Below are 137913 nucleotides of genomic sequence, written 5' to 3' on the forward strand. Positions count from 1 at the left end.
GATTAATCCCCAAGTTGGTATCTCTGAACATGAGGATACCACAAATGGGTTAAGTAATTATTTGATCTAATGCCAAATACATGGGCAGAGATCCCTCTTCATTTCCACATCTCTTCATTTTCACATCTAATCATGTAGTTCTCATTTCGGGAGGCATCTCATCCAGGCATCAGACAATTGGATTTTCCCACCTTCTAGAGGTTTTGCTGGAAATGATGCAAGATAACAAAAAAACACTCCATTTGCAGTTATTAGAGTTTAGTTTTTCTCAGAAATGACACATACTGCCATTGCAATTGGTCACTCTTGAGCCACACAAAAAATCTTCCCATACAGGACAGGGAAACTCCTCCCGTGGAAATGCCTTACAGTTAGAGATGGATTTTATCAAAAAATAAGTTGGTATACCAAATATACAGTATTATGTTCACACCCATGCCCATATATGTAGACATGATACCCAGGCAACAAACTGCATTTATCTTCCACATTTGACTGATTTACCTGCACTCTGCCCATTAACTTCTCCAGGCAGCATTAATTCCAAAACTCTGAGTAGATCTAAATCAGCTCTATTACCACACACACATATACGCACTTCAACAATCTGCCACAAAAATGTTTCCTTTCCCCCCAAATGGTAGGATTCCCCCCCCACAATGACATTTGTCTGCAGCACAAGGCTGTCATCATTCAGTCCTGGACCAATGACAACTTTTCAGTCCACTCTCTGGTGGAATCATTACAGCTAGTAAAAAAAAAAAAAAAGAAAAAAAAATGTTACAGGTGAAAAAATATATACACAGATAAGTCAGCCATGAGACGCTAATTAGTAGATAAATGTCTTTCTTCACTGGAGTCTGTACTGCTATAAAGCCAACAATTTAATTCTCACTCTCAGATGCGTGCTAATCATTTACATTATTTGTTTTACTTCCGAATACACACACACGGGTTCTCCATAGGTAAAATCCACTCCTATGCAGAGGGCCCATACAAGGCCTAGCCACGACTTACATCCCACTTAACATTATTTCGAGGGCTTGCATGGGACTGATGTGGTGGATAGGCCTTGCAGCTCACCCTATGTTGGTATTATCCAGCTCATTTAATTTCAAGTTCATCACATGCACTTTGGGAGGTAATTTTGTCTGTCAAGCCAAAAATGTACTGACAATAAAATCTTACATCATCGGTAGACTTTAACGCTAGAAGGGCTTGGTTTGAATAACTAATTATATGACCAAAGCATGTATCAGAGGGTTGGGGTGGAATGAATTTATTCCATACTGAGTGAACACTGTAACAAAACAGAACTGAAAAAGTTAGGCAAATACAAATACACGCACACACACACACACATATATATATAAAATGTGCAACAAATTTCTGCGTTGTCTTTATATTTTTCCAAGGCTTTGGCCAAGTTACTAGACTGAGGTCCAGCTGTTTGGTGTCACTTTTCCAGTGGAAAGCAGCCCTAAACTCAGCAGATCAAGCCCCTAAAGTGACTCTCCTGGATAGATATATCCTTGAGTGGTGCAGAGCTCCTGTATGACTCCCACACCAACTACTCTGGCTGTCAGTGTAGAGGGTGTGGCTAGGGACAAGGTCTAATATTTTGAGCTTCCATAAACCTGGCTGCCATATGGGGCCATTGGCAGCTGATGAAGGTGAAAGGATCTTGGGACTGTGGCCTGGTACAGAGCAGCCCCAGAATCAGGAAGTCCAAAGGGCACTGCACCAGGCACTCTATGCCTACAGGTGAAGATCTGTCCCTTCAAACTTTAGTTTATTTTAAGGCTTTTTTTAAAATGTACTTATTGTCTAAAATCTTGACAATTGATTTTTTTAAGAAACGAGGAAATATTCTAAGTGTGAGTGAAAATATTGGTTTAGCATAATTTGTTTGTTGGGTAGTGGGTGCACACTTTACAAAATGACAGATGATTAGCTTTAAGGAAAGAATTTTTACCAGAATAATAAATGTCGCTAAAAAAAATCTGAATTTTGTTGTTCACTAGGAACAACCGAAAAAAATATGCACAAAGTCTAAAAACATAATGAGGAATTCCTTAATTTCATAAGTCAATATTTTCTTGATTTATCTTAAACAGAATTTTCTTTAAGTTCCTGAAGTATTTTACAGCTTTGGCTGCATAATGTCAGTGTGCAACTGTCAAAAAAAAACAAAAAACCTTCAGTATTGTTGCTTAACACAAGATAATCTATATATCTATATACACACACACACACACACACTTAGACATAAAACAAACAAACCTTCATCATGTTATAGTTAAGGTTGCTAAGTGCAATTCAAGAGAATGGTCTGGATGGGAAAGGCTGATGTCAGATCTATTTACATCACTTAGCTTGTGGTTTCCATAGTTTAGGAGGTTTAGTTAAAAGATTCTGTGGTTTTATTTTTAACGGATGTGCCCAGTGATTGTTTCAGTTTCCTTCTCTGCTTCCTATACTAGTTCTTACCACCCAGTTCCAGTCCCCAGCTAGTCCTTGTTCTCTAGCTACAGCTCTCCATAGTCCAACACTAACGCGGACTCAACAACCAGTCCCACTCCCTAGTTCCAGTCCTGAGGCAGTGCTGGTATCCCAAATACAACCCTACTTCCGAGTCACAGCATCCAACCACCTCCTGTTTTTGCCTCCTGTGTCTCTCCATCCCTCAGTCCACTCTTCTCCTCCCGCTAATATCTGCAGAAGGGAAAACCTGCTTCACGGGAACTTATACAGTCCACCTAGGCATGGCTCCCTTCAATCAAATTTTAGTAGATTTACCAGCTGCCAAAAGTGCCCAAACATCAGAGCCTCCCTGCTTCCTGCTGCATTCAATTCCCAAGTCCAACCCATCTCTAATGATCCAACATTTCCTGGATGTTCTGGGATACAGCTAAGTGTTTAGATCTTAAAACATTAATTGCTTAGTAATGAAACATTTCCAAGCAATTAAAACTAATTGCTAAGCAAGTGGAGGAGATCCAATCTGTTCCAGTGAAGATGGTTAATTTTTTTTCATAATCAAAATTCTAATAATCTACACTATGCATACACATGGGTCAATATCTGAACATGTATGATTTTTTGATATTTATAGCGTATTCTGCTTTAAAGCTAGATGAGTCCAAAAACTTTTGAGAACATCTTTACACACTGGCTAACTGGAGTGCATCTCCTTCACACCAGAGTATTTGGGTGTATATCTTTAAATGCTAGTTCCTGTGCTGGGGATCCATTTAATAAGGAGGAATATTTCTTAAAACTCAGTGATTTTACAAAGTCACATATGCTGAAATGTGCAAATCAAACTATACTGCACATGTATAGACAATTCAACACCCAATTGGGAGTTCAAATGTATATCCTGTGCTGAGAAACTTAAGGCTGAAAATTATGACCCATTGCAGCAAAACAATGTGTTAATTTTTGATTTGATTAACATACTAGTTAAACTATGCCACCTGGGGTTATGAAACTATGCCACCTGGGGTTATGAAATTTTATACAAAAATATTTTCCTACCCTAGAATATACAGTGAAATTTTCAACCAAATCTCACACTGAGGTCAAAAAGTAGAAGCAAGGTACTCAAAAAAGAGCTTACAATGCAACTCCCAATGTGTCCGTAACTTTGGAATGGTATGAATAATATAAATGTATATTAATTATATTTGGGTATGAAGACTGTGCAGGCATTTCTCTTGAAATCAACAGATAAACAATCTCATCTATAACATGTAGTCCTTTTTACAGTAGAAATACAGTACATAAATATATAAATAAAAATATATACAGTACATGGTCACACATTCACATAAGCCATAAAGTGACACATATTAAAAAAAATATAATCAACTATGTTTTATATGTTTGGATCTGCCCAGCTCCACCACTGCGTGCTGAGTGTCATCGGGCAAGTCACTGCCGTTCTGTGCCTCAGTTTCCCCTGTAAAACAGGGATAATAAACTGACTTCCTTTGTAAAGCATTTTGTGTTCTACTGATTAAAAGCACTGTAAAAGGTCTATTATTATGACTATGAATTCAAGATGAACTTGTACTTTACGTATTCACTACTATCAAAAATATGTAAGCAGAAAATTGTCCTTTACTGCGTCCTATATTCCATAAGAAAAGTTGAAACTTGATGAGACAGAGTTTCCGCATTGCAGAACAAATTTATTTGTCACCAACACACATTAAGGGACCCTCTCCAGATGACGTAGGAAAACAGCATCTTGATCTTGTCCGTATACAATTAGGAAATGTTTATGGTGTCCATTGACTGGGTGCCTTGAAAATTATTTAAAATTCAGATTTATGCATAATCATTATCCTTGTTGCCACCGTTTACATAGTAATGCAGTCAAAACAAGTGTAAGTAGAGATAAAAGTTCTTATTTGTAGTTGTCTTGAAGAGACAAATGGTAGGAGAGAAGATTGTATCCTGTTAGCATTATCATAGCTTTAAAAAAGTTCCTTCCATCAATAGGTTACATGAATAAAATGACCCCGAAGGTCTAGTATCTACAATATGTACATTCCTCTGAGACTTTCAGGTCTGTGTGTGCTCAGTTTACCTCTGATGAAAGATCAGCCATTCCTGAATGTCAATCCATTTCCTCTCTGCTTCAGATAATGTTTGCCTCAGACATGTACCCAGAGGGGACATCTTTTTTTAATTTTGGGGTTCCATTTTATTGGCATGAAATGAGTTTGGAGAGAGGAAATAATGCTTTGGAGAATGGGTTGTTTTTCTTTTAAAGGGGAAGAGATAAGCACTTGGAAAAAACAAAACCTGAAACTGTAGTAGCTTAAAGCATCAGGAGGTAAAGAGGGACAGGGAGGAATCCTGTCATGTACTGCAGGTTCCACTGTCCTCAGATAGCATTTTCAATTAAAGAAAGGTGGTGGATTCATCTATGGTTCCTTGCTATTCCCTTCCACAACAGCTAGGGCATCGTGCTGCTGATAGATCTCTTGGACCAACATGGTGTTTGTATTCTTCCATTCTCTATACTTCTTTGCCGTCAGCTCAGGATCTTCCAGCAATTGGTTAATCATGGCCAGGTCATGCTCTTTACACTAGTAGGAAATCAAGAGGGTTAATAAATATATATTTTCCCATACGAACTGTACACCATATTTTCCTTAATAAAAATAGTATGAACCTAAATTGCCCATCTTGGCAATGTGATTCCCTTTTTGAGTATGGGAATTTTAAAACAAGCCCATGGCAAAAGTTTCTTCCAAGTTACAGTTGGAAGTTACAGTTCTGTTTATACCTGAGTGTTTAAAATATCCCATATTTTTCACAGGATCTTTGCACAAAAGCCCAAGAGAAGAGTTACATGAAGAACTGATCACTTTTCATAAAATGCTAAATTTAAAAAAAACTGGTAGCAGCAGCAGCAATAACTGCAATTTGGACACAGCTTTTGACCTTCAAGAAAAACACTCCCTTCCCACATTGTAAATACCCCTACTTTCAGTCCTAGACATTTAGATGTAATCCACACTCACATAGGGTGGCTATCTGTCCCACTCTAGTGGCTAGACCATATAGGGAGGTTTACAAGGCTGCTGCTACTTGTAAGTTAATGAACCCCGTTCCTTTAGCTCAGTATGTAGAGCTCACATTTTTAGGCCCAGAGATCTCAGCTTCAGTCCTCACAGAGGATGTGAGCAGAGACATCAGTACATGGAGAATAAACACCTTAAGGTGGACAGGGACGGTGTCCCTCGCCTCTGTTTGCCAGAAGCTGGGAATGGGCAATAGGGGATGGATCACTTGATGATTATCTGTTCTGTTCATTCCCTCTGGGGCACCTGGCATTGGCCACTGCCAGAAGACAGGATACTGGGCGAGATGGACCTTTGGTCTGACCCAATATGGCCATTCTTATGTTCTCTATTGCAGAGCTCCATTTTCCTTTTCCAGGTCTACAGTATCTTACTATTCTTTTAGTGTGTCCCAGGCATACAGGGCTTCTCCAAGCAGTGGTACTGGATTTCAACTATGGAGACATAGACTTCAACAAAATGTTCTTAGTAATTCTAGGATGAGGACAAACGGATCTGAACTGAAATGGTTCTCCACCAACCATCATTTAGCTATGCCAGCTCCAGACAGAAGCCTCTGTTGAGACAAATTAACTGCAAAAGTGCCAGTTCTCTCTGGCGTATGCTCGGAGTAGGCCTCTGCTGTTAAACAGCCCCATGAGATGGAATTCTAGTGTTATAATAAGAAGGGATAAGCAAACACCCATCCTGGTTAGAAAAAAATAATAAAAACAATGTATGTAGTTTGTCCGTTGCTCGTCTCCCTCCAGTGGATGTGAGGCAACGGACCCCTCCACTGGCCTATGTCAAGCACCTCTAGTCAGCCTCAGGCAAGGGTCATTACAGAAGAGAGGCAAAAGTAAGACAGAGACGGTTTCAAGGTCAGAGCTAGGAGGATGAGACAGAGAGTAAGTGGGGAAATAAAGGCAGGTAAGAGGGCCTAGAACTTTCTTGACCCCAAGAATTATGCACAAAAGTGGTCCTGACCCATAGCCTCAACAACTTTCCCAGAAGGCCTAATCTCTGTGATCTGTGATTCTTGAACCAACTGGAATTGGACAGCTTGTTAGAAAGGCAGATTACTCAGGTTCAACCCTATGTCTACCTGGCAACCTTTGTAAGAGGACAGCAAAAGGCACAGGACAGAGAAACAGACAGGTGCTGCTAACATAGAAGCGGGGATTTTTTTTCCCAATGGAGAAATTTTCTGACAGGGTGGATCTATCTTCCATATCTCTGGAAAAAAGACTAATTTCCTCCAATCATTTAGCATGCGAAACACTCTGCAAACAGCTTCCCTCTCTTCCTAGCCATCCGAAATATGTTTTGCTATTGATATACTGTGGCAGCAGCAATGATTCATTGCTAGAGATGTGGAGTAGCAAGTCCAAACTAATAATCCCAGTCAGCCTCGGTATGTTCATAAATCACTCTGCTTTAAGCTGATAAAGGTTTAGTCAAAGCACAGCAAATATGGATCAGATGTAAGACTTCCCGGGGTTCTGCATTTCCAATAGATCATGCAGGGTTAATTATGTCCTGCTTCATATAATATTAAGAAGAAATTACTTTAAAAGCATACTTTTCTACTGATTCACAGTTTGGCATTTTCCTTACTATGAGAATGTGCCTTTCATACTAACTAATGTAAACACCATGGCTTAAAGAATTCTATTTGTCTCTGTATGAAATTCTCTAATGCCATATTTATCTTGTCGACACTCCAACTTCTCGGTTTGAATAAAGCAAAACCCATATTTTCTGCATTAAGAAAAGCATCCAAGAAAATGATCTTTCCATACTCAATTAGTGTTAGACCAAAAAAAAAAAAAAAAAGTCTGGTTATAAAAGAGTGCTAACCACAGTCAGATCCATAATTTACTCATTTATTTACCCAGAGGAATGTGAATCCCCTTAAGAAATAAACAAAAACTCTAATAGCACTAAAGTTTTTATCCCCAACTCACCATTATTCTAATCTGAAGATTTAACACTAAAATGTGAGCTACCAATCCACTTGGCACTAAGCGGTTCTGTTCTTTCCTTTACTGGTGACAAACATTACACTGGAAAAGCCATGTTACGCTTTTCTGTCTCTCAGTTTCCTCACCTGTAAAACGTGGATACTATTTATCTATCTTACAAGTATGTGGTGGGGCTTACTTCATTAATGATGAGATCCTCAGACAGCAGATGCTACAGAAGAATGGATTATTATGAGTCTCAGAACAGCTGATTTGGCATTAGTACCAGTGAGAAAGTTCTTTATAAATTTCTCCAAAGTAGACATGACTTAAAGCTAAGTAAAAACAATTGAGGTAACGTACTCATTTCTTACTTCTGATAAAAAAAGCAAGAGGATGGGGAAGGCAATTGTTTTAATGTTCATTCATAGAATATCAGGTTTGGAAGGGACCTCAGGAGGTCATCTAGTCCAACTCCCTGCTCAAAGCAGGAACAATCCCCAATTTTTGCCCAGGATCCCTAAATTGCCCCCTAAAGGAATGAACTCACAACCCTGGATTTAGCAGGCCAATGCTCAAATGACTGAGCTATCCCTCCATCTCTCTATTTACAATTTAATTTTACATTAATAAGTTTTCTCTCTCTCTCTCCTCTAGTAGCACCCAGAAACAGGACTAGAAATTCCATGAGACACAAATGAGGCTCCAAGTGATTCCTATCCATCAGAGTATTGCAGAGTCTATCTATCTCTCAGACCCTCCAGGGAATGTGCTGAGAAACCCTCTCATCCTCTACCCATGGTAAGATTCCAACATGAAAGCAGGATGCTTGTGTTATTGAAACTATTTTAGTTCCAGGAGGCCCTTAAAATAGCTTTAGCACATCCTGTGCATTCTGCAGTAATCCCTTAAGGAAAACTTTCTTGGCTAAGGGTCATTTGTTTGTCCACTACCATCTGTGTATTTTTTCTGCTCTCCCTCCTTTCACGCTGTCCCATTCAGTGAACTCACCAAACACCCACTGAGTGTGTGAATTTGACAACTGACTACCATGTGATCTCTTATAAATTCCTGACACCTTCTCCAGTCAGGCTGGAACTACAGCAAGAACTGAACTATTGCTTCTGATTCCACTTTCAGATATAGCCACAAAACACAGAGGCAGGAGAAAGTGAAACATTAGTTGAAAGACTTAACTGAACAACATTCACTTTGAGATTGGGTGAAGCTTAGGATTGTTTCTTTTTCAATACAATCTGTTTTTCCTCTTTTCAGGCGGGAACTTTACCCCTTGTTACACCTCACCTTTAATGTGCTATTCAGCATTCGGATTTGGTGGAGTTTCTCATTCATGGAGGGGTTTTTGCTCCGTTTGGCAAAGGACTTTCTGAGCTCTTTTTTGGTTGAAGGTCGACGGTCCCCGATGGGAGACAAACTTGCTTGTTCTAATGACTTGTAAAGTCGCTCCATTTCGTCTTCGGAGCATTTTGCCTGTTCTATAAAGAAAAGAATAATAATAAATAAGATAAGAATGTGACTCTGACAGCAAGTTGCAGTGATGCTGGATTCAATTAATAGGATTTTTACAAAGTTAAAGGGACTATATTTTCAAAATAAAAACAGATGGCAGTAACATACATATGACCAAAAAAAAAAAAAGTAAATGCTGGTATTGATACTTCCAGCTGCTGTCTCAACAGTGACATGTCTATTTCTTGAAGTGAAGGGTTATTTTGTGTTCTGAGTGTCTTTATTATTTAACTCTGAACAACTGTTAACAACATGCACTTTGAACAAAAAGAAGCTTTGATAGAATCTACTCTCATTCAGCTTTTCCCTTCACTCCAAACACCGTTCATCACCTTGAACACTTGTTCCACTGATCTCTCTCTGTTCCTAGAAAACACAGAGCAAATTCTGCTTGGTACAGCAGCATATCTTAAACTGACATTTTGTAGTTTTTAAACACACAACCAAAAATATTTTGATTGAGAGAATAAAAAAAAAGGGACATTTCAGGAGTCACGTAAGAAGTTTCCAAGACACTGGGACAATGTATGAACAAGTAAGACATATGGTCACATTACATATAGTTGCCAAATTTCATACACTGTGGCATACAATTCCTCATGGAACTTTCACAATGAATCCTTGTTTAAGACTGTTTCAGTTATTCCTTTCAGTCTGACAGCTTTCTAGTTGCAGCACCATCTCCTCTAGATGGGGACACTTGGGAAAAGGAGAGAACAGCTGGGAATTAAGCAGAAAGATAGAACAAATGCAGCCTGGGATAAAAGGTAAATTTTTAAAGACACTATTTAATATGAAGGTACAACAATTAATATGTGCCAGGTTTAGATGAGTGAAAATTAGTAAAAAGTAGGGCTGTCACTTAATCACAGTTAACTTATGCGATTAACTCAAAAAAATTAATCGCTATTAATCACAGTTTTAATCGTACTGTTAAACAATAGAATACCAATTGAAATTTATTAAATATTTTGGATGTTTTTCTACATTTTCAAATGTATTCATTTCAATTACAACACAGAATACAAAGTGTACAGTGCTCACTTCATATTTTTATTACAAATATTTGCACTGTAAAAATGATAAAAGAAACAGTATTTTTCAGTTCACCTCATACAAGTATTGTAGTGCAATCTTTTTATCATGAAAGCACAATTTACAAATTTTGTTACATAACTGAACTCAAAACCAAAGCAATGTAAAACTTTAACGCCTACAAGTCCACTCAGTCCTACTTCTTGTGCAGCCAATCGCTAAGAGAAACAAGTTTGTTTACATTTATGGGAGATAATGCTGCCTCATTCTTATTTACAATGTCACTTGAAAGTGAGAACATAGCTGGCATTGCAAGGTATTTATGTGCCAGATATGCTAAACATTCATATGCACCTTCATGCTTTGGCCACCATTCCAGAGGACATGCTTCCATTCTGATGATGCTTGTTAAAAAAATAGTGTTAATAAAATTTGTGACTGAACTCCTTGGGGGAGAATTGTATGTTTCCTGCTCTGTGTTTTACCCACATTCTGAAATATATTTCACGTTATAGCAGTCTCGGATGATGACCCAGCACGTTGTTCGTTTTAAGAACACTTTCACTGCAGATTTGACAAAATGCAAAGAAGGTACCAATGTGAGATTTCTAAAGATAGCTAAAGCACTTGACCCAAGATTTAAGAATCTGAAGTGCCTTCCAAAATCTGAGACGGATGGGCTGTGCAGCATGCTTTCAGAAGTCTTAAAAGAGCAATGCTCCAATGCAGAAACTACAGAACCCAAACCACCAAAAAAGAAAATCAACCTTCTGTTGGTGGCATCTGACTCAGATGATGAAAATGAACATGCGTTGGTCTGCACTGCTTTGGATCGTTGTAGAGAAGAACCCATCATCAGCATGAATACATGTCCTCTGGAATGCTGGTTCAAGCATGAAGGAACATATGAATCTTTAGCACATTTGGCACATAAATGTCTTGCAATGCTGGCTACAACAGTGCCATGCGAATGCCTGTTCTCACTTTCAGGTGACATTGTAAACAAGAAGTGGGCAACATTATTTCCTTCAAATGTAAACAAATCTGTTTGTCTGAGTGATTGGCTGAACAAGAAGTAGGACTAAGTGGACTTGTAGGCTCTAAAATTTTACATTGTTTTATTTTTGAATGCAGTTTTTTTTGTATATAACTACATTTGTTAGTTCAATTTTCATTATAAAGAGATTGCACTACAGTACTTGTATTAAGTGAATTAAAAAAACAATTTCTTTTATTTTTACAGTGCAAATATTTATGATAAAAAATAAATATAAAGTGAGCACTGTATATTTTGTATTCTGTGTTGTAATTGAAATCAATACATTTGAAATGTGGAAAACATCCAAAAATATTTATATAAATGGTATTCTATTATTGTTTAACAGCACGATTAATCACCATTAGTTTTTAAAGCACTTGACAGCCCTAGTAAAAAGGCATTTTCAATATGGGAATTTTGACTGTAGGATTCATTTTTCTGCTGGTCCGACAAGGGCAGAGATTTTTGGTCATCAGAGATTTTAGCTCATACTACAAGCTACACATTTTAGGCTCATCTAGTCCACATAATCTCTCAGGAAAATGGCCTGAGTTTATTGTTTCTTTCTGTAATTTTGTGTCCTTTAGCTGGCAGGGGTATAACACTCAACTTTATTTCACTGATTTTTTTTTTTAAATGGGCACCAACTGACTTTTGTTGATCAGAATATTTTATAAACTGAAGTAAATTAAAAAGTGAAATTAATCCTTTCCTTTCATCCTACCTAACTGTCTTTTCTTGTCTGAAGTAACAGGTGCCACCCACCTTCCCCCGCCCTCCCCCCCCCCCCCACACACACTCTGTCTGTCTCTCTCTCTTCTATACAAAAGAGCCTTCAGATTATGACTCCCCTAACCTCTCCAAGGAAAGGATTAATTAATACTGCCCACAGTGAGCCCTCTTCTTGGATCTCCACAGTAAATGTCTTAAGGAAAAGGCAAATGGAAGCCACCACTGTGTCACAAGCTACTTTTATAAGCCTATGCCGTACAGGTTCTTGAGTGACTCTTGCAATTAGAGAGCAGCACTAGGGGAGATCAAAGAGTAGGCTAAGAGCCAAGATCCTAAGAATATCTCTGTAAGGTTTTCTTATAGCACCCATGACCATAATGTCTAAAGGCCTCATCCTATATCCACTGAAGTGAATGGGAATCTTTCCATTGACTTCAGTGGGCAGTGGCTCAGGCACAAAATGCTGAAGTAGTATAAAAGATCTTTCCCATGTTCTAGAAAATGTTGCTCTCTTTCCCCCTCCCCACAATGCTTTTTAAAACCCTTTGGCTATAGTGAGAAAACTTTAGTTTTATGGTACATTACACATATTTGTGTTTCCAGTGCTCAAGGCGTATGTGGGTTATCTGGCATTTTTACATTACTCTGCAAATATAAACAGACTGACTGTACCTTGACTGGAACTAAATATAGCTTATGGCTTTGATACAATATTTGAGGGAGGGGGGATATTTAACAAGCTACAGGAAACCGAAAAAATTGCACGTGCTAGGCATAATACACGGCAGTAATATTTCCTGAAAATTGCTGGCTCACACTGTTTACCTTGGAAGAAGCAGCTGCGTTTGGTTCAAAAGTGGATTTCTGCTCATGGCACGGTTGGTTTTGCTGTTATCACCACACACTGGGATCGTAAATTTGACACTCAATTTCAGAGTGAAGGTAACAATTACCAGGTGTATAAGCAGGCTATTAGCCAGGATGGGTTGGGATGCAACACCATGCTCTGAGTGTCCCTAAACCTCTGACTGCTAGAAGCTGGGAATGGGCGACAGGGAATGGATCACTTGATGATTGTCTGTTCTGCTCATTCCCTCTGAAGCACCTAGCACTGGCCACTGTTCGAAGACAGGATATTGGGCTAGATGGACCATTGGTCTGACCCAGTATGGCCATTCTTATGTTCTTACACAAGAGTTTCTTTTGGAGCTACTCAATGATGATCACTGATGCACTACAGGGGCCACTGAGGAGCATGAGACATGCCGCCCATGAACACACCTCTTCTGATTTCTGCATACTGACATCTCATAGAGCAAAATTAATACTCTTAATAATAAATAATAATAATAATAATCAGGGTATTTTATGTGGCAACACAGAGTAGTAATTCCTAGGCCAACCAGCCAATTTTCAAACTCTTTTTGATCAACTCCCCTTTCCATCGCCTGCACAAAACAATTCAATTGGAAAGATTCTCAACTTGCTACTAAAACACTCACATAGTCAAAGGCGAAAACCAGCTATCTATCTCAAAGCCTATATGACAATGAGCTGATGTAAATTCACATTTAATTAAATCACTTCATCAATTCGGAGAGGTTAAGGCCAGAAAGGACCATTATATCATCTAGTCTAACCTCCTAAATCTCACAGGCCATTAAATGTCACTCATTTACCACTCCACTGAGCCCAGTAACTTGTGTTCTCATCCTACCTGCCTATTTTCTCAATGTACATCTTATGATACAAGAAGGGAGGATTTCCTTATGGCCAAAAAATCCACACAGCAGCTCCCAAGAAACTCCATATGGTAGCTCCCAAGTGACTAGCACTTCAAAGGACAGACAGAATAGGGTGATCAGATGTCCCAATTTTATAGGGACAATCCCGATATTCAGGGCTTTGTCTTACATACATGCCTATTACCATCCCCCATCCCAATTCTTCACACTTGCTATCTGGTCGCCCTAGACCTGAATTTTGAATTCCACTTGCAAAGCCTTTCAAAACTGCAGAATTAAAGATTTTTTCCAAAAAAGGTGGGTCAGAGTCAGTAGATTTTACATGGAATGTTAAAATACAAAGCTGTTTTGCTCAGGTGAATAAAAGTAGCAACAGTGTAGAATCTAAATGGAATTTTAGGAAATGGTTTAAAACAGGGTTCTGTTGTCCATGGTATGTGGAGCACTGATGGAGTGGTCACATGATGTTCCCTGTTTCCAGTTGCTCATCAACCAGGAGCTGTAACCAAGGAGAAGAGTTGCCACCAGAAAAGTTAAAAATAACTAAGTAAATATTTTTCTAATATTTCTCTTTTGTAAACAAATCCTGCAGTTATCAATAGATAACATGTCTGTCTATAGATCAGAAGATTTCCGATTTGACTCCTGCCTGGCTTGTAGCTCTGACCTCAGCAGCCTGGCTTTTGAGCTCCCCTTCCCCAGAAGCAAAGCCCAATGCTTTGTGGCATTGAAGGTTTCGCTCAATATTTCATATTCAATGCTATGTGGTTGCAAATGTGAGAGGTGATCCAGATGACTATAAATGGCAAAGGAGTTGTCCACAAGACACTCATTTTTCAGATGTGGTCCATGCTTTTGAAACGCCTCATTTTAATATGTCAATTAGGTGTTTTAACAAGTCCAATAAACAATTTGTGATAATAAAAAATACTTAGCACTTGGACAGTGCTTATCAACTTTGAAGTGTTTCACAAGCCTTTTGTCATGTCAGAAAACAAGACACTAATTGTAGTTTTGTTCCCATAAAAATATTAGGGAAAAAATTAAGGTTGGATGGTTGTGACAAAGTAAACACTGACCCAAACCTTGACCTGGAACTGAACTTTTTCTGAGGTTCAAATCATAGGCGCTGATCAGCTGTTCAGTAGCGGGCAGGAGGTGCTGGGGGGAGTGGAGTGAGGGTGGGACATTGGGGGAAGGGTGGAGTGAGAGTCGAGCACCCCCAGGGAAATCTGAAAGTTGGTGACTCTGGTTCAAATAATGTGATGTACTCACAGGTACTCAGCTTAGTGCTTCTGGTTCCATCCATGACTGGAAACAGAGTACTGATACAGTATATCACAAGAGTGACTCAGTATTTCTATTCCAAACAGAATCAGGAAGCATAAGAAATCTCACAAGGAAGCGAATTCTCATGAGCTTTGCAAACAGATGTTTTGGGGTCCAGTGAATTCAATAGTTCATATAAAACTTGAGCAACCTTAGGGTGTATTATTGTATCATTGCAATATGTTTACTTTGTGTCAGATAGTGAAAGGATATGCAGAGAGTACACATCACTCAGTCTCACATGTCTGCGTGAAAAAACAATAGGTCGTCTATATTGTGACATCCATGTAAAAGTTTATCCTTTCAGGGCCTTCCCCCAGCGTTGGCTGATCAGCCAAATGGGGTTTGTTCTGATGATGTACAGTAGAACCTCAGAATTATGAACATCTTGGGAATGGACGGGGGGGGGGGGTAAAGGGGACAATTGCCCAGAAGCCCGCAGCAGGGCGAAGGCAGGCTTCCTGCCCTCCCTCGCTCCCTACCGCTCCCGGAAGCGGCCGGCATGCTCCTGAGGCCCCTGGGGGAGGGTCTCTACCCACTGCCCCTGCCACAAGCACTGATTCCACAGCTCCCATTGGCTGGGAACCGCGGCCAATGGGAGCTATGGGGGCAGTGCCTGAGGGCAGCGGCACTCTGCGGAGACCCCCTGAGCCCCCCTCCTAGGAGCTGCTGCCAGAAGGGTGTGCCGATCACTTTCAGGAGCCTCCTAAGGTAAGGGGCGACACTCTGGCCCCCTCCTGAACCCCCACCCTCTGCCCCAGCCTAGAGCCCACACCCCCTCCTGCACCCAAACTCCCTCCCAGAGCCCACATCCCCTCGGACAGGGGCCCCACAAAACCTAATAGCCTCAGGCCCATAAAAGAGTTAATCTGGCCTTGTTTGTGGCTATCACAATGCCCCAACTTCTGACTGTACCAAATATGTTGGTGTCAAGGTTCACAGAAGAGAAAAGAGATCGGAGGGAAAAATTTAAAAACAAAAACAAAAAAAAGAGAGTGAACTCTGCACTTCCATCTTATGGCTCCCTTTCTCTCTCTCTCATCTCGTCTCCTTTCCCAGTTATGACTGTGGAATTCCACTGTCTGTTTTCTATGGTAATGGAAGAACATAGAACCTGTGGTTAAGAGAAAACCAGGGAGACTTAAAATCTTATTGTTCATTTTTTTTTAAAAAAAGTTCTGTTTCAAGATTTTGATGATGTCCCTGGGAAGTTAATTACAGCTCCCTCAAAGCCTCAGACAAAAGAAACTGGGAAATAATTGACTTAAGAGAGCATAGGTTAAACATACTAGTCCCAGTGAATGCAGAGCTGCAAAACTCAATTCTGTAAAAGGGAGAGACAGAAGAATCAGGAAGGACATGTCGTTACAAACCAGGCCATTTACCCAACTTGTACTTTGGGTTCAGAACTGAATCAATTTTTAAAGAACTGAGACCTGACTAGGAGCTGCACAGTTAAAAGCTCATTTGCAAGGTTCTGAAAAATGTATAGGTAAATTTTCACTTTAAAACTTTGATCCTTTTCTACATCAATCAGAATTATCATCAAAATAAAGCTCAGGTTAGCCACATCCACTTACAGGACTACCTTCCACATGCAGGGCCAGATTCTCTCCTGAAGCAGAACTGCACCAAGAGAACTCTGTTACTCAGCTACAGCCAGAATCTGACCCCTTTATACTGTCAGAGCAGGAAATGGGGGTCAAGGCATACTATTGAATCTGGTCCATGGCATTATTAGCAGAGCTGGGTTAAACCAAGGGAAGAGAATGTCAACTCTGAAAACCAGGAATTGTTCAGATCCAGATCTCATTAACAAATTCCTTCCCACAGAGCCACCCCTGCCAAAGTTCAAGGAGATTGGAGAACAGGCTCCAGTTTTGCACCATCTCTAATTATAAGCATGTGACAGATCATCAAATGTTACTGTCTAAAATGAAACAACAGAAGAACCATCATGAGAATCATTCGCTGGAAGAATTTCTTGCCTTAAGCTTTAGGCCATTAACCTCAGCTGGTCGTAAATCCTCAGGAAGAAGGATGTTATTGCTGTTGTAGAAGAAACCTATATAAATATAAATAAATGTTCCCATTCTCTTGTAGTAATATTTCAATATCTTCTGCTTCCTTTCTTTCTTTGTTGTTATTATTTGTGGTGGTGGTCATAATCAGGCAATTTGTTCCAACAGTTGCCAAAATAAATAAAAATTATAGGGATTGGCTATTGAGCGTAGCTTGCTGCCAGGGAGGAGGTAAGAGAAATTCCTGGATACAGAGCACGTAGTCAGATACTTGTTTATATTCTTAACTGACTGGTGTTTACTTCTCTGTTTCTTTATGCCAGATGGAGTTTTGATTCCTTTGTCTTATGTGCAGCAGGCAACAATCCTGCAATATTAATTTCTATAAAAAGCAGATAATGGAATCAACTTCCTATTTCAGAGTGAGAAACCTGTTACTTCTCTCTACAGAAAATAGTCCCCTCTGTCTTCTCTCTTATCTAGGGTTTTGTATCACACTCATTTCTACAATATCTGAACCTTCCTCAAAATACAGCGCAGTGGATTTAATACTACTACTGCTATTTAAAAGCGCTGTGCAAGTCTCAAAACGTTCAGCATTTCAGTCTGAATAATAACTCGAGTCTGAACATTTAACGGAATCCTTTGCTTCTCGTAAGGACATAGCCATTTTAAAAAGTGAGAATGGGTTTGTTTCATTTCCGTCTTCCTGTGTCCATACAACGTTACTTCTTAAACATGATATTTCCCTATGACTCACTGCATGGTTTTGGGTCTACTGAATTCTGTCTCCCAAGGTGCATCACATAGTAGGGACTCTGCTGGTGTAGCTGGGATTGTATTTCATAAATTTACTGTTGCTTGTTCCTATTCTTATCAGCTCATTATTATACAGTTGGTTTTCTTTGCAGCAGAACATTTTTGTTTAAAACTGGGGTTGCTGCGTTTCATTTGGTCTTGCCAGTATATCAGTAAAACAAAATTCCTTGTTTGGTGTTGAACATTCTCCGAGGTTTAAAATAACTGTTTAAATCTATTTTTGTCCCAATTTTTTTTTCTTCACATATATAGTCATCAATGGTGCACATAATCCTCATAGCAAATGGCAAAACATCAGGCTAAACTCAGCTGAAGACAAACAAGCTGTGTATATACAACTAACCTGATGTTGGGCTTGGAAAGTCTCATTTTGGGTTATGGAACCCTTTACCCACCAGGCCCCCTTCTTTCCTGCACAGCCCCTTCCTACAAAGTCAGAGATACTCCTCCCTCCCTGTAGCTCAGGATTTTCCCTATGTAGATCCTTTTTCCCCAGTTGTTGATAACCAAAGAATTCATCAGTTCTGGCAACCTTTCACCTAGGTCCTACATGCCACCATGTTAGAAATTCCATTCTGGCACTTCCCTTTGCCAAAGGGCCTCAAAGCAGATTGTGTGACAGGTTATTTCTGTCCCCTCAAGAGTGAAGAGGGAGGCATGTGCATGGAGCTGAATGTGTCAAAGCCAGAGTATTAATCAACTGTATAATTGTTCTGGTTACAATGGTTCAGGCCATTAGGCAATAGAAATATTGGGCCTTCAAGGAGCTGCAATATAAGCTGGGACCTTGCCCCTTACATCCTATCTCGGAGGCAGAGGGGTATGTAGGGGCATGTCTACACTTACCTCCGGAGCGATTGATCCGGCAGAGGTCGATTTATCACATCTAGTGAAGACGCGATAAATCGACCAGCGAGCGCTCTCCCTTCCACTGGAGCAAGAGGCACAGGCGGAATCGACGGGGGAGCATCAGCAGTCGACTTACCACAGTGAAGACACCGTGTTAAGTAGATCTAAGTACGTTGACTTCAGCTACATTATTCACGTAGCTGAAGTTGAGTAACTTAGATAGATCCCGCCCCCCGAGTGTAGACCAGGCCTAAGAGAGTGCAGGAGTGCAGTACAAGTACAGGGAAGAACCAATACTGGTTGCATTAACAAATCTTCAAGCCATGGTATATTTGTTTCACTGATTAAAACAGTCCTTTTGTTCTGTTGTTGCTTGCTCTGAATAGAGTATTTTTACATCTGGCTTGCCTGGGCTTTGCTAATGTACTTCACAGGGTTCAGACACATCACTATTAGCTAACTGGAGTGGGAATGTCCTGCTTTATGAGCCTCAGAACCAGCATTATATTCTTTCCAATATGCTCATCTCAAGCTGAATCCCTGATTTTCTCAAATCTCACAGCTGAAACACCATGAAATTTATCTGCCACTGAGACTTCACCCCCCCATCTGCTACAATAAAAAGCTTTCACTCTCCACCCTCACCCTCCCCTCCACCCCCACTCCCAACCAAATAAAGGAGAGAAAGACGTGTACAGTATGTAATTGGATTACTCGGTAGTGGGTTATGATGCACACAAGCAAACATGCTTATTCAGTTTCCATAGTGACTATGCTGTTGAAGTTATCTATTTCTGGAGTTCCATCACAGACCTTCAATAGCCAGGGATCAGTTTGCAAGCACTCTGCCTTTTTGACAGCTGCCAGCTAGACAATGGGGGAGGAGGAAACATTACTTTTCTCCAAAATATGTTCAGCCGTTTTAAACCAGTGTACCAATGGGACCTTTATAACTTCACAAGACAATTATACCAAAACGTTCACAGATTTTCTTCATCGTTTTTAGTGGTTGGTATTGTGTTATCTTAGTAAGATTTGATTCTGAAAAATTGTATTCCTAGTTTATTATATATTCTTGTGCCTATTCATTATCATGCTAAATCTTAGAGACAAGGTGGGTGAGGTAATTTCTTTTATTGGACCAACTTCTGTTGGTGAAAGAGACAAGCTGGTCCAATAAAAGATATTATCTCACCCACTTTGTCTCTCTAATACCTTGGAACCGACATGGCTACAATTATACTGTATATGCTAAATCTTAGTAATACAAGTAATTGTCAAAACAACTGATTATATCACAGTAGTGTATACTAAGCAAAAAAGGTACAGCTACAAAGATTTGAATAGCAACCTCTGAGCGATTGGGGCAGTCCTCTCCCAGAGGCATGGAACCAAGCAAATATTGCACCCCCTCACCTACTATTTAAGGAAGTTTACCCCACCTGAGCGAAACTATGGGATCTTGAACATAGAGCTCTTGCCATTAACACTGCCTTTGAACAGTGGTGTCACTACTTGGAAGGGATCCATCATCCAGTCCATGTATTTACTGAGCTCAAGAACCTCGAATACAGCGCAGGGCCAAGGCCATAAACCAACGACAACTCCAGTGGGCCCTATTCTTTTCCCAATTCAATTTTACCTTGACCTACCTCCCTGGAACTAGAAACAGCAAGGCTGACACCTTGTCCCAAAAGATATAGCTCTAACCCACAAGGCCCTAGTCCAGAACCAGCTCACATTCACGTGACCCACTGCCAGGACCTGCTGATGCTCATCCACTCTTCCTCTGTCTCTGGAGTTCCACCAGACGAGATGGCCATTACTGACCGAGAAACACATGACACCCAGGAGGGGATCACATTTGTCAGGGACCACATCTATGTTCCCCCTGGACTTTCAAGAGTGGCTGTTCTTCAACTGTGCCAAGACTCCACCCAGAAAGGACACTTGGGGTGACATAAAACAATTAACATCCTGTACTTCTGGTGGCCCTGTATGCACCCCACAATAGGGACCTTTATTGCTTACTGCCAGACACGTGCCTGCACCATGATCCCATGCCAGAAAGCCTATGGTCTCCTCCGACCTCTGGACACCCCATCTCAGCCCTGGAAGGCCATTTCCTTGGACTTTGTGGTAGAACTATCAGAATCCAGTGGTTTCATGACCATTCTGACAATGGTGGATTGCTTTTCCAAAATGTCCCACTTCAATTCCTGCTTTGATTTACCCTTTGCAGGGTTAAACCACCCAGCTCTGGCTAAACAATGCAGTCTATCTTCATGGCCTCCTAGATCATGTCACCTATGACCAGGGGCCCCAGTTCACTGCCTGCTTCTGGCACTAGGCCCTACATCTATTAGGGGTCAATGTGCACCTGTCCTCTGTCTACCATCCTCAGTCAAATGGCCAAATGGAAAGAATCAACCAGATCCTAGAACAACACCTATGGTGCTATACCAACCATCACCCGGATGACTGGTCTACACGATCACCATATGCTGAGTTCTTGTATAATAATGCAGACCATGCAACCATAGGCCACAGCCCCTTCTTTGTCAACTATGGGTCCCACCCCTGATTTCACCCACAACTATCAACATCCTCATTCCCTTTCATTGGCCTCGGACCTAGCACAACACATCCATCACACCCAAGAAGAGGAGAAGTAGGACTACAAAAGGCATATAGACCAGCATGAGCAATAAGGCTCTACCTACTCTGTAGGACAGAAGATATGAATTTCTATAGACAGACAAACAGACCCTCTCAGAAACTAGACCACAGGTTCCTTGGCCCATACCAGATTTGGTGGCAAATCAAACAGGTCATCTTTGAGCTCCAACTCCCTCAGTCCCTTGAGTCCACCTTGTATTTCATGTCTCACTCATAAAACCCTACACTGAGAACGCATTTCCCCATAGACTCCCGTCACCACTCCTACCAGTACAAGTACAAGATCAGGAGGAATGCATTGTTCACAAAGTCCTTGATTCCAAAGTCAAGCAGTGTAAATTGTGGTACCTGATTGACTGGGAAGGTTACGGCCCAGAGGAGTGCACTTGAGAGCCAGCTGAGAACATTCACATTCCTGCCCTGGTTCAGGTCTTTCATAGAAGCCACTCTGAGAAACTTGGACCCATGTTACCCAGAGAGCACCCCTAGGAGAGGGGATGATGTCATAACCCACAGGCCTTGAACGTTGGCCCACAGGGTTCACAGGAGCAACCACGCTCCAACCCACCCCTTGGCAGCCTGCTGACAACTATTTACCCAGGACTCATGAAGCCCAGCCCCTGTTTGAGGTTCCACCCTTGAGGTCCTATTGGTGGAGTCCCACTGGCCTAACTTAAGCCAGCAGCAGGAACAGAAAGCTGTCTGAACAACTGAGATCCACCCTGCTCTGGGCTGTGTGCTTCCCACTCCTCCAGCTTGACTTTCTGGCATCCCAACTCAGCTTGACTCCTGGCATTGACTTGTGGTTCTGATCTCAGGTTTGTCTCCTGCTTCTGATCTCCCAGTATCCTGACCTGGCCTGACTCTTGACTCCTGTCTCGTGATGGTGGACTCTAGCTCTGACCATTAGATCTGGCTGCTCACTACCCAGCCGTGACAGCAGTTTATATACTCAATGCACTGTACAGACATTCTCTCATCAATCACACTCCACTGGCAAGTTATTCAGAGAAAAATTAAAAAGAAGAGAGGAAAATGCAGATTTCATGTTGTATAGTCCTGCAGAGAGATGCCTCTCCGACATGCTCACCTTTGGATAGTGTCCTCGCTCCTATCAAATCTTCTGGCACAGTTAGGCGATCCCTGCTGCTGTCTGATGAAGTTGTGTCTTCACTTAATAAAGAGTTCTGAGATCCATTATTAGATCTGAGAAGCTGGCTTTCTGCCATTTCACTACAGTCTGCCGTTGGATGATCATCAGCATGAATCTGGACACAGAAGGATAAAGGCTGATCAACCTCTTCTGTGTTAACTATGTCAAGCCAAGACTGTCTCTCTGGATGAGCCATTTTGGCTAGCAAGGAAGATGAGGAACCTTGTGACTTCATGGTGCTTTCCAGGGAGGAGAGAGAACAGGATGCTTCACTTGATAGAGGCGAGATCAACAAGGGCTGCTGCTGAGCCTGTTTTCCGGAACAAATTGAGCGGGGGGGGGGAAATAGTTATCTTATTATAATGGCCCATGAAATAGGAGATAGCTATATATATAGTTTTGCTCAAAGTTTCCCACATTTTCAAAGTATGAAAAGAAGTGCATGGTCACAAATCAACAACTTCTCCCCATACACACTTTCAGACACCATCGAGTGCACATTCTCTTTTGAAACTGTGAGCATATGGCTTTCAAATATCAGCTAAGGCCTTGTCTATATCAGGGACCCGCTCTGCTTACAGCCATGGTGCAAACTCCAGTGTAGACATGCACATCCACTATTTGCACTAGTGAGACTTACCCCAGTTTCAAACAGGGGAAAACTCCATCAGTGGAATGCTTATGTTTTGGATTTGGTCTTCTTGGTACCTCAAACTTCAATAGATTTTAGTTCTCCCAGCTTTAATGATCTGTGTTCTGGTGACTACAGGTGTCTGTCCTACACGTGTCTCAGACCTTGTCTACACTAGGCAGTTGCACTAGTGCAGCTACACTCATAGCTGGCCACCAATGGCTAAAATCAGATCAAAACCCCATTGTATACTAGGCCTGAGGTACAACAGGCAAGGTCCTTCACAAGATGCTATTTAAGAAAGTAAGAAGTCATGGGTGAAATGCAAAATATTGTTATGACGAAAACTGCCGAAGACAGAAAACAAGGAGCAAGAATAAACGGTCAATTTCCGCCATGGGAAAAGAACAACAGCAGGGTGCCTTCAGATTCTGTATTAGGTATGGTGGTGTTTAATATATTTATTAATGAACTAAAAAAGGCAAGGGGGGAAAAAGGAGTGAGGTAGCAAAATTTGCAGAGGACAAAGTTATTTAGGTTAGCCACACCCAGAGAAGACAGAGGAATTTCAAAGGCACTTCACTATGATAGGTGAATGGGCAACATGATAGAGGATGAAAGTGAATGTTGATAAATGCAAAGTAATGTACATTGGAAGGAAAAACTTGTACTACTCATACACCTAACAGGGCTTTAATTTTACTTAATCAACTCAGGAAAGGAACGTGAGCATCACCATGGACAGATCAATGAAAACATCTTTCATCAACATGAAGCTACAGTCATCAAATCAAACAATGTTAGAATGTATGAAAAATGGGATGGAGAAAGCTTACAGAAAATATTATGTAATTCAGTAGTGTGGTCTCATCTAGGACACTGTATGCCGTACTGGTCACCCCATCTCAAAAAGGATATTGCAGAACTAGCTGGGGTTCAGAGAAGAGCGACCAGAATAATTAGGAGCATGGAAAAAGTCTAATATGAAGTGAGATTGTAAAGACTGTGAATAAGAAGGGAGTAATGAATATAATATATGGAGTAATGAAAGGTATAGAGAAGGTAAATTGGAAGCTTTTGTTCTCCCTCTCTCTTGACACATGAGCAAAGGGGCAGTTAATGAAAGTAAAAAGATGGCAAATTCAAAACTGATAAAAGGAAATATTTTTCTACAGACAACACAGTTAGACTGTGGCATTGCCACAGAATGTTGGTGGCACTAAGAGATTAGCAAGACTCAAAGAGGGACTGAACATTTATATAGATAACAACAGCATCTTGCATTCAAACAGTTGATGTGAAAAATAAAAAGAGTATGGGAAGGGAGGCAAAACCACGTTTCAGGGTTTAAATCAATCTCAAACTATTCAGGATTAGGATGAGACCTTTACAGAAGCATATTATCCCACATCTTCCAATTGTGGAGTTCTTATACCTTTCTCTGAAGCATTTGGTACTGACCACTGTCAGAGACTCCATGGGTCACAGCACTGAGCCAGTATGGCAATTCTTATGTGGGAAGGGGGTGTTCACCCCACACCAGAAAGGATGGGGTTAAACGCAGCCTAGGGAGGCTGCACAGCGAGCAGCCAATCAGAGCCCAGCGGGCTTACATAAAGGGAGATGCAGGGCCTGAGACATGCAGTTGCCACAGGGAGCCTAAGGAGAGATGACTGTGTTCTTAGTGGACTGCAGGAAGGTAGCACTTTGAGCAGAAAAGCTGCTGTCAGGGACCGGGGGAGCCAGAGGGAGCTCCTGGCTGGCTGTCAGGTCATGCTAGCTGTAGGCCCTGAGAAGAGGTGAAGAAGGTGCTGGGACTGTGGGGAAGTGGCTCAGGGAATTGAAGCAATATTGCCGGAGCAGTTAAGGTGAGGCAGCAGGAATAGGGTCCCTGTCTATAGGGTCCCTGGGCCAGGACCCAGAATAGTGGGTGGGCCTAGATCCTCCCCACTCATCACTGGGGAAGTGGCTGAACTATAGAACTGGGAGATACTTCCCCTCCCAGAAGGGGAAAAACACGGATAGTGATGCAGCCGGAGGGCTAAGTCATACAAAGGATGCAGCAGTTCCTGGACTGGGGTGGGTCTACAAGTGGAGACAAGACCAGGAGAGGAACTACCAGGAGAGGGTGCGCCCGATGAGGGAGCTAATCTATGCGATGGCGAGCAGGAGGCGCTCCTCTGGGGAGCAAACTATGTCCCAGTGTGTTCCTAAAATAGGCGAGATATCTCTAATGATCAGAAGAGAGAACATCAAAACTGGGAGCAGGGAAAAATGTTGAAGGTGGGTTGCTAGGGAAACCTCCTGGCTAGGCATGACAAACATAATACATACTCCTATCCTTAGATAAAGGGCCAGTCTATTATACCTATTAACAATACACTAATGATCCATAGATTAACAGCGTATCTAAAAGCCAAATACAACATTTTATATTATGCTGTACCAGCTTTTGCGATTCACGATTTCCTTTTAAAGTTGGTGGGAGGGAAATGAAGCATAGTTTCTTCCTGGGGTGTAATCACTAATCTTTTGCAGCAGACAAGGAGAGTTGATTAAAAAAAAAATATCCTGACTAGAGCTATGTGAGTAACTGATTTTTCAGTCACTGGCTGGTCTGAAAAATTGAAAAAAAAATCTCAGTTTGGGTGGAATAGAAACTGAAATTTTTCAGAGTTCTCAGTGAATCAAAAAAGGTAAAAAAAATTATTTCATGTCAAACAAAATGTTTTGTTTGGGTATTTTTAATAAAAGAAAATGAAGGACTAGATTCACAAAACTGGAGGTGGGGAGGGCCAGAGGTGATGCATGGGGGGCTACCTGCCCCCTCATTTGCACCTTGGGTTGTACTGAGCATGCTCAGTAACTCTGCTGACACTGGCTGCATTTCATCTGTCCCCCCACTATTGGCAGGCACAGGTCGTCCCTGGCAGTGCCCTTATATCCAGTAGCCTGGTAGCTCGGGCACTTCCCAGGGATGGGGGAGATCCAGGTTGAAATCCCCTCTCTGGAGCAGATATTTGAAACTCAGACCTTCCCTCTCCCAGGTGAGCAACTTAACCACTAGGCTATTCTGGAGTGGGTCCCTCTCCATCTCTATTGTTCCACTTTGTATAAAATATTCATTGGGGCAGAGAAAGAGAATAGGAATGACACTAGTGGTTCAGAAATACTCATCTGGGAAGACTGATGCCCAGGGTCCAGTGCCAGCTCCTCTTCCCTATAATTTAAGTCAAGGAGAGACACTGGCCAAGTATTTGTACCCCAAAGTAGTACAAGTAAAACATAAAAATGAATGCCAATGTGATGTTAATGTTCTGATTTTAAATGCTCAAAAATCAGGAAAGAAAAAATTGGAATTTACATATGTAAAAGAAGAGCCTTAATGATATGTAAACTTTGCATCTGTGTGAAGGACTTTTTTTCTTTTCGTTTTGTATTACAGAGAAAAAGGATGAGGGGGAGATAGAGGAAAAACTCTTCTAGCTCTCTCTCTCTCTCTCTATTTATTTATTTTAAAGAGATCCAGTATTTACCTAACTTACCATAGTGGTTGCTTTGGAGCTATTGCAATCTTCCATATACTAGTAAATCTTCATTTTAGAGACATTTTTAAAAGCAGATGTTTGACCAAGGCAATCCTAAGGATCCCACTAGAGATCAATGAGTCTTTAGGGCCTCTTTTAGAGAGAAATTACTGACATGAAACCCCTTAACTGTCCTCTTGGGACCTCTGCAGTCTATTATCGCAAGGTAGCTGCTGTTTGGGAGCAATAAATACACTCACATGCGGGAAAACCTAACACACATGGGCAGCAACAGTTTTTGTCCTACAAATGTCCAAAAGGACTTGTTTTTAATATTTTTTTTTCACAAATACCCAGGGACACTACTCCACATAGTAGACTTATGACCATTCATGTTTTGTTTTTAAACTATCAAACTGATTTTGGGTTAGGGGACTACAAAGAAGCAGCTGAAACTTTACATTGGGAGTACAGCTCAATCCTCACTACCCTAACAGACACCATGAACTGAACTGGCTGCCTATTGGTGTCTGGAGAGAGTTTAAGATGCTGGTTTTGACCTTTAAAGCCTCAAGTGGATTGGGACCTTCCTGCCTGAGAAGCCACAGTTTTCAAGAGAGCCTAAGTGACTCGAAAGCTTGAAGTATATAGTCCGGCTTGAGAAGACATACCTGCGCTAGCTCTGACCAAGTATGTACCTATGGCCTTGGATGGGCTCAGAATCAGGGTGGCTAGCTCCTCCTGCTGTTAGCACTGCCAGGGCTACGCTAATTCCTAGCGCGCTGGCTCAATCGAATTTACACCTTCCAGCTCTTGTGTAGACATACCCTCAGAAGCATAAGTCCCATTTTCAAAAGTGACATAGACACTTAGGGGCTTAAGTGTCATTGAAAGTCAGAAAGATTTAGGCTCCCAAATGTATCACTTTTGACATGGGTTTGTGTTCCTAAGATAAATGTTACTTCTAATAAAAATTAGAAAGTATGCAACTAGGGTATGGATTCCAACCTTGGGTGTGTCCCAAAGAGTAGATTTTTCATACAAAAGCATCCAAAGTCTGGCAAACTTCAGGGATTTATAGCACAAAAATTCTATATTGAAGGCACACGTCAAAACCATCATTTCACATACCTTCCCAAAACCAACTGCTCCATTTCAAACATTACCCCAGTATGAGACATGCTGTTCATTTGTCCAGTGGCTCTGCTGCTCCAACAGCTGCCTCTGGCGATTTATGAAATTTTGGCCAAGGAGGACTTTGGTATGACATTAAATCAGGTCTGCTGGTGTCTGAGTGCGTTCTGCTAGCTGTGACTAGCAGTTGAAGAAAGCTGTGGGTAGGACCGACCAATGCCAATCAGTGCACTGCCTACTGACCAGTTCTAAAAAATGACGCGGTTGCTTAGTGGATAATAGGCTTGTTTCCATCAGAAAGGTGATGTGGGGGTATGAAAGCTAAAGGGGGAAGTGGGTAGAAGAAAGGAAAGAGGAGCTTGATGAGGGGAGAGATCAAGGAAATGTGAGTCCTCACAACGTCCATCTTGCTTGCACCCCTCCCACTTCTCTGCCTTGCTGAAATCCTAAAGCCAGCCTTGCTCCTGATGCAGTGGATTTTACATACAACAGAAGAACATATGGGAAGGAGACACCCAGTGATGGCCTTTGCAGTAATGGAGTGGCAAGCTTCTGGCATGCCAGAAAGAGAATATTAAAAATAGTACATGATTAAACCCACTTATGGAGAAATGCAGAGATATTCAATTAAAAACTCAAGATCAACATAAGGGAAGGGCAGCTACAAAGTACTGTAACAACCCATTTGCTTTTATGCTGGCACTCTTAAGACAATCATTCACTGCAGTATAAAATTCAAGATACTTTATTCATTACTAGCCTTTGACCCAGAATAAATCTTTGAGCAGAGTCTTTAAGGTTTTCATTCTCTCTGCTATTTATAGCCTCTCGACCACATTTAACTTTCAGTTAGTGCAGGAAATAAAGAATCTTGAATTTTATATGCCAGTGAACAATACATGTTCCAGGAGTGCCAGGTGGGTTGTTTTACAGTGTTTAACATTAGACAACAGTTTTAGGAGAGGAAGTGCAGATTAATTTATCTGACTGAAACAGAAGGGGAAATAAGTGAGCGTGTGACACATAATCCTAACTTTATAAATGCAAATTTAGCTCTGGTGCAGGGTGCCAGACGGACATTCCTGCAGACAGATTCTCTTTTTATCCACAGAACAGTACTCACAACTACAGTGCAAGCTTCACTGACTAACCCATGTGCCTCAACGTATTCAGGAAGAACCACCTCTATAGGTGAGGGGGTATTTAGTATTTTACTTTTTGCTTAGGAAAAATCAATATGGGAGCCTCTTAGTACCAACCACGCTCATGTTTCTTGTGATGTGGACAACTGTTTACTAGGAACTGGAAATAAGACCAGTTTATTTCACGTCACTTCACTCCTTTTTGATGTTAACAACTTTCATTTATTCCTGGCCTGGGGTGGATTATTTAGATTGCACTAGTGCCCAAAACACGCTAAGCACTTTCCAAACATAAATTAAGACATAATGTAAGACACACACACACACATTCACTTCAGCTGCAAAGGTTGTAGGTCCCTCTCCATCTGAACCCCCTCCTTACACATGAGATAAGTAGATAAAAATGTATAGCTAGACCTACTGTCTAGAATATTCCCTTCTGCCTGGCTTCTGTTATAGATTAAAGTAAATGGCTCCTGGGTGAGGGGAAGGGAACATAAAAACAAAAAATCAGACAAATCAACACCTGCTATGAATTGCAGTGTCAACGTTTGGGCTCAGGCTCCAGCCCGAGCCCAAACGTTGACACTGGCCATTAAACAGCCCCTGAGCCTGAGCCCTGCAAGCCCAAGTCAGCTGGCCTGGGCCAGCCACAAGTTTTCCACTGCAGTGTAGAGATACCCTTAAAGAGTCTAAAGAGAAAGAGAAAGGAGGGGGTGGGGCAATGTGCTGCAACATGCAAGGAAGGTGATAAGTAACTCTCGGCAGGTGTTGATTTGTCTGATTTTTGTTTTTATGTTCCGGTCCCCTCACCCAGGAGCTGTTTACTTTAATCTATATCAGAATCCAGGCAGAAGGGAACTGGGGAATATTCTAGACAGAAGCTCTATGGGGAAACAGAAAGAAAGAGACAACCAGCCTAGCTTTAGTAATAGCACTTTTTCCCTTTTTCTTATCGTTTCCCTGTTCAATGTTAGAAGAAAGTGATTTTTTATCGTCACATGACATCCTCCTCCCTCCATTCACCTCTCTCTCTCTCTCTCTCTCACACACACACACACACACACACTCTGAATTAAAGTAATAATTAATACATTTATGTTATGGAAAAATGTAAAAATGAATAATTCCAGAACAGACCCCAAATTTTGCCTGACCCCATTAGAAAGAAATAGGTCTCTCAGTCTGCTGAGTTTGTGCTAATTGAAACATGCCTTTCAGTTTACAAGGTCTGTGTTAATTGTAGGAGAACATCCTGAAACAGAAATCTGTTCTAAAGTAATAAAATAACCATTAAGGACAGCTGTTGTTACAACTCTGTTTTCCGAAATTCAGAAATAAAATTTGTTAACCACCACTCTTGCATTCTTATCTTGATTGTTCTCTTTTCATGTGTAACAAGTGGTATGAATGGGCTTATTAAAGTCTGTCATGCCCAATGATTTTAAGATAGTCATGGTAAAAAATAAATAGGCAATAAAATGTAAATGTAATAAAAAATATGTTAAGTAAAATAAAATGTAATTGCGAATGCATGTTTAAACAAACAATAAAAGGTTAAGGTGCCAGCCTTAAAATAAAAAAAACAACTACCCAGGACCGTTTGGCTGAAAAATGCGCTGGGTGAAATAGCCTGATAACCCTGAGGGCACACCGGAATCCACCCACAACCACCCCAAGGACAGAGGGGGGCCAAAGAATCGAAAAACAAGATAACAAGTCATCATTGCTGTGCCATCTGCGTGATTGATTTTCACTTCAAATGTGAGAACAGCATGATGAAGAAAACTCCATAGACTTGAATGAGGATGAATCCCTACAAAAACAGATCCTAAAGACTGTGGTCTTTGGGTCTGGTTCTGCAACCAACTTCCAGGGGCATTGGATGCGCATCTGACAAGGCCCTCTCCATCCTCGTGTCCAGGCTGCCTGGCCAGTGACTTGGCACAAGCAGCTTCTAGGCTGGTAACTATAACAACAACCTTGCATCCGATGAAGTGAGCTGTAGCTCACGAAAGCTCATGCTCAAATAAATTGGTTAGTCTCTAAGGTGCCACAAGTACTCCTTTTCTTTTTGTGAATACAGACTAACACGGCTGTTACTCTGAAACTTGCAGAATTTGTATTCACAATAAACATGGCATATTGCCTTATCCCCTGAATAAGATCCTGCTGGTTTTTATTTTCTAAGTATAACACACACACACACACACTCACTCACTCACAAACACACACACTCGAGTTCCAATGGTTTTGGGTCCCTCTCTCAACACCAAACCCCCTCATTCCATGCTAATGAGAAGCTTACTCATGAGATAAGTAGATAAAAATCAATATGCTGGGTGACTATGAGCTAGATTCTTTTCAGTATCACAGAAGAGGCTCTTTGGGAGGGATTTAAATGAGGGCAGGGTAGTGCCCTCCAACTTTCGTTCTAAAATGATAACTTTTGGTTTAGCTCTTCCCGCAGATTAATCATTTCATCCATGTGTTCAATTCTCAGTGCACTATCATGGAGAAGGATGACATATTAGTGTGAACTGTCACCAGGAAGGAGGGAAGGAAAGGAGGGAGGGGAAGAGTGCAGCAAAATAAGAGCATCCATATTTCACAGGCAGATTAAATAAATGCTTACAGCCCTTATTGTAAAATATTAGTCAGATGTGCACCTTTTGAAGAGGATGTGATGACATTTGTACCAGCGGTTTAGCAACTGGAAACAAGCTAATTACTGTAATACATACCAAATGAGGAGGAGGTGGCTGTTCTGTGTAAGGAGGGAGTGGAGTCTCTCCTGCTATTTCTAGATCTTCATGTTCACTCTCACTATAGCATTCTAGGAAAAAAGAGTAAAATGAAACAAAAAATAAATAGACACCCATTTATTCCTTCTAGCTGCTCAGCAGCTGAAGATCATTATATGATTATATTCAATTGTATGATGGAGTTGCCTCCGATTGCAGGGAACTGCACTTAGTGACCCAGGAGGTCCCTTCCAGTCCTATGTATTTTGGTCTGAAGGCCAAAACCCATGGTCTTAATGTCTCCTACAGCAGTGTCTCTTCATTGCTATTTTATGGCAACTTGTTTTGAAATGACAGGTTTCAGAGTAACAGCCGTGTTAGTCTGTATTCGTAAAAAGAAAAGGAGTACTTGTGGCACCTTAGAGACTAACCAGTTTATTTGAGCATGAGCTTTCGTGAGCTACAGCTCACTTCATCGGATGCATAGCATATCGTGGAAACTGCAGAAGACATTATATACACACAGAGACCATGAAACAAAACTTCCTCCCACCCCACTCCCCCGCTGGCAACAGCTTATCTAAAGTGATCATCAAGTAGAGCCATTTCCAGCACAAATCCAGGTTTTTCCTGGGTCATCCTTCAGGAAGTTTTGTTTCATGGTCTCTGTGTGTATATAAGGATGACCCAACACTCTCACAAATCTTGGGAGAAAGGCCAGTCCTTGCCTACAGACAGCCCCCCAACCTGAAGCGAATACTCACCAACAACCACATACCACACAACAGAACCACTAGCCCAGGAACCTATCCTTGCAACAAAGCCCGTTGCCAACTGTGCCCACATATCTATTCAGGGGACACCATCACAGGGCCTAACAACATCAGCCACACTATCAGAGGCTCGTTCACCTGCACATCCACCAATGTGATATATGCCATCATGTGCCAGCAATGCCCCTCTGCTATGTACATTGGTCAAACTGGACAGTCTCTACGTAAAAGAATAAATGGACACAAATCAGATGTCAAGAATTATAACATTCATAAACCAGTCGGAGAACACTTCAATCTCTCTGGTCACGCAATCACAGACATGAGGGTCGCTATCTTAAAGCAAAAAAACTTCAAATCCAGACTCCAGCGAGAAACTGCTGAATTGGAATTCATTTGCAAATTGGATACTATTAATTTGGGCTTGAATAGAGACTGGGAGCGGCTAAGTCATTATGCAAGGTAGCCTGTCTCCCCTTGTTTTTTTCCTGCAAACCCCCCCCCCAAGACGTTCTGGTTAAACTTGGATTATTGCTGTGCACATTGTAAGATGAGCTGTTGCCAGCAGGAGAATGAGTTTGTGTGTGTGGTTTTTGGAGGGGGGGGTGTGGGTGGGGGGGGGGGTGAGAAAACCTGGATTAGTGCTGGAGGTGACCCACCTTGATTATCATGCGCATTATAAAGAGGGGTTTCAAAGGGGGATGGGCTGTTGCCAGCAGGAGAGTGAGTTTGTATGTGTGGGGGGGGGGGGAAGGGTGAGAAAACCTGGATTTGTGCTGGAAATGGCTCTACTTGATGATCACTTTAGATAAGCTGTTGCCAGCGGGGGAGTGGGGTGGGAGGAAGTTTTGTTTCATGGTCTCTGTGTGTATATAATGTCTTCTGCAGTTTCCACGATATGCTATGCATCCGATGAAGTGAGCTGTAGCTCACGAAAGCTCATGCTCAAATAAACTGGTTAGTCTCTAAGGTGCCACAAGTACTCCTTTTGTTTTGAAATGTATTTTTATTCCAATGTTATCGTTATGGCAGGAGTCATCAGATGGCACTGCCATAGACAATTTTACAAGTTCCTTTTCTTGGCACATGAGCAGTTTTCAGTCTGCAGAAATGCTGTGTTGTTGGTTTTGCAATTTTGGGGAAGCTGTGGCAAGCAGCAGGAAAGTTTGTTCCCTTCCTTAGTCTCTCTATCTCATGTCAATTCCTGGGGCAGAGTTGCTCCTGGGGAAGGAGGCATTGGTGTTTTGGCCAAGATTCCTGGAAGAGGGTGATTGCCTGCATACTGTTTGTGACCATCTTCATTCTAGGATTGATGTACATAGGGTCAAACAAACAAGTTGCACTAAGAATACACTCAGATTCCACCTCACTATATTTAACTCCAGTGAGAAAGACCTGAAAGGCCCCAACATCTGCTACTGCTCAGCAGAGGGACAACAATATGAATAAAAAGGAAAATAGTAGGGGAGTTAGTGGAAGTATTCACTGCTGCCACTTGGGAGAGGTTTTTTTAAAACTAGATTAAACAAACAAAGCATTCACAAACATGGTATAGGTTCTAATCCAGTTATACTCTTTTCCAGACCGAGAAATTGAGACACAGAGCTTAAAATGGCAAAGAAGGTGACAAAGGAAATCAGCATGCTGTTGGTCCTAACTCCCAGGGCCCTGCTGTAGTCACTGGAAAACACTGCTTCCACTGGATTAAATCCCTCAGCGGCAGCCACCAGCACTGCAGATTCAAACTCGGAGCAAGTGTTTATCTGAGAGACTTCAGTCTGTTTAAATGCTTTCCCGTACCACATACCATGTGCGACAGAGTACACACATACCCTGTACCTGGACATCTGATCTGAACTGAGACATCGTGTGGTCAGCAAGAATCAGTTAAGCAAAGTGTAATGACGACAACATCAGTGGGTGTTGGCAGACTGAGGTACTGACTGTCCCTGCGGTTTCAATTGGAACCAGTATTCTTCACTTCCTCTTCTAAGCTGTTGCACAATATTACTATGTGCTGCTAAACAGCAGTAGCAATGCCACCTGACTATCTTTGACATCGCTCACAGGGAGTCTGTGAGGTTTCTATTTTTATGTTCATGAAGCGTTTTGTGGTTCTTGGATTTCATGGCACCATACAAGTGTGCAGCATCACCATTTGGTAACAATCAATTATCATATCTTTCAGATAAATTATTGGCTGTACTTTTTTTCCCCTTCTTTTATATATGGAAAACTGTGTGGGTCACTTTTTTGGTTCTAATAAGTCACCTGTCAGCAAAAAGCTCTGACGTGAAGATTTTAAGCAAAAGAAAGATGTCATAAAGATGTTGATGAAATGACATCCAGGGGATTTGTCAGGTTTTGTGTAGTTTTGCACATGTTCTCATTTTATTATTGGCAGAACTAGAGGATTATTTTATAACATAGCTACGGTTTTGTTTACTGCAAACTTTGGCCAGCAACATATTTTAAAATCATATTTAGAATAACAGATTGAAATTTTATGCCAGTAGAAACATTTAAGAAATCAAAGGAACTATTGATTTATAAATAAAATATTCTTTCTGCGGTTTTTCTTTTATTCACACACATGACACCGGAAAAGTAAAATCTCTATCTGGTTTCTGATATTGGAAACTGATTGAAGGAGGGACTAAATACACAGGAACCATTCCCCTCAGTCTCCCCCTAAAAAAGCAGGAATCCAAGAGTGGGGATCTAAGAGCTCCTTGAATAGTTATGATGTGTGACACTCAGGAAAGACTTACAATACTGGAAACTGTATCATGTCCTTAGGCTATGTCAGCATTTTCCCAAAATGTGAGGTGTGCACACCTAGCTAATGGCAGGAAGATGGATAAGCCTTTAACAACACACACACACACATCAGGAGTACAGAGCAGGAGATGGGGAGGGGTGCATTTTCCTGAAAACAGCGGTGCGGGGTGTCAGCTTTAAAAGGTTTGGGCAATACCTGACGATGTTAAGTTTGTTCTGATGATGAAGTGCTGGTAACTTGGTCACCTGTTGCAGAGGTTAGCTGGGTAGAGTTTCTCAGGACAGGAGCTCTCTCATTTGCTTACATAGTTCCCATTAAGATCAGTTGACTTTCCTAATTTTAATTGCTTCTTATTTTCCTAACTCTTCTCTTGCTTCAGCTATTTCTCCAAACACAACCAGCATACTGTACTTCCTGGAACTTTCATTTTTAAGCTCCTGTTTGTTTCCATAATACTGAGAGGTTGCCAGTCAAATTATTATCATCATCTTTCAATCAGCCATTTTGCTGCTTGTCTAAACAGCTCAAGCAAAGCTGGACCCCTTTCCTCCTCTGGTAAAATTATCAGACTGGGTTCCCTGCTACCTAAGATTCAGTATAGCAACGTGCCCTCCACTTGCCCCAAACCACTCTGCTCTAACACCTGGGTGAGGGGATGAAGAGGCACTAGGGAACGTATCCACAAATGGCAAGTTTCTGGAGAAAGCTAGTGGACCAGTGAATAGAGGTTTCTCTTAAAGAGAAGGAAGGGGAAATGCACTGTATCCCAGTCAAAACAAAGGAGACAGTGAGGCATCCTGATTCTCCAGGCACCTCAAGTTATCATCACCAGTGATTTCTATCAGCACAAACAGCTTGTAATACCACTCCATATGGCACTGAACAAGCTCAGCAAAGTTAACCCTAGCACTGTATGAATGAGTCCTATGTATGAGCTATGTCCCCATTCACAAAGGTGGCAGAGGGCCTAAAGCAGGGGGGTTAACCTTTTTTCTATCATGGGCCCATAGGCGCCAACTCCTGGGTGTTCCGGTGCTGGAGCACCCACGGGAAAAAAAATGGTGGGTGCGGAGCTTCCCCCTCCCCCAGCGCCTCTTGCCCGCTGGTGGGACCCACCGATCAGCACCACCCCCTCCTTCCCAGTGCCTACCGCCTTCTGCTGATCAGCAGTTTCATGGCATCAGGAGGCTCTGGGAGGGAGGAGAGGAGCAAAGGCGGAGCGCTTGGGGGAAGGGGCGGAACTGGGCAGGGAAGGGGTGGGAAGAGGCGGAGCGGGGGTGGGAAGAAGCAGGGCAGGGGTGGAGTCTTGGGGGAAGGGGTGGAATGGGAACAGGGCCTGGGCAGAGCTGGGGGGAGCACCCCCAACAAATCAGAAACTCAATGCCTATGCACGGGCCATTGACCCACATAAAAAAATCAATCACGGGCCACACACATCCCCACAGGGGGGCACAGAGCCTCAGGGCTTCCCACCCGCAGCAGGGAAAGCCAGTGCTCACAGCTCCAGTCCCACAGGGTGGGGCGCTGAGGCTCGGGGCTTCAGGCCCAGAGCAGCAAGACTAGCCACGAGCCAGATGAAATCAAGCAACGGCCAGATCTGGCCCGCAGCCTGTAGGTTCCCCACCCCGGCCTAAAGAGAAGATTGTATCAGAATTCTTTGATGCTCATAAACACAAATAGAGTGAACCATTTAGGCTGTAAACTCCTTGGGTACAGGGACCTGCTATTTTATATCTCTAAAGCACCATCAACACATATAGTACTGTATTAATGAATAAATAATGGGAACTCTTTTAAATCATAAATTCCACAGTTGTCAGACAGTTAATTGTTGTGCCTTGGTTGATATGGAAATCAGATATTTCAGGGCACAACTGGCTTTTTGGTGCTAGTGAAACATGCACCAGCTGATGAGCCACAAACTGAAAGTTTAAAAAGAACAGCGTTGATATGGAATTAATTGTACCAAAAATCTCACTGTGTAAAAAAAATGAAATCGCTCCATGCAAAAATTGTGATGTGAACATACCTTCTTCATTCTTTCCATCGGATGCCAGAGGAATTACAGCTAGCCCCAGTTTATTTAGCCACCTATGTTATAAACAAAAAGCAAGCACATTTTAAGGGATATTTGTATTCTACCCTGCAACACCTCTGACAGTCTTCAGATACAGTGATCTTCCTATCTTTTATTATCACCACCAGTATTTTTTTCTTTCATCCTCGGTTTAAACTTCCTGTGGGATTCAGAGCTGGTCTACACTAAAAAGTTAGGTTGAAAAATTTCTTGCCCTCTGCAATGTAGTTAAGCTGACATAAGATCCAGTGTAAACACCACTAGGTTGATGGAAGAATTCTTCTATCAACCTACCCACTGCCTCTTGCAGAGGTGGATTTACAACAGCAATGAAATAACCCCTTCCGCAGTGCTACAGCAGCGCAGCTCAAGGTGAGCCCCCCTGTAGCGCAGACTCTCCTTAAAGGGTGCTGAATACCTGCTACTCCCTTTGATTTCAAAGGAAGTTGAGGAGCATTCAAGCACCTCCCAAGGAGATATGTACCCCTCAACTCACAGGTTAAGGAACAGTTTATAAGGCTGTTTAGAAATCCCTCTGTTTTTAAACTGCTTCCATACATGGGTATCTGAACCAGTGACTTAATTATTTAAGATACTGTAACAAATTATTTATTCCTCACAGTTACACAATCTTATGCTCTTATCAGACCATGGCATACTTTGTAAGAGTAGGTTCTTTAACTCAGGCTTCCTGACCAAATTTAAAATTATGTAAGTTATGCTCTACGTCCCCTTACACCCCCAGTTTTATATAGCATTCTTCACTTCCTGTTCTAAACAGTTAGGTAGCATTGTGGCATGCTATTAACAGCTGCTGCGTTTCCCACCTTCCCTAGAGGGCTGTGTTTTCTTAGTGCATGAAGTGACACCTGGTTATAGTTTGTGTATCTTTTCAATTTATAAACCGTTTGGATCCTTTGAACTGTAAGGTGCTATAGTATGTAAGATATTACCTGCTCAAAAATTCTTTCACCCTCCTCTTCAGACCAATCTCTAGGTCTAGTGGGCCTCTGGGAACTAGTTCTACAACAATTAGATGACATAGTGTCTGATCTTGCTCCCATTGAGGTCACTGGGAAATTTGCCAATAACTTCAGTAGGAGTAGGATTGGGTCCACCTCCTCCTGATCACTGTATGAAGTATCAATGTGCATAACAACTAAAGATTACGGATTGTCATTCCTGTAAAAGTGGAGAATGAATTTTGGCTCCAGTTTATTAAGGACCTTGACCTTACTCAATGAAGATTAATAGAAATGAAAGTAAAAAAGAATTCTTAGTATTTCAAACAGAATGGATAGGTCAAAAAAAAAGTCCAGATTTAAAAGGTTACCATCATGTAGGAGTGTAAAGTGCACCGTGGTAAATGCATGCGGCTATCTGCTATTTTCTAGCACATGTACTAAATAAATTAAGCAAACTACTTCCTGAATAAACCCATTAGTGGTTTAATGGATGGATGCCTGTAAGAGTTACAAACAAATGTCCTGCTCCTATTAACATTTATGTACATGAGTAACTTTACACGCATGAATAGTCCCAACGAGTTCAGTGGGACTACTCACAAGTGTAAACAGTTTCAGGATTGGGACCAAGAAGGCAAATACCGTTCACTCTAGTTTTATGCATGTCTGATTTTTATATATAATAATTTCTGAGTGTGGTATTAGTACTGATGTTTGCCATGGAAATCTAAGTTCTCATAAATCAGCAAATCCACAAAGATTAACTCTGACCCTCTTCAGGGGTGTCTCACTCCATCCTCAAGAAAGATTTTCTGCAAACTGCAGTTGTTAAGTAAATTTCATTATGGCTTTAAAAATCAAGGCCAATATTAAATTAGTGTATGCCTTGTTGTACCGTAACTTAGTCTGTAAGGTTGTATAAGAAATTTCAGTTTGTATTATATAATATATATTAAAATTTGTCAGACAATTCATAATTCACAATACACATCATATTTTAAAGGCCTAAATTCAAGGGTCAGAGTTAATCTTTGTGGATTTGCTGATTTATGACAACTTCAGGAACACTGATTTATTTTTATGAAACATTGGTAGGCTTATTGAAAATTGGCCTTATAATGGGATCCTAACTTAACCTTAACTATGGAGCAAATATTGCCACTCCATAATATCTTAATTAAATTGACATGTTTTTAAATAGCCACCACTAGAGCAGGGTGTTTTATCTTACATTTACCTGGAAGATAACCACTCCATCAGCATGAAAAAACAAAAACAGCAGTCCAAGAATACTCTTGAATCACAAACTACTACTTGACAACTAAAGAACCAACATGCAAACAAAGCAATGGTTCTAAGATGGTAGGCAAGGATAGATATGTTCAGTTGCTGTAACTTACCTATTCATTTCCTCCACATTCTCTGCTGCAAAATAAAATGTCTTGATCTGTGGGTGGCTGACCTTAATAGCACTTCAAGAAAAAACAACAAAAACAATGCACACACAGAGAGACAGAGAGAGAGAGAGAGAGAGAGAGAGAGAGAGAGAGAGAGAGAGAGAGAGAGGAAAAGTTAATTTAGGTAGGAAAAAACAATGAAATTGTGAGAGCAAATTATCCAAAGCATAACACCTTTGTACATCCCATTCTATTAATGCAGACCAAGTTATCCATTAAGAAATGTATTTCTTTCCTCAAAATTCTGTGCCATTTTTAGTGGAATTTTATAGGTCTGTCATTTTAGCAAAGATACAAAAAACATTGGGTCAAGATAGGTAAGAGGTGTTCTAGTACTGAAAGGACATTTTCAGAAGAAAAAAAAATAGACGTATTTCTAGTCTATTAGCATCATTTTATGTCCTCCTGATTTGTACACCTTTCTGGTGAAGAGAAGGGAGTAAAAAAGATTCTTGTGAAAATAAACGTTATAATGATATTAGCTGCCCTCTAACAAACCAACAATGGTACACGCTTGGGAATCAGCACTAAAGTATAACAAGAAAGATGTGCCGGCTAAAGAAAAAAGTTTCTAATTCTGGATGTTTACATGCCAAGAATCCATCTCAATTCACCTCTGTTCAGTTGCCCCCCCCCAAAAAGAAAGTCAGCCTGTTTCAGAAAAGCAATACAGTTGCCTTCTAGTGAAGGACTGGAGGGCCAATGGGACTGGAATCTGCCCAGGGGACTGAATTGAAAGTTGATTCCATTTGATGGTTGTCTGGTGGCTTATATAAAATGAATTGAACTCAGTCCAAATACTGCAGGCAAGTAGCTACATAAAGACCATCATCAACTCTGTCAATAAGTGACAGCTACAATGACGAACTGTAGAGCAACGGAGACTGAACTAGCTGGTTGAAACACACTGATAAGTTAAAACAGAAGAAATTTACACTTCTACAGCCAATTTTATCTCTGTTCTGTGGATAACTAGAGGATTTCAGGCAGCCTAAGCAGATCATGGGGCACCTTGTCTCAAAATACCTATGATTTTTTCATTTAAGACATCTCACCATTTTTGAAAGGGCACAACTTTATATGCCCTTCTTCCTACATGTTATTAGGTAGCTTTCTAATTATAGGTTTCAGAGTAACAGCCGTGTTAGTCTGTATTCGCAAAAAGAAAAGGAGTACTTGTGGCACCTTAGAGACTAACCAATTTATTTGAGCATGAGCTTTCGTGAGCTACAGCTAATTATATGCACCAAACTCTAGAAAGGAGATTATTGTTATCACATAATTTAAATAATAAAGCAAATTATGCTAATTTCTGCATTTTGAAAATAAGATCATATGAGGTCTCCCATATGTGGTAATTAGTACTGGGAGAAAACTTCAAAAGTTTCTGGTAACATTCATTCCAATTTTTAGATGAATTCATTGACTATTTGCAGCCTTTTTGTGTTGTTTTATTGCAAATATTCTACCAAACCAGTTTCTGTCAGAAATTATTACTGAAACAACCAGTTGGAAATTAATTGGAGAATATCCACAGAAAGCAAACACTGAATTTGCAAATAAGAGTATTCGCAGAGGAATCCTCATTCTAAAAATTTCACTCATCCAGTCAGGAAATGTAAACATACCCCGTGACTTACAATTGAACATTTCATACTTGAGCCCCTCATTTGCAAACACTATCTATCAGGCTTAGCATTGCAAATGGTCCATTGAAGCCAAAGGCAACAGTCAGCACTTGCTGTGTGTTATGTGGCTCAGCAAACAAGGGCTCTGAGAAACCAGCAGGGAACTCTGGAGCCACAGACTCTCATACTCAGAACATTTTGCCTCTGTTCCTCAAGAATTCAAGTAATAGGCCTGCCAGCAAGCATGCCTTAAGAAAAATGTGGGGATAGAGCACCGGGAGGAAGGCATTCTCTTAAAAGCCAGGATAAAACCATGTAGTGTTTTATAGATGAAAAACCAAATCCTTGAACTGCATTTAGAAGCATCTGGAAACCAGTGCAGTGTATGGAGCATGATGGTTGGGGCCAGCCCTAGATAAAATGGTGCCCCAGGCAAGGAGCATCTCCAGCACCCCCACCCCCTTCCATTTGTTAAAATTTTGAATACCTTATTTTTTATTGCATTTGTAGCCCTTTTCATGACTTTGATGCATGACTTGCATACATGACTTATCCCTGTCATATAAGATGATAAATTTTCACGCTAGGATCTGTAAATCTGTATTTATTCATGCCATATGTAAGCAAATAAGAAAAAAATTGTTTCCTTAAATCTTACAGAAATATTTTAATTTTTAAGAATAACTGAAATATACTAATATCAAGAAATTGAACTGTGCACCAACGGGGTGGACCAGTATTAAATAGTGTTACAGTAGGTGACAGTCTTAGAAGGTTACCCTAGTGCTGGGCTCTCATTTCACTTCACTTTGTTCTTATATCTCACTGACTGACTGCTGATGCCCCTCCCCTTATATAGCATGGCTGACAACATTCTAGGAGGTTCAAGGAAAACGTAGTTCTCGGAAAGTCTGGAAGATCCCACAAGATTCTGCAAAGAACATTCCAGCAGGTTAATGAAAAGTGATTTCACATACGGAATACCTGAAACATTTGACTTCAGACATTCTATTTTCCCTTTTGTTGCTAACAACAAAAACAGCATCTTGAGCCTGGTGTCCCCCAAGCCTGGCACTCTAGGCAGTCACCTAGGTCGCCTGCCCCAACTGTAGTAATATATTAAACAGTTTATGCTGCTAAGTAAGTAAGCTGTCATGTCCTGAACAAGCAGAGATTCTGTGTGATCCTCAAGCATATCCCAAAGAATTCATTGCAGTAATCTAATCTAAGGAATAATCCCTGTTAATACACAGCAGTATTATTTATACCATTATTAACCCTCCCAGTTAAGAAAAGGTAGCTAATCAAGAGTATTCTCATTTGGACACGAGTTGGAAGAAAGCCTTTGGCATAAAGTCATATTTGTTGTTTAATAGAGTATCATGACTCTGCATACCAGAGATTTTATCTTTACACGGGTGCACCAAATTCACTTTCCACAACTCCTAAAACAGCATAAATCCCATGCCAGGGTTCTCCGTGGAAGGCTAGCTGCTCAGTCCAGATAGGGCGGCAATACGCAGGAGGCGTAGTGAGCAAAAGGCATAGCAGGAAAACAAAACAAAACAAAATAAAGTAATAATAATAATTTTCCAGGCAATGTCAAACACACAAAACTAGCTATTGTTTGCACAAAAGTTAAGCCCAGTCATGGTGAAAGTAAGAAACTCAAAAAGAAAAGGAGTACTAGTGGCACCTTAGGGACTAACCAATTTATTTGAGCATAAGCTTTCGTGAGCTACAGCTCACTTCATCGGATGCATTCAGTGGAAAATACGAGGTATTTTCCATTGAATGCATCCGACTGGTATTTTCCACTGAATGCATCCAATGAAGTGAGCTGTAGCTCACGAAAGCTTATGCTCAAATAAATTGGTAAGTCTCTAAGGTGCCACAAGTACTCCTTTTCTTTTTGCGAATACAGACTAACATGGCTGCTACTCTGAAACCTGTAAGAAACTCAGAAGTTCTTCAGATAGTCTATTCATGCCATTTCTGACCTCCATCCCTTTTCATTGACCTGCACCAAATTCAAATGTAGCTTTTGGCATGTAAAATCTTTATACAGCCAAGCATGGGGCTGAGTGACAAACTTACTACTTTTTCTTGCATTCACTCGCTCGGTCCACAGTGAAGTTTGGCAGGTTGATGAATCCTTCAGCTTTCTCTGCCTGCAACAAAATATGTCACCAGAATTAACCCAGGCTCCAGTGGTGGACACTGCTGACCAAGATTACATTAATTCCCGACAACCTTTTATTCCATGCATATAGATTTCTACTGCAAGGAGCGAGATAGGACCCACTTTTATGTGACTGTGTGTAAGGGAATCAGAAACCCTGCATGGGTTGCCCATCTCATTGTGATGGCGGTGCCATTCCACCTCCTGTGCAAGTGGGCAGGGTGTGGGCATAGCTTTTGCTCCACACCCCCAAGAATCAAGCTGCACAGGTGAACTGGCACAGCAGGGGATGAATCTGCACCTCGTATAGGGTTAGGAAAGATTACTCCCCCTTCTGGAGCAACCATGCACTGACTCATATTCAGGATTTGTCACACAAAGTCATACTCTGGTTCGTAGGGTCAGCTATGGATACAAGCTCCAAAAGCAAAAATTTAGCCTCGGGTCTGAACAGGACTAAAATAGAGGAGGCGCTAGGGGAAAGCAGCTCCCTTTGTAACGATCAGTGATCTCATGCCGATACTGCTGTACATGAGCAAAGTCATCAGCCAAACCTCATACATGCAGCATGGGAAACTGAACCCTGAACCTTCAGCTCCAAAAAACAGAAGTTTCTTCTCATTTGAGGTGAAGGATAATGTCAATATAGGTCAATAGGAGTGAGAACCATATCCTCTTTTCAGGCGTGGCCATTAGAGACAGTCTCAGAGGGGTAAGCACTTGAGTTGACATTCAGTACAACAGTGCTTCATACACCTTGCTAAAATAAAGGGCCCGATTTCCCAGGCTTCCTTTATTCACCCACAACATAGCCAGTGCAATTTAGACATCTAAATCTCTGATTTGCAGGTATAATTAGTTAATTAAGCATTTGCAGGTGGGATTTTCAGAAGTGCTCATCCTGGACCCGGTTAAATGCCTGGTAAGTGAAACACAGAGGTGCTGAGGAAGGACGGACAAAGCGCACTTCCCCAGATTTGAGTTAATAAAGTTGCAGCTTGCTGCTGAAATCCATCCCCATGTCTGTCTTCATTCACCTGTGCATCCTGCTCAATCACTATAGACCTGAACCCTTCCCCTCCTATGAATGGCGGTGATACAGACAAATAAGAACCTGCATCTGTATGTGTGGGGGAAATATGGATTTGTTCTTTCAAAAAAAGATTAGAAATATTAATTCCTGAACTATGCATTTCTTGTGCCTCCCCCTCAACCCTACCGCATTATAATTCTGAAAACGTATACTGTGAAAAGCAACTGAGCTATCTAAAGATATTTCAAAGAGCAGGGATAATTCAGATGGAGCAGAGATGCAGAAGACTGACAGCATCTCAAACTACATTGTTTGTGTGTGAATCTGAAGTGACTATAAAAAAAGGAGGATATTAGCCAAGAATAGTCTCACGTTTTTATACGTCAAATATTTAAACTAGAGCAACTGAAGACATTGATTGAGAAAGTAAGTGCAAAGGAAGCAGTGAGGTTAATCATAGGAGGTGAGGAAATTGCAGTTTGGTAGACTGGCTTCTTCTGCAGTGAGAAATGTTGTTGGTTTGCTACTGTTGTTTTTTGTCTTCTCTGGATTATAATTTTAATTATCTGTCCTGGGTGCTGAGAGAGTGGGTTAGGTTTCTTTTATGTTTCACATGTTGAAATGTAATGAAGTTAAATTAACAGCAAGCAGGAGATCAGAAGTATGTTTTTTTTTAAAAAGGAAAAATAATGTGTCAGAGAGAATTTTACCAAAATCGTATCATATTTAAAATGGGATAAACAATACCCTGAACAAATGCTTTCAACCTAGCAGCCACAGTAAATGAATGGAAAAATAAATGAAAGCCAGTAAGAGAAAGAGGAATTCTGGGAAAGTGCCTTCCAAGGTTTGGCTACTGACAGTACTAAGGGAAGAGAACAAGTTATGCAGGGTTAGAGTACCGAAATCGTGGTTACCTCCTGAGCTAAGTACAGTAAACAGACTATGTCTACATTTCTCTTCCCAGTATAAGCTTACAAAAACAAATGCCAACACAGATGAGTGCTCCATGTGGTGCCTAGCATAGCATTGAAACAGTGGTTATTAAATGCACCATTGGACTGGAAAGGTACATCCACAATGCTGGTTTCTCCACTCCATCCACCGCCAATCTAGCTATACAATTTTAGAAATCGAGATTAAGATGATCTTTCTAAAAAGGAACATCCCTCACACCCTCACCCCCAGCCCTAGCCACACACCAACTAACCAAAATTTAAAGCAAGAACGAATAAAGTTTGCAACACCAGGAGGCTCTTTGGCAGCACATAATATGTATCTCCATTTATAGAAGAAAGAAGAAGAAGAAGAAGAATGCACACTACCATACTATATGTTTTTATATCTTCCTTGAGGGATCAACAAGATACTACTTGTTCGTAAATTTTGCCATTACTGAAAACGGATGCAAATTCAAGGCATTCAGAGTGTTCTTAATACACTTTTTACCATTTTAAAAGGATGTTCAAAAATTGGAGCAGGTTCAGAGAATAGCTAAAAAATGGATCGAAGGTTGGACAAAATGCCTGACAGTGAGAGATTTAAAAAGCTCGATCTGTTTAGCTTATTAAAAAGAAGTTTTAGAGATGATTTGATTACAGTGTATAAGTACCTTCATGGGGATGAAATACCAGGTATTAGACTTTAATCTAGCAGAGAAAGGTATAACAGAAACCAGTGACTGGAACTTGAAGCCAGCTAAATACAAATTAGAAATAAGGCACTAATTTTTTTTAACAGTAAGGGTGATAACCATTGTAACCAGCTCCCAAGGGAAGTGACACTTTTTCTATTGCTTGATATCTTCAAATCCAGATGGATAGCCAAACACTTGTTATGCTTCAGTCAGACAAGTTACTGGGCTCAACATGGGGAGAACTAGGTGAAATTCTATGGCCTGTGGTATACAGGAGTTCAGACAAGATGATCTAATGGACCACCCCCACCCCCAACCTTAAAAATCTATGAATTTATAAATCCAGGGAATCCTAGCCCTTTCTATTCATCTACAGAGAGTGTATCTCTATAAACAAGTGTAGGATATAGCTGTAAGTCTCATTTGGGGATTTTTCAGATTAGCTGACCTTTTTGTTCCACTGTGGGCCACTCAGTTTTAAAAGGGAATCTTTCCCCTCAGTCATTTAGGAAGATGGATACTTACAGCCTCAGTACAACAGTGCACTTAAAAAAAGGTGCTTCAACTAAGCATGGGATTCAGTCCAGCTGAAGCCACATGACTATTCACGTTCTTAACGTTAAGTAGGTGCTAAAATACTTTGCTGGAGCGGAACAATGGTGCTTAGCACTTTGCAGGATCAAAGTGTAAGTGCATTTTAGGGTTCCATGTTCATTGTGACTTTATAATTTCCACAACACATTTGATTCATTTGCAAGTTGGACGTGCCTTTGTTGTTTTGGGTTGTGTGTTTTTTTATTAATTATTATTCTTATTGCTTTGTTTTGTTTCTGTTTTAAACTGACAGCTCTATAAACTAGACCTGGTATCTTCCCTGAAATCCCAAGACATGCAGTAGGTATAACTGGGAACAAAGTTGTGATAGCTGTGTTTGCTCCCCAATATTAGCATGTGTAAAAACCAGTCAAATCTTATTGTCACAGAAATCAGCAAATGGGATGGATTCTAAATAAGCACAGGGAGCAGAATAATGTGCCATTTTGACAGTCACTTTTTGGAGTGGAATGGCATTTTAAAAGCTGAAAATTCTGTGAAAGTCATAAGCCATTATCATTTGTCTCAAGAATTATTTTCTAACATGATTTTAAATGTACCATTATTAATTTCATAAGGATATGGTCAAGCTTCTCTATGATCCTGTTGTAATAACTCAAGATGGCCATGAAGTATTCAAATTAAAAGAACCCTGATCTACCTTTACAGCAGGATGTTCAAAAAGAAAGAACAAACTGTTACATTGTGATTTTAAGATGGATTACCCTACATAGAAAGGAAAACTGCCCAATCGTTTGAAAGTTCACAAATCAAGATACAGTATATCATCATGAACAAACTGGGATGTGCATTTAAAAAATATATATATTTATCATTGGTATGTTAGAGCCTAGTATTAGAAGCAGCCCTCTTGCTGAAAAGTCAGTGACTATAGCTGGTTTGTGAAAAATTTCAAAATTTTTAAGCTGTCAAATGATTTTAAAAATCATAATTAATTGCGAGATTACAAAAATTGTTGCAATTAATCGCACTGTTAAACAGTAATAGAATACCAATTTAAATGTATAATATTCATTTCAGTGGGTTTGAAATAAACCCATTTGTTTTTTAGTTTTAATGTTTTGCGATATTAAAGCAATTTATAAAATATAAATCATTTCCATTTTAGGCAAACAAAAAATATCTATAAAAATCTTGAGAAGTATTTTGATTAAAAATATCACCAGATTTGTTGCAAAACACAAACTGGTTCATTAATGCCAACTTTTTTGAAAACTTTTTTAAAAAACGGATCAATTTTTGACCAAGAAAACCCTTTTCATTCAAAAGATTTCAACCAACTATATTTGTGATAGACACAAAACACAGGATCCCAGTGAAAGATACTAAGCCACTTTCCCTTTTACTTTAATAGGTTGAATACCCTTGGCTATGGTTTTGGATTCTTATCTTTACTTTTTACGTGTTATTTATGTGATGCTGTATGGAATCTGGGGGACACTTGAGGATATTATGAATATCAATATTGTCAAATTGCAATGAGTTGTGCCAGATATGCCCTGTAAGGTATCTGAAAAAAATGTTATAATTTGCCAGATACGATGATCTTGTTTATATGTTTGTACCACCTTCGTATTATGGGTTATAGATACGTATGTATGTCTGGTTTCAGAGTAACAGCCGTGTTAGTCTGTATTCGCAAAAAGAAAAGGAGGACTTGTGGCACCTTAGAAACTAACCAATTTATTTGAGCATAAGCTTTCGTGAGCTACAGCTCACTTCATCGGATGCATACTGTGGAAAGTGTAGAAGATCTTTTATACACACAAAGCATGAAAAAATACCTCCCCCCACCCCACTCTCCTGCTGGCAATAGCTTATCTAAAGTGATCACTCTCCTTACAATGTGTATGATAATCAAGTTGGGCCATTTCCAGCACAAATCCAGGTTTTCTCACCCCTCCCCCCCCACACACAAACCCACTCTCCTGCTGGTAATAGTTTATCTAAAGTGACCACTCTCCTTACAATGTGTATGATAATCAAGGTGGGCCATTTCCAGCACAAATCCAGGGTTTAACAAGAACGTCTGGGAGGGGGGGTGCTAGGAAAAAACAAGGGGAAATAGGTTACCTTGCATAATGACTTAGCCACTCCAGCCACTCAAAGGTAACCTATTTCCCCTTGTTTTTTCCTAACCACCCCCCCCCCCCGAGACGTTCTTGTTAAACCCTGGATTTGTGCTGGAAATGGCCCATCTTGATTATCATACACATTGTAAGGAGAGTGGTCACTTTAGATAAGCTATTACCAGCAGGAGAGTGGGTTTGTGCGTGGGGGGGTGAGAAAACCTGGATTTGTGCTGGAAATGGCCCAACTTGATTATCATACACATTGTAAGGAGAGTGATCACTTTAGATAAGCTATTGCCAGCAGGAGAGTGGGGTGGGGGGAGGTATTTTTTCATGCTTTGTGTGTATAAAAGATCTTCTACACTTTCCACAGTATGCATCTGATGAAGTGAGCTGTAGCTCACGAAAGCTTATGCTCAAATAAATTGGTTAGTCTCTAAGGTGCCACAAGTACTCCTTTTCTTTGTATGTATGTCTGTATTTCAAAACTTGTGCTATGTTTCTGGGTGACACCCCCAGAGAGTTTCAGCAGTGCCTAGCCTGCTTGATGGCCCATTAAGCATCATCAGCTATACAACTGACTCATTGAGAGAAGGCAGATACACCTTGTGACTCGGCAAGGCATGCAGGGACATGCCTATGGACAGAACTCTAAGGTTTCCAAGCCATGTGCTGGGCAGCTTGCATTTGGGACAAAGGAAGCACAGGCCACATGGCAAAAGACTATAAGAGGCAGCTGCATCTTCTCCATTTTGTCTTCAGTCCTGCTTCTTGTCTTCAATCCTGCTTCTTACCTCTGGAAGGACTTTGCTACAAACTGAAGCTCTGAATAAAGGACTGAATGATCTATCCAAGCTGTGGATGTGTTCCAGAGGGACTTTCAAGCCAGCAAACACACCAATACTGCTAAGAACTTGATATGTGGACTTTGAAGTCTTTGTACGTATGTGATTGTTTTACCATTTAACATCTCTCTTCTTGTTTTTTCTTTATAATAAACCTTTAGTTTTAGACACTAACGGATTGGCTGGCAGCGTGGTATTTTGGGTAAGATCCAAACCTATATTGACCTGGTAATGTGGCTGACCCTTTGGGGTCAGAAGAACATTTTGTATATGTGAGCAGAGTTTTTTTAAAATAACTTCTCACTGTACTGGACTTAGGTGCTGGCTGGGAGCCAGAGAACTGGAATGCAATAAAGAGGGCTGTGTGATTTTTTTTCTTCTTCTTCTTGATAATTGGTGTGGGGAATCAGAAGCACAGTTTGTCACTGGTTGGGGAGTTTAACTTCAGTGTTATCCACCAGTCTTGGGAGTATCTGCTCTCCCTTTTGCAACCTGCCCTGACCTTGGCATTTCCAGTGAGGGCTATCCCAGGCAACATGCTTCTGTTCTCTTAAAAGTTAAGAGAACATAAGCAATAGGGGGAAAGGTGAGAAATTGATAGCGCTGGAGATTGAAGTTGTCACTTCATCCACAGAACAGCAGAGCACTGACAGCACAAACTGGTTTCTGTGGCCTCATCAGCATGCTTCAGTTGTGGCTGGGGGGACCATTTGTAGGCATGAGTGAGAAGTTCAACCTCCATGTCTACTCAATGCTCTGCTTCTCCGATAAATCCTAAGATTGCCAGTTGTGGATAATTTTTGTAATGTTTATCCAGGCCTGTGAGGAACCAGAATGAAAATGAACTGACCTCATAGTCCAACAAACAGTCAGCAGAAGGCAATGACTTTTCGTCAATGTCAAGGGGTCTGATGAGCACAGTTTATACACAATTAGTTAGAGCAAAACTTAAGGATAAATGTTGAGTCCATCATCACCTGAACCCCCTTTTATTGTATTCATCAGATGATTTTTCTAAGCTGATTCCTCATGAAACGGTGTTAGAGATCAAGACTTTGAACAATGTGTACAGCTATAGAAGGAAACTTGGAATTTTTGTCTATCCACTGAAAGTCACACAAGTAATCCTACATATACACAACAAACAGTTGATTAGTCTCCCACTTTCCAGTGAAACACAGGTGCACGTGAACAGATGTGAGATGAAACAGGAGTCTAGCACCAGAATTATTTGTGTTCATTTTTTCCCTTCCATGCAGAAGTAATGCCCTACTCACAAGGTTTCAGTATGAATGCTCCAGACTAGAACTAAAACTGCTTGGGGGAGGCAGAACCTGATGATGTCCTTTCTAAATGTTCCGTTTAGAAGCATCCATCCGTACAGAACAGCAACAAAAAGAGGGAACTAAAGACTAGCAGACAGTGACTCTCAAAGATGTCCGGAGTTCAGTCTGGATATGCATTCAGACATTTTGAAGCTTATCAGACTAACTTATTAAGATTGCCCCACTTACTCCCAAATCAATTCTCATTCACACCTTTCAACCCAATCAGATCCTTCTCTGTTTCCTTCTCCCAAGGTACTCCCTGACTACCTTAACTGCCTCTCCTCATCCTTTTTTATTAAGGTCACAAATCTGACACTGTTCCTGTTGAGATTGCCCAGCTGCTGTCTTCTGATGCACTGCTGGTGAGACGTGAATGCATTCGTTCCCCATTCCTTCTTCTGTGGAAGACCCAATATTTGAGCACAATAGCCAGATCAACAAAGTTACAGAGCTTCTGAGGCCTTAGGACAGATTTAATCAAGAGCATGCAATGCACTGGAGAATACCTCACCCTAACCTGAGAAAATAGAAATGTGGATTCAGTTAGAGATTCCACACAAATTCTGATATTTCTCCAGCCTTACTAGAAAAGGGCCATCAACAGCACACTGCTGTTGCTATGCTACCGTTGTCAGTATCTGGTTGACTGTAGCATCTACAGAAAGCGAAAAAACCTCTTGCTTCTTAAAATAAAGAAAGGGATCATACAGAACCACAGATAGCCTAGGTCACTGACTTCATTCATTCATTTGACCTCAGCTTGATTCCGCCCTCACCACTCTTCACCAGTGTGTCAGTGTCGAAGGATCTATGTTTAAAGGCCCTTTTCTACAGTAATCTGAGTTGAGTGTTTAGATGCTAAAGTGGAAAGTTACTCTGCTGCATCCTCCCAGCCTGACATACAGCAGCTGATCCCCACATTGCTGAAACTACAGAATATTCTAATGTTCTTTAAAACATATTGGGCCCAATTCTTAGGTCAGTTGTGCTGGTGTAAGTCAGGATTAACTCTACTAATGGTAATATAATTGCACCAGTATAAAAATTGGTGTCATACAGGTAACTTGGGTCCATAATATCTTTCAGCAAGTCAATAAGAAACCAGCAGAATCTTATTATATGCTGGTCCACAAACACTGCATCTTTATTCTGCTTCAGGCACTTGCATTTAGGAGCAGGAGTGATTAAGTGACCAAGGCATTAACAAGCATTTCTAAACATCAGTGAAGAGGTGGAAATATTCGCTAAGCTATAAAATACAATGGGCAAAATACAGCCGCAGGAGAATTCCACTGAAATTAATCAAACTGCACCTGGGATGGCTTTGGCCTAATAAAGGGTAAGCGAGAAAGGTTTCCTCTTCCTTTGACACCTTTTCGTTGGTGTGATGCTGCTGAGCACTGTCTAGAGCTACGTTGTGGGGAGGCCTGTTCTTTAAGTTGTCCAAGGTAACAATAGACCAGCTCAGCCTGTTACATAAAATTGTTTATAAAATCAAGAAAAGGTGGAGACAAATGGGCCAGTACAAACTGGACTGCTTACATTAAAACAACGGTGATGAGGGGTCTTCCAGGCATAAAGTTGCAGATTGATAGGACATTGAACTGAAAGAGTCTCAAAATGGGAGGAAATGTTTAGGGTTGAAATCACTGAAATGTTTTTTGAATGGTTAACTAAATAAAGTAGCCACCCCTTTTTGGACATGGTCCATCTGGGGGTCACTCAGTGACAGTCAGGGGTGTGGGACATGGACTGTAAGGAGACAACTTTATCACCATGGCTTCCATCTCCATCATCTCCTCGGACCCCAGAATCTACCATTGGGCCTTCATCATCCTGATCCTAAGAGAGAGACCTGAACAGAGCAAGCCAGGGAGAGGAAACTGATGATATCGCCACCTCCACCTGGGATGTAAGATTTGCATTTCACTCCCTCATGTCAATTTCCTTCCCACTCTTAGTTTTCCTCTTTCCGATCTCTCTCTTTCCCTTTACTTTTGGTCCAAAAAAATTCTGTTTAGCAGGCCAAGTCTGACATGTCTCAGAAGTGGCTGATAAACCTGTGCTATGCCCGTGCCTCTCCAGGATCAAGGCTGAAAGTCAGATTCAACAGCAGAGTCAGGAGCTGCATTTTCTAGCCTTGTTATTCTTCTCCCCTCGTGTGTCTGTCTTCTTTTTATCTTAAAGAAGGAAGGATTGGACTCAACAACAACGGCGGCAACAAGAACTGCTGCAAACCACCTCCATGGTCTTCTCTTTTCCTCTAAAAGAACAATTAATAGCATCTAAAAAGAGCCCCGGAAAGGGGTTTCTCTCTATAAAAGAACTCTCTCCAGCTAAAGGGATGTTAAAATGAAAACCTTTCTTCATATTTTACGTTTAAATGTTTTAGCAGCTTTCTCTGACAAAAGGTTTTTAAAAATTTTAGCGGTAATTGCTACAATGTAACTAAGCCAGTGAAGATGTGACAAGAAATCCCAGACCACACTTAACTGTTCACTGTTGTAATTGTAAACAAAGCTTTCAGTGACATCTTACCCCTTGTTGGGCCCAGGACATCCCTTTTTCAGCAGGACAGCTATTTGCATTTTTAAAAGTTAATCATTCACTATTCAGCAATTTAAACTCCATGGTTCCAACCCACTGTGCTGTCCTAGTCGCCTAATCCCCTGACCCCTCCCAATTCAGTGCAGGTGTCCACAGAAAAAACACAGTAGGAGCTTTTGTGCCAGATCCATGGGACACATGAGTGAAACAGAGCAGTGGATGTGATGACAACAAGACAAGAGATAACACCACAATGAGCTGGCCAAGCTGTAATTCTGACACCAGCTTTACTATCAGGCAACAAAAATATCAAAAGAAGAGTAAAAGACAAGCAAGCAAGCAAGGTTCAGACTGGAGGTGGGAGAAATAAGCAAGTCCCCTTATTAAAATTATGCAATTAGTTCCATTGAGAACATGAGGAGAGCGCTGCCCCTTCCTTGACGGTAAGTGCCTGTAAGCTTCTTCAATTTGCAAGTTCCTTCCAGCATTTAAATGACAGTGGAGCCTGTGAAGAACACGCAGGCTTAAAGGAACAGACTGTCTGACAAATCCATTTCACAAGTGCTTGCAGAAGCAAAAAATGTAGAAAGTTTCTAGTATTTGCTCATTTTGCAAGAAATCTCAGGGCTGAGCAAAAACTAAATAAGCCCGATCATTTATATATCTCCAGATTATACTTCAGATCTCCCCCAACCCTTTCCTTCCCAATGCCAGTAGTCCCTGCTTAGTCACTCACACACAGTTAGGAGTTTATTGTACTCACCAATTGGCTGCTGTACCAGTATAATGATGACTCCTTCAGCACAAACCAGAACTTTTTCCATTTGTTACCAATGAAAGGTCCTTTTTCCTTTTTCTTGTAGAGCCACCCCTGGTAATCAGCTCGTCCCAGGTCCTTACACGATATCCTCCGTCGACTCATAACAACAATCTCTGTGCCATTAAAATAAATGGTTCTGCTTGTTTAAATCTACAAAGCTAAATAAATTAAATATATCAGACCATCTACATTTGCTATATTAACAGTCATCCAAGTGTCTCTTAAAATGCACATCAAAGTCAGATGGTCAGTCAGTTTTATGTTGTCTGTTAGACACATTCATTTAAAAGGCATTCTAAATGTACAAAGATAAAATGAGAAGATGTTCTCAGAAAATAAATTACATGTACTGATTACTCTAAAGATAATTGCACACAAATAAGACATGAATTATTGTAAAATAAAACAAACTAGATAAAAATGTGTTTCGTCCTTCTTACAGCTGCATTAGAAAACAATAGATCTATTTAAGTCACAGCTAGAGAGTACTAGCTTTCAACTAAATGAAAAGCTGCATGTCTCTCTCTAGAATCTCCAGCTCTGTGTCTATTGACATACCACAAAGGCTTAGTCCAAAAGAACAGCATGCTGTCATTTTTTCAGAATCGATGCAAAAATAAGCAGAGTTTAACCAACAGTCCTTCACCAGCTAACCAGCGGTACGAAAACCTCGACCTCCCCCCAACAAGACACACTTTTAAAAAAAAGAAAAGAAGAGGGGAAAGATCTGTTACCTTGACTTTTCTGTTTGGTCTTCTGACGCAAGGGAACCTGCAAGAAATGCAGGAAGGAAAGAAAGGAAATTTCAGATTGTGTTACAACATTTGTAAAGAAAGACTGGGGCAACTGGAGAAGGGGGTGTTTATACGGAGGATGGAATCTAAAAACGCACTTGCAGCTAAAGGGAAGCTACTAGCTGAAGCATAAAATGTGTTAATTAAAACTGATGTATGTGCAGTTGAACAAGAACAAATGTAGCACTATTATACATATGAATCTATCCACTAGTGCTTCCTGTTTCACACCCACAGGAGCCTCTCTCGGATTGCTTTTTAGCTGAATCGTATAATGTTCTCTGAAGCAAAAAAAAGAAAAGTTAAGCCTGCAACATTTTAAGCCTCATTGCCTTTATTAGGGATAATTACTAATATGTAAGGGTGAAAAAAACATGGCAGGTATTTTATCATCACTGATATAGCACATTGTGGGCATTACTGTAAACAAATAATAAAAACAAAAATATCACTGCTTTTCCCCCCTCTTTGTCTTTCTAGTACACATCGCCCCCTACATGAGTAAGATGTTGACAGAATACGTTACAGATAGGAGGATAGTGTCTCAATATTAAAAAAATATGGTCCACATTTGGCGGATTTTCCTCATTATAATGTATAATATATATGCTTAGTTGATTATATTATCCCATATATATTTATGTATTTTAATTATAGGCACTCATTTTCATATTTTACATATAGTATATTTTATCCAACATTATTATATGGAAAATACATTTGCCTTACTGAAAAATAAAGACATGAAACTAAGGGTTATCAGCTTGAGTTAAAACCTGTAGAGGAGCCTGAGGTTGAACTTGAGCTGCCAACTCAAAGTAAAAGCTGAGTTGCTGTGTTTTCACTGCTATTTTAACCTGAGTTAGTTCATGTGGGTTAGCTAACCCAAGTTAAGAACATACCATTTTGTGCAGTGTACACATAACCTAAACTGAATGAAGTGGGGTCCAGAGAATAGGGAATTAGGAATCAAAAGTCCTGGGTTCTATTCTTAGCTCTCCCCTGACCTGTTGTGTTACCTCAGACAAGGCAACTCACTGCTCTTTGCCTCAGTTTTCCCATCTACAAAATGGGGAGAATAATAGATATTCTTTTTAAAACATTCAGACCTCTCACTGAAAAATGATGCATACAAGCTTAGTATTTTGATATTTGTTTACACACACAATCCAGCTATGCAGAGGTGATATTCATCTGATGAATTGCAGAACTGTGTAACAAAGGACTATAATGTATCTTGAACACTTAACTTGCCAAGATATTCGTCCTTTAAGTTATATTATCTTTAGGGAAAGAAAAGCTATTTTATGCTCTTTGGGGAGCTTTTCATGGCTCCACGTACCGGTGAACTCATGGTAACTAAGATGCTTGGCTTTAGAGTGGCCAGGGACACACACACACAAATATCAAAATCATGTTTTTTTAAACCTCAAACATTTTCTCAATATTTTGCTCTGTAACATAGGTACATACATACATAACTGTGCACCAGAAAGTTTTTATTGGTGCTTATTTGGGATGACCTACCTAACTCACTTGTGGATGGCTTTGCCAAGAGTGAACGATCCCAGACTCATCATTTTTTATTTATGCTGTGGTCCATTGGATGTTTCTCTCAGGACAATGTTTTCCTTGATCTATTCCCATGGAGCAATGAGCAAATAGACCAGTTACATGGGAGCCACTAATGTTCCCCCACTCCCATATGGAATGACCCTGAAGTCGTCTTTCCAAAGGAAGTTGTCCCTGACTCAGGCCTGAGCCCATCGGAAAATAGTAAGAGCTGCCAGGACTGCCTCCTTGGACCCAGTACCTCCTACCTAGCAATTAGGCTGGGATGACGAAAGAGGGAGACGAAATAACATCTCTTATGCAGAAACCAGGTAGTGGGAATGATTCCATGATGCTGTAAATCGCATCGTATAAATCCAGATTAACGAAATGTCATGATGGTAAGATTGCAACACAGTGACAGGATGTGGCTCTCTGTAACTACTTGATGAAGAAGTAGCTCTCTTGCTAATGCACGACCTTTATCACTGAGCTAAAGCAAAATAGCTTAGACCATAGACTGGTTTGAACGGAAGAGACAGAATCCTCACTGCATGAATCATTTATAACTGAACTGGACGAATCACTGGTAAATACATTGGAGGCAGCAATCCCGGGATCTGGGCATGGATTGCAGTCACCATGAATTAATATACACTTCTGGTACCAGTTTCTATGGTTCTAGTAGCAGTAAGCCATGAACTTTTCTGTTAGATGACAAACATGAAACCTATGACTAGTGTGCTCTGTTTTCACAAGCCCAACAGCCTTTATTACTTGTTAATAAAATCATATAAAAATAAGAACAGGAGCATTTTTTCTCCTTTAAAAAAATATTCCATTTATTCCTAACAGGTCATGGGCACAGTCAAGGGTCCCTGTAGTCCAGGACTCTGCAGCAGTGGAATTTGTCATGGAATCTCCCCACTCTCACAGAATTGTGCTCCAGAATTTCAGCTCTGATATCCCTCCTGGTCCCAAAGCTAATAAATTTAATATGGGGAAAAAACAGCTGTACTCATTGAACTCGTGTTCATATTTAATATTGTTGAAACCTCCATTTTTTTAAATTTAATCTACCACTACACTTGCAGTCTGCAGTTTGACAAAGAATCCAGAGACTTGCAAAATTTAGGTCCAGCTTGTCACAAAACACACAGGATGTTGGGTTGTACTAGCAAATGGTTCTCCAAAAACCAGATTGAAGTTTCCCATCTGCAAGATATCCAGATATGGCCACCATGTATAGGGAATCTTTCAATTCAGGATACTCAGGTGGGTAGCACAAGGAATCAATAAAGAGCCACTTGAGATTTTCCAGTTTGCAAGTTTAATTTCAGATCAAGAGACAAATCCTTTTAACAAGGAAGAGTTTTTCAAGACAATGAGAAGCAGCTGAAAATCACTATAAAAACACACCCAACCATAACCAATAGAACCGATGGTCCAAACCAGTGGTATAGCAGCCATGTCAGAAGAGACTATATGGATTACATAAGGTGCACTCACTGGAACAATATATGACTATTTGGTATGCTTCTTAAAGCCCCAGCTCCTGGAGTCATCCAATTTATGTGAGAATCTCAGCTTTCATTATCCTTCAAAGAGGAAAGATGAAAACATGAATCCCCTAATGGCCCCAAAACAGAAAGGCAAATAAACCGAATTTAATTTTTAAAAATTTCATTATTTTTAAGCCACTCCTGATTTTGTGCAGCCTGACTCCTGATTTTTGCTTGCAGTTGACAATACTGCAATTTTTTTCATTGTAGTTTTACACATCAGGAATGTGGTGGACAGTGGTGGGACTGTGGCCTACTGGAACCTCTGCACCTAAATGTAGACCGCAAATCTATGGCTTACTATCCAGAGCTCCTTCTGCAGAGTGCAAATACATACATGCCCTAGCTGTAGCTTGATGAAACTGCAGAGCTCAAACTAGGTCACATTCACTTACCTCACTGGCTGACCCAATCAATAGGCAGGAATTATAGAGGTGTGACAGTTTGGGGGATACGTCTGTGTCAGCTGACAAATTCCATTTTGGTTTTGTGAACATCATGTTGTATTTTCAACCTCCCTCTAGAAGGTAGCCTTTGGTGTGGCTTTGAACATTCATTTGGTAGCAGGAACTGACATCTGGAGGACAGATTAGGAGTATGCTCCATAGTGTAGCATAGCTCCATAGTGTAGACTCAGCCTATGCCAATGGAAGGGGTTCTTCTGTTGCTGTAGGAACACCACTTCCCTGAACAACGTCAGCCACGTCAACAGAAGCACTCTTCCAGCAATTCAGAGGAGTCTATACTGGGGGTACTCTTGGAATAGCTGCGACACTAACGGATGTGGATTTTTCACACCCCTAAGCACGAACCTAAATTTTAAATGTAGACCAGGCCTTAAGGCATCCTGTAAATCTCTTGTGTTTTAATGGTAGAGTGTTAGAGATTAAGGCCAAAAGGGACCACCAGATCATCTAGTCTGACCTTCTGTATAGCACAGGCCATCAACACCACCCAGCAACTGCACACTAACCCAACAACCGAAATGAGGCCAAAGTATTAGTCCATAGGAGACTAGACTATTGCACTGCAAGTAGAGAATAGGAGAGCCCAATGTGCACCAATGCCCGAAGGACCCATAATGGTAGGGAAATGATTAAGTGAGAAATGCCCAGATCATCCTGGCAAGTGACCCGCATGCAGATGCTGCGGAGGAAAGCAAATAATCCCCAAGGTCACTGCCTATCTGACCTGGGGAAAATTCCTTCCCAAGCCCACATATAGCAAAGTGAGAGTATGAGAGTGAATATAGAAGCAAATATATTTGCTAAGCCTGTGTTCCTTGCTTTACTGCCATGCTATCCCTGAAGGGTGTAAGTAGAAAACCAGAGCTCCCACACCAGGTGATCTCTGGGGAAAAATGTGTCTAAGCAACAGGAGGTTTGGGAGGGCTGAAACACTGATTCTGGGGTCTAGGCTAACAGATTGTGGGATACCTCTGCCCAAGAAGGGTCAGACATGGGATCTGCACCTGAGAGAGTGCCAGAGAGACCCAGAATCAGGAACAGTGATGAGAGTCACTACCAAGACCCAATGGGCTTAAAAGCACATGGGACTCAGCTGTTGGATCCAAGCAAAACAGACTGACGCTCCTCCAGAGAGCAGGACTGGACCAGGTTGTGACAATGTCATTGGCTGTCCCAATCAATAATCAAGAACTTATTTAAAGATTGAACATGACCTCAACCTTTTGGAGAGCAAAACTACACACACAAGTAGGGCACTTCCCTCAACCCATCCTGCAACTAATGGCTGTAGCCAAAATTGTAGATATACTTACAAGAGCATTCCCATCAGCAGCCATGTAGGATTCCAAAACCCAAGGGGAAAAGCTGCAACAAAGAAAAAATATATGTTTATTTAAGATCTAAGCCATAAATCTCAGTGAACCGAGAAAATAGATTTCAAAAATGTTCTAAATTGCCTAAGTTTACAAAAGTTATGTTCTTCAAACTTAATGTGTATATGATGTAACTTTACTAGCAGAGAAGTAAAATAATGATCTGGACCGGAGGTCTAGCTTCATCAAGTCTTTTTTCAAGATGCGCAATATAAAAGCTCAAGGATAAAATTTGTTTTAGGCAATGGGTAGAGCTGGTCTAAAAATAATTTTCCCTATAGAAATTTTTGATTAATATGAAGAACTGATTAAAAAAACCCTAAAATTTTCATAAGAAATGTAGAGTTTTCCGACTAAAGGCTTTGGCCAAAAATGGGAGTAGTGTATCAAAGGAGTTTAGTTTGTTCCTCATGTCCCCATTCTCCTCTCTGGGCTAGGATCCCCAGCTGGACTACATCTCCCATAAGCCATCCTGGTGTCCACTTTTGGCGGGGAGAAGCAGTGCAACATTAAGTCCTTGGCCAGGGTGTGTTATAGGAGATATAGTCCAGCAGGGGATCTCTCCCAAAGAGAGAATCTCTCTCCAGGTTTTAGGCCACGAGTCTAGATAATATCAACTGAAGACTCAGTATGATTTTGGAAAGCAATATTCTTTTGGACCCTGAAATATTTGTGTCAGGGAAAAAATCAAAGCAACTTACCAGACAGAAGAAAGCCACAATAACTTTACTAGGACCAGATAACTAACTAGAAAACCAATCCCTCAAAAATAATGGACATCAAAGAGTCTTTCAATAAACCGGAGAGTTTAGAGAATATAGTATTTTGTTTAAATGAGCAGCAGCAGGAATGTAAGGAAATATAGTCACTCTTCAGTGAACTATAATTAGTACTTTTTTTCTGTGCTGTCTAAAACTGTGAATTTAAGAGATATGTCATTCTTAACATGTAATATTTGTTTTATTTTGAAAATAAAAACAGTAAACAGAAAAATACATATATACAGAATCTGGCCTCCAACAGTTTCAAACCAAAAATAAAGAGATGAAAGTACCTAAATCTGAAGAAATAGATTAATAAGGAGAGATGCTATAGAAAAGAATGTCAAGGTTTAGAAGTCATATCCAAGTAAAAACAGGAAGAGAGGAAACATCTTAGTTATACAAACAAATTAAAGCAGAAGCATCAAATGCTGAACCAGAAAACAAGGGAGTAACTGAACGAACAATTGACAATGGTGATTACTGTGACGTGACAGGTCTTTCCATAATTTTTCATTAATTTTTTTGTAATTATGAGAATTTACACAGATTCAGATCACTCTGAGCCTGTGAGCGAAAGATAAGAGATTTAGGTAAGGAAAAAGTTTCTGTATGGCTAATAGGAATCATAGAATATCAGGGTTGGAAGGGACCTCAGGAGGTCACCTAGTCCAACCCCCTGCTCAAAGCAGGACCAATCCCCAACTAAATCGTCCCAGCCAGGGCTTTGTCAGCTGACCTTAAAAACCTCAAAGGAAGGAGATTCCACCACCTCCCTAGGTAACGCATTCCAGTGCTTCACCACCCTCCTTGTGAAAAAGTTTTTCCTAATATCCAACTGTCACAGGGTCCCCGCAGGCTTTCTTCCTCTTGAGCCTGTGCCCTGTGTTTAAGCTGGTATAATAAAGAATCCTCCATGCCTTCTTTTGCTGGATCACCCAAGTGTCTTTATTTACAGTTTCAGAGGGGTAGCCATGTTAGTCTGGGTCTGTAAAAGCGGCAAGGAGTCCTGTGGCACCTTATAGACTAACGGACGTATTGGAGTATGAGCTTTCGTGGGTGAATACCCACTTCGTCGGATGCATGCAGTGGAAATTTCCAGAGGCAGGTATAAATATGCAAGCAAGAATCAGGCTAGGGATAACGAGGTTAGTTCAATCAGGGAGGGTGAGGCCCTCTTTTAGCAGTTGAGGTGTGAACACCAAGGTAGGAGAAACTGCCACACACAGATGGAATACAAGCTGTCAGGAACAGTATCCCTGATGATGCCACAGCACAACTGGTTTCTGAGCTCTGTAACTTTATCCTCACACACAATTATTTCAAATTTGGTGACAATATATACCTCCAGACCAGTGGCACCGCTATGGGCACCCACATGGCCCCACAATATGCCAACATTTTTATGGCTGACCGGGAACAACGCTTCCTCAGCTCTCGTCCACTCACGCCCCTTCTCTACCTATGTTACATTGATGACATCTTCATCATCTAGACCCATGGGAAGGAAACCCTGGAAGAATTCCACCACAAATTCAACAGCTTCCACCCCACCATCAACCTCAGCCTGGACCAATCTACACAGGAGGTCGACTTCCTAGACTCCATGGTGCAAATAAGTGATGGTCACGTTAACACCACCCTATACCGAAAACCCACTGATCGCTACGCCTATCTTCATGCCTCCAGCTTCCACCCTGGACACACCACACGATCCATTGTCCACAGCCAAGCGCTGAGGTACAACCACATTTGCTCCAACCCCTCAGACAGAGACCAACACCTACAAGATCTGCACCAAGCATTCTCAAAACTACGATACCCACATGAGGAAATAAGGAAACAGATCAACAGAGCCAGACGTGTACCCAGAAGCCTCCTGCTGCAAGACAAGCCCAAGAAAGAAACCAACAGAACTCCACCGGCCATCACATACAGTCCTCAGCTAAAACCTCTCCAACGCATCATCACTGATCTACAACCCATCCTGGACAACAATCCCTCACTGTCACAGGCCTTGGGAGGCAGGCCAGTCCTCGCCCACAGACAACCTGCCAACCTGAAGCATATTCTCACCAGCAACTACACACTGCACCATAGTAACTCTAACTCAGGAACCAATCCATGCAACAAACCTCGATGCCAACTCTGCCCACATATCTACACCAGCGTCACCATCACAGGACCTAACCAGATCAGCCACACCATCACCGGTTCATTCACCTGCACGTCCACCAATGTGATATATGCCATCATGTGCCAGCAATGCTCCTCTGCTATGTCCATCGGCCAACCTGGACAGTCCCTACGTAAAAGGATAAATGGACACAAATCAGATATTAGGAATGGCAATATACAAAAACCTGTAGGAGAACAGTTCAATCTCGCTGGACACACAATAGCAGATTTAAAGGTAGCCATCCTGCAGCAAAAAAACTTCAGGACCAGACTTCAAAGACAAACTGTTGAGCTTCAGTTCATTTGCAAATTTGACACCATCAGCTGAGGATTAAACAAAGACTGTGACTGGCTAGCCAACTACAAAAGCAGTTTCTCCTCCCTTGGTGTTCACAGCTCAGCTGCTAGAAGAGGGCCTCATCCTCCCTGATTGAACTAACCTCGTTATCCCTAGCCTGATTCTTGCTTGTATATTTATACCTGCCTCTGGAAATTTCCACTACATGCATCCGACGAAGTGGGTATTCACCCACGAAAGCTTATGCTCCAATACGTCTGCTAGTCTATAAGGTGCCACAGGACTCCTTGCCCCTTTATTTACAGCGTTAGTGCAGTTCCCAGATCCCCCCAAAGCTAGTGCCCCACAAATACTCCCAGGGTCTCCTGGTTTTTGAGGCTTCCTTCTTTGGTAAGGAGACAGCGATACCACCCTCCTGTCTTCTCCCAGGCTAGCCTCCCCACTGAGGTTTGCCCAGGGCTTTTATAGCTCTCTCATGCCTCGGCCCAGTTGTCAGCACTTAGCTCAGCATGTTCCTCTGAGCCAGCCCTCATTAGGGCTTGCAGCTGGGCTCCCTGCTAATACCCGAGTCTCTACCCCTGACCTCCTGGCCGGAGTGAAGCCTGCAGCCAGCATTTTGGCAGGGCCTTAAAGGGGTTTACCCCTGCCCTGCCACACAACTCCCCCCTTCAAGGAGCCGCCAGGCTCACCCTGTCCCTGCCCCTCCTCGGGCAGACAAATCCGCCCGTCAGTGGGAGTGCCTGCATCCCCTCCAGGGGCTCCTGTGGACCCTCCCCGAGACTTCCAGGCCCCCCTCCACATCTACGGGAGGGACAGGCCTCCCCAGTATGCCCATTGGCCGGGCAGAGACTGCAGACCTGGTCCGGTGGTGTCTGGTGGCCCGGGTACCCCACCTCTGGGTTCGGGTCCCCGGCCTCCTGGTCCTTGTCTCCCTCGGGCTCCCGAGAGCCACACTCTAGGCATTCTTGCTCAGAGGGTCCTTTGTTGCCACTCCTTAAGGTGCTCGGCTTGTTGTCTAGGAGTTTTCTTTCCCGTCTCTCCCCCTTTCCCCAACACTGTGGGGTGGGGGGGGGGTTCTTTCACTAGTTGGGGTTCGACCCTCTCCTCACCCCCTTCTGCTCTCTCTATTGGGTACCCCCGGCCCCTTCCTCCAGCTCCCCATCCCAGGATCCACTTACCCGGCATGTCACCTCTTTGAAGTTTGGTCATTAAAGCTGCTCATGTTCCACATATTTATTAAGTGCTCTAAAATCTGTGCACAGTCAAATGTCAGCATTCTTCTTGTATACAATCACTGCGGGTGAGCTCCTTTCCATATCCTGAATAATACCATTAAATATTTCATGCACTGCAGTTCTGTTTGTATTTTGTCCACAAGTGCAGGGGATACAGAACATGCAGGCAGTGCAAAGGGCTTGGCATTCCAATCCAACTGCAGAGAATACACACATCCCATGGACAGAACACCATCACTGTTAAATAAATCATGGTGAACAATACATTGGGTATCCCTTTCTAATCTAGCCGACACAAATGCACCTGAGGTGTCCTGTGCAAGTTCATGCATAGCACAGGTCATATGACAATACTGGGACTATATGCACAACAGCGCCTTTAACAACGTAAAGCTTTGAAGTCAACGCTATGCATTTGTAGAGCACAGAGTATACAGCTTCACCCAGTGTCTGCAAAGCATACCAATTCCAAGCTTTTATGTCCACTGTAGTCAGAGAAATATCCAGATTATGAACTAACCCAGAGGTGAGTATGTTAAACTTAAGTACCGGTATCCACCATGCACTTCATCAGTGTACCATTAATTTCTACAATACAGGATACCAACCCCAATGCCTTACCACGTGCGAAAACCAGATTAAAAGGTGACATCAGGGTCCCTGGTAAAGGTAGTCTCCTGCAGCTTCATATTCACAGTATGCACTTCAGGCCTACCCTTGTCATAGTGTACCATGGCACACTAACTTAAAGTGTACTTCCTTCCCACAAGCCCAACACTTAGCAGTTCTAGCTGAGCATGCAGGGAAATTGGCTATGTGACCATACTGCCACAACAGTAACAGTGAGGAGCTGGCACCTTTTGCTGATGAGGTCGTGAACCTGGTTTAGGTAGCATTAGGTAGCATGACTCCGGGCAACTGAAGTAGAAGGGGGAGCTGACGGTTTAAAGAGTAGACACAAAGGTAGTAGCAGCCTGACACACAGAACCCCTTTCAGCCTAGACCATCTCAACTGCCTCATTCTTAGCAACTACATCATCAGGGGTCAGCATTCTAGCATCTTTCACCTGTAACCAGTCGCCCAGGCAGTCATCGGCTACACCGGTGACAAAAATGTCCCTAACTATGACTATCATAACATCCCTACATTCACAGTCCTGGGCCAACCACTGCAAACAATATGCAAACTCATGAATGGTTTCATTGGGCTGCTGACAAGTTTCAAAAAATGTCTTCCTCGAACAGAACAGAATCTCCAGTGCAAAAATGCTCATTGAGGCACTGTCCAGCCACACCAAAGGAGTTGGGCTCTGGAAGTCCATCCTAAATATCTATGTTACCATGTCATAAGCAGTCCTGCAGCAAGGGTAACCTAGCAGCAGCAGAGAGTTGCATGATCTGCACATATATCCTGTCATCAACACTTTACTGTTCTTTCCCATACTAATCTCTCAGCCTCCAATCTTCAAATAAAGTAGCACAAGTCAACAGCAGAAATGATGTGCAGGCAGCATGGGTTGCACAATAGAAGCGCTTGTGTCAAGGTTCCTTCCCGAATCTGAACTCTAGGGTACAGATGTGGGGACCTGCATGAAAGACCCCCTAAGCTTATTCTTACCAGCTTAGTTAAAAGCTGTCATCACCAAAGTGTTACACAAAGAACAGAGGAAGTGCCCACTTGGGAACGTCTCCCCCCCAAAAATATCCCCCCAAGCCCTACACCCCTTTCCTGGGGAAGGCTTGAAAAAAATCCTCACCAATTTGCATAGGTGAACACAGACCCAAACCCTTGGATCTTAAGAACAATTAAAAAGCAATCAGGTTCTTAAGAGAAGAATTTTAATTAAAGAAAAAGTAAAAGAATCACCTCTGTAAAATCAGGATGGCAAATACCTTACAGGGTAATCAGATTCAAAACCTAGAGAATCCCTCTAGGCCAAACCTTAAATTACAAAAAGACACAAAAACAGGAATATACATTCCATTCAGCACAGCTTATTTTATCAGCCATTTAAACAAAACAGAATCTAATGCATATCTAACTAGATTGCTTATTAACCCTTTACAGGAGTTCTGACCTGCATTCCTACTCTGTCCCCAGCAAAAGCATCACACGGACAGACAGAACCCTTTCTTCCCCCCCCCTCCAGCTTTGAAAGTATCTTGTCTCCTCATTGGTCATTTGGGTCGGGTGCCAGTGAGGTTGTCTTATCTTCTTAACCCTTTACAGGTGAAAGGGTTTTTCCTCTGGCCAGGAGGGATTTAAAGGTGTTTACTCTCCCCTTTATATTTATGACAGCTTGTTACCATAATGTCACAATCAAATGCACCCCAGAACACCCACACCAAAAAAAAAATAAAAAGCAGCAGCAGCAAAACACACAGGTAAGTTGTCAATCAAAACATGTAATAACCATGAACCAGGGAAGACAGCAACAGTCTGAACAAAACATAACAGTCTAAAATAGGATTCCCAACCCTCCAGGATTGTCCTGGAGTCTCCAGGAATTAAAGATTAATCTTAATTAAAAGTAATGTCTTGTGATGAAACCTCCAGGAATTCATGCAACCCTAGTCTAAAATGCTGATGGCAAAGTTGGCAACCGTAGTCTAAAATGCCGATATGCAGCAGCAGACCCTGAGTAGCTGCACACAACCAATTTGTCACAGTGGGATTTCTTCAAAGATGAATGTTTTCATTTTCAGAAATCCCTGATATTGAAAAACCATTGAAATTTCTGCGCATTGGGGAGTCAGGGGGTAGCTTGCAGAGTTTAGACCAGCATAAATTATTAGTAGTCTTTACTCCTGTTCTCACAAGATCTGCATTAACCAAGTGGCATGTGAGTAACAGATGATGCAAAGAGCATGAGAACACAAGCAAGTGACTTATAAGAAATATCTTGCAATCATTTCCACCTGGCTACCGCCTCCATTCTGAAAAATAGAGATATCACTGTCAAAGAGCAAAAACACAGAGAGGAAATAAACAGGTACCCAAAGTCCTCATGTCAAAGGGAAGCCCTAATCTGCTAATCACATTTTTCTTGCAGAATTTAAAAGCTACAGTGTCTGAGTTTGTATCTCACAGGTTGTAAAATACAGTGCATGTGCTGATTTCCAGTGCTTTTGGCACAAGTCTGGCTTTTGGCACATCCCTCAGATGACATCCAGAAAGAGGGAATATGCCTTGCAGCTTGTGAACAAACACTTTAGATATGTAACATGACTCTATTTGTATTGTGGTAGCATCCAAAATGAGCATGGCTCCGTTCCTGCTCAGAAAAGTGTACAGTATAAAACAGACTGGCCAAAAGAATTCCATTTTTCACTCAAGCTAGAATCAGGGCTCTGAAACAACCTGAAAGTAGGCAAATGATTTGGAGTTCTCTCATTTTTGTTTTCTTTTCTTACGTTTCTCACTAACTTTAGCCCCGCTGTTTTTTTGTTGCTGGAAAGACCATGCTCCAGTAGATAATGAATTGACAGATGACATTAAACTAGCCACAGCTTTATTTAAAAAAAAGACTTCACCATAGATTTCACTTAATCACCATTAACAATTTCATCACAACAAACTATAATGATGCTTGAGGCGTGTCTGCAGTTGACTTGCATCAAGGTCATAGTCTTACATAACATGAGTCATCTCTCATTCTCTGGGGAAGGTCCTTTCAGCCACACGGGGTAAAGCCACATGAGCTTTAACCCCACGTTGACTCATCTGGACTGAAAACAGATGACTCATCTGGACCCAGGAAGCAACACCTTTTGTGTCATCCTTTTGGCAACTGGAGATGTTCTCGGTTAGCGTGGACTTCCCTATTCCCAAATTACTATCTCACTTGTATCTCAAGGAGATGGAGGATCATCTGTAGATTTTCTCTGACGTACCTGTATCCAGGAAGGTCAGAAACTAGACTGATCAGTTGTTCCACCAGGCCAGCTTCAGACCCAAACGGTGAACACTTTTTGAATTCCCCATGTACTGTACCCCATGTTGATGCAGCTGCAATCTGCCCTATGTTGGCTGCAATGAAATAACATTTCAAAATGTAAATGCATTAAAGCAGCTGCAAAACTACAGATTCCCCATTTGATTTTTAAAGGACAAGAACTCTACACTGAAGCATCATCAACAATTAATGTTTTTCTAAAGAGTTCCTGCACCCTGGACTAGAATTATATATTCAGGGGTTGACAGGGCCCCCTCTGGATAAATGGCCCTTTACAAGGTGATGATAGGTATAAAATCAAGGCCAGTCCTGGAAGCAAGAAATGCATTTAACAGATTTCTACACAGCTTGGTTAGAGGATTTCATATATTTCCAAATAGGTTGAAGGGGATTCAATCCCCTCACATGGACGTCCCCCAAAAAGAAGATTTCTGACTCCTTTTGAGAGAGGCCCAAGAAAAACTGGGGCAAGGTTCACTGATCCTACCGTAAATGGAACCGTAGATATAATCCTGACTGGATCACAGGCAGTTACTGAGCTGTCAATCCAGCAGGGAGATGTGCAGACAGACTGAATGTGCAAGCACTTCTGAGGAAGTCTGAAGGAAGCAGTTCCAAGAGTAGCTGGCTCCCAGAAGAGAAGGGGAGGACGAAAAAGTAGATTAAAGGGAATAAGGATGCTGGTGCTAAAGCCACTCCTGAAGCACTCAGGACAAAACCAAATTGTTATGGTGGCTAACTGTACTGGGGGTATATTTCTACCCTTTATCTGCACTAGCCAGTGCAACCAACTGGTGAGTATGTGGTATAGGATACCTTTTGTGCTGATCTACAGAGGGTCTGAGCTGTTACAGCCCCTAACTATAGCACTTTGGCTCCAGCTCTAGCAGCTCATGCTGTTAGGTCTGGAGATCCCTGGTTCAATCCCCGGCATATCAACCATGTGAGCAGCCCTCACACTTGCAGGCTTGTAACATGCGGCAAGTTCAGGTGGGTGAGCTGACTGGCAGCCTGGCTCTGAAATTTACTCTGCTACTAGCCCCAAGATAATCCCAAATGGGTTGCCAGAAAAGCAGAGACCTGCTGAGAGACAGGACTGTGATTCTGAAGGTGCTAAAGCCCTCTTACTGAACCCCTTGTAGTGTCCTCAAACAGTCATACAGCAAAGCTAAGCCAGAGGCTGATGAAATGGGTGAGAACAGCTCCTGAACGCCCATTGCTGGTGGGTGTAGGTGCTCGGGGGAAGCGTTAGTGCTAAAGGAATCCTTCCCACAAGCTGCTCTCCATTCCAAAACACAAAATTCCCTTGGTAGTCCAGAAGATGAAAGAAAGGAGCAGTGAGGCAGCAAAAAGGCCTTGCCTGGAATCCTTCCTGAGATACTGAGGCCCAGGAAAGACTGACAACAAAGGCAATGCAGGGGTCCTAAGCTGTAGTGTTTTTCCTTCCCTCTGTGGAAAAGTAAAAGTAAACTTTTTCCCCCCAGAAACAAATCCCCGGCAAATAACACACACATGGAACAGACAAGAAACATCTACTCCCCCCTGTGGAAGCCAACTGCAGAGAGCCCTGTCCATTCAGCAAGCATGTCAGCAGGGGAGATTTCAAATATCACCTTCCAAAAAGAGAAAAAGCAAAACTCTGCCTCCATTCACCAGAAATGGACAAGCATACCCAGAGCAGTCGCTCCAACACAAGGTAAAGAAAAATCTCTCATACTCCAACTCCTGTTGCTCTCATTCATAATAACTGAGTTCTTGGGTAGCTGAGTAGAAAGAGGTCTCAGAGTGAATCCCAACAATAGAGAGCTCCAAATTTATTCTTAGAAGCCACATTCATCTGAGTCTAAATATAGCGAGTGCGTCACTGTTCCCTCTAAGCTGTGCATGTGTGCACGTGCATGCAGATCCTAAACCCCGCGCACAAGGCGAAACACCGTGTGCACAAAAATTTGCACAGAAGAAAATTTTTGCGCACACAGCCTGTCAAAAATTAGAGGCAACATTGGAGTGCGCTTAAAAATTTCTCCCAGTTGTTGAAATAGAAGGTATAGGGAATATTTCTGGAACATGGGAAATAGGAGGTAGAGCTAGAACTAGTAGAATTTTTTAAGGGCACCCACTAAAATAAAATATTTGTTTCCAAAACATTCCCTGAGGTTTTAGCTGCACAACTCACATTAGTCAAGTGAAGGAATCCTGGGAATAAACCACTGACAAACATTTAGAAAATGTAGGGGGTAAGGTTCATTGTAGAGTTGGTCAGAAAAATGCTGACAAAGCATTTTTTCCAGTCAGAATTTGGTTAGAATTTGTGGATTTGTCAAAAATCAAAATCTCTTGTAAAGACAGGTTGGTTTTGATATAGTTCAAATGTAACCCCACCTGTCAGGCAGGTTTCCAGAATAAACCTACCAGGTTTGTTGTCAGCTCACCTGCCCAGCTCCTCAGTAGCCCACCTGAAGAGGAGCTAAAAGCCTGGAAATCCCAGCTCCCAGGCTCACAGCCGCCTGGTGTGCTAGGGTCCCTTGCTCTGGGGCAGTGCACCTACCAGGCTGACAAGGAGCGGAGATCCTGGAGACCCTGGTTCCCAAGCTCCTCAGCTCCCAGCTCCTCTTCAGCCTACCAGGCAGAATTTCATTTTGAAATTATCAACGTGTTATGATTTTTTTAATGTAAACGTATTTTTAATTTCTGTTTCATGTAGAATTTCAATTGGGGGGTTTTGTTCCAAATTGGAAGGAAAATGCATTTTAAAATCCTCTGAAATTGATTTTACCGATTCTCCTCCCAGCTCTAGTTCATTGCTATGTCATCCGCATCAAGGTCTTAACAAGGAATTTACCCTATAACTGTATATATGCAAAAAGAAAAGGAGTACTTGTGGCACCTTAGCGACTAAACAATAAATTGGTTAGTCTCTAAGGTGCCACAAGTACTCCTTTTCTTTTTGCGAATACAGACTAACACGGCTGCTATTCTGAAACCTGTATATATGCACAGAGCCATCTAGTGGCCAGAAATAATTTAATTTAAGACAGTGAACTCATTAATACTTCAGAAACTAATCAACCCACCAACCCATGCCTAAAATGCCCTCTGATTTCATTAGAATACTTCATGTTCCAAACTGAACATAGAACAATCTAATATCTGAACCTAATATAACTGACTGGCAGGCAATTGTGGCAAGAGCAACCAGTCCTTTTAAGAAGTGATACTAAACATGTCACGACTGTCAGTGGAACAAGATAATAGTAGCATGTTTCAGAGTGGTAGCTGCGTTAGTCTTTATGAGCAAAAATAATTAGGAGTCTTTGTGGCACCTTAGAGACTAACAAATTTATTTGGGCATAAGCTTTCATGGGTTAGAACCCACTTCATCAGATGCATGGAGTGAAAATACAGGAGCAGGTATACATACATGAAAGGATGGGGGTTGCTTTACCAAGTGTGAGGTCAGTCTAACAAGATAAATCAATTAACAGCAGGATACCAAGGGAGGAAAAAAAACTTTTGAAGTGGTAACAGAGTGGCCCCTTACAGACAGTTGACAAGGTGTGAGCAACAGTAGGGAGAAATTAGTATTAGGGAAATTAAGTTTAGGTTTTGTAATGACCCAACCACTCCCAGTCTCTATTCAAGCCTAATCTGATGGTGTCCAGTTTGCAAATTAATTCCAGTTCTGCAGCTTCATGTTGGAGTCTGTTTTTGAAGTTTTTTGTTCAAGAATTGCCACTTTTAGGTCTGTTATTGAGTGACCAGAGAGATTGAAGTTCTCCTACTGGTTTTTGAATGTTATGATTCCTGATGTCAGATTTGTGTCCATTTATTCTTTTGCATAGAGACTGTCCGGTTTGGCCAATGCACATGGCAGAGGGGCATTGCTGGCACATGATGGCAGATCTCACACTGGTAGATGTGCCGGTGAACGAGCCCTTGATGGTAAAGCTGCTGTAGGATTGCTCAGTCACTAATACTCAGCCTTTCCCTTTGATGCATACATTTAAGAGTAAAAGAAAACAGAATGTCTCTACAATTTTTGCTCTTTCTGGTTTGTGAGTGGATATTCTCCCTGATCTGGCCACCTTTATAAATTCATTGTATGTATAAAGATCTGGCACTGAGAATCAAAGAGAAATGTCATAGAAAGTGAACAGATATAAAACAAAGCAAAACAAAATCCATGATGCTGGTCAGAAAGGGGAAAGCTGTGGAGAAACAGCTTGGCCACAGCTGTCCTCCTCCATCAAAAGCCTCCATCCTATATTCATGACAGTGAATTTCTTAGAGGGCTAAAAGGAGGCTAGACTGTCATGACAGGATGTAGTGGTGATGGAAAATACCACCATTCTAGAATGAAATCCATTCAGATAAGGACCATTTTGTGCATGTCCTGTGTATAGAATGGTGAAGGGCACTTCCAGAACAACAGGGTGCTAGGGGAACCAGAGTGCCAGCATGGGAGTTTTTGTTGTAACAGTTGAATTGGCAATGGCTCCAGAACTTAATATCCAAGCCTAAACATCAATACGATGCAGAGCCAGATTCACCAAATCATGCTGTTTCAGGTATTTATGAATCAGAGCAGGTATTGCTCCACTGAAGGGAAAAAGTCTATTTTAAGATATTAAACTCAAAGAGCAACTGTACTGTAGACACTGTTTGCACTGAAAAATATTTTTGCTACTTACTGGACAGTCTCCCCACTAACTGTATTATTGATTTTAGCAACACGTTTCATTTCCTTTTATTCCCCTATTTGATTGACCTTCACTTTTTTGACCATCATTTTAGAAATGAAGGTTTGACTAGAAAGGAAGAGGTTTGTAATTGTACTAAGCACTTATGTAGCACTCTATAGCTCCAAACTGCTACATGAACATTAAGGGTGCAGAGTTGCACCTGTAGGAGGAGGGTTCAGAGAGAGGCAGGTAAGCAGAGGAGTATGAACATACAAGAACAATCAGTATTAATTGCATTCAGTCCCCACGGAATGGGAACCTTTCTCCTTCCTCGGTCTTTTAGGGCTTCCTTGTCTCACTGACTCCTGCCCAAGGAAAACCGGCAATATGATTAGCCTCTATCGCCATGTGGTGGGCGAGGATATTAGACTGAACTGGTCTGGGTAAAAGGACTCTGGGAATGACACATGATACTTGTCAAGAACAGAAAAGAAAAAACTGACCCTGAGCACCCTCACAGTGTCATCTAGGGAGGGGTGCACTGGAAGTTTTCCCACAAGTGTGAGTTCTGCACTTTTAGTATTTATACAGTATTTTGAGTCAATCTAGTACTTTGAAGATTCTGGCACAGATTTTCAGAAGCGACTAATGGCTGAGACATTTTCAGGAAAAGCTGAGCACTTGCCCAATGAAAATCAGGCCTTTCCAAGGTGTCTCAAATGGTGCACCCACAACCACTAGTCGCTTTTGAAGAAAATTTGACCATAGCTTTAGTATTGCTGAAGCTAATATGATGTAGAAAAAAGGGGATTTCCCCCCCTACATTCAGTGTTGCTAACTCACAATTTTATCATGAGTGTCGCGATGGGCATGGATTTTTTGAAAGCCTCAGCTCTTGGGGTCACATAAGTATGTAAGAATCTCAGCTTCCATTTAGAAAAGTCTTCACAGTTGGAGAGAAAAGCTTAAAAAATGTGAACTCCAAAGATTCTGGAAGCAAATAAAAAACCACACAAAGCTGATTGCTTTTTACAATCACAATTTTATTGGGGCCTGACTAATTTTAAAAGCTGGAAGTTGGCAATAGAATCCACAAATGATGACACACGGACAGGCAAAAGATGGAAGTTGTAATAAGCTGCATGGCGTAGTTCAAGAATTTCCTCTATACATACCCAGAAAATGTAGCAATCAGTCATAGTCTGACACCGTTTGCGCAGAAGGAAAGAGAGAAAATGGTGTTCAATGAAAAGATAATTAGTACTAGTGTGTTTATATTATTAAATCGTTGGGAATTCAGACCCCCAAGTAAAGGAGGCAGGAAGGAGAGAAACATGATGTGCGAGGAGTGAAGCTCCAAGCACTGGGAACTGCATGTAGAGAATGTTAGGTGTTTCTCCTGTAACTGAACCACAGATAGTATTCTAGTTAAGCAGCTGTTTCACAATACAAATCTTTTATCTTCACCTAGCACTCAAATGCTACACACCACAACCAGGGAGAAGTGGCAGAGGTTAACTGTCCTCTTTACCACCTTCAAAGCTTCTAGAAAAGTGTGACAATTTCAGTTTGGACGTAGGAATTGTCTGCATGGAAACTGCCTCCTTTGGATCATTAGAGAGACAAGCGGTGAGATAATATATTTTATTGGATCAACTTCTGTTGGTGAAAGAGACAAGCTTTTGAGCTACACAGAGCTCTTGCTCAGGTTCTGGGAAAGGTACAAGGTGGGAGACATTAAGCACAAGGAGTTAACACACATGTTGCAAGAGACCATTCAAGTTGAAGTGGGTAGTTAGCACCTCTGCAGTGATAGCACAGAGAGTTAATGAGTTACCGATTGTTGTAATGAGCCATAAATTTAGTGTCTTTATCAAGTCCATGATTTTTAGTGTCTAGCAAAATTATGAATTTAAGCTCCCAAGGTCATCTTTTCAAGGTGTAGTGCAGGTTTCCTTTGAGGACAAGGACTGAGAGGTCAGTTGTGGAGTGATTATTCTGTGAAAAGTATTCACCCCACAGATGATATGGTATATTTGTCTTATTTTTCTGTGAGAGTTCATTTGGGAGCGTAGGGATTGTTTCATTTCACCTACATGGTTGTTACTGGAGCGCTTAGTGCACTGGATGAAGTACACCATACGTTGTGATGGGAATGTATAGGACCCATGGATCTTGAAAGGGATATTGGGGATGCGGGGGGGGGGGGGTTATTGATCATTGTAGCAGTGAAAATGTCTGCAGGTTTTGCATCTGTTGTTCTGATGGGGCTGATGCCACTTTGAGTTGGTGTGTCTTAATCTGTGGGAAGCTTGCCTTTGATGAGTTTGGTGAGGTTCAGGGGTTGTTTGAAGGCCAGAATAGTGGGGTTTGGGAAAGAGTTCTTTCAGGATGTGGTCCCCATCAAGTATGGGTTGTAACTGGTTAAATGATGTTCTATAAGGAGTCCAGTGTGGGGTGGTAGGTGACAATAGGGGTGTGCAGTCAGCGATTTTGGTTTTTTTCCCCTCTGTACTGAAGTAGGTTCTTTTAGGATATTTGGGTGGCCCATTCCATGAGATGATCTATTTCTCTGGTGGAGTGTCCTGGTTTGGTGAAAGCAGTTTTAAGTGTGTCAAGGTGTCATGATGACCACAAAGAAACTCAGAAGCAAGACAGTCACTCAGAAGAGGCACCTCTCTGAAGGGATAGAAATATCTCCAAAGGAATCTTACTGCTGCTCTGCTAAACTTGAGCTAACCAAGCCGTTCCTCTGTCTCTGAGTTAAAGTCCAAGAATTTATGTAAGGCAGCAAATAGCCAGATTCAGATTTTAAATATACAAGAGTAAATCCAGAATAAATTCTTTTAAATCCATGGCTTTATTTGAGTTATATCAGTGGGTATAAGGCAGCAGATTCAGGCCCAAAATTACCAGATGTTTGTGCACTTGTACCCTTCACAGATCTTAGACATGCCCCGTGCCTTTTTTGGTTAGGGTAGTGATGATGGAGAGGAGACAGAAGAGAGGAAAACCTGCTGTGTTTATAGATCACACCAAGAGCCTATGTTTGGAAAAATTCCTATACCTATGGACAGTCTGGAAAAGGGATCGCATATGTACCAGTTATTTAAAAAAAAAAAAAAAAAAAAAACCACCAGAGAGGCCTAGGAGCAAGAATAAAACATTAGCAAAGCTCACTGATAATGGCAAGGGTAGCTGTAGATATTTTACTATTGTAATCGGCCAGACTGAACAGACTGGATCTATTGTAGCTATAGTTTCCTGTTTAAGCCTAAAATGCACAGCAATGGATCCCCAATGGAAGATTGTTAATTACCACTCGTAGGGGGGTAGCCCCAGCTCAGACAACTGCTTTTTGAACTTTTTACTGTTGAATAGCTGATAAACACACTCAACCCATAGATTAAGAATTGCCATCATTGCACCTCAAATTGGTATCTGATTGCAACAACGTTGGTCCAAAATAGTGATCAAAACTTGTCTCTTACAAAAAATGGCCCTTTTTCTAAATGAATTTTTTTTAACAAAATTAAAATAGTGGTGGAAAAATTTTCATCATTTTTTCCCATAAAAAAAATTGAAAATTTCTGTGAAAAGCCTGGAAATTTTTCAAAAATTTTAATAAAAAATACTTACTATTTTGTGACCAGATCTGAATTACACTTTTTGCTCTCATGGGCTTTAGAGTGTGGAACTCATTGCCCTCTAAAATCTATCCTATTACATCTCTCGCCACATAAAACACAACTTGAGGGCTTCTTTTTTAAAATGGGGAAAAATGTATTTTTGAATGACCACAGGTGACCCTCTATCACCTTCCCTCTCTCCCACACCCCCTTTTTCTCTAAATCGGACGCAATTTGTTTGTATGTGTTTATATTTTAAGAAGATATTTTATTTGAATTTACACTGTTGTACAGCACCTCAAATACTTCACCAATAATTTTGATGCAATTATTAATTTTACAGTTCTGATGGGAAAAGAAAGCATACTTTCAAAATTTTAGAGTGATAAATGCATGGACTACTCTGTTGAATACAAAAAGTACAAAATAAAAACATTGTAACAAACTGTTTAGGGTTTTTGTGTAATTTAAGTCTAACGATATAGCTTGCATATACTGTATTTCAATGGCACGTGGGGGTGGATATGGATCAGCTTTCACATCGCACTCCCTATCAGTACCCGGACCAAGCCGGGGAAGCTAATGATCCAAACAGCAGACCAAATTTGGTGATCGGTCCTGGTCACGTGTCACCTGAGGCGTGTTGTGCATACGCTAAGAAGAATGACACATGGTAAATAGAATTAGGAACAAAGACTGAAGAGATTCATTTAGACACATCACTTCTTGAACATGGCACATATATGTTATCAAAAAGCAGTAAGTGCCTGGAAGGTAGCTAACCCACACTCAGTACATCCTACAGTCATGTACGTTGATTTCAGCTGCAGTAATTTAAATCAGCTAGAGATTTTTTTAAAAGATTAATATCGGTAGTTTAAATACCAGTGATTTAAGTTGCCTTGACTTAAACCAATCCACCTGGCAGGACAGTGCTTTTGGCCTGAACTCTTGCCTAACATATGGAATGGCACTTTTGTCCCTCCCACCTAGTATTAATGGCCTGTCCAAGTACATGCTGCTATGCATCCTGTTTTTGTTGGCTGCTACATGACTCTTCTCACCTTCTGACCAGATATTCTAATCTAGCGCATACGTTTCAAAAGTGTTATCATGCATAAGATAATAAACAAATAGTAATGTCTTACAGAAGTATTGTAATGGCAAGTTACCTGGGCAAGTCACACAGGCTACGTCTACACTGCAATGAAAAAACCCGGGGCTGGCTCGTGCCAGCACACTTGGGCTCACGGGGTTTGGGCTGTGGGGCTGTTTCATTGCAGTGTAAATTTCCAGGTTCAGGCTGGAGCCCGGGCTCTAGGACCCTGCAAGCTGGGAAGGTGCCAGCCCAAGCCAAGAAGTCTACACTGCAGCGAAACAACCCTGCAGCCCAAGCCCTGCAAGCCTGAATCAGCTGGCCCATACCGGTCATGGGTGTCTAATTGCTATGTAGACTTGCTATGTAGGAAACTGAGGCACAGAAAAACTATCTACAAAATGGGGTTAACAGCTCTCACAGGGACGTTGTGAAGATAAATACATTACAAGTTGTGAAGTGCTTTGTGACCTACTTATGAAAAGCACTATATAGGAGCTAGGTATTATTATTACTATTATTTAATGTTTTGGATGTAGCTCATCTAAGACCAGTCTTTGGCTGGCACTAGTACCCTACCATAACTGAATTAGTGCCTTGTGACCAGTGATGATGCCTTTCTGACACCCGGGTCTGACTGAAGACAGATAAAAGATCTCAGAAAGCTGTGAGTGCACTTGCAGAAAACCAGGTTCCTATTCAATAAGGGCAAAAAGCCAGTCTTCCTGAGATAGGGTTTCTATACCGCATGCTCAAACCTGCTTTTAAATAGTGAAGAAATATTTGGGAAAATTAAAAGGTACATAACAAACACCACAACTGAGGGACAAATTTTGTCCTTGCATATGCAAATCTCACAAATCTAAATCATATCTGTTGAAGTAAGTGCTGGCCAAACCAAAAGAATCAATTATTCACCCAGCTCTAGTTAGAGCAGAATGTGTGTAGAGGAGTGTACTACATAAGGTCTTGTTTACACAGGGAAAAGTCCCAGAACAGCTCATGCGGAATTGCTCTGGCTGAATAGCTATTCACATTAGCTCACTAGCTCCCTACGTGGATACTCTTAGTCTACACTAAGGGCTTACCTACACAGGGACAGGCAGGGAAGTTAAGGTGACTCAGCTGTAGGTGTGATGTGAATGTGCGTGAGTTAAAGCATGCTACCACCAGCTCTCACTCGGGAGTAAAATTATCTTAATTTGCTGTAACTTAATCCAACAGCAAACAGAGGCTACGCCTATACTACAGAGCCTATGCCAGCACAGCCCCCTACTGTAATCACAACCCATACCAACACAAGGAGTTTTTCTGACAGTGCAGGAACACCTCCCCAAACAACATTAGCTACGTAAACAGATGCACTCTATTGGCATAGCAGCGTCTCCACTGGGGGAGGTTGCTGGCATAGTTACATTGGCCGGGGGAGTGGGGGGGGTTGTTTTTTTTTCACAGCCCCAACTGACATAGCTATGGTGACATAACTTGTAATTGTGGACCAATCCTAAGAGTGCCTTTGTGAGCTTTAGCTTAATCCACTTCCGAAGTGGACTAATCTAAACAGCACAAAGGCACTCTTGGGGCATGTCTATATGGTGACACTCAGAAAAAATAAAATGAATCAAGTAAAGGCGTGAAATCACTGTGCATGAGTTAAAGCACATTTAACACCCCCTGGCTCCTCACATGACCCTGTGGATGCTCTCACTCAGGAGTAAAGTGTAGTCTTATGCTTGGACTACACTTAAAAGTTATATCAGCATAGCTATAGCAATCAAGGGTTGAAAAAACCAAACAGATGCCAACCAGCATAACTATGCTGACAAAAATCCTAGTGTAGATGCAGCTGTGTTGACAGAAAAGTGCTTCCATGGATGTAACTATTGTCATTCAGGGAGGTGGTGTTCCGACAATGACAGAGAAACTGTCAGCATAGGTGGCACCGACACAAGGGGTCTATGACGGCACACGGTCTGTAGTGTAGATGTAGCTTTAGTGCAGCATAAGAGTGCTTACATGAGGAGTTAGTGCAGAATAGCTTTGCACTTTAAATTCACACCTTAACTTATTTCTCATTAACTTTCCTGCAACTTACCTGTGTAGACAAGCCCCAAACTGTAACTGATCTATTGAAACCTTATTCCGAAATAGGTGTAACAGCAACAAAGTGGGGGAAGTCTGTTTAAGGAACACCAACAGGTTTATTGCCTGACAGATGTTTTTAAGAAGTTGTTCAAAAGTATTCCTGCAGATTTCAGAGTAGCAGCCATGTTAGTCTGTATTCGCAAAAAGAAAAGGAGGACTTGTGGCACCTTAGAGACTAACAAATTTATTTGAGCGTAAGCTTTCGTGAGCTACAGCTCACTTCAAAAGTATTCCTGATACTGTTTGCAAATGTTTGTGTTTGTATTACTTGTTTGTCAGTAAGAACTCACATGGTACTCTCTCTTTGAGGCTGTGAGACAGCTATTATTAACACTTACATTTAGAGTTTTGCATTTCATAGCTCTGAGGTTTAACTCTGTTTAACACTTCTCTGAAAAAATTGTGAAAAGACAGAACTCTGACCTGTGCTCCCTCAAGAGGTAAGCTGCAGTGCAGAAAATGGGGACAGTAAAAAAAGTGAGTGGATTTCCTGCTATCAAGTCAAACACTGGCAGGTACCTTACATGGAAACTGGATCTGACCAGGCCACAAATCCAAAGTGCAACTCCAACCTCCTCATGGTGCAACCCAGGTACTTAGTTACATAAACCAAAAAACCAACAAAATGAGTAAGATGGAATCTGCTCATAACCTCGATCCTACCTCAACCTTGGCATTGGAAAAAAAGAGATGATAATGATGAGAGTTATACGTAATATTATCTCATCACCCATTGCACATGCAAGCAGCATTGCTAAGTCATCATGGAACCACATTCAGCCTGGTTTCACTAGCAATAAGTGATGCAGCAGCCAGGCCTCTTTCTCCAGTTCCACTAATCATATTACATGCACTATCAGAAGTCTGAGTGGCCTTCAAGCCCTGCCCCGTGCACAGCATACTAAAATAATTAACTTGACAGTGACAAAGGCCTGGACAACTGCAGCAATTTGCATGTCAGAAAAAAAGGGGTGCACCCACCCAGCCAAATCTCAAAGGTACAGTGTTCATGGCTTCTGCTGTATGCTGGAATCCAGTAGCAGTTGAAGATCCAACAGGATCTCCATTCTGCAAACCTGCTCACAAAAGTCTGCATATTCCCCATCCTTTAATCAAGAGAGCAAACCATATCTCCCTCCCTGGATAGTTCCCTCCAGCCACTATTACTACCTCTTTCATCCTGATTGAAGCCCAGCCAATTCATTCCCATCCATGGCCCTATTATTTTAGCTGGGCACTGAAACCATAAAAACAGAGACTTTACCAGAAGCCTGTATTGTCTCACTGTCTCCCCTAGCTGCCTCAGAGTACCTTGAACAGGATGGGGAACAGTATAAAACTCAGCAGTGTAACACTCAAGCAAGCACACCATGCTGAACTGTAACATCAAAACACTGCGCCCATCCTGAAAGACATTTAACACCACCTTAAAGTCCTTTGCAGTGTAGTTGTAGCCATGTTGGTCTCAGAATATTAGAGAAACAAGGTGAGTAAGGTAAACTTCTGTTGGTGAAAGAAGCCACCTTCATGCCCTGTAAGCCCTGCTTGCTGGATGCAAGAGAGCTCCATAAAAATCAGAAGTGTGCCACAATTATCAGGGCAATTGGCGAGCAGCTTGTGCATGAAGAACTAACAGTTACTCCACTAACGTGTGCAATTTCACCTCTCTCTCTCTCTCCAGTGAAAAAGTCAGTGCCATATTCATAAAGACCACAGGAGCTGCAAACAGAATGTGCACACCCCACTCCTTCTATTAGGAGTAAGAGATTTCCCATTTCCAAAAGGAAAAGAGAGAGAGCGAACAAAGTCACAATGAAAACACAGTTAAAAGAGGAATGTCCACACATCTCTGAATTCAGAAATATGGAAATAGATTTTCTCGTACTGTAGGACTTCTACCTGATCAAGGTACATGCAGGAATGCGGCTAGACCGCCTATGTAATAATGGCATAGCAGGAATATTTACTACTCCCAGAGTGCACTAAATATCTCTAGGAAGCTACAGAACTTGAAAGACTAGGAAAAGAACAGAAGTGATAGCACCCAATGGAAGTTACCAAAACATTTCTCACTATAGTAAGAGATGCCTAAAAGAAGCTTGCTCTAAATGCTGAATTGTAAAACACTGGCATAACTGAAAGACTACCAAATCCTGAGAGAGACAAGGTGGGTGAGATCGTATCTTTCATTGAATCAGCTTCATAAACAAACTAGGGAAATACAACATAGATGGAGCTACTACTACTATATGCATAACTGGTTGGAAAATCATTCCTAGAGAGCAGTTATCAGTGGTTCACAGCCATGTTGGAAGGGCATAACGAGTGGGGTCCCACAGGGATAGGTTCTGAGTCTGAATATCTTCATCAATGATTTAGATAATTACATAGAGAGTACACTTATAAAGTTTGTTGACGATACCAAGCTGGAAGGGGTTGCAAGTGCTTTGGAGGATAGGATTAAAATTCAAAATCATCTGGACAAACTGGAGAAATGGTCTGAAGTAAATAAGATGAAATTCAATAAGGACAAATGCAAAGTACTCCACTTAGGAAGAAACAATCAGTTGCACAAATACAAAATGGGAACCGACTTCCTAGGAAGGAGTACAGCGGAAAGGGATCTGGGGGTCATACTCGATCACAAGCTAAATATGAGTCAACAGTGTAATGCTGTTGCAAAAAAAGCAAACATCATTCTGGGATGTATTAGCAGGAGTGTTGTAAGCAAGACACAAGAAGTAATTCTTCCACTGTACTCCATGCTGATTAGGCCTCAGCTGGAGTATTGTGTCCAGTTCCGGGTGCCACATTTCAGGAAAGAGGTGGACAAATTGGAGGAAGTCCAGAGAAGAGCAACAAAAATGATTAAAGGTCTAGAAAACATGACCTATGAGGGAAGATTGAAAAAATGGGGTTTGTTTAGTCTGGAGAAGAGAAGACAGAGGGGACATGATAACAGTTTTCAAGTACAGAAAAGATTGTTACAAGGAGGAGGGAGAAAAATTGTTCTTCTTAACCTCTGAGGATAGGACAAGAATCAATGGGCTTAAATTGGAGCAAGGGCGGTTTAGGTTGAACATTAGGAAAAACTTCCTAACTGTCAGGGTGGTTAAGCACTAGAATAAATTGCCTAGGGAGGTTGTGGAAACTCCATCATTAGGATTTTTAAGAGCAGGTTGGACAAACACCTGTCAAGGTTGGTCTAGATAATACTTAGTCCTGCCTTGAGTGCAGGGGACTGGACTAGATGACCTCTCAAGGTCCCTTCCAGTTCTATGATTCTATGATTCTATCAAAGAGACAAGTTTTCAAGCTACACAGAGCTCTTCTTCAGGTCTGGGAAAGGTCAACAACAGATATTACCTCACTCACCTCATCTCACTAATATCCTGGGACCAACACAGATGTAACACTGAAAATAACAAATACTCAATAACTGAAGACACTGTATTCAGATTTCTTAGCTGAAATAAAATAATATATTAGCAAGGGGTATATTAGGATTTAAATTCAACCAAGCACAGAGAGACTATCATACTTCCCAAAGGGCACCTCTTGGGAGTCAGAGATGCTTGGAGAGGTTACTTATCTGAACCTTAAATAGGTCTGAGTTCAGTTTAGGGGAATTGGTATTAGGTTTGGATCCAGTGTTTTGTAATCTGGAATAACCTATTCACAGAGAAGCCCAGGATTTGAACAATACGAGAGTGACAGTTAAAGCCTTAGCTGAGTGAGAAAGCTGACATAATACATGCCTGTCAATTTGGATACCACCACCGCCCCCCCCTTCCCCACCGCCACACACATTTTTATGAGCAAAAAAGATGAAAGATTCACATATTCATTCCTTCTTTAAAAAAAAAAATTACTTAGGGCTATTGCTACAGCAGATTAAATCCCATTGTTTATATAGCACCATAAATCCATATACCGTTATGAGACTGGCACATTTTTCTCTGAGAAACTGAAATTGGTTTAGCAGTTTCTGTTTACTTCACTATCAAATGCTCATCTTCACATACATCAATCATATTTCAGTGAAGTAACCAAAACGAGGCTCTCACACTCACTTCTGATGCAGCTGAGAGATAATCAGTGGGATCTTTTACAAAGTAGAAATACATTCATTTAAAAAAAAATATTTCAGAATAATCCATTTCCTTTGTTTAACCAAAGGAAAAAAGGAAGTAGCACATCTCTTTTAAGCAGACCTTTATAGAACAGAGCAGTTACATGCCAATGTGAACAGTTTCCTTTATAAGTGTAATTACTGATCATTTGAAAGGAAGTGAAAATTCAATACCATAATAGTCATTCAGCAAAGACAAGAAAGCATCCAATTTAGGAGGAAAGGATTAAAAGTTACATACCCACCAGCTAGGAATTCCTGTGACCAGCCACACACTTGCCCTGCCAACTCCTATACATCTCAAAATGAAGAGGAAATTCTTACTCAAATTAGTTGCAATGCTGAAGTTGCCCAAGAGGAAACTGGTGCGTCTCTGAAAAGCCATGACTATGCAAATTAAAGGTGGTAAATCGGTTGACATAGCAACTGCTGAACGCCATGCCAACCAGGATCATGCTAGTTGGGCCTGCAAAATTGGGGTGGCTATTTCATGAACAAGTTCTCTCATGGTATTCCTGCAGATCTAGTCCTGTAATCCAAAAGTGTAGAATGAAACAACGGGGCAAAAATTAAATGAAACTTTACAATCGTCTTAGTTTAGATTTGGGGCTTTCAGTGCTAGTGGTTCCATATTACTGTGGTTAGCTTCTTCTTGGGTTTGTTTTACAGCACAGCACATTTATTGTTTTGACTACTGGTGTCATTGACACTATTGATGTCATTTGTAGACCATTCAAAAGACGAATTAAATCTGGGTTTGCTTTGATCTGGCCAGAAAGACCGTATTACAGATTATTGCGCTTATTGGCAATGGAGCAGAGGCCCAGGATTTAATGACCACAGAAAATGAATGACTCATTTCACACTCTAGTGGCAGTCATTCTAAAGCCTCAACCATACTGGGGAGATTGTACCACTTTAAATATATTGGCATTGTTAAAGCAGTACAGCTACTCACCTCCATGTGGACACTGTTATATTGGCATAAAGGTGCTAGGATAATTAATCCTGTATGGGAAGGGGAATAACTACAGCAGTGTAAGGTACCTTTACACCATTACAATTCATCTGTACTAGGGTTTGTACTGGTATAACAACTTTATTGGTAGAAAGTCACACTCCTAACCAACGTGGATATATGGTATAACTTCCAAGTGCAGACTAGGCCTATGCCAGACCTATGTTAAGACTAGGCTTATGCCAAGGTTGAGACAGGTTAATAAGGCAAAAGTTTACACTGCTGCTACCCATGTCAGATTTTCTTTAAATAGAAGACTTCTGCTATTAGCAAATATCTCCAACAGCCAGAGATGGGACAGTAGACATGGAGGGCTCTGAGTTACTACAGAGAATTCTTTCCCAGGTGTCTGGCTGGTGGGTCTTGCCCACATGCTCAGGGTCTAACTGATCACCACATTTGGGGTCAGGAAGGAATTTTCCCCCAGGTCAGATTAGCAGAGACATTAGGGTTTTTTCACCTTCCTCTGCAGTGTGGGCATCTTCACTTGCTGGTTTGACCTAGAGCAAATGGTATAACTTGAAGACTTTAAATTAAGATCTGTGGATGTCAATAACTCAGCCAGAGATTATGGGTCTATTATAAGAGTGACTGGGGAGGTTCTGTGGCCTGCGATGCGCAGGAGGTCAGACTAAGTGAGCATGATTGTCCATTCTGGCCTTAAAGTCTACACGCCTGTATGTAAATTCAGCACCAAGGTTACTTTTTTTAAACAGAGTAAAAAGATGTTTTATTATTAAATATTTAGTTGTTCTTTTGCCACATCTCCATGATGGATGAAGTCATCTGTGTTTGGAAGTTTGTACTGTTTATAAAGCACCACTGGAATTTTCTGAATGGGAATGTGCTAGTTAAGCATTATTAGGTACTAATATTTTTTAATCAGAAGCAGTTGTACAGTACAGACCCGTTTACGTGCGAATCTGCTTAGCGCGCGGTAGCGCCATGCCTCCTAGTGCTACCTATTTAACACGCGAGGCTCGTCAACATGTGGTACAGGAACTTGCTATGTAGCGCTACAGATTTGCTAACTAACTCACTGACATAGAAATCGACAGGAAGTGCGGAGCGGAAACGTGTTGTACATCTTTACCGATATTGGTAAAGACGTATCATGCACGCTTAGTCATAGTCACGCTAGAGAGAGAGATAATATATAGTAGTTATATAGTAATATACACACACACACACACACACATTATATTAGAAAAGCTAGCTGCAATAGATCGAGTAAATAGCGGAGAAACCCAGGCCAAAGTTTCAAAAGATATGGGGACTGCCGAATCTACTCTCCGAGGCTGGCTAAAAAACGACTCTAAACTGAACGGCTTTGTACAAAATATCGATTCTGCCATGGGGCTGAAGCGAAAACGCGTGCGCTATTCAGCAAAGCCCACACCAGACAAACCCATGCCCGCGGGGTTTGCTCAGGAAAGGCTGAAAGGAATGCCGCTAAGTGGGCCAAGCCTTCAAGCCCAAGCAACAAAATTTGGAAATTTAATGGCGGGATGAATCATTCCAAGCCAGCAAGGGGTTTATAAGTTGTTTTAAAAAGCATCATGGCATAGCGCAGGTATCAATTTCTAGAGAAAGCCGATCAGCTGATGTATCAGCCGTGAACGCGTTTCATCTGCGGCGAATGACAGACTTCATAAGAAAGAAAAAAAAATGCGAGCCAGAAAGAGCAGAAAATAACAGCTTTTTTTTTAAGTGAATCAGAGACACTTTTTTCAGCATGGCCCTTTTAACACGCGGTCGTGATGGGTTCACTCCCGACATCCGCACGTAAACGGGTCTGTACTGTATTTATTAGTCTATTTGCTATATTTTTATTCTATATTGACCAAGATTCCACTCCCTCCATGACTAGTCAGTTTGAGTCCCCTACCTGACTCCAGGGAGAAATAAAACTGGAAACAGGTGGACATTAAAATCAGAAGCTTTTCAGTTTCTCCAGTCCCTAGCTATCTAAGGTACTAGTGACTTGCCAGAGAGAAAAGTCTATTTACGTCTTCTTTCCACTGTATATTTTGAGGGTACATAGGGAAGACAAGGATAAGTGTGTGCATATTTGGTTCTGCATTACCATTTTAAATATTTGAAGGGTATTCCGCAGAGTAATCTGTACCAACTGAGCCACAAAAGTATCAATTCAAAATAGGAACCTGGGTGTCATATTAGACCGCTCAGTGAAGGCCTCTCTGCACAATATGCAGCTGCAATTAATAGTCTGAATAGGATGTTAGGATGCCCAAGAAATGGCATGGGGAATAATACAAGTAATATTACAATGCCCTTACAGAAATTTAAGGTGTGACCTCCTATGGACTACTGTGAGCAGTACTGGTCACCCTGTTTCTAAAAGGATACTGCAGAACTAGAGAGAGTTCAAGAGAAGAGTCACAAGAATGATCCAGAGCCTGGAAAAAACTCTCATATGAAAAGAGATTGAAAAGATTAGGATTTTTTACCTTACAAAGGCGATGAATAAGAGGGGACATGGTAAAATAGCGACTGGTCTAGGGAAGGTAGATTAGGAAATTCTGTTTTCCCTGCCTTGTAACACAAGAACACGGGCTGTTCAATTAAATTAAAAGGTGGCAAAATCAAAATTGAAAAAAGAAATACTGTTTCACACATTGTGTAGCCTGTGGAACTCACTGCCACAGAAGTCATTGAGGCCAAACACATCACATGTTTTAAAGAGACTGGGTATCTAGAGGGATATCAAGAATATCTAGGCTTATGACAAAAAGTGGAAGAAATATTAAACCTTATGCTTCAGGGTTTAAATCAAACTATCAGAGATCAGGGTGAGACCTGACCTAGGAGGCAGTTTATCCGATATTGCCCTTCTGGAAGGTTCTGACACCTTCCTCCAGAGGTGCTGGAACAATGTTTATAGTGTGGGTACTGATGATGGAAACTATGTATTTGGGCTGCTATTACTACTTCAAGCCAGGGGTGCAGAGCACCCCCAGTACCCCTAGTTCTAGCACCACTGTCTTCCTATGAAGCATCTCGTGCTGGCCATAGTCAGAGATAGCATTCTGGACTAGATGGACCTTGGGTCTGCTCCAGTCTGGCAATTCCTATGTTCCTAAAGGTATGAGGGACATAATAAAGAAAGTGGACCCCTAAGGTCTGGCAATCAGGCAGCAGACCAAGTGTTTTTATAGATAGTTCCTTAGAGATTTGCATTGCAGTTTGTGTAAGTAAAGATAACATGTGAAGGGGATTCCTTGCAAACACAGAAGCTAGAATGGAAGATTGAACCCATGGGGTTTACCAGGTGCATAAAGGCACCAGCAACTGTATGCTACACCTAGAGCTCTGGAAGCTGGCATGGAAGCAGAATTATTATACCTGTGAAGCATAACAAATGGTGGATCACTGCGTATGGGACAGCCAGGAAGAAAGTACTTCCCAGTAGAAATATTACATCCCACATGTCTAACAGGCAATAACTCAAATATAAGAAGTTAGCTATAGGCATAGTTTTCCAGACTCAAATGGTTATGCTAAATAAAAGGCCATTTCTGGGCCAGAGGATAGATTCTGTGCACTGAATATGTGTGGTTTTGATTCTGCTGAATGATGCAAACCCCCAGAAGAATCAAAACTATTTTCCCTCAGCAAAAAATAAATCCTACTAACATTACCATGTATTACACATATCTCAAGGGGAAAAAAAATTGACCCCCACATCCCCCGCACGCGTGCACACACACACTCTGTTTATTTAAATGTTTTGTCAGAAAAGCTCAATAAATACGTTTTTAGCACAAAAATCTGGTAATCTCTGTATCTCCCATCAGAAAGGAAAATCAAGCTGTCCATCTATTCTTCCCATCCACTCCTGATTGTCTATCCAATTTAATAACTGGTGGCTATGCATAAAGAAACGAAAAAGCCACTGAAGGCAAATTGCTCAGCACACTTCCCAAATTCTGCACTCCGTGTGATTTCTGCCGAATATTACATACCACAAATGAGAAGATGCAACTGTTTTCAACCAATATGATTCAGATTTGCCACACCCACTTGCTACAGGGAAACAGTCACAGCACATATCTAAGATTTATATTTAAAAACCATACACCATCCTCACCTCACCTCACCCTTCCCTCCCCACCCCCGCCCCGCCCCCCCACTCCACATACACTATGTTCAGATAACTCTAAAGGATTTTACTTTAACTCATCAAAGCCAGGAAGCTCTGAGTCATGCACAAAGTCGTTGTTTGGGTTCGTTTCTACTTGCATGCATAAGAGCGTGAAGTGGTTTCGCAGCTCATAAAAATCAACTAGTGTCTGAAAACTGTAGCAACGCTTCAATACAAAGAGGCTGGTGGGACATAAAAACACATTTGTAGCCTGAATTTTACTTTTCCTTATGTTCTGGGTTCAAGTCAAGCCCTCAGGAGCATTATTTCAAATCAATTGGGAGGGATTTGGCTGTACAACTCCCATTAAGGCCAGTTCTTGTCTTTGAAAACAATCTCAACAGATTTTGAGGGATTCATTTTCTTTTGGTTAGAACAGGGAATCAGAACTCCTAGGTTCTAGTCCCAACTCTGCCACTGACTCACCGTGTGATTTAGGGCAAACAACTGACTGTCTCTGCACCTTAGTTTCTCCATTTGTAAAATGGGTATAAATAGTAATTACCTACTTCAGAAGAATGTTGGATGGTTTCATTAATACATACTTGTGATGAAGTGTTGGATGCTGCTTAGATTAAATGTTTCATATGCGGGCAATATATTGCAGTTGTTAAAAAGACAACAACAGAACGAGAGGAAGGAGAAAGAGAATCTCACCAGAGTGAACAGAGGGTTGATTAAATGACTTGAAAACAAAGAGCAGCCAGTGAATCTAGCGGAGAACAAAATACTGGGTCAACAGCAGCACTAGCCAGGGCAAGGCGTTGTTAACATTTTGTGAACAGAATCGTAAATCTCAATGCATCTTTTCAAATTACTCATGTAAGCAGAGTCAGGTTGAGCTCCACCCTGACATCTGGTGGTGAGGTGTGGCAAGTTGTGGAAAAGAACTTCAGGGGCTGATCTCATTTGCATAGGCACACCCACCTCAACTAGAATGAGGCCAGAGCTGCCCAAATGGTCACTTTGGCTGCTGTGGGATCCCCAGTGTGTCTGTTATTGGGGCAGGAAGAATAAATTGTTATTACCCTGATTATGGGAATCAAGGACAGTGGAACTGTACTTGGCCTTTTGTTATGATGGAAGGACTCGCCATCAACTAAGTACCACTCGTTAGGCAAGGGACATGGATGCCAAAACTCTCTGAATTGAGAGAGGCTTGGGACAGGTATTAATACTTGGTGGCATAGGTGAGGGCCTTACATGCTAATTGCACTTTCTCCTCTCTCCACTGTGGAATATCAGAGCTAATTTTGATTCCATTAGGAGTCTAGTTACAGGCTGCTGAGCTGAATTCACTTTGGGCTAATGGTGCACCAGCACTGAGGCTCCCCTACTACAAGCTGACATCACAAAAGAGCTAAACTTACTAAGAGCTGAAATCACTGAGTGTTGTGTTAAGTAGTGGGGGAGCCTGAAGATATATGGTGGAGCAGTTTGTTGGATTCACCTAGGAATCCAACAAACTGCTCCACCATATATCTTCAGGCAGTTCATGGGGCGGCTGGCAGAGCGGAGCCCCATGGAGAGGTGGGGCCCATCAGCTTTGGACCACGTAAGGTGCCCCTTAACCACCACCCCCCCATCTCCACCCAGGTTGGGAGGTAAAACTCTGCAGATAAATTTTTGAACTCTGGGGCTGCCCTGACCAGGGACAGAGACTTTTGGGTTGTTGGACTTTTGGGACTTCGGATGATTTCGGGTTGCTGGACTCAAGAACCAAAGGGAAAGGACATGCCTCAATTTGCTTGGGGTGGGTTTTTGCTCATGGGTTGTGTTATGAATCCTGTTGGTGGTGTTTCCCCAACATAATGCCACATTGTTTCTCTCTGTTATTAAAAGGCTTTTTGCTACACTCAGACTATGTGCTTGCGAGAGGGGAAGTATTGCCTCTTTGGAGGCGCCCAGTGGGGGTGGTATACATTTGTCCCAGGTCACTGGGTGGGGGCTCAAGCCAGTTTTGCATTGTGTTATTGGAATGGAACCCCTAGATACTGAACCCGGCCCTTGTAGCTGCCAACTCTGACAGGCAGAAGGGTTACACTCATTTCATAAAGGTACATCGCTGCTTTTTCCCCTCCCACCACCTTTGACTGAGTAGACTCCAGCAGCTCCAGCCACAAGTTAACACAAATACTGTCTATTGTATGTACATAATTGTAATGTGTTTGTGTAATTAGTAGCATGCAGTAGTTTATCTTCATATGAGTACTCATGTAGACAGTTTTCCTTGACATCTGTCAGGAACTCGTCTGGCTCCAGGTGCAGTCACCTACCAACCCAATGAGCTCAGCTAGACCCAATAAACCCCCGCTAAGTGACTGTGTTCCCTGATTAGACAGAAGGGCCAATCGATCACCATTTAAGCCTTGTAGCAACAGTAGGACAGTGGCTACTCCATGCATTCACGGCCCGCAGCGGTGCCAGACATGCTTCCTGTACTGGCCCTGGCTCCAACCCATGCCTGCTCCCACTCCAGCCCTAGTCCCTATCTTCCTTAGAACTCCTGGCTCCGACTCCTGGCTTTCCCCTGACCACGCCTCTGGCTCTGCACTTTGAGTCTTCTCCAGCTACTCAGCCAGACTCCAGTTCTGACCACGAGGTCACAGTGCTTACACCCCAGTGTGACACCACCTTTTGTATAAACCCCCATAACCCTTGATTTATACTGAATGTTCCAGATACAGTAGGTACCTGCTGTGCTTGCTGGTGTTACCAATTCCATACGAATGTTCCACTAAGGCAGGGGCGGCCAACCTGAGTCTGAGAAGGAGCCAGAATTTACCAATATACATTGCCAAAGAGCCATACTAATATGTCAGCAGCCCCCATCAGCTCCCCCAACTCCAACCTGCAGCGCCTCCTGCCTGGCGGCAGCTCCACCTATCAGTACCTCCCACTCCCTCCCCCCACCTCCCGCGATCAGTTGTTCAGCGGTGCGCAGGAGTCTCTGGTGGGGAGGGGGAAGAGTGAGGGCATGGCAGAGCAGGGGGTTGAGCACTCCCCAGCATGTTGGAAAGTTGGCATCTACAGAGCTCCAGCCCCAGAGTCGGTGCCTATGCAAAGAGTCGCATATTAACCTCTGAAGAGCCACAGGCGGCTCCGGAGCCACAGGCTGGCCACCCCTGCACTATGGACAGGTCAATACTAGATACTTCTGCTGATATAGTAATGTTGGTTAAGGGTGCGATTATTTTTAAGGACATTTCTATACGGACAATAGCCCTAGTATAGATGAAGTTATACCATCCAAAAAAAGCATTCTTTTGCTGCTCTAAGCTGCGCCTGCACTCATGAGGATAGTTATACTGGCAAATGCTGCTTAAAGTGCTCTGAAAAAAGGGGGAGCCTATCACAATCTGGGCGCTCAGCTTTGGGAAGGCAATGCTTAAAGTGGCCCCTTCCCTGACGTGGCTCGATTAAATATATTTGCCGGGTTGTGACCCATCCCCCCACGGCACCTCCACTTTAAGCACTGCCAGCAATGTTTTCTAGTGTACTGTAGGCCTAAAAGAATGATGGCAGCACAGCAGGTTCAGCTGAAGGCCTGCTATAAAGGAGTTCAAGAGACTTTAAAGGTAAGGAAGGCTGGGGGAGGAGGGGGGCAGGCGGGCAGGAGTGCAAACTTATAGAATCATAGGACTGGAAGGGACCTCGAGAGGCCATCTAGTCCAGTCCCCTGCACTCATGACAGGACTAAGTATTATCTAGACCATCCCTGACAGGTGTTTGCCCAACCTGCTCTTAAAAATCCCCAGTGATGGAGATTCCACAACCTCCCGAGGCAATTTATTCTTCATACCAGCAGGGCCTGATCCAGCAAGACTTTTGCACATCGAAAAACAATGAAAATCACTCTGCACACAAACTGCTTGGCCGATTAGTCCCACCGACTACAATACAGTTATAGCAACTTCTTTTTGACATGACAGGTTGTAACAGCCCCTTGGAGGACCAGCCAAAGTAACACAGTATGGACGTAATGGCTAGACAGATGGCGAACTGAGACTGTTTATTATAAAAAAATGGGTGCATTGTAGCATATACCTCTCCCTCCCAAAGTACAAGAAAAAAAATGTAAGTGTTCCATTTTCAAAAACTGGAAATGGAAAAAAAATGCATTTCCTAGTGAACATTTGCATTTAGAAACTTTTCTGCCAAACAAATTGAAAAAATCTTCCAACAAAAATTGTCAAATGAAAACTTTTTGGTCAGAATTTTTTAAAAAACAAATAATTACATATAATTTTTTTCAACCAGCTCTACTTGACTGTGAACTTTCTGGGGTAGGGAGCAGTTTTTATTTATTTGTAGAACACCTAGCACAATGGGATTCCAGCCCAATGGTAATACAAAGGACAAGAACCACTACATTGATATGGATATGCAATTAAACCATTAACAATTGTTACTCTATATAGGCCTGACCTGGAGTCTATTGACTACAGTGGTCTTTGGTACAGGCCCCATGTGCAGCAGTCACCTCTCAATGTTAATATGATGTGAATGTTTTAACATGCAAGACCTCGTCTTCATTATGGACGATTTTAAATTTACAAAAAGGCCATTTTTATATTAGTAACAAAACAGGAAAGTAACATCGTGTAAGTTTTATGTTTACATCCCAAGTTCTAAAATAGTGGCTTTAAAATATATATAATGCAAGAAGTATGGGGAATAAGCAGGAAGAACTTGAAATGCTAGTAAATAAACACAACTATGACATAGTTGGTATCACAGAGACTTGGTGGGATAATACACATGACTGGAACATTGGTATAGAAAGGTACAGCTTGCTCAGGAAGGACGGGCAGGGAAAAAAGGAAGGAGGTCTTGCCTTTTATATTAAAAAATGTATACACTTGGACTGAGGTTGAGCTGGAAATAGCAGGCAGACTTGTTTAAAGTCTCTGGGTAAGGATAAAAGGAGTAAAATACAAGGGTGATGACATGGTAGGGGGTCTACTACAGACCATCTAACCAGGAAGAAGAGGTGGATGAGGCTTTTTTAAACAACTAACAAAATCATCCAAAGCACAGGAGTGAAGTTCTGGAACAGCCTTCCAAGGGAAGCAGCGGTGGCAAAAGACATATCTGGCTTCAAGACTAAGCTTGATAAGTTTATGGAAGGGATGATATGATGGGATAGCCTAATTTTGGCAATTAATTGGTCTTCAGCTATTCACGGTAGATATGCCCAATGGCTTGTGATGGGATGTTAGATGGGGTGGGATCTGAGTTACTACAGAGAATTCGTTCCTGGGTGTCTGGCTGGTGAGTCTTGCCCACATGCTCAGGGTTTAGCTGATCACCATATTTGGGGTTGGGAAGGAATTTTCCCCCAGGGCAGATTGGCAGAGGCCCTGGGGGTTTTTCGCCTTCTTCTGCAGCGTGGGATATGGGTCACTTGCTGGAGGATTCTCTGCACCTTGAAGTCTTTAAAGCACGATTTGAGGACTTCAATAGCTCAGACATAGGTGAGGTTTTTCGCAGGAGTGGGTGGGTGAGATTCTGTGGCCTGTGTTGTGCAGGAGGTCAGACTAGACGATCATAATGGTCCCTTCTGACCTTAAAGTCTATGATTCTATGACTTGGTGGTGAAGGGGGACTTGAACTACTCAGGCATCTATTGGGAAAATAACACAGCAGGACACAAATTATTCAACAAGTTCTTGGAATGTATTGGAGAATTTTTTATTTCAGAAGGTGGAGAAAGCCAGTAGGAGAGAGGCTGTTCTAGAGTTGATTTTGACTAATAGGAAGGAACTGGTTGAGTTTCAAACTGGTTTGAAAGTGGAAGGCAGCTTGAGTGAAAGTGATCATGAAATGGTAGGTGGGAGAACAGCAAAATAAAGACAATGGATTTCAAGAAAGCAGACTTTAGCAAACTCAGGGAATTGGTAGGTAAGATCCCATGGGAAGCAAGTCTAAGGGGAAAAACAGTAGAATACAGTTGGCAGTTTTTCAAAGAGACGTTATTAAAGGCACAAGAGCAAAACTATCCCACTGCGCATGAAAGATAAGAAGTATGGCTAGAGACCACCCTGGCTTAACCGGGAGATCATTAATGATCTAAAAATCAAAAAAGAGTCCTACAAAAAGTGGAAACTAGGTCAAATTACAATGGTTGAATATAAACAAATAACACAAGTATGTAGGGACAAAATTAGAAAGGCCACGGCACAAAACGAGCTCAAACTAGCTAGAGACATAAAGGGAAACAGGAAAATATTCTACAAATACATTAGAAGCAAGAAGAATACCAAGGACCGTGTAGGCCCACTACTCAATGTGAGGGGTGGGGAAGAGAAGAGACAATAACAGAAAATGTGGAAATGGTAGAGGTGCTTAATGACTTCTTTGTTTTCACCAAGAAGGTTGGTGGTGATTGGACATCTAACATAATGAATGCCAGTGAAAATGAGGTAGGAGCAGAGGCTAAAATAGGGAAAGAACAAGCTAAAAATTACTTAGACAAGTTAGATGACCTGATGAAATGCATCATAGAATACTCAAGGAGCTGACTGAGGAGATATCTGAGCCATTTGCGATTATCTTTGAAAAATCATCGAAGACGGGAGAGATTCCAGAAGACTGGAAAAGGGTAAATATAGTGCCCATCTATAAAAAGGGAAATAAGGACAACCCGGGGAATTATAGACCAGTCACTTAACTTCTGTACCCAGAAAGAACAAATACTTAAGCAGTCAATTTGCAAACATCTAGAAAATAAGAAGGTGAAAAGTAATAACATGGATTTGTCAAGAACAAATTGTGTCAAACCAACCTGATAGCTTTCTTTGACAGGGTAACAAGATTTGTGGATGGGGAGGAAGTGGTAGACATGGTATAGCTTGACTTTAGTAAAGCTTTGGTACTGTCTTGAATGATCTTCTCATAACAAACTAGGGAAATGCAACCTATATTGAGCTACTATAAGGTGGGTGCAAAACTGGTTGGAAAACCATTCCTAGAGAGTAGTTATCAGTGGTTCACAGTCATGCTGGAAGGGCATAACTAGTGGGGTCCCACACGGATCAGTCCCGGGTCCGGTTCTGTTCTATATCTTCATCAATGATTTAGATCAGGGGTTCTCAAACTTCATTGCATAGAGACCCCCTTCTGACAACAAAAATTACTATATGACCCCAGGAGGGGGGACCAAGCCTGAACCCGCCCAAGCCCTGCCGCCCTAGATCAAGGGGGCCAAAGCTCAAGGCCAGACCTTCCACCCCAGCCTGAAGCCCTTGGGCTTCAGCCCCAGGCGGGGGTTCGGGCTTCAGCTTTGCCCCTGGGTCCCAGCAAGTCTAAGCCAGCCCTAGCAACCCCATTAAAATGGGATGGCGACCCACTTTGGGGTCCCAACCCACAGTTTGAGAACCACTAATTTAGATAATGGCACAGAGACCACACTTACAAAGTGTGCAGACGATACCAAGCTAGGAGGGGTTGCAAGTGCTTTGGAGGATAGGATTAAAATTCAAAATAAACTGGAGAAATGGTCTGAAGAAAATAGGATGAAATTCAATAAGGACAAATGCAAAGTAATCCACTGAGGAGGGAACAATCAGTTGCACACATACAAAATGGGAAATGACTGCCTAGGAAGGAGTACTGCAGAAAGGGATCTGGGGGTCATAGTGGATCACAAGCTAAATATGAGTCAACAGTGTTATGCTGTTGCAAAAAAAGCAAACATCATTCTCATCAGTATTAGCAGGAGTGTTGTAAGCAAGACACGAGAAGTAATTCTTCCACTCTACTCCATGCTATTAAGCCTCAACTGGAGTATTGCTGTGTCCAGTTCTGGGTGCCACATTTCAGGAAAGATCTGGACAAACTGGAGAAAGTCCAGAGAGCGTAACAGAAATGATTAAAGGTCTAGAAAACATGACCTTTGCAGGAAGATTGAAAAAATTGGGTTTGTTTAGTCTGCAAAAGAAAAACTGAGAGGGGGACATGATAACAGTTTTCAAGTACATAAAATGTTGTTACAAGGAAGAGGAGAAGAATTGTTCTTCTTAACCTTTGAGGATAGGACAAGAAGCAATGGGCTTAAATTGCAGCAAGGGAGGTTTAGGTTGGACATTAGGAAAAACTTCCTACCTGTCAGGGTGGTTAAGCACTGGAATAAATTGCCTAAGGAGGTTGTGGAATCTCCACCATTGAAGATTTTTAAGAGCAAGTTAGACACCCGGTCTAGATAATACTTAGTCCTGCCATGAGTGCAGGGGACTGGACTAGATGACTTCTCAAGGCCCCTTCCAGTCCTATGATTCTATGATATACACGGGGCGGGGGGGGGGGGGGCTGCCAAAGCCAAATTAACACCCAAGTTGCAGCCCTTTGTGAAAATGTACAGATCAAAATGAATTAATGCCCAAAATGAAAGCTTTACAATGGAAATGCTGATAAATTCTTGGTTAGAGCAGGATTAGCAGGTGCCACCCTCCAAAACTGTTCACTTGTCATTTCTCATCAGCACTTTCTGCTGAGACTGCAGACAGCAATGTTTTTCAGTTCCTCTTTTTATACTTTGCTCCTCCACTTTATTGCTCTCTTGAGCATTGCAAATGCTGTTCTAGCATGCAAAGAATGACACAAGTTCCTTCTCTTTGGGTTATTTTTCTTTTTTCTGTGCTTCCTCCACCCCCGGTTTATTTGCATTCTCCATTATTAAAGATCAGTTCACTAGGCCAAGGAAGGGACTAATTACTCAGACACATCAAGAAATACTCTGCTAATGTTAGACTCGTGGTCTAGTGGTTAGACTCCAGCCTTATTTATTTTTAATGTGCCCCTTACTATAGTATCTAGGCACCAAGAATCAAGACATCTGGGTTCTCTCTATTTTGCCATTGATTCACTTGTTTACAGTAGCACTTTTCTCACCATTGATTTACCACTGGTGCAAACTCCACTAGAGGTTGCAACAGCAGGAGTGACAGAGTTGAGAAGGAGCAAACTTTTTCACTCGTGTGCTGCCTACCACTTGTGTGTTAAAACTGGAGACTTCAAAGCAACATTAAAGTATGGTCCAGTATTGTATTATTCCCACTTTGCATATGAGGAAATTGAAGTGCTAGTGTTAGATGACATCCTGCTTAAAAATAAAAACCTCTGCCATTTCTACACTGGCACTTTCACCATTGCTACTGGTAATGAAGATGCACTCATACTAGACTAATAGCAGAAGCACTGGAAATGCCTAGTATAGTTGTTCTCACTCCATGAACTTGGGCAAGTCACATGATATCTTGGTGCTCAGTTTCCTCATATGTAAGAGGTGAATAATCCTTAACCATCTTTTATTTTTTAAAAAAAAATCAGATTCCCATAACTATTATCCAGCCGTAGTGGCACGCAGAATGGACTTTTGTCTTGTATGACCCCTTGCAAGTCTTCTTCCTTTGGCAAGAGTCCATATGGAAGGGGTTAGGCTTCTTAAAGCCTTCAAGATTGTATCTTCCAAGATCATTGGCCTATGCACTACATCCTTCAACTTCAGTTCTATGAACCTTCTGTAAAAGCATACCTTCTTCTGCATGTCGGGCATGACCCCACCATGGCGGTTATCTTGTTCTTAGCTGGCACAAGATTCCAACTTGCTGGGATCATCCAAATATCTTGTTTGTGATAAAAAAAATATCAAACCATCGGATGTTAAGAACACACCATAACTTTTCACATTGAATATTTCTTTTAGTTTCCTCTCTGCTTTTAATGACCATGTCTCTCTGCTCCATATAAGACAGCTATCATATCTGCTGTGTTGAACACTTGTATCTTAGCTGTTACACAGACAACCTACACCCAAACAGATGCCTTGGAGGACACTCAAATGCCATTGGCGCAAGACCAATCCAAAGTGCAACTTCTTCGGATGTAAAACCTTCTGCTGTCAACCGAATAGCCACGTGGATAAAAACTATACGCCCATTCAATGTCACTGCCATCTATGTTCAGCATTGGCAGGCCATTCATTTCTGTTTTATAGGCGGCATGCATAGCTTTAGTTTAATCACTGTTGACCTTAAGTCCCATAGCTTCTGCCGTTTTCCCACCGCTCCTCCAGCATTAGCTGTAATCTCGTCAAATAAGGCAATATCATTTGCATACTCAAGATCATCTCATCAATATGACATCAGAGCAAAGTTAGCTATTGTGTTTTTAATTCATGAACACCTTAGATTCTAAAGGAGAAATCTGTTTTCCTTTCAGATCCTGGTTTAATTTCAAAAAACATTTTTAGTCATTTTTACTGATGAGAAGGAATATAAATTAAACCCATGAATGGCAATGTAGGAAAATTGCACTCATTTTTCTCAGTCCACAAGTCTAAAAAAAATCCTGAAAATTGTATTATTTTTATAAAAAGGTCTTTGAAGTTGGCACTGCTGACCCAATTGGTGGAGGTGGCCATCTTGGTGAAAGTGAGCTCATTTGAGAGGCTGACAGCACATGAGAAGAACTGACAAGAAACAAGTTTCCAATAATCAGAATACATCTACAGTTTATAAACGGTGACCACTGCTGCTTATATTGTGCACTTTCCTACTGCTGGGCTGAGTAAAAGGGATGCACATTTTCTAGACTGTTCTCAGTGGTAGCAGATGACAGAATGAGGAGTAATGGTCTCAAGTTGCAGTGGGGGAGGTTTAGGTTGGATATTAGGAAAAACTTTTTCACTAGGAGGGTGGTGAAACACTGGAATGCGTTACCTAGGGAGGTGGTGGAATTTCCTTCCTTAGAAGTTTTGAAGGTCAGGCTTGACAAAGCCCTGGCTGGGATGATTTAGTTGGGGATTGGTCCTGCTTTGAGCAGGGGGTTGGACTAGATGACCTCCTGAGGTCCCTTCCAACCCTGATATTCTATATTCTATTCTAATGGTGTTAAATTTGCAAATGAATTTTAGTTCTGCTGTTTCTCTTTGAAGTCTGTTTTTGAAGTTTTTTTGTTCAAGTATAGCTACTTTCAAATCTGTTAGAGAATGTCCAGGAAGACTGAAGTCTTCTCCTACTGGCTTTTGTATGTTACCATTCCTTATGTCCGATTTGTGTCCATTTATTCTTTTACGTAGGGACTGTTCGATTTGGCCAATGTACATGGCAGAGGGGCATTGCTGGCACATGATGGCATATATAACATTAGTAGACGTGCAAGTGAATGAGCCTCTGATGGTGTGGCTGATGTGGTTGGGTCCTCTGATGGTGTCGCTAGAGTAGATATGGGGACAGAGTAGGCAACAAGGTTTGCTACAGGGATTGGTTCCTGGGTTAGTGTTTCTGTGGTGTGGTGTGTAGTTGCTGGTGAGTATTTGCTTCAGGTTGGGGGGCTGTCTGTAAGCAAGGACTGGCCTGCCTCCCAAGGTCTGAGAGTGAGGGATCATTTTCCAGGATAGGTTGTAGATCGCTGATGATGTGCTGGAGAGGTTTTAGCTGGGGGCTGTACGCGATGGCCAGTGGTGTTCTGTTATTTTCCTTGTTGGGCCTATCCTGTAGTAGGTGATTTCTGGGTACCCATCTCACTCTGTCAATCTGTTTCCTCACTTCCCGAGGTGGGTATTGTAGTTTTAAGCATGCTTGATAAAGAACTTGTAGGTGTTTGTCTCTATCTGAAGGATTGGAGCATATTCGGTTGTATCTTAGGGGTTGGCTGTAGACAATGGATTGTGTGATGTGTCCTGGATGGAAGCTGGAGGCACGTAGGCAAGTATAGCAGTCAGTAGGTTTCCGGTATAGGGTGTTTATGTGACCATCACTTATTTGCACTGTAGTGTCCAGGAAGTGGATCTCTTGTGTGGACTGGTCCAGGCTGAGGTTGATGGTAGGATGGAAATTGTTGAAATCCAGGTGGAATTCTTCAAGGGCCTCTTTCTAGTGGGTCCATATGATGAAGATGTCATCAATGTAGCGCAAGTAGAGGAGGGGTGCTAGGGGACGAGAGCTGAGGAAGCGTTGTTCTAAGTCAGCCATAAAAATGTTGGCCTACTGTGGGGCCATGCAGGTACCCATAGCAGTGCCGCTGGCTTGAAGATATAAGTTGTCCCCAAATCTGAAGTGGTTGTGGGTGAGGACAAAGTCACAAAGCTTAGCCACCAGGTGTGCTGTGGCCTCATCAGGGATACTGTTCTTGACAGCTTGTAGTCCATCCTCATGTAGAATATTGGTATAAAGAGCTTCTACATCCATGGTGGCCAGGACAGTGTTTTCAGGAAGATCACCAATGCACTGTAGTTTCCTCAGAAAGTCGGTGGTGTCTCAAAGGTAGCTAAGAGTGCTGGTAGCGTAGGGTCTGAGGAGAGAGTCCAAATAGCCTGATAATCCTGCTCTAAGAGTGCCGATGCCTGAGATGATGGGGCATCCAGGGTTTCCAGGTTTATGGATCTTGGGTAGCAGATAGAATACCCCTGGTCGGGGCTCTGGCGGTGTATCCTTACAAGATGCTCCCTCCAGGTGACTCGCCTACCCTCAAATCAAGCAGGGGTCAAACCCATTCACCCACTCAACACTCCTAAGAAATTTTTCTTCAGTGCAATCAAGTGCTGAGCCCCCACCCACTCAAGACACAGTGCTCTGGGTGTGGTACTATTTTCAGCAGCTTTCAACTCCTGTTTTCCATGATTAAAACAGTTCCTTGTTTAACTACCCAAAATGGTGAAGCAATTAAGAGAATGAAATAGGGTGTAAAAGGAAATAGATTTTGAGGGTGGTGAAGGAAAGGCAAGAGACAATTAAGGCTCTAACTGGACTGGCATTGTATTGCTCATTCCTGCTTTACTGAATTTGCTTCCATGATGTCCTGCTTCTCTGCTACACACTGCATGTGTTCCATCCCCCAGCTCAACATTTACAGACCCTTCAGGGAGGGATGGAGATCCTGGACATTTAGCCAGAGAGGTAACAACATATTTTGGGAGCTCAGCACAGCACTGGATAGTTTCTAGCTCCAGTCACTCCCTGCTTTCCAAACCCAACCCTCTTAGGTGGGCTCAATTTTTTTTAAATGTCACCATTTCAAGGGCACTGCCTGTCCTGAATGCTGCCTGCTAAAACCTTTTCTAGCCCCAGTTCCTATCCATTTGGGATTAAATAATGTAGGTTCAGCTCCAGAATTTCACAGTCAAAACTAACAAGGCGTTATGATGGAAATTCTCTCTTGCCCCAGTATATAGCCCCCAGGAGACCCCCTTTCCTTACCAGGTGTTTCACACTAAACCATGCCCACCTCAGGCCCTAGCCTTCAGTTAGAGTTACCTCCCAACTCAGACTGTCCCTGCAATCTTGCTCCTGAATCAGTACTCATCTGAGGCCGACATGACCCAGGGTGTGGAGGAACAGCAAAAGGCCCTTTGCACTCTTTGGCCCCACAACAGGACCAGGCAATGAAACCGTGAGCAGAGCAGTCATGCAGAAATGCCCTTATATCTCCTGAGTCTTTGAACCAGCCTTAAATAAACTAGAGCAAAAAGCTGACCTGAGGGTCCATAAAATCCACATTTGTGCAGATCCAGTGGCTTCCAGGTCCACGCGACTGGTATGTGAGGCCAGATTTTCAAAAGTGCTCAGCACCCAATATGCACCCAATGCACTTTTGAAAATCTGGCTGCAGCACCTATTCTTCTTATACGAGGGAAAAGCGGCTTCAAGAGGATAGCATTGCAGCTCTGTACCTTGGATTGGGAAAGTCGCTTTGACTTCTTCAGTCTCTGCACAGAACTGCAGCAAGTTGCTCTAGCTTTACACAAGTGAAGTGGATTTCAACTGCTGCACTGGCCTCAATACATGGATCACACCTATAATGCTATTCTCTACATGCAGAAGGCAGTTTGGATTTGTCTGATGATGCATTTGTAAGATGATGCAGACCTAAAGCTCATACTTTTTAGAGGACAGAGTTGTGGTAGATGGCTTCCATGGGCGGGGGCGGGGGGGGGGGGTGAGAAAACCTGGATTTGTGCTGGAAATGGCCCAACTTGATTATCATACACATTGTAAGGAGAGTGATCACTTTAGATAAGCTATTACCAGCAGGAGAGTGGGGTGGGAGGAGGTATTTTTTCATGCTTTGTGTGTATATAAAAAGATCTTCTACACTTTCCACAGTATGCATCCGATGAAGTGAGCTGTAGCTCATGAAAGCTTATGCTCAAATAAATTGCTTAGTCTCTAAGGTGCCACAAGTACTCCTTTTCTTTTTGCGAAAACAGACTAACACGGCTGCTACTCTGAAACATGTTTTTCTGAGTTAGTTCACACAGTCCTAATGGAAAGGAAACAAGTGTTGAATAAGTAGATCTATATCTGTTCAAGTCTAGTGAAGGTGAGATATGTGGGACTGATTGTAGCATGTAACCTTTCCCCGCACCCTCCGAAATCTGTTTCTCAGGGCTACCTCATGTCCAGAACAAAAGTTTTGCCTATAACATTTTTCCCACTCAATAAAATTCTGAGCCAAGTTCATCCTAGATATGCCTATTTATAAGGCTTCCCTAGCCTGAAGGCTTTTTCAATCCTCAGAAAGAGCATCTCAGGGTGAGTAAGAGTCCATACCACCTTGAAAAGAAATTCTATGACATCGCATGTCACTCATAAAGATCTTGAACTGCACTAAGATTCACAACAAAAGCTGATTTTTCACTGGCAGTCCTGGCCTCTCCTTGAGAGCAGCTGGAGTTTGTCTGTCATGGTTTTGCCCAAGAACTTCCACAAGGTGGCAGCACCTCAGACCACAACTCCCCGGTAATTTTTACATTGTGGCATTCATAGGAATTTTAAAGGTCACTGGCAATGTTGTGCTGGGAAGCGGCTGCACACACCAAACAAACAGAAAAATGGAAACAGTTACATGCCAGCACTGCTATGCAAGACTGCTTGATTAATAGACATTATACAGTCTGTATGCATTGCATGCACACTCTAAGCAGCTATTGCTTATTTTTTAAATCTTAAGTATTATATTTAAATCATCAGGCCTTCTACTCCAAATCTTTGGGCTGTCTGCCATAAGCACTGAAGCGGAGTAACTCCCAAGATTTTTCTAGATCCTGACCCCATATAACAAATGTAAAGCATTCTGCAACCCTATCTCCTCCAGCCATAATGTATTTAACTATTAACTACTTGCTGGACTGTGAAGGATTTCTAAGAGGTACAGAATAAGTTCGGTTTTCCTCAGTGTGTTAGGGCTGGAGCAAGCAGTGTTATAAAAAGAAGGTATTTTTGTGATGTGACCCACCTGAACAACCAGAAGACCGTGGGGACCCACTCTTCTCCATCGGGGCTCAAGCTACAGAGAATTCAAATTTCAACCATGTGCTCCTTTGTACAGATCTCAGTTCAAAATGCCAGAGAATCAGGGCAACAAGTGAGGCTATTAGTCCCTACAGGAGGCTACAAAATAATTTAACATGATGATCCCATCCATTGTAGCTGGCCAAACCGTGGTGAAAGCTGGTCAAGCTAGAACAGTGTTGACTTGTGTTATATTTTAGAGCTTATGATCAGCACTATGCAAGATTTTCCAGAGAGTGCAAGTTACAACCGGCTCTAAATTCCCCGAACAATACTCAGATTAAGCACTTAAGAGCCTTACACAGTCCTGCCCTACAACACATATGGGTGCACAACTTTCTGTGAACCCAGCCAAATGACCCTGGGAGAAGAAATGGGCAGCAAAGAGAGACTTTGAAAGAAAGGGCACAAGAAGGTTATTAAGATCCTCGCAAAACTATGTACAGATCTTACTTCAATGCCATTTGAACAATTATAACCCAGTACAAAGCTCCCCTCTATTCGACATTAGTGAGGCCTCATCTGGAGTACTGTGTCCAGTTTTGGGCCCCACACGACAAGAAGGATGTGGAAAAATTGGAAAACGTCCAGCAAAGATCAACAAAAATGATTGGGGACTGGAACACATGACTTATGAGGAGAGGCTGAGGGAACTGGGATTGTTTAGTCTGTGGAAGAGACGAATGAGGGGGGATTTGATAGGTGCTTTCAACTACCTGAAAGGGGGTTCCAAAGAGGATGGATCTAGACTGTTCTCAGTGGTAGCAGATGACAGAACAAGGAGTAATGGTCTCAAGTTGCAGTGGGGGAGGTTTAGGTTGGATATTAGGAAAAACTTTTTCACTAGGAGGGTGGTGAAACACTGGAATGCGTTACCTAGGGAGGTGGTGGAATCTCCTTCCTTAGAAGTTTTTAAGGTCAGGCTTGACAAAGCCCTGGCTGGGATGATTTAGTTGGGGATTGGTCCTGCTTTGAGCAGGGGGTTGGACTAAATGACCTCCTGAGGTCCCTTCCAGCCCTGATATTCTATGATTCCAATTTCTGTGGACCCCTACATTCCACCACTACAGAAGGACAATCTAGGAACTTAAAGAGAACTCACCCTATATGTGTAACAGATATAGCAAACTACAAATCTCAAGCCTCTCTTACACATAACTTTCCAGTAACTTGTGAATATCCTCTCTCTCTCTCTCTCTCTCTCTCTCTCTCTCTCACACACACACACACACACAATTTGGTGGTGTGTGTGTGTCCATTCTCAAAAATGGGAAAAAATACAGGCACTCTATATTATTAAGAAAAATAAAACTGAAAACTAGCAAAAAACAAATGACAAAAGGCTACAAGGCTGTCTGAGATGCGTCTAAAACTACGATTTGTTAAGGACAAACATCTTACACTGACTTAGCTCCAGTAGAACTTCAAACGATTTAGACATTGATCATTGCTGTCTCTGCCAAAGAAATAAAGTGGGGGTGGGGAGGGGGAATACAAACACAAGTTATGGAATTGCCCTGACAGAGCAGAACAGTAGCTGGAAAATCAAAATCCTTCTAGATAGAGCGAAATCCTACCCTACACCTTTCTCCGTGATATCATATAGATTCTTAGTCTCATGTGTTCTCAATAAACTAGGCTTCTGACCATGCACTGAATGCTCTGCAGGCATAGGGGTCTGTCCAGCCAGGGGTCATTGCAGGATCACAGAATCCTAGACGATTAGGGTTGGAAGAGTTCTCAGGAGGTCATCTAGTCAAACTCCCTACTCAAAGCAGGACAAACCTCAAATAAATCATTCCAGTCAGGGCTTTGTCAAGCCGGGCCTTAAAAACCTCTAAGGATGGAGATTCCACCACCTCCCTAGGTAACCCATTCCAGTGCTTCAGCACCCTCCGAGTGAAACAGTGTTTCCTAATGTCCAACCTAGACCTCCCGCACTCCAACTTGAGACCATTGCTTCTTGTTCTGCCATCTGCCACCACTGAGAACAGCCTAGCTCCATCCTCTTTGGAACCCCCCTTCAGGTAGTTGTAGGCTGCTATCAAATCCCGCCTCGCTCTTCTTTTCTGTAGACTAAATAAGCCCAGATCCCTCAGCCTCTCCTCATAAGTCATATGCCCCAGACCCCTAACTGTTTTCGTTGCCCTCCACTGGATTCTCTCCAATTTGTTCACATCCTTTCTGTAGCAGGGAGGCCCAAAATTGGATGCAATACTCCAGATGTGGCCTCCCCAGTGCCAAATAGAGGGGAATAATCACTTCCCTCGATCTGCTGGCAATGATCATACTAATGCAGCCCAAAATGCCGTTAGCCTTCTTGGCAACAAGGGCACACTGTTGACTCATATCCAGCTTCTCATTTACTGTAATCCCCAGGTCCTTTTCTGCAGAACTGCCCCTTAGCCAGTCGGTCACCAGCCTGTAGCAGTGCATGGATTCTTCCGTCCTAAGTACAGGACTCTGCACTTGTCCTTGTTGAACCTCATCAGATTTCTTTTGGCCCAATCCTCCAATCTGTCTAGGTCACTCTGGACCCTGTCCCTACCCTCCAGCATATTTACCTCTCCCCCAGCTTAGTGTCATCCACAAACTTGCTGAGGGTGCAATCCATCCAGATCATTAATGAAGACATTGAACAAAACCGGCTCCAGGACCGACCCCTGGCTCACTCCACTTGATACCGGGTGCCAACTAGATACTGAGCCGTTGATCACTACCCTTTGAGCCCAATGATCTTGCCAGCTTTCTATCCACCTTATAGTCCATTCATCCAATCCATACTTTTTTAACTTGCTGGCAAGAATACTGTGGGAGACCATATCAAAAGCTTTGCTAAAGTCAAGGTATATCACGTCCAATGCTTTCCCCATAACCACAGAGCCAGTTATCTCATCATAGAAGGCAATCAGGTTTGTCAGGCATGACTTGCACTTGGTGAATCCATGCTGACTGTTCCTGATCACCTTTCTCTCCTCCAAGTGTTTCAAATTGGATTCCTTGAGGACCTGCTCCATGATTTTTCTGGAGGTGAGGCTGACTCGTCTATAGTTCCCCGGATTTTCCTTCTTCCTTTTTTTAAAGATGGGCACTACATTTGCCTTTTCCCCATCATCCGGGCCCTCCCCCAATCGCCACGAGTTTTCAAAGATAATGGCCAATGGCTCTGCAATCATATCCGCCAGCTCCCTCAGCACCCTTAGATGCATTGCATCTGGCCCCATGGACTTTTGCATGTCCAGCTTTTCTAAATAGTCCTTAACCTGTTCTTTCACCACTGAGGGCTGCTCACCTCCTCCCCATACTGTGTTGCCCAGTGCAGCAATCTGGGAGCTGACCTTGCCTGTGAAGACCGAGGCAAAAAAAAAAAAAAAGCATTGAGTACTTCAGCTTTTTCCACATCATCTGTCACTAGGTAGCCAGAGGTCATTGCAGGATCAGGGGCTAGGTGACTGATGGTGCCTACCATCATAGTTTAATGAATAGTCTGCCGACACTAAATTGAGGGACCTTTGAGAGGCAGGAAGGATGGCACAGTTGTTTGAGCACTAATGTAAGACTTAGGAGACCCAGGTTTAATTTCCTGATCTGCTACGGGCTTCTTGTGTGATCTTGAGCAAACACCATGAAGCCTTGTACTATTCCCATTAAAGTCAATGGCAAAACTCCCATTGACTTCTGTGGCGTAAGAGCGGCAGTGAGAATAAATACATTAAAGACTGTGAGGTGCTCAGACGCTATGGTTACAGGGACGATATAAATATCTTAAATACTAGATAGATAGCCATTCTGCATGAAGACCCAGCCATCCATAGCAGTGTCCACCTTAGAAATTAGACAAATTCAAAGAAATACAAGAGCATATTAAACTGCTCAGCCAAAGTGTGATTAATAAAGGCTAGGCACTGTAAACAATAACTGCAGTTGTACAGAAAGACTTCCAACTAGGTCTGACTACAACAGAAAGCAACAGAGCTGACCCTGCTGCTAAAGAAGTCCTTGCCCTCAGCACCAGGGACGTAGACCCTGACGCTGCAATGGGATCCATGCAGGCCAATTCTGATATCCGCACAGAGCCCTATTGAACACAGGGGCTGCAAGCGTCCACCCGTGAGGATCCAATCGCAGAAGTAGGGCCTAAATACCGAGCAAGCCTCCCTGTGTCTGAAATCAATGAAATAGAACAACTTTCCTGGACCCAGCTGAAGACACGATGTTTCCCTCTTCCCAGATACCAAAGGTAACAGGGCAGAGATGCCAACTCTTCCTATTTTCCACCATATTTAATCTAGTATTTTGGCACTTTCCCTCCACAAGCATCTCCCAGGACAGTTAATCTCAGTACAGTGAAAATTATGGGGGGTTGTTTTAATTCCCTACTTAAAACATTTTCAAATGTTGCCAGATATGATATGGGTATTCACCCCTCCATACAATAGATTTCCCTCTCCATTTTGCTCTTTAAGATGGTCAGGCAGGGGCAGGGAAGGGCTTCAGGGAACGTAAGTTAGAAAAGGAGGCTTTCTTGCCACCAGCTTGTTTGTTTGAAATACAGAAGTCAGAGAGCAGAACTCCTGAGAAAGTGGGTAGCAGCCTCCTTTCTTCCATTTTTAAAATCCAGCGATGTTCCCCTTTCATTTAATCTTCTCTGCTCAAAGAATCTTTTCTCCAGGGGAGGGAGAAAGAAATACAAAAACCATGAATGATACCAAACCTTCTTTCAAAATGATGTAGTATCTGTCTCCCAAAGCCTGCCACAGAGAAAATACTTTTTCCTTCCTTCCCCTTGCCCTTTAAGGAATTTATTTTGCCTGCTGTCCTCTCTCCAGCCTGATCCAGAGTCTAGATCTCTGAAGCATCCAGATGTTCCTGGCAGTTACTGTTGTTAGGGCTGCACTAATCCAGCTGAAGCTAATGTAAAGACTCAGGTGTGACAACAACAGGAATGGAGGCAATAAGAGCCCCACTGTTGAATAGGCTACATACAGATGGGCAGACTAAGACAGCTAAGCAACAAAGCACTGTGAGAAGCCATTGGTTGGAATACTTTGAGCTATCATTGTCTGTATACGCCAGGGATCGGCAACCTTTGGCAAGCGGCACGCTAGGGTAAGCCCCCGGGCGGGGCAGGCCGGTTTGTTTACTTGCCGCATCCACATGATCAGCTGATCGCAGCTCCCATGGGCCACGGTTCGCCGCTCCAGGCCAATGGGGACTGTGGAAAGCAGTGCGGGCCGAGGGATGTGCTGGCCGCTGCTTTCCGCAGCCCCCATTGGCCTGGAGCGGTGAACCGTGGCCAGTGGGAGTGGAAAACCGTGGCCAGTGGGAGCTGCGATCAGCCGATCCTGTGGACGCGGCAGGTAAACAAACCGGCCCAGCCCGCCAGGGGGCTTACCCTGGTGGGCCACGTGCCAAAGGTTGCCAATCCCTGGTATACGCACTTTTGATAACCAACAGCTGTCTCAGAGACTTTCCAGGTATTGATAGTAACCACTAGTGTTTGGCTGAACTGGTGCCAGCTAAAATAAGGAACAAGAAGTCAGGCCTCCTAACATTGTTTCCTAATTCAGCATTAAACATTGATATTTCATTATTATCCAAAACCCACAGATAGGATCAGGGCCCCGTTGTGCTAGTTGCTGCCCAAACACATAGGAAGATGCCATCCTACCCCAAAGATCCTACAAAGATGAGCTTTCAAGAACAAGTGAGATAGCCATCAACTGATGTCTTTGCAATGGTTAGAAGCAAAGCCTGCCCCCACCTAACTAGCCCACTTTTGGCCTCTGCCAAAATAATAATGAAATTAACAGGAATATTTAGAAATCTGAACGTGTTTGCATATCTATCAGGAATCAAACTCAGAACTGGGGATGCTGTTTATGTTCTTGCATACGCCTTCTGATCAGAGCCAAGAAAACAGTTTAAAAAAAACAAAGTGTCCTCGCTCTGAAATGCCACCATTTGTGAACTTTTTTCAGTTGCTCCGGTTGGTTTTATTTATGTAGAGACACAAGCATCGAAAATTTCAGAGCTATAATTTGTGGCTTCCTGACTCCAGGATCATTTTGATGGAGTTCTCCTGTGGCCATTATGCTAGCTAAATATTTACACACATATACTGTGCATAACATTTACTTATGTGTATAGGCAAGAGCTCAGCATATTTCACATAATTTTTCAGGGTCTACATGTGTTTCAGATCATGACAACATGTTGAAAATATGTGCCTACAAAACACATCTTAAACGTATTTATACAAAACATTACGTGCTTGTCCTTGAGGTGTTTTTTATATATATAGAAAAACTGAAGATTAGATTTCCTGTTCTCACTCACGATCTTTTCTTATTATTAATCACTTCCTGGCCTTCATTAGGGATCAATCATGCGTTATTTTTATCAGTGTTTTATAAACTCAAAACTTAAGTGAGATAACACACATAACATCCAAAAACCACCCAACCTGGAAAAAAAAATCCTGACAAAACAAGTGACATTTGATAATTTTACAGCAATTATGGTGGAACAGTACAGTGACTTGCTTTATAGCCAGTAAGGTCATGTCTGTTAAGAAGCTACTTCTGACAGCTCCTGAATGCACAGCCAAAACAACTGTGATTAAGAACGGTTGCTAAGCTTGCCTGTGGCTGGACTTAAATCATATTTTTTTAAAACCTGTTTATAAAATAGTTTGGCTTTGTCCACACATAGTGAAACAAATGGTGTCCAAACCTGATCCAGTCACTGTTCAGCTCCACAACGTTTTAAAATGTGATTGCTTAGGTTGTGGTTTTTACTGTATGGACAGGGCCATAAATGCGCTGAGATCGCCTCCTCACTATAAGATCCAAGGGTCTTTGTTCTCAATAATTCTTAGGCCCTACTCCTGCAATAAGTTACACACATGCTGAGTAGTCCCATTGATTTCAAATGGGAATACTCATCCAGCTAAGATCTATCTATGGCCCCATTAGCGTAGTCTCTGAGCACCTTAGAATCCTTAATGGTATTTATCTGCACAACACCCCTATGAGGGAGGGCAGTACCAAAATCCCCATTTTACTGATGGGGGAACTGAGATACAGAGAGCCAGATCCACAAAAGGACTTCAGTGCACAGCAGAGCCTAGTGCTAGCCCACTGGGGGCCCTAAACAGGAATATTTTTGCTGTCCTCATCCCCCTTCCCCCCCCACACACAAGTAAAACAGGCAAGTTCTTATAATAAAAAGCAAACAGAAGGTCCCCTTGAGCTGCTCATGGCCCTAAGCAATTGCTTAGTCTGCTTATAACTAGCTCCAGCTCTGATGAATAAACCCCAGATTTAAGCTCCTAAGTCCCAATGTTAGGCATATCTGTGATTCACATAACCCTTGCGTGGCTGCTGCCTAACCCTGTAAGTGCCTACACTCACTGGGCACCTACATTTCTGCTATAAATGTTCCCTAGGCACTTAACTTTCTGCCTGTTTGCATGCACATGGCTGCCTCACTCGAGACATCTGGAAGCCTCTCTTCTGTCTAAATCCTGTTCCAATCTCTTCACTCACAGAGGGAGAGGGAATGGAACTGGGGTTCTCCCAGTTCCCAGGTGAGTGCTCTAACCACTGGGTTAATGGTTATTACAAACAAACATTCTCCTCCTCCTCCTCCTCCTCCTATGTGTGGTGTTAGACCTCTCAGAAAATGCCTACTGGATCAGGCCCTGCAGGCAAGACACGTGCTCTTCTGGATGAACCATCAGAGACACTCAAGTATTTATTTCACCCTCTAGTGCCTGATGTGTAAAGAGGATAAAAGCCTTTATACTGTGGACAGTTAGCCCAGCTGATAATATTCTGTTACACACTTTCAGTGAGAATATAGTCATTTCTTGGCAATTTCATGAAAAACAATGTTTCAGCAAATAGCACAGAACAAAAATGACAAAACATGCTGCCCCAAATGGGTGAAAAAGTAACCCCCTTTGCACAGCTCTGCTTAAATGATAGCATAAAGAAAGGTTTGAGAAGGCGTGTTCAACCAATTATTTATTATTTGTTAACCACCATCAGTACTGCTCACATGATAGCCACCATCTTGGCCAACACTCCAGCGAAAGATCTGGGGAACCACCAGAGCTAAAAGCAAAAGCTTTTGCCAATAAAGCTAAAATTCTGTAGCTGGGGCTATAACAAATTCATAGCCTCTACAGATCGGGCACAGATGAGCACTTATAACAATATTCATCAGCGGGTTACACTCTCTATTGTTAAAACATAGAGGCAGACTTGGTCCTTGTCCATAGAAGTGGACATTCTAAATGAGATAGTGAATATAGTTCAGACACCCCATGCCCGAGGGCCCCAGATGCTGGTCATCCTAAAAGCAATGCTGATGCCCTTGCCCTAGGCATTTCATTGGGCTGTTGAAGCCCCCTTTATACCTCTGAAACATGTAAAGGAACCATAGCCTGTGCCAGAATCTGGCCCACCCTGTTCCCTCCTCCTGAGAAGATGCCACACCTTCTGCTGGGGTTACTGGACAGTAGAAGTAGATTCTGAAAAGAAGAGGAGCTGCTCCTGGAGGTGAGAGGGTGGGAGGAGCAAGTAGTGGAGAGGTACTCACCTGCCAGGGCAGTGCTTGAGCACGTTTTGAAGGCATGCTCCTTTCTGCTGGGTCTCCTAGCACTAATGCCCCCACCTTTGTTCAGTCTCCTACTGTTAACCAAGTGGTAGTGGCAGAGGTTGCAGCTAAAAATGCAGCACCAGGCAACATGAGCTCACCAGCCAGGAAGGACAGAAACATGGGGATTTTCTTTCCAAAATACTTATCATGCTTTTCTGACTCTCATACCAAGTTTCAGGTTTGGGGTAGAAGTTCAGGCCACTTCTTGTTTTATCCAAATAGGTTTGCCCATCCCTACCTGAGACGTGAATTCATTCAAAAATATAGGGCCAAATCTCGGTTGATAAAAATGAGCACAGCTCCACGGAACTTCAGTCATTTTCACAAGGAAAAAGTCTCTGTAACATTAGAGTAAATCCAGAATGCCTTACCTTATCCACATGCACAAAGAGGGGGGTTGAGCCAGAGGATAAATGTGTCTATACAACCAAAAGAGGCAAAATAAAGCATATTTTAAGAAGTGCAAGTGGCGCCTTGTAGTCTACAATCTGTCAAGTTAAGCCAACAAAAAGAAAAGGAAAAAAACCACCTTGTAAATAAAGTGATTACAAATCTAGTTTCTAAATTCTGGCATGAGGCCAGCATCTAAGTGTGAAGGACTGAAAGGAAAACCTGCTGTAAATTCTTTCACGTAAAAGGCTGTGTTTAAAAGGCACAGGATACCAGTTTCAGAAAGGTCATGAAGTCACACCAGTATTTCCAAAGCAGAACTCAAAACAAAGGGTAAAGCTGCAGACTCGAGCAAGGTCAGCATTCAACCTGACTCACTTTTAAAGACAGACAGCTGCCACAGAGGAGCAAATCCTTTGCGTAGGAATGCCGAATAGTGATTGATGAGAAAATCTTGCACTGAACCTTGTATATACTATTAGGCAGCCATGACCACAAATTAAAACACTTTCAGAACATTGCATAATCATCAGCATCTGAACAATTATAAAGAATATTTGTTGCATATTCCAAAACAAAAAAGAGTCGCACCCTCCCTCACACATGTTTAAAATAGTAATTGAAGTATGTCACAAGGTGAGCTGGGGCTGGTTTAACCTGCTTCCTAGGCAATGGGATTGAGACCAAGGGTCAGCTGACAATCATGTGACTTAGCTACAGTCTATAAGGAGAAGCAGTAGCCTGCAAGGAGGGGATGTAATAAAGGTGAAAAAGTGGAAGCAGGGGATCTTCTGAAGGAAGCAAGAGAAATATCTAGGAAGTCTGGTCTATTCTCTGGTCTATTTGACCAGGCTAAAGGCAGTGTTTGAACCTGGGCTATAAAGTATGGTAAAGTGCTAATAAGAGCTAGTGAGCCTGGGGATGAGGGTTGGGAGATCTGCTTTATGGTAAGCTGATAGTTTATATTAATAAACTAGACCCCAATATGGTGAACTAATTCAAAAGCCCCAGTTGTAGGCCCTTTGACTGGAAGAGGTAAACGGAGGCATTGGATGGGCCTGACATCAGATCAAGTAAGATACGGCGGCTACAGGTCTCTAAGTGGAATTTGGCTGCACTCAGGCAAGCTTTGGTGTTATCAAGAGCTGGCACCTAACATCAAATAGCAAAGAAGTTTTTTGGTGCATACATTCCTGGACAGTGCGGGGGGTATGGTAGTCTGTTCAAATGCGTATTCAATCACACTTCTGCATCCGATGAAGTGAGCTGTAGCTCACAAAAGCTTATGCTCAAATAAATTGGTTAGTCTCTAAGGTGCCACTAGTACTCCTACACTTCTACTGTAACTACTCACATAATTGTGCCTCTAACCTTGCTGAGCTTGCATGGATCAGTAATTATTACAAACAATTCATTTGTAAAGTTCTGTTATCTGTTCCCTAGATGAAAGTACCTGATCCTGGTTCCCTAATGAAGTCAATGGGAGCATTGTCATAGACTTCATTGGTCACAGGATGGAGATGTGCTCAAGGAAGGGAGAAAGTGGGGGTACTAGCTCTCTACTCCTTGTCCCAGTTTTACACTGGTGTACCATTCCACCCACCTTGTGGTGTCTTGGATGCTTCTGTAAAGTGAATGGAAAATGCTACCAGTATGCTTTGACAGCATTTTGCACAAGGTGTATGGGGCCAGATTCTCTTCTTTGGTCTGGCGCTTCTGTGCTGCTTTGGGTCAGAAAGTTTGCAGGTTGTCCCAGCTAAGGATTCTACTGGCATAGAACTGACATAGCACCAGCTTCCCTATAGCCCCCAGTGCAGAATACCTGCAGAGCGGTAAGGGTGTGTAGTCATAGCACTACCATGCTCCAATAATCTCCAGCCGGCAGGAGCTGAGAATCACAGTTGCTACTGTACTGTAGAACACCCCAGGGATTGTACTAAACTATGCTGGACCTTGCATAGATCAGGGAGCCCCAACCAGCTTCTTTGCAGCTCCCTGCCCCCCTCTGAACCTAGCTGACACTGAGAATTTGGGCCTTAATTTTTAAATCCTTTAAAAATGTTGTTTGCATTGCATCTTGGCTTTGTGTGTACTTACAAAGTTTAATACAAGCCCCCGATCACAAGCCGCTGTGACAAAGAACAAATTAATACGTTTAATATGATCTCCTTCCTCCTGTACAAGTCAGTTTTAAATTGCTGTAATGAATCTTCCACTTCTTTGCATGCGTAACCAGTCCTTGGCATGAACATAGCTTTTTCATCATCAAAGCACTTTACAAGCTAATTGCACTTAAAATGCCCTATTTGAAAAGCTAACCAAAAACATATCTTCATTTTGAAAGAAATTGTTCTTATAGGTGAATGTGCATTAACAGAGCCACCTAACTATTGCCTCCCAAATGAAATAGCCCCTTTATCAGAGCATTGCACTAGGCTTACAACCTGCCTAGTGAGTGATGGTGACAGGCCTGAAGAGGCATATGTGTTACTTTGTGGAAAGAGTGTAGGAGTGGAGGACACTGCTGGATGTTGCTCAGTAATTTCACTGGTTTCAGAGTAGCAGCCGTGTTAGTCTGTATCCACAAAAAGAAAAGGAGGACTTGTGACACCTTAGAGACTAACAAATTTAGTTGAACATAAGCTTTCATGAGCTACAGCTCACTTCATAGGATGCATTTCACTGATTCTCAAGGGAAGGCTGGCCTAGTCTTCCCTTGAGTCCAAACAGTAGAGTCCAAATATGATAGATCCTAGGTTCCAGGCATGTCTCAATCCACTCCTGCCGCAAAGAACCTTGAAATACACCTGTTTTGCTAAAGTGGAAAAAATAGTTCCAGGTCTCTGATGCCGGTGGGGTGCTTTTGCCACCGATAAAAGGGTTCTTCCACCTGCTTCTCTTGTATTACTTTTGAGCGAAGGCCTGCTTTGCCAGTGTACTTGGGTTTCTATATGCTGCTCCATCTGAACAAAGCGGCCCTAAATTTAGTGACTCTGGTCACCGAGGAATAGATTCATCCTGCATAGAGCCACCATAGCAGCACCCCTACAACCCACTCCCCTTTGGGCCACAAGGTAGGTACAAAGATGATTTTTAAAGCCACCTTTGAATGCACACTCATGAGATGAACTGCTTGTCAGGATCTTGGGCCACATGTTTTCTCCTCTTGGGACACCAAATGGGATAGTTCTATGCCTTTTGATTATTGAGGGGAAGAGAATCTTAATTCCTTTTAAATGACAGTTTACAATCTGTAAAAACTGACAAGACATCTAGAGAAATGCAAGGCTTGCATTCTAGCTGGCTTCAAGCTCTGTGTTATTTTCCCCCTTTTACAAGAATGAGAATCAAAATGGGGGTGGGCAAAAGAAATGTTCTCTTACCTGATCATTTCCGTATCAAGAATGATCCTTCCTGGTATCTACAGTATATGAAGAGAAGATTTAAAAGGCCAGTGTAATAAATATATGTGGTGAGAGAGATTGGGTGGTTTTTTAGCAAAGCAACATGTTTTGGCACTGTCAATCTTTCTCCACTAAAGGATCCATCTAATCCCAAACCCTCCCCTTTCTGTACAAAAAACTGAAATAGCTCTTAAGAAAAAATACCATTCAATTTCCTCAGCTACACTTACTTCTGGCACAACTTTTCTGCCCGTAGGAAATGAGGGTTTTAGTTTAACAAGCTGTCAAATTACAAAAATGGGTAGTTTGCAGATGACTGTTGTTTTTCAAAGTAAACCGGTGCTCTGACAATACATCTCGCAAGATTGCTTTATCCCAATGCATTCTCCTTTATTGCAAATCTAATAAGCTATAGAGAGTTGAAGATTTTTATCGCATCCTTCATCCATGTGGAGCCCAAAGTGCTTTATTAACTTCACTAAAAACTTGTGCAGATGATAGGCCTACTCATCTTCATCATTTGTGAATCACTCAGTGAGGAGCAGAAAGTCCTCACTTATCAGTTCACACAGGATGTTATTTGTTCCCCCTCCCCACATCCCCTTCTACGGGTTTTGGTCCTGCAAACCTGTGTGTGGAAATACAGTAAATCTGCTGGAAATGCAGGCGGCTAGTCCCGGCGGCCTTCATTCTACTGTCCTGCTTCAACAGGAGACCCAGTCAGTTCAGCGCTGGAGTAGGAGTCATCCGGACTGTTTGACCCCTTGTACCATTCGAGTGGCACAACGTGCAGCCATATCTCGTTATGTGGAGATTCCCCCAGCCTGGTGCAATGCCTAGTTAATACAGAGCCAGCACAGACAGTGTTTATGTCATCCCCTCCCCCTGTACCTCTTAACATAGGGGGCATGTTGGAGGTGGGGCATGCTGCACTCCCACACTTCCTGGCTAGTGGATGACACCCCCACACCCTCTTAGGGGCTGCTATCTTCTCGCTGACTTTAGAGCAGTGGTTCTCAAATTTTTTGAATGGGAGACTCCTTTCACACAGCATGCCTCTGAGTGCGAAACACCCTCTCCCCCCCCCCCCCACCTTTATAAATTAAAAATGGGGATTTCAATTTAATTTTAAATTACATTTTAATTTAATTTAATTGAGACTGTCAGCCCCGCACCTGGCAGGGCTGACAGCTCGTGAACCCCCCCCCCCCCCCCCCCCCGGGGCAATAACCTCGCCACCCCCAGTTTGAGAACCCCTGCTTTAGAGCAACCTCTGTGCTACTATAAAGTAGCCCAGGCTCAGCACAGAACATGCCCTAAGTTCAAGGAGGCACAGCCTGAGTGAAGCTGAGGCTGTAGGCCAAGGAAGGCTACTAGAAGTACACCCTAGTTTAACAAAAACAAGGCTGAGAAATACTTCTTAACTATAAATGAAGGCTTCCTTGGGGTAGCTCAGAACCATACCACACACATCTCCACTCCACTGGATATCTTTTACTTTAGCAGGACCAGAGAACCCCCACTGATTCTAGCTAGTCCGCATTTGAAGCTGGAGCGTGGCACTTTTTCCTTTGACTCTCTGCCCTCTTTTGATTCTCTCCGGGGTGACTAAAGGAGGGGAGGCATCTCCAGCTGCATGCAGAACAAAATAGCAGTCCAATAGAGCGTGCCTTATTCAGACCACTCCGCTTATGCATTTTTTCCACGCAAACTTTGCAGAAAATGCACAAATGGTACATTGTGCTTTTCTGAATCAAGTCCATAGTTAATAGTCCAAGTAGTACACATCAAAACAATCTCTATTTGAGAAACAGAGGAAGGGCATGTTTAACTATCCGGAGAGTAGCACATTCAGCTCAGTGGCAGACAACAGCTACAGTTCTTGCTGTTCAATGTTTTTAATAACCTTTTCCCTGCGTTACTCCCTCATTGTAGTGTATATGTACGGTAGTGTACTTATTTAATAGAAATCTATTTTAAAGCATGCATAATAAAACAAAAATGTATAAAAAGATCTAGTCGAGGGATCACCAATTTTAAAGCTACTTGACCGTGACATGTGTTGGTTTTAGGGGAAAAAAACAAAACAAAACACACCAGGCTGTTTCTCAGAGGACAGTGAAGACTCGTACTTACCAGGCAGCAAGCTGAGAAGCAGCGCTGTTTCGAAAGCTCTCTCTCCCCCTCTCTGTGGCAGCATTTTGAAAGCTTGAGATGCTTGAAGTCAGAAAGTGTTAATACAGTAGCCTATTAGAACAGCATTAAGACTGAAGCTTTCTGGGCAGTGGGGAACTGCTAGCCAATACAAACTTGCATGCAGTAAGATCTCAGTAAACACAAGGAAGTGCCTCTTTTACTTCTCCAGGTGCAGTGCCTTTTTGTTGAAACCTTCAGTTTAATACACTGCACCCTATTCTCCTCTCGCTCGTGCCAGTGTAAATCAGGAGCGACTCCATTGGTGTTGGTGTAAAAGCAGTGTGAAAGAAGAATCAGGCCCAGTGCATTCTGGGAAAGCACTCAGTGCCAGACTAACTGCTCACTCCCAGTATTGTTTTTCAAGACAAACATTCAAAATATAAACTCAGCTGGAGGGCTGAACACTCTGTTTACAGAAATCTAAGTCCTTCTTAGAGAAATCATGTCAGTTGGTCAGTGAATAAAGATAAACTATTGCTAAAGCTGTCTAGAGCAGTGGTTCTCAAACTGTGGTCCGCGAGCTCCATTCAGGCGTCCGCGGATAGTTCCCTCGAAGGTGAGTGCCTGGGCGGCTGCACACGAGAGAATGAAGGGCCACCCACCTAATTAGTGGAGCCGCGCAGGCGTGGCTCCACTAATTAGGTGCCTGGACGCTGGAGAAGATGCACATGTAAGGTGAGGTGGTGGCCTTGGTGGAATAGGAGGTAGGTGGGAGGGGGCAGTGGGGTGAGAAGAGGGGGTGGGGGGAATTTGGGATGTGCAGGGCTGCGGTGGCCAGAGAAAGAGGCAACTTTCCCTAGCTCCAGGGCTGCAGCTGCTGGGGAGAGACGGCCCTCCTTCCCAGCCCCAGCTCTGCAGCAGGGGCAAGATCCTAGCCCCTGTTCGGGGGCTGCTGCAGTGGGGGAGAGAGGGAGAGACCCCACACCCCTTCCTTCCCAACCCCACCTCGGGGGCTGCCGTGGCAGGGGAGAGAGGGCACATCCATCGCATTAGAAAGGTAAGACTACTGATATTAAAATATGAGTTGTGTGTTTTTATTTGTAGAACAAAAAAAACCCATTAATTATTATTAAGGCTTTTTTAATATAGCACTTTTCTCCAAAGCGCTTTACAATATCAAGCTAACGGTACAAACAACATTTGGAAAGATCATTAAGTGGTCCGCTGAGACCCTCAGCAATTTTCAAGTGGTCTGCAAAAAAAAAAAGTTTGAGAACCACTGATCTAGAGGAACACATTGCAGCCCAAGTGCATGGTGGGAATCTGCACCAGTCCTGGCAATCTCCTTAGAGCTGGGGTAGGGGAAGGTGACACTGTGAATGTATTGTTCATTGTTGCAAATAGTTTAACATCTCTGAGAATGATGAAAATCATGGTACATGCTGGTGCTTTAATTGATAGTGCTGCCACTGGATTGTGGAAAATGCTCATTTGTATTGGTTAAGTGGCTGGGATTTTTGGCCACTGGTGAGCACAGGTCCTGTCGTCATTGGGTGGAAGGCACCTGAGGAGCGTGCTGAGGTGCTGCCTCTGTTCCTCAAACAGCCAGTGGCTTTGTTTTCTTTCATAATGATCTTCATTGTCCCAATTCATAGACCTAAACATCTTAAAGCCAGAAGGGATTACGATGATCAGCCACGCTGGCCAACATAACGCAGACCATAGAATTTCACCCAGCAATTCCTGCATCAAGCCCATATTTTGACACCCTCCCTGTATAGCAGCAGGTGTCTCAGACCAACACTCAACCATTCAAGCAATCCTACGTATGTACAGCAGCTGGGAGCATACCTCCAAACACAGGTAGACAGACACACACTAGCTCTGCTGGAGCTACCACATTAAACATAGCAACGTGGCCACAGCTACATGGTTGGCAGCTCTAGCTACCCACTTGAGTTCATACCTTGGGGGGGATGTGGGGGTGGGCGGTTGGGTAGCCTTGTACTTGGACAGCTAGACTGAGCCACTGCCTGTACCACCATGGCCCTATCATTTTTAATGGGCTAACTCCAGCACACATGCATCTACTTTTGCTGAGAGTCTATGCGTACTAGAACAGTGGTTCTCAACCAGGGATCCGGGGCCCCCTAGGGGGCCACGAGCAGGTTTCAGGGGGTCTATCAAGCAGGGCCAGCATCAGACTTACTGGGGCCCATGGCAGAAAGCCAAAGCCCCTCTGCATGGAGCTGAAGCCTGAGCCCTGAGCCCCACCACCTGGGGCTGACACTGAAGCCTGAGCAGCTTAGCTTCATGGGGCTCCCTGTGGCATGGAGCCCTGGGCAACTGCCCTGTTTGCTACCCCCTAAAGCCGGCCCTGGCTTTTATATGCAGAAAATCAATTATTATGGCACAGGTGGGCCGTGGAGGTTTTATTGCATGCTACTGGGGGCCTCAGAAAGAAAAAGATTGAGAAACCCTGTCCTTGAATACACTCCCTTCCAGAACCTGGAACGGAGTGCAGTGTGAACATAGCCCTAGAGAACTACATACAACTAAAAGTGACCAAAATCCTCTACATTTTTAATTTTCATCAAAATTAAGAAGAGAAATTTAACAAAAAATGATTTTTTTTCAATTGGTTATAGAACTGGTTGAAGTTTGAAATTTAACTTTCTAAAGTTAGAAATGTGACTGAAATTTCAATGTGGGGGGGGGGAACTTTTCACACACAAAAATCCTATTTTTTCTTAATTTTTCCCAAAATTAACTTTTTCAATAAAATAATTACATATTTATTTTCCTTCACCAGATGGGGGAGGGGGGCTGTGTGCACATGCACACGCATGTACACTCTTTAAATTATATTTTTTAAATGGTGTCCTATGATGGCTTCCTAGGTGCGTTTATCAGTACTTGAAGAAACAAAATTTAAGAGAATAATGTGCAACAAATGTTTTATATTGCTTACAAATTTTCCATGCACAGTAGTTGCAATATTGCCAAATTATCTGTGATTCAAATATATTCACAAATTTCTTCAGCAAATTATTCTTGGTCTATAGTTCATCAAAACTGTGACTATTACAATTAAATACATGAAGGATTCTCAAGATGGGATTTTGCAATTCCTGGACAGTTAGAAGGGGGTCACAAAAAAGTGATAGGGGTTGTGACAGCCTAGTCTTTTCCATATTGCTAATGGGGAATAGGTACCACCTGTCTCCCAATTAACGAGAGAAGTATTGGTGGGAATCCCAGTATGGCAGAATCTGAGAACCACCTCAAGAATTGCAAATGGAGTAACTTTTATGACTAACAAAGGGATCCGTTTTAGGCAGATCACTGACTAGGACCCCAAAGCCCTTTCCCACTCCACAATGACCCCGCTGAAGTAGTTGATGGCCTACAGTTTTGGGTGTTCATTCCCAACCAGGTTTCAGAAGCAGTCCCGCAAGGCCTCCCAAGTCAGGAGCTAATTAGGTCCACCTGAGCCTATGTTTTGTACATTCTGTTTTATGAGTTTATTTCTTAAAACCACCTGCAAAAGGCTTTTGTCTCCTCTGCAGCTAGAGGCTCCAAGTTGGTGGCTCTGCAATAAGATCCAGCCCAGTGGGTGTGATTTTATGTTCAAACCTGAACTTCTGGTTAATTTTCCTCTTTTGTTGCACCCCTTGTCCTTGTATGTTGCACCTATTGTTCTGAAGTAGATCATCACATAAATTTAACACAAACTGATTCTGGGAGTTTTTCTGCTTACACAATAGCATTCATCAGTGTACCTACCATAAGCAATTTGTGTTCCTCTAGGACTTTTTGGTAGTGATGGCTGCCATTTTAGTTAGGCTGTGAAACAAACGTGAATACGCTTGGTGGAGGATGGAAATTCCCAAGGCCTGACCATTCTGTGTATCTCTTCTTTCATGTATGCAAATCTGGAAGTCAGGAGGAGGTATTTCTGAGAATACCACAGGTCAGCAGCGCCTGAAAAGACCAGATAGAGCCTCTTGCCCCCCCAGTGGGATAATCACATTTTAAGTTGTGGGGTAAGGGAAGGGTACTGGGCTCAGTGTTCTCAATACATTAGTTTCCCCCAATTGCTCTGTTCATCACAGACTGGAGATAATATTGGTTTAAGAGCTTGTGCCAACTCTGGAAGGGTATGCGAGGAAACCAGATTAAAAATTACTTCAGGGAGCCTGATTATACCACCCCCCGCCCCATCCCCGTTTGGACACTACTTGATTAAAATGATTTTTTAGGATTGTTCAGGTCTAGTCATTCAAACTGTCTTAACCAACTTCTGCCCTTGCTACATGCAGTCAGGGGAGCACTAGCTGAAACAGATCTTAATAGGTTTTCTGCTACTTCTAAGGGTATGTCTTCACTACCCGCCGGATCGGCGGGCAGCAATCGATCCAGCAGGAATCGATTTATCATGTCTAGTCTAGATGTGAAAAATCGATCCCCAAGAGCTCTATCAACTCCTGTACTCCAGCACCACGAGAGGCATAGGCAGAGGTCGACGGGGGAGCAGCAGCAGTTGACTCACCACGGTGGAGACACCATGTTAAGTCGATCTAAGTACATTGACTTCAGCTACGTTATTCACGTAGCTGAAGTTGTATAACTTAGATTGATTTCCTCCCCCGCCCCCCGCAGTGTAGACCAGGGCTAAGACTCCTAACATTTCCTGCCAGTCGGTGGAGCAGTATTAGCAGTTGATGGGGAAGAGTTGTCCCATCTGGGACATGCCTATTTCACTCCCTCTTCTGGACAAAAACTGTGTGTATCTTCTCTTCCCTGCTATTAGCTCTTCCTCCATAGGAAATAGTCAGCTCAGCAGAAGGAGGGAAGGACAGAAAAGGGAAAGAAAGGAGGAGATCAGGATTATAGCTCCACCTCCTTTCACTAACAGGGTCTGCAATTGGGATTTACAGTTCAGCAACCAGGAAAAAAAGCAGGATTTTCCTTTGGTTCAAGTCTTAGAGACCTGTGTGTTTGAAGATGAAGGGCCAAGCTTCCAGACACAACTGCTGCTCAGGGTGGTCCAAGCAATTCTTAAACAGAGTCAAAACTGACTGCTTACTAAGTATCAGAGGAATTTTCAGAAAAATCAAAGGCCTGGAAATGAGGATCGCTCCTGGACACACTGTCTTCCAGTCAATGCTATTATTACTGAAAAGAACAGTAAAGCTCTGGCTGACGTTATCTTAGGCAGTAAACCAAACGGCTGGATAAACACTATAAATTAAAATAGCATTTATAGTTAACTGTTTGTGTAATAAATTCCTGGAAAGAGACCACTTGGAATTAATGTAATACAATTCTAGTTTGCAGGAAGTTCTGATCAACATCAGAGTCTCTTGTACTCCGCTTCCACTTTAAAAAAGAAAAGAAAAGATGGCTCCTTATGTGAAGCAGTTAATCAAGAACTTTGATGTCAAACTATTATAAATCGTCAATATATTGAGGGGACTGTACTGCTGCAGAAGATTTTGGATTGTGAAAAGTTCAGCTGTAGCTGTGGGCTTGTTTGTTTGTTTAAAAAAAGAAGCTTCATTTGTACACCTATAAACTGAACATCTCATTCTTACAACGTACCATGAGAGGGAAGAATAGTATTGGAGTTTTAAGTACCGACCTTGAAGCCAGAAGACCTCATTTCTAATGCATGCAGGAGGCGGGGGGACTTTTGCAGAACTAGGCCAGTAGACAGATCTAAGAGCCACTAGATGTTGGCAAATTGGGGGAAACTGAGGCAGAAGACGATAAATGACCACCCCCCATCTGTAAGAATATAAGATTTCTTACTAGCCACTTGATAACACTCTCAGAGTTACATAATGAGGCTGGTTGATAAGTCTCCATCCCCCCTTACAGTCTAGTCTAATGAGAGATGAGCTATGTCCTCTCTCCTCCAGAAATTAACTTATAAGAGGGCATAGGCTTGTGCTGTATTCAGAGCCATTGCACAGATAATTAGCATCAATTTAAACTCTGGAAGGAACCAGTATACTATAGTTATAATTGCCATAAATACTTGTTTCCCATGATCATCCAATAATTGAACCCAAATACATGTTTTGAGAAACAGCTATTAGAATTCACTTTGCCAGGTGTGTATATCCTTGGACAATAGTGTCTCTATGGCACCTCAAAAAACTTTTTCCAGCTTCTGGACTCCTTTAAAACCTAAGTTTATGCATACTGGTTGGCATGAACCTTTTCAACCTGATCATTGGACCAGCAATATCCAGAAAAGATTGCTTATGAATCGTGATGGGATGCACCTTCAAATTCTTGATGTTCCTGTGAAAGGTCATAGTGTAGGGATAGACGGTTGAATTTCTATTCAGAGCTATAGAACATACCTCAGTCCAAATAAATAGTCCTCTGCAATAAAAACTTCTTGAAGCTGTAGAGGAATGGTTTGACGCTTATTAGCCATTTAAAAAATAAAAAACCCTTCCTGACCAGTCCCAAAGCCACAGCAGCTCTGCCTTCAGCTGGAAAATAGCCCAGTGGATTCCACTAGACTCTCCGAGTGTGTTCTAGTTAGACCTTTTCTCAACTACATTTTCCCTTACAGACCAGCCTAGAAGGGTTACCTTACTCACAGGTGAAATGTTATTGCTCGTTTATATTGAGAGAGGGATTGGTAACCAACCAATTTACCAGTTCAGACCCCGCCTAAACTCTCAGTGAATTTAAGTGATTGACTTCAATCCAGTTCCCAAGGGGCAGATTTTCTCATTCCAAACCACCACTATTTGGCAAACTTGTGGCCTCATCAGAGGACAAGCACTGAACTACAGTCAGACACTAGAGGGGGGGTCCTTCCAGGTCAGGAATGAGAGATGTTTGTTTTGCTGCTGCCTCTTCTGTGAATAAATACAGCCTCAGGCTCCAGAATTAACAATTCACACACACACCTAAGAATAGACAAAGAGATCGGTTTTACTGCATAAACTCCACATGGGAATGAGGTGCTTGCATTCTTTCAAGGGATGATTGAGGTAATCATGCAGGGAGCTGTAAAAAAGTATATTTACATCTGTTCTAGGTCATGCTACAATGTTTCTCTCCCCCACTGGGAATAGAGCTGGAGAATACTCAGGTCTGATTTCTTCTCTAGTAAACATATAATCCTCATTCTTCCCATCAGAGAACTAGCCTTGGCAGCCATCTCATGTCTAGTGCCTAACTAGACTAAAATATACATATCCAGCTTGGCTTGTGCGGTACATTGAGGACTTGGCCACCATCTTCTGGCCCCACCTCCTATGGCCAAGAAAACCTACACCCATATTTACAAACTCCAGGGGCTGCCTCAGGACCTGGAAAGCCCTTCACCCCTGCTCTTAAAGTGAGAGCTTGCCATTCAAAACTGTCCTCAGAACACCACAGCTCTGAAGAATGTTAGGTCAGTGACATTGTTAATGGGATTCAATCTTTCAGCTCTAGACTAAGTCCATAGTGACCAAAAAGTAGCCATCACCTTCCAGACTGCTGTTTGGTGCTCTAAAACAAATTAACTGATTTCCACTACTTCTCAGGTGACAGGTGTTCACAATCACCCAATGTTTTGAGTGTGCAAACAAGTCAACTACCCTGTTCTATCTAATCTAACGGTCCCTTATTCCCTCCCTCAAAAAAAGTGAATGTGCTGCTGACATGATGGACAAAGTGCAGAGTTCTCATAGTGCAGCTTGCTGTGAGTTTTCTATTTAAAACTGATGCCGCAATGTAGGCAGTTGAGTTCCGTGAGATTACACATAAAAGCAAGCACTCTACTGCTCTTGTCATATATTTTACAGCTCAAGTCCTGTGCACAGAGCTATATATAACCACTTTGAATGACTGTCCTTGTTTCATATATTTCAACACCACACAAATCAGAAAATCAGCCAATTGGGAAAGTAATAACTTTCGAACTTGTGTGGTTTTTCTTTCTAGATTTGACACTATGTTACTAAAACTGTGGTAGGGAGAATATGGAGATATTTACTCTTCACAGGCTAGAGCAAATCTTGTTCCAAAACGTGTAAATAATTATTTTTGAGAACTCTTCCTACACTTAATGTTTTTAATGAATTCCCTGGCTTTTTAAAGCACTGTAGCACATTATAAAACTCAAAGGCTATGAGAAGAAAAGAGCACATCCATACAATTGCCCAGATCTTTTATTAGGTTCTGCACTGGCACAGCAAGTCTGATGCAGGATCAGGGCCAAAAAGAGGAAGGTAAAGTAGAAAGCCTTGTTTATTGTATAGTATCAAATAATCCAGCCAACACTTCACTTCTATATCGGAGTATCTGATGTTGAAGTCATGCTCTGAGACTGTGTAAGCTGTTAGTTATGGAGAAAGTTAGATAAACAAGTACAAAAAAAATAATCGAGAAACCATGTGCAATGAGGCTGTTTAGAAGGTGCATTTTGATGACTGATAGGTCCAGGTGTCGTTACCCTACTCAGATAAAAGAGAGGCAGGAGAACTCAAAGAGGACCTAGGATGTAAGTTGAACAGTTCTTAGGAAGGAATCCTAAAAGCAGCAAAACCCAGAAAATAGGTGAAAGCTGAACTTACTGTTGAATACTTGGTTAAAACCGAAGCCCAGAATTGGGTTTAAATTGGACTCTCTATGCTGTGGATGTGTGTGTAGGACAGTAGAGGAAGACACCTGCTCACCGCATGCAACAAAAACCCATCACTTTACAACTTGTACTTGAAAAACAAGTCACTTAAATCATATTCCTGCAAAGAGAAGTCCAGTCATTCCTCCAAATGTAAAGCTGTCGAATTTTTACCATCTGCTTCCTGATTTGGCTGAGTTTTAGGTTTCATGTTGTATTCAGTGAACACACAAGTCTACACAGAATATTGTTTTAAAGCAAGTTTTGCTTAGTAAGAGAAAACATCTTGTTAATTTCCTTTAATCTTTGGTTTAAAGAAACCACACATATAAAATTTACCCTGTATGTGTGTCACTGTTGGGCAGCCCATTTCCAAATAGCAGTTGTCCAGAACACTTATAAATTTAGTCATCCTAAATCCTAGCAAATCAAAACTGCTTTATAGTTGCCCTGAATAGATCATTACAGACTGTCCTCATTCTACCAGTTAATTTATTTCACTTTAACTCTGAAGACTTCTGTTGGCCTGGCTATCCCCCTCCACTGCTTTTGATGTAAACAATCCTGCAACTTCAATGTACAATGCACACACACCACTCACTAATGCTAAAAATTCAGTACACCAACCTTTTTTGCAGAATGGAAAATGATTTGTCTAATGTTGTTCCCTCAGAATGTGTTGTTCCACCTCCCAGAACGATATTCCTGGACAGACGTCAGGATGTGCTTCTACAGACACAACGTTCTGAAGATTCACAGCAGGCTGCACTGCAGGGACAGGAGGACGGTGAAGAAATTTGGCAGCGTGTGACCTCCAGAAGAAGAAAGGGAAGTGTCCATGTACCAGCAATGCAGATACCGGTAAGTAACCATTTTCATGTTCTCTCCACAGATACTATTGCGGAGAGTGGACTAGATGATACCTCTGAGGGAAGGGAACAGAAGGAGACTCCGCCAATTGGAAGGCATGACATGCACTGTCCTAGGGTTGGGGGTTCCACGACCACCGCTCCCAAGAGAAGGAGGCGGGTGGTGGTGGTCGGGGACTCTCTCCTCAGGGGGATTGAGTCATCTATCTGCCGCCCTGACCGGGAAAACTGAGAAGTCTGCTGCTTGCCAGGAGCTAGGATTCACGATGTGATGGAGAGACTGCCGAGACTCATCAAGCCCTCGGATCGCTACCCCTTCCTGCTTCTCCACGTGGGCACCAATGATACTGCCAAGAATGACCTTGAGCGGATCACTGCAGACTACGTGGCTCTGGGAAGAAGGATGAAGGAGTTTGAGGTGCAAGTGGTCTTCTCGTCCATCCTCCCCGTGGAAGGAAAAGGCCTGGGTAGAGACCGTCAAACTGTGGAAGTCAACGAATGGCTACGCAGGTGGTGTCAGAGAGAAGGCTTTGGATTCTTTGACCATGGGATGGTGATCTAAGAAGGAGGAGTGCTAGGCAGAGACAGGCTCCATCTAACGAAGAGAGGGAAAAGCATCTTCGCAAGCAGGCTGGCTAACCTAGTGAGGAGGGCTTTAAACTAGGTTCACCGGGGGAAGGAGACCAAAGCCCTGAGGTAAGTGGGGAAGTGGGATACCGGGAGGAAGCACGAGCAGGAGCGCACAAGAGGGGAGGGCTCCTGCCTCATACTGAGAAAGAGGGGCGATCAGCGAGTTATCTCAAGTGCCTATACACAAATGCAAGAAGCCTGGGAAACAAGCAGGGAGAACTGGAAGTCCTGGCACAGTCAAGGAATTATGATGTGATCGGAATAACAGAGACTTGGTGGGATAACTCACATGACTGGAGTACTGTCATGGATGGATATAAACTGTTCAGGAAGGACAGGCAGGGCAGAAAAAGTGGGGGAGTTGCATTGTATGTAAGGGAGCAGTATGACTGCTCAGAGCTCAAGTATGAGACTGCAGAAAAACCTGAGAGTCTCTGGATTAAGTTTAGAAGTGTGAGCAACAAGGGTGATGTCGTGGTGGGAGTCTGTTATAGACCACCGGACCAGGGGGATGAGATGAACGAGGCTTTCTTCCGGCAACTCATGGAAGTTACTAGATCTCAGGCCCTGGTTCTCGTGGGCGACTTTAATCATCCTGATATCTGCTGGGTGAGCACTACAGCGGTGCACAGACAATCCAGGAAGTTTTTGGAAAGTGTAGGGGACAATTTCCTGGTGCAAGTGCTAGAGGAACCAACTAGGGGCAGAGCTCTTCTTGACCTGCTGCTCACAAACCGGGAAGAATTAGTAGGGGAAGCAAAAGTGGATGGGAACCTGGGAGGCAGTGACCATGAGTTGGTCGAGTTCAGGATCCTGACACAGGGAAGAAAGGAGAGCAGCAGAATATGGACCCTGGACTTCAGAAAAGCAGACTTTGACTCCCTCAGGGAACTGATGGGTAGGATCCCCTGGGGGAATAACATGAGGGGGAAAGGAGTCCAGGAGAGCTGGCTGTATTTTAAAGAATCCTTATTGAGGTTACAGGGACAAACCATCCCGATGTGTAGAAAGTATAGTAGGCGACCAGCTTGGCTTAACAGTGAAATCCTTGCTGATCTTAAACACAAAAAAGAAGCTTACAAGAAGTGGAAGATTGGACAAATGACCAGGGAAGAGTATAAAAATATTGCTCGGGCATGCAGGAGTGAAATCAGGAAGGCCAAATCACACCTTGAGTTGCTGCTAACAAGAGATGTTAAGAGTAACAAGAAGGGTTTCTTCAGGTATGTTAGCAACAAGAAGAAAGTCAAGGAAAGTGTGGGCCCCTTACTGAATGAGGGAGGCAACCTAGTGACAGAGGATGTGGAAAAAGCTGAAGTACTCAATGCTTTTTTTGCCTCTGTCTTCATGAACAAGGTCAGCTCCCAGACTGCTGCACTGGGCAGCACAGCATGGGGAGGAGGTGACCAGCCCTTTGTGGAGAAAGAAGTGGTTCGGGACTATTTAGAAAAGTTGGACGAGCACAAGTCCATGGGGCTGGATGCGCTGCATCCGAGAGTGCTAAAGGAGTTGGCGGATGTGATTGCAGAGCCATTAGCCATTATCTTTGAAAACTCATGGTGATCCGGAGAAGTCCCGGATGACTGGAAAAAGGCTAATGTAGTGCCCATCTTTAAAAAAAGGAAGGAGGAGGATCCTAGGAACTACAGGCCAGTCAGTCTCACCTCAGTCCCTGGAAAAATCATGGAGCAGGTCCTCAAGGAATCAATTCTGAAGCACTTAGAGGAGAGGAAGATGATCAGGAACAGTCAGCATGGATTCACCAAGAGCAAGTCATGCCTGACTAATCTAATTACCTTCTATGACGAGATAACTGGCTCTGTGGATCAGGGGAAAGCAGTGGACGTGTTGTTCCTTGACTTTAGTAAAGCTTTTGACACTGTCTCCCACAGGATTCTTGCCAGCAAGTTAAAGAAGTATGGGCTGGATGAATGGACTATAAGGTGTAGTGATCAATGGCTCCATGTCTAGTTGGCAGCCGGTATCAAGTGGAGTGCCCCAAGGGTCAGTCCTCGGGCCGGTTTTGTTCAATATCTTCATAAATGATCTGGAGGATGGTGTGGATTGCACCCTCAGCAAGTTTGCAGATGACATTAAACTGGGAGGAGAGGTAGATATGCTGGAGGGTAGGGATAGGATACAGAGGGACCTAGACAAATTAAGAGGATTGGGCCAAAAGAAATCTGATGAGGTTCAACAAGGACAAGTGCAGAGTCATGCACTTAGGATGGAAGAATCCCATGCACTGCTACAGACTAGGGACCGAATGGCTCGGCAGCAGTTCTGCAGAAAAGGACCTAGGGGTTACAGTGGACGAGAAGCTGGATATGAGTCAACAGTGTGCCCTTGTTGCCAAGAAGGCCAATGGCATTTTGGGATGTATAAATAGGGGCACTGCCAGCAGATCTAGGGATGTGATCGTTCCCCTCTATTCGACATTGGTGAGGCCTCATCTGAAGTACTGTATCCAGTTTCGGGCCCCACATGACAAGAAGGATGTGGAAAAATTGGAAAGCATCCAGCGGAGGGCAACAAAAATGATTAGGGGACTGGAACACATGACTTATGAGGAGAGGCTGAGGGAACTGGGATTGTTTAGTCTGCGGAAGAGAAGAGTGAGGGTGGATTTGATAGCTGCTTTCAACTACCTGAAAGGGGGTTCCAAAGAGGATGGATCTAGACTGTTCTCAGTGGTAGCAGATGACAGAACAAGGAGTAATGGTCTCAAGTTGCAGTGGGGGAGGTTTAGGTTGGATATTAGGAAAAACTTTTTCACTAGGAGGGTGGTGAAACACTGGAATGCGTTACCTATGGAGGTAGTGGAATCTCCTTCCTTAGAAGTTTTGAAGGTCAGGCTTGACAAAGCCCTGGCTGGGATGATTTAGTTGGGGATTGGTCCTGCTTTGAGCAGGGGGTTGGACTAGATGACCTCCTGAGGTCCCTTCCAACCCTGATATTCTATGATTCTATATTGCAAATGGATGCAGTGATTCTGCATTGTTGTACCACAGCAGGCTAATAAATACTACCAGCTTCCTGTAAATTTACTATTGCATACACAAAGGTCAACTGTTGCTGTGTTCTTTAGTAAAATTAGTCTAGGTATTGCTCATTAGCATACACACAGCCTACATACCCAATAGTCAAACCCATGGCAGCCAAGTTTGTACTAACAGGCAATCTTGAACTTGTATGTTTCCAAAGTTTCATCCAGATCCCAAAAGCTGCAAAGCACCCACAATACTTGTTGCCGTCAATGGCGGTTACATGTGCTCAGCACCTCTCAGGAGCAGGCCCTATGACACAAATGTAGGTCAGGAAATATAGTTAAGCTTGCAGCACGTGTGCATGAAACCCAGGAGAAATAAAAACATTCAGAAGTTTCCCCTTCTGAGTCAGAAACAGCTATTTGAATAAGGTGGGTGGTGTCAGAGATAACAGGAAGCTAAGAGAAAAACATTACTCACATAGAGACACATGTACACACCAGATGTGAGGCTCCCTTCTACAGCTGAGAACTAAGAAGGGACAGGAATGTTTTGGATAAGTCACATTTTTAATACTTTTCTATGCTACAAACAATGTTAAAAACAGGTAGAACTTTTAACAAAGGCCGTTATGGTACAGAATAAACACAATCCAGACTCTGCCATAATCTGACCTTCATTGCTGCCAGTTCTTCTCTGATTTTAAATCCTTCTAGCTAAACCAGTAGTTGCACTTGTTCTGTATCGTCTTGCTATCTGCTAAACATCAGCTAATTAATACTGAAGCTTGGGGTGAAGGTAGAGAGCTGTTCAAGTAAGACTTATCTTAAGTCTATTCTTCTCCCATATACTTCATTTTCTCATTGCCAGCAAAGGAACATCAGATAGGGAAGTAACCACTATCTGCAGATATACCTTGCTTGTGGCAATGACGACACACTATGCTATCTTCAAGTTCCTGCTCTTTTTATTCTGTGCATTTCCCCGTGAGTTGGTTTTTGGATTTCTCATTCATTTAATGCTCATGAAAAGTGAGAGGCTTGATATTGACTTGAAAAAGGATGTAGGGCTTGATTGTCATTTACACTAAGGCCCCTGGTACACCACTCTACCAGTGTCAATAATACAGGCCACCAGTGTGTACATTTCCCCTTCACAGCTCTGACAAGGCTCCTCCCACTCCCCAATTATAGCCTGAACCACCCCCTCTGCCATTGTAGTCCTCCTTCAGTACAGGGTTCCAGCTGTATGGCCATTTTTTAGGTATAACAAGGTATTAAGGGCTAAATGCTCCCTGCCTTGGTGTGAGGGAGATCACTTATTCATGAATCATGGGGCAGGAAACACATGGAACGCTCTGAGAGCCAACTGCAGCCTCTCCACATAGAACGTGGGCTCACGGAACTGAGAGATGACCATGGGGCAACATGGAGTGCTTTCCTAGCAAAGCAGGGTGGGAGCCAGAAATTAACAATGTTCCTTGCACAGACTTCTGCCCAGCTGCTTCCCCCCACCCTTCCCCAAGGAAGCAAGAGCACAGCTACCATGGGGAGCAAACACCTGGCCATGCTGCTCAAGAGACGGAAGAGCCTTAATCAGAGAGGAAAAAAAAAAAAAAAAAAAAAAGGAAAGGCATTCAAAGGTTGAGCCTGGGATTTTCTCTAGATTCTTGGACTGAAGATGTTTTAATAGCTACACCCCTTTCCAGGGTTTTCCTAGCTTCCTCTCTCTCACCCTGCCCACCACCATGATGGGAAGGTTGTTCCCTCTCCTGTAACCCAACCCAGTCTGAAGCATTGTTCCCCTTGTTCTCCCTATTCATCCTCTTCCCCATGCTGAAGAGGGACAAAATAGCTCTAGGAGAAGACACTTGCACCCTGAACCCAGGGCTCCAGAGGTAAAAAGTCTGTGCAGAACCCCAGCTCCCAGAAACAGTTTAATGATATACACTAATAATTTAAATGTTTTCTTTGGATTAGAAACTTTCAGTGGTTGCTTTAATTGTTAATCGTGTTAATAGTGTAAACCTGTGCAGCAAATTAAGATTGGGTCCTCAGGAAGGTAACACACTTGCAAAAGGGTAGGCCAGGTACACCAAAGAGGGCCATGGTGGCAGACTGCCAGGAACTTGAGTGTTGTCTATTTGACAACACTATCAAATATATAAACATACACAACCATTATATATGGTGATATTTCTAGCTTCTTTGATGTGCTGTGTTCCTTATTAATTGGATTTACCAGCAATGAAAACAAAGAGCCAGGTTAGGCTGTTCACAAGGATGTCAGAGAGCAGCAATAGGTTTAGTGTGTTCTAAGATACAGAAAACCAAAAGCAGGGCTGCACGTTAGGTACCTCTGTGCCGGGCAGTTTATGCCTAGAAACAAACCACTGGGCTGGTAAGATGTTAGTGTCTCTTTCCTTCTCCAACATCCTCTGCCAGCCCTACCTCAAAGGAAAACTTCCCAGATGCTGCCATAGAAAGAAAGACAGTGTCGCCTCCCCATTTGGCAATCCCGTACTTTTTAATTAAAGTCACCTCCTATCAGGCCTGCAAAATGCCAGCTTCACAAAGAAAGCAATATTACAAAAGGAGCTTGCAATCTGCGCTGAAACAAAGTAAGCAAAGCCTGGGGCTAAGAGACCTATTCCCCCCTGAGAGGGGCGAGCTCAGGCAGCTTGCTCAAACACACATTAAAGCATGGTTGATAAGCACGTGCCTTTTGCAGCATCTGGAGCCAGTCCATCGTGCTCTGCTACCAGTGTATGCCTGTTGGTGCTCGTTAACCTTGGCAGACCCGATATGGGGTGATCTATTATTTCACAGCAGTTATGTTTAGGAAGAAGGGATTGCAGACTTGCTCTCAGGAAAGTGGTTTTCTTTCTGGTGGAATTGGCAGAGGCAGCTTCCGCCAACTCAGTTTCTTGCAGAACTGGGGGTTTTTTGATTGCATTCATTCTTTCCCCCCTTGTGCAGCCTTAGTGCTGCTAAAAAGGTACAAGGTGGGTGAGGTAGTATCTTTTATTGGACCAACTTCTGTTGGTGAGAGAAGCTTTTGAGCTACACAGAGCTCATCCTCAGGTCTGCGAAAGGTATTAAGGGCAGGTCTACTCTTAAAACCCTATATTGGCACAGATGCACCACTATAGTGCTTTAATGAAGATGCTCCTATGCCGACAAGAGAGAGCTCTTATGTCAGCCTAGTTAATCCACCACCTAGAGAGGGAGCAGCTGTGTCGATGAGAGAAGCCCTCCCTTTGACATAGCATTCTCTACACCAGGGGTGAGGTGGGTATAACTTTTGCTCAGGGATGTGGATTTTTCACACCCCTCGGGGATGTAGTTATACCGATGTAAGTCTGTGGTGTACACCAGACCTAAAAAAGTGTCTCCGCTAAATACAAGGTTGAACAAATAGTTCAGCATAAGTAGTTAGCATGTTTTAATGGGACCATTCAAGGTGAAGTGGCCCATTAACACCTTTGTGGTCATAGAACAGAAAAAGGGGGGTTAGTGGGTTATAGGTTGTTGTAATATGCCACAAATTCAGTGTCTTTAGTAGGACCATGATATTAGCTGTTAAAAGTATCCGTCTCAGACACAGCTTAGAGCAGGGGTAGTCAAAGGGCCAAACCTGGACCGCCAGACACTTTTGAACAAACCCTCAAAATCTTTTTATTGGCTTATTATTACTACTGTTGGTTTTTAAAATTATTTTCTCTGGAGCGTGGACCTTGACTATACCTTGACCAAAAAATAATGGACTACCTCTGGTTTAGATGTTGTTGAGCCTCCTCGCACTGCTGTTTTGATTGCATTTCTTGGGTACCATGTACATTATTTGACATTTGAAAATTTGTTGGGGTGGGTTTGGGCAGAGGGGCACGCACTGTGTCTACAATGGCCAACTAAATTATTAGTGATGGGCAAGCCTCCAGGGTGTGGGGACCTATTATGTACTTTGGGCTAGAAATCTTGCGAGATCAGGCTCTCGTAGTATTTTGGTTTCCAATGGAAGCAGCAATACAAAGAGTGACTACTTCTCACAGTAGTTTCCAACCCAGCCAAAAATCAGGAATTGCCAAAGTACAAAAAATATCAACCTGCACTCCAAAATCACAGTAATTGATGGCAGGACTTTGAAAGAAGCCAGAGATTTCTCCAAGGTGAACTGTAAATCAAAAATAAATTTGCTTGTACCCTTCACTGTTCAATGACGTTCAAGATCGTCGCTCTGAGACGTTTCAGAGAATCCTCTCAGGCGGTTGGCTGGGGTAGAGTTTTTCACCTTCCTCTGCAGCATAGGTCCTGCTAGGATTGTCTGGATATATCCCACCTAATCTCATCTCTCTGCCATTGCAGAGGCTTCTGTCATTAGTGGCACTTCAGTCACACCTGTCCTCTGCCTCTCCCGAGGACTGAAATGCATTGATCTAATGTCACTGGAGTCAACAAAGGGGCATCTGGGTGAAGTTTAGGGTATGTCTACACTGCAATTACACACTCACAGCAAGGTTCGGGCTAAGGGGCTGTTTAATTGCGGTGTCGGCATTTGGCCTCAGGCTGCAGCCCAAGCTCTGGGACTCTTCCACCTTGCAAGATCCTAGAGCCCAGGCTCGAGCCCAAGCCTAAACACGCTGCAATTAACAGCCCCTTAGCCTGAGCCCATAAGCCTGAGCCCTGGTCTACACTAGGGGGGGAATCTATCTAAGTACATTGACTTCAGCTACGCGATTCACGTAGCTGAAGTTGACGGACTTAGATCGACTTACCATGGTGTCTTCATCGCGGAGAGTCGACTGCTGCCACTCCCCCGTCGACTCCGCCTGCGCCTCTCGCGGCGGTGGAGTACAGGAGTCAACGGGAGAGCGCTCGGGGATCAATTTATCGCTTCCAGACTAGAAGTGATAAATTGACCCCTGCTGGATCGATCGCTGCCTGCGGATCCAGCGGGTAGTGTAGACATACTTGGAGTCAGCTGGCACAAGCCAACCGCAGGTTTTTAATTGTAGTGTACACATATACACAATGGCCGGTGATAATACAGGTAGTCAGACTAGATGATCTAATGGTCCCTTCTGGCCTTACATTTCATGATGTTTATGAAAAAAAATTTAAGAGCAAGGGCCATATTTTAAGGTAGTTAGGTGCCGACATATGTAGATGGGGCTAGTGGGATTTTCAGAAATGCCTAGGAACTAAACTCCCATTGAAGTAAAGGGAGGTCAAAATTGAAATAAATGGGAATTAGGGCACCTACGCACTTGTGAAAACCTATTAAATGTCTATCTGCATCTGCAGACACCTAAATAGCTTTAAAAATCTGTCCCCTAGAATCAGCGTCACAGCACCTCTCAACTGGGGGGAATGAGCAATGCCACTACAGAGGTGAGAGACATCACTCTTGGGTTCCTCCAACAAAGAGAAAGTAGTAAGAGCCTTG

At 42.5% G+C, this 137913-nt stretch overlaps 1 protein-coding gene across 9 annotated transcripts; it reads right to left on the reverse strand.

Annotated features, from left to right (window-relative positions):
* Window positions 1–866: 866 nt before the first annotated feature.
* On the reverse strand, window positions 867–119565 carry IPCEF1 (interaction protein for cytohesin exchange factors 1). Of its 9 annotated transcripts, none has more exons than XM_037895022.2 (11): window positions 119345–119565; window positions 60100–60151; window positions 55147–55183; window positions 54356–54525; window positions 43432–43505; window positions 39650–39721; window positions 37237–37298; window positions 31653–31744; window positions 22412–22784; window positions 8849–9039; window positions 867–5102 (listed from the first exon to the last, which is right to left on the reverse strand). In XM_037895022.2, the coding sequence occupies exons 2-11, from the start codon at window positions 60121–60123 to the stop codon at window positions 4938–4940; spliced, it is 1260 nt and encodes a 419-aa protein (XP_037750950.1). In that variant the 5' UTR covers window positions 60124–60151; window positions 119345–119565; the 3' UTR covers window positions 867–4937. The 9 variants fall into 9 exon arrangements, with proteins under 9 accessions (XP_037750950.1, XP_037750954.1, XP_027675577.1 ...); XM_037895026.2 differs by lacking the exon at window positions 119345–119565 and adding an exon at window positions 84513–84608 and having other exon boundaries at window positions 22412–22589; XM_027819776.3 differs by lacking the exon at window positions 119345–119565 and adding an exon at window positions 84513–84608.
* Window positions 119566–137913: the final 18348 nt, after the last annotated feature.

Source organism: Chelonia mydas, chromosome 3 (genome assembly GCF_015237465.2).
Source record: "Chelonia mydas isolate rCheMyd1 chromosome 3, rCheMyd1.pri.v2, whole genome shotgun sequence".
In the NCBI taxonomy this organism is placed as follows: Eukaryota; Metazoa; Chordata; order Testudines; family Cheloniidae; genus Chelonia; species Chelonia mydas.

Excerpts from the sequence above, each read along its gene's own strand:
- IPCEF1 (XM_037895022.2), bottom strand. The coding sequence starts at position 60,123 with ATGGCTGCTGATGGGAATGCTCTT. Across the intron at positions 54,526-55,146 it reads GACCAAACAGAAAAGTCAAG|AGATTGTTGTTATGAGTCGA; the intron begins GTAACAGATCTT and ends TTAATGGCACAG. Across the intron at positions 39,722-43,431 it reads AGTGAATGCAAGAAAAAGTA|TGCTATTAAGGTCAGCCACC; the intron begins GTAAGTTTGTCA and ends TTTTTCTTGAAG.